Source organism: Simochromis diagramma, unplaced genomic scaffold, assembly GCF_900408965.1.
Source record: "Simochromis diagramma unplaced genomic scaffold, fSimDia1.1 OVJJ01000753.1, whole genome shotgun sequence".
Taxonomy (NCBI): domain Eukaryota; kingdom Metazoa; phylum Chordata; class Actinopteri; order Cichliformes; family Cichlidae; genus Simochromis; species Simochromis diagramma.
In genome coordinates this window covers 12,800,599-12,936,502 of record NW_024387523.1, presented here as the reverse complement: position 1 = coordinate 12,936,502, position 135,904 = coordinate 12,800,599, and the positions used below count along the sequence as shown (strand labels likewise).

At 40.8% G+C, this 135,904-nt stretch overlaps 4 protein-coding genes across 6 annotated transcripts; 3 read left to right on the top strand and 1 right to left on the bottom strand.

The window, feature by feature from the left end:
* The first annotated feature begins 16,100 nt into the window (after positions 1–16,100).
* On the top strand, positions 16,101–22,588 carry sla1a (Src like adaptor 1a). Its single transcript, XM_040021156.1, has 8 exons — positions 16,101–16,294; positions 16,700–16,796; positions 17,140–17,239; positions 17,443–17,529; positions 17,786–17,889; positions 18,446–18,577; positions 19,059–19,188; positions 21,245–22,588. Exons 2-8 carry the CDS (start codon positions 16,724–16,726, stop codon positions 21,444–21,446), a joined length of 828 nt encoding a protein of 275 aa, XP_039877090.1. The 5' UTR covers positions 16,101–16,294; positions 16,700–16,723; the 3' UTR covers positions 21,447–22,588.
* Positions 22,589–32,183: 9,595 nt separating this feature from the next.
* abitram (actin binding transcription modulator) lies at positions 32,184–36,319 on the top strand. 2 transcript variants are annotated; one of them, XM_040020426.1, is made up of 6 exons: positions 32,184–32,365; positions 32,554–32,605; positions 34,121–34,250; positions 34,330–34,406; positions 34,485–34,554; positions 34,807–36,319. In XM_040020426.1, exons 1-6 carry the CDS (start codon positions 32,284–32,286, stop codon positions 34,942–34,944), a joined length of 549 nt encoding a protein of 182 aa, XP_039876360.1. In that variant the 5' UTR covers positions 32,184–32,283; the 3' UTR covers positions 34,945–36,319. The 2 variants fall into 2 exon arrangements, with proteins under 2 accessions (XP_039876360.1, XP_039876361.1); XM_040020427.1 differs by having other exon boundaries at positions 32,266–32,382.
* On the bottom strand, positions 35,308–96,670 carry ctnnal1 (catenin (cadherin-associated protein), alpha-like 1). Of its 2 annotated transcripts, none has more exons than XM_040020424.1 (19): positions 95,003–95,098; positions 65,285–65,474; positions 52,520–52,707; positions 51,134–51,253; positions 49,673–49,762; positions 49,244–49,414; positions 48,477–48,677; positions 46,095–46,181; positions 45,660–45,818; positions 44,736–44,828; positions 43,633–43,783; positions 42,970–43,007; positions 42,829–42,879; positions 42,304–42,458; positions 40,460–40,508; positions 39,855–39,911; positions 38,448–38,567; positions 37,661–37,744; positions 35,308–36,853 (listed from the first exon to the last, which is right to left on the bottom strand). In XM_040020424.1, the coding sequence occupies exons 1-19, from the start codon at positions 95,096–95,098 to the stop codon at positions 36,683–36,685; spliced, it is 2,271 nt and encodes a 756-aa protein (XP_039876358.1). In that variant the 3' UTR covers positions 35,308–36,682. The 2 variants fall into 2 exon arrangements, with proteins under 2 accessions (XP_039876358.1, XP_039876359.1); XM_040020425.1 differs by lacking the exon at positions 95,003–95,098 and adding an exon at positions 96,320–96,670 and having other exon boundaries at positions 35,850–36,853.
* Positions 96,671–101,317: 4,647 nt separating this feature from the next.
* Positions 101,318–135,005, top strand: elp2 (elongator acetyltransferase complex subunit 2). Its single transcript, XM_040021021.1, has 22 exons — positions 101,318–101,476; positions 101,604–101,682; positions 102,037–102,110; positions 102,325–102,469; positions 104,282–104,359; positions 104,733–104,797; positions 104,919–104,985; positions 108,197–108,343; positions 108,595–108,690; positions 109,648–109,748; positions 116,107–116,238; positions 116,724–116,873; positions 118,920–119,111; positions 119,318–119,387; positions 119,535–119,630; positions 122,057–122,114; positions 123,027–123,099; positions 126,835–127,027; positions 132,379–132,500; positions 132,598–132,737; positions 133,191–133,301; positions 134,206–135,005. Exons 1-22 carry the CDS (start codon positions 101,345–101,347, stop codon positions 134,399–134,401), a joined length of 2,517 nt encoding a protein of 838 aa, XP_039876955.1. The 5' UTR covers positions 101,318–101,344; the 3' UTR covers positions 134,402–135,005.
* Positions 135,006–135,904: the final 899 nt, after the last annotated feature.

Sequence of the window (135,904 nt, the reverse complement as noted above, 5' to 3'; positions counted from 1 at the left end):
TGAGGCTACAGTCATGTGAGGAAAGAACGTGCACCCTCTTTCAATTCCATGGTTAATAATACAAAATAATCATCTGGTCCCTCTCAGGTTTTGGAATTATTTAAATACAAACTTTATTATATATTATGTTATTTATTGAACAAAAAAGACGATGAAGAAGCAGTGTGTGACAAAGTGTGTGGCATGATTCAGGACCTTGTAGAACCACTTTTCTCAGCAATAAGTTAAAGTAATCATTTCCAGTGTGACTTCGACAGTCTCTCACATCATTGAGAAATAATTTTGGTCAGTTGTTCTTTACAACGTTGCTTCAGTTTTTGAGGTTTGTGGGCATTTGTTTATGCGCAGCTCTGTCAAGGTCCCGCATCAGCATTTGAGCAATTGGGTTGAGGTCTGCACTATGACAGGGTCATTGCAACACTTTGATTCTTTTCTTTTTCAGTTCATGGTTGATTCAGTGACGGCAAGGTGCCCGAATTATCACCCGTCCACCACCGTGCTTCACCGTTTATGTCTTGATCTTTGTACTGATGTTCTGTGTTTGTCTTTTGCTTAATGCAGCACTGTGCATTATGACCAAACACTTGGTCTCCACTTTGGTCTGGTCTGTCCAAAGGACGTTGCTCCAGAAGTGTTGTGGTTTGCTCAGATGTAGTTTTGCAAACGTAAGCACTGCTGCCAGGTTCTTTTAAGAGAGAAGATGCTTTCTTCTGCAAACACTTGCAAGCAAGCAAAACTTGTTCAGGCGTTTTCTAATCGTACTGTGATGAAGTTTAACATTAAACGTGTAGATTTTAGGTGCGTTGGAGCTTCTCTTAGCGTGACACGCTCTGACCTTGAGATGAATTTGCTGGGACGACTGACAGCTGTCTTCAGCATTTTCTAGTTATGAATAGTCTTTCTCACTGTATAATGACAGTGTAAAATTTCATGTGTTATTCTAGGACATAAGTTCTTAATGTCCTAATAAGGAAACCTTAGATCTGAAAAGGCGTCTTTCACTTTCACATGACTTTATCTCAACAGACGCTGTGCTAGTGGCAGAGTGTATCCTGCATAGGGTTAGAAGTCTATCACTAACGCAGTGATAACACAGGAAGACATTTACAGCCATTCACACTCACATCTACACCTACAGCCAGTTTAAAACTACCAGTTAACCTAACCTCCCTACAAACCAAGAACCTTCTTGCTGTGATACAACCACAATGCCACCTTTAGGGTCTAAACGATTTGTTCATATTTCCATTTTACTCAGTGTTCCAGCTTTCTCTGAAACACAGGAATCTAAAACAACTTGTTTAGCATCATTTAGACAATTCTGAAGTTGTACTTTCCCAAGAAATTCTTTTGATTCCTTTTTTCCCTTTCATGGCTTCCTTGTGTATAACAGTGATCTGTAAGGAACTACTGTACCATTACCCTGACGAGATCAGGACTCAGGCTTAGATGTGTACTTATGCAGTTGCATAAGAGACAAGTAGTAGAAATCATAGAACTTACAAAATCCATTATACATGGTTGTCTTAATTTCACAAGTTAATAAGGCCAAAAGCAAAACTATAGACCCCAAAAAATGCTGTTTGCTCGTTGTCTTCATTAGTGTTCCTGATGCTTCTCTCTTTAATTCTCTAAAACTAACACAGGCTGCCTCTTTGAACAATGCAAAACATCTTCTGAAACAATTCAGAGAAAGAAAACGAGCCGTAGCTTGTTCGTGCTCTCATGTTTCATGTTTGCATTTGTCTTCTATTTTCGGTTCTGATATGGTAACTAACCTATAAACGGACCAACAGCAAGAATAATTAGATGTTTGAGTAGTATGAGCTCAGTAGTGTGCTACTTATTTTTGCATGTTGAGGTCAATTGAACAGAAATAGCTAAAAATGAAAACCAGGTCTGAGGTGACGGCTGCTCTGTTTTCAATATAGCTCCGTGTTCTCGGCTCACTTGAATTATGGGTGTTCAATGACTCAGATGGTGCTAAGAGGCGGGGGATCTCAAACATTTTACAAGTAACAGCCTTTATTTGTGAGCCACACCCAGATCAAACCTGCATTTATAAAACTGTACAATTCTAAAAACGTGATATGTGTATTTTTGCCAAGAGCTTTGCCTTAATAAGGATAAACAACTGAAGAAAGAGCTGCTTTAAAAGCTTTATAAGTGGACGTCACCGCCTTAAAGGCTTCAGAGCAAGTCAAGCTGTTTCCTAGTGTGTCAAGTCTTTAATGTAATCCAAATGTGGCATTATTGCTTTAATCCCAACATGCATTAAGCAGGAAACAGACACATTTCTGTCACCCATTCATGCAAATTCAGTCTCAGTTTGTGTCATTGTGTATTGAAATCCTTGACAGAAACATCTCCGAACACAACTATTGCTGACCCACATTATGCCCTCTATTACTACCCCAAGTGTCATGTGGGTGAGGTAGTTCAGGTAAAAAAAAAGTGGGACAGATGACCTGATTATAGAAACTGACCATCTACCACTCAAGTCCTGCATAGCTGGTCAAACTGAAAATCCCCTCATTAAAATCCCCTCAACTCCCAGAGAAGCCTTGAGGTCAAACCATGTTTTGGAAATCTTACAGCTTCAAAGTCAAGTGGAGTCGGTAATCCTCCTTAGAACGGGAGAATGAGTTTACAACACCTCGAGGCGAACAGACACCGCTAAGGTGATGCATAAAAAAGTTCTTTCGTGGTACAGTACATGTGTGGGAACATTTTCCTTTGTAGCTACTGGCCTCAAAATCAAAGACATACAGACTGCACTTTCAAAAAAAATGGTTAAGAGGTCATTAAAGTTAGAGTAACTTTAGCAGCAATAAATAAAATCAAATAAAAATAAAGAGATGATCATTATGAACAAATGTGCTTTTTAAACAACAGGCTGAGATTTTGTTTTTCTTTCCGCTGGCACTTCAAAGGTGCAATATGTACGATTATCACCTGAAGCTGTCACGATAACCACCTAGCACTATAAGTAAAAGTAACTAAGCACCAAGTTATTTATATAAAGCTTTTAAAGAAAAGAACCAGTCACAAGGTGCTTTGAAATGAGAACACCTGGACTGAAGCCCGACTGAATTTGTCAGCGTGGTTTCCAGTCAGTTTGGTTTTTGGCCCATAGCACCGCTTGCTGCACTTATGTTTCCTCTCTCGTTGCTCTCAACATCCCCTGCCCTGGAAAACAGTGAGCGATAAGGGCCCCAGCATACCCACCGCAATCGTCGCTTTGCATGCTGCACACACTCGCTGCAGTATTCTCCTGAGCGACAGGTATCAGGCAGCACTGACACATCAGCGCTGGTATATGAGCAGAAGGAATTTTCCACAAAGTCTCATCTTTTCAAACTGTTGCAACATCTCCCCTGTAAAGTGTGAGTCTCTGAGCTTCTGCATCGATATATCGCAAACCAACACGATCGTACAAGGTGCCAGGTTACAAACATCGAGAGAACCAGCAGAAACAGCAGCGGCTAGCAGCAGTGGATGTCACTTCAATTTGTTATCAAGGCCCTAAAACTGATCCCTACAGCAAGCCAATATCACGTAGCTTGAATTTTGCGAACCATATATAGGTCTTGCTTAAAGTGTACAGGGGATTTGTGTATATGTGTGTGTGTTTGCCAGAAAAAGGGCATGGCACGCCGTGCTCAGACTGGTCCAGTAATTATACTGTCTTTATATAGCTGTGGTCTGAGACTGCTGGACTGAGGAAAACATCTGCTGAGCTCCAAGAGTCTCACATAAGGTTGGGGCAGTTTAATAGGCAACGATTGCTCACGATGGAGGCATTTGTGAACACTGTTTACCGGCTAATGCGGGATAATTGACGGCTGTTGACCTTCCAAGAAAAACCAGCAGCACATGTGTACTGGTCAAATCGAAACTAAGCTCAAATTATTCCACATCCAATTCAGCTAATTAACTCTTAATTTAATGGGTGAATTGCGCACACTGGTCTTATTCTCGTCAGATTGCACAACTTTATAAATGATACTCTCTTTAGTGAATTAAAATGATGAATACAGACATTTATATGAAAGCTGACTTTCCATTCATGCCTGTTTTTGTTGTTAAGTAGATAGGCTATTAAGTCACAGCTGTGCCAAAAGCATCTTTGATTTTAGATTTCGATCCAGTGCTGCTGACTCCGTATAATTGACCTCAGATGAATAGTGAAATGCTAGCCTGTATGTGCAAACACACGCTGCATTTCCACTCGTGTAACTGGGCTTTTATACAAATTTCCTTAAGGTTAAAATTATTTATACTAAATGCTTTTAATTTTGAGCGCTGATTTCTAGCAGTTTACTTCCACAGTTTCACCCAGCGAGAGCAGACTTATCACTCTACTGAAGCACTATCAAAAATCTTAATGTTGTAACTACCCGGTTAGATTACAACAGATTATTCAACATATTATAATAATCGACATGCTGCATGGAAACAAAAAGAGAAAAAATTTGTAGCTCTCAGGTTTGAGACCCATTTTAAGATTTTATTTTATTGATTGTTGATTGTTTTTCATCTTCTCACTTAAGTATATGTTCATCACATTTAGCCCTTTTCCATTGGGGTTGTCTCGGCACGGCACGGCTCACCTCTGTTTTTAGGGTTTTCCATTAGGTCAGGGGTGTCAAACTCAAATACACAGTGGGCCAAAATTCAAAACTAGAACAAAGTCGCGGGCTAACGTTAATATTTATTGAAATATATTTATTCCTCCAGATATAAGAATGAATCTTTTCTTATGGACTCAAACACGTTTTGCTGAAAAACTGAATATGGAACAAGCAAAGCTTAATACTAAACAATATATGTATTAGCTGTATAATACCAGTAGGCCAGCTCTAATAGTAATTTGGTATGGCTTCGCGGGCCAAATGTAATTAGGCTGCGGGCCAAATTTGGCCCGCGGGCCAGAGTTTGACACCTATGCATTAGGTGAACCATCAGGTACTTTATCAATCAGTTATTATAGCCAAAACAACAGTCGCCTCAAGGTGCTTTATATTAGAAGGTAGACCCTACAATAATACATACAGAGAAAAACCATCAATCATATGACCCCATATGAGCAAGCACTTTGGCGACAGTGGGAAGGAAAAACTCCCTTTTAACAGGAAGAAACCTCCGGCAGAACCAGGCTGAGGGAGGGGCGGCCGTCTGATGTGACCAGCTGGGGTGAGAGAAGGAAGACAGGATAAAAGACATGCTGTGGAAGAGAGACAGAGATTAATAACAATGCAGAGAGGTCTATGAACACATAGTGAGTGAAAAAGGTGACTGAAGAAGAAATAGTCAATGCATCATGGAAATCCCCCAGCAGCCTTCATCTATTGCAGCATAACTAAGGGAGGATTCAGGGTCACCTGATCCAACCTTAACTATATGCTTAAGCAAAAAGGAATGATTTAAGCCTAATCTTAAAAGTAGAGATAGTGTCTGTCTCCCGAATCCAAACTGGAAGCTGCTCCCACAGAAGAGGGACCTAAAAACTGAAGTCTCTCCCTCCCATTCTACTTTTAAATACTCTAGGAACAACAGGTAAGCCTGCAGTGTGAGAGCGAAGTGCTCTGATGGGGTGATATGGTACTACAAGGTCATTAAGATAAGATGGGGACTGATTATCTTCAATGTGAGAAGGAGGATTTTGAATTCAATTCTGGATTTAACAGGGGGCCAATCAAGGGAAGCCAATGTAGGAGAAATATGCTCTCTCTTTCTAGTCCCTGTCACTACTCTTGCTGTAGCATTTTGGATGAACTGAATGCTTTTCAAGGAGATTTTTTTAGTACCTACTCGGCTGGGGTTCCAAGTGATCCCAGGCGATCCGAAAACATGATGTCAGTAGACTGCATGCCACTGATTGGCTAGTCAGTGGCATCACTCAATGAGTCATGAGAAAGACTCCTTCCCAAAATCAAAACCCACCATTTTTAAAATGATGTCATGGGACTTTCGACCGCATTGTTATAACGACCCTGTGCACATCAGGTGGTTCTTGATTGTAAAGAAAAACCAGCAAGACTGATCATGTCTAGCTGAGTAGGTACTAGTGGAAAATGGCTATGAGACTGTAAGCACAAGGTGGACGTGGTATAAAAAGTGAAGCTAATTAATGTAGACCTTGAAACATGCGTTCTTCATCATATCCAGTAGGAGGCAGGTCATCTGGTTGCATAACAGTCTGCGGTAAAAGAATCCTACTTCTCTTCTTGATTTAAATGTTTTCTTCACGAGTTTACGATCTCAAATGTTCATTTCGAGTCTTCTCATTCAATACAGCACGACACTCATTTTGTAAATTATGGTCTCATTTAGTGTGAAAAAAAAGATAAAGAAGGGCATACTCTGGGGTGCAGCTTCCTTGTGATTCACACGTTGCTTTGGCGAGAGATGCTTTAATTTAAGTCAGCTCACCCTTAAAAACAAGATGGCGACAGATGAAATGGGATGTTAGACTAATGTTTTCAACAATGTTTTAAGAACGTATTTGTCTTCTTAACACTAACTTGTTAAAGCCTAAAAATACAGAGGGGGTGAATACTTTCTCGTTGCACTGTAGGTTTGCGAGACAATGTGCCTGCACCCAGCTGCTGCAGTGCTTTGTTCATTTGTTTGGTTTTTGGCCGGCGAGAGGTGGATTTAGGATGCTTTATGATGCCGACTGCTCTCAAGATCACCACATTAAACAAAAGTCCTCTTTTATAGTATCTGTGTGTAGATCAGCAATAAGCAGCCCAGTGAGGCATACACATTTCAGCTCACTATGACTTTGGCTGCAATTCAAACCAAACACTGGCTTATGTTTCCTTTCGCTCTGTGCAGACTTTGACTTCTATGCTTGAAAAACACAAACATGATGCTGTTTTGGGATATGCCTTGGTCGTAAATGAACATTTTGTTGAAGTCTTGGCATTTCTTAACGTATGGGCCAAGCCCGCCCTTGGAATGCTTTGTCTTGGAGTGTTAATCCTGACTGATCCCTTATCTCAAAAGGGCTGGCTGGCCTCGGGATATGTGATTTTGAAGACCTCATTTTTTCTGTGCTGGTTATAGAGATCAGGCCTTTGCTTAGATTTTTCACCAGATGTCGATCTATTGATACCTCCTATGTGTGTACACACACGCGCGCGCACACAGAGTTCAGCTAACACCAAATGGGCTATAAAATGCTGTGGATTCAGTAATTCACATTTATTTGGCTATTTACCACTCACTCTGACCCTATCAAACTAATGGTTTCTGAATAATGAATGGCTTAAAATGGAAATGCATTGTGTTACTGTTGAAATGACACCATGCACTGGGTCTAACATTTGAAAGGGTTTTAAAACCTGCAAAACCTCATTGCAAGGGCTCAGAGAAATTCAAAAGGTTAGAGGAATGGATTTTCTCAAAAGCAAAGCGAAGTCGTAAACACGATTTAAAGCTGAGCACATCCCCAGAAAACCCACCACAACTCAAACCACGCTTTCAACATCTGTCTGCAGTCACAACCGAAAACCTGCAGGGACCAGTTAAAGCCGCGATGGTACAACAGCGATTCTTTTTTTGGATCCTTTTAAGACAGAGCATTACACAGCACCAGTCTATTTTTTCCTCTACCCTATTCTGGTCTGTAAAGCTGGTAATGGGAAGGAATGAGGTCCAATTACACACAGGGTGGAAAACAACACAAAGTGGACGTCTCTTCAGGAGTGTCAACACAGAGCCATGTAATATGTTCCTGCACAGCGGTTAATAGCTGCACACAATGTCTGCATACAGTTGTGACCTGAGGGCAGACCCTCTCCGAAGTACCATCTCAAGTGTTTTTGTTTATTACTGAAAATACCACGGCCATCTTTCTCATCTGTTTAATGTTGCAAAACCTAACTCTAAAGATACCTCATTTTGGAGGCTGAATAAAAAACTCGAGGAACATAATTATAACAGATACAATACAACCCTGTGCTCTGATTAAATAATGCAAGTGTGCGTTGGTCAGTCGCGGCTTCATATTCAGATGGCATCTAATCGTCTTTTATATTGGGCTCAAAGGCAACTTTTTAACTGTTCACAATTAGCTAATCAGCATGTGGCAATAACAGGATACTGTTAGAAACTCTAAAAAGCAGAACTAATTCAGTAATGTCAGCTACATAGCAATTTTCTCGATTTCTCGGTATCTAATATTAGCGAGGTCAATATGAAATACGGATGTAGCCTTCTGAAAACATGCGTGTCCTTTTATTTCTAAGATAGGATTATGTTTTGTCCAGAGTTGTATAGATTCACTTTAAAGAATGCAGACTGTTAGGTTGTGTCTACAAAGGCTTGAGTGTTACAAAGACTTTTATTTCATGCATATATTAGTCTGCTTTGTGCCAAGCATCACAGTCTGTCTAACATCAAGCACACCAGTGTTGTGCGTTCATATGTGGTCTATATTCTAATAGGCTGATAAGCTTTAACAGTCATGGCTGCACAGTAAGTAGAGTGTAAATTAAAGAACTGTTGGTAGTAAATTTTCACTGCTCCACTGAGGACTGTTTCTCAGAAATGTAATAAAGCCAATAATCAGCCTGGAGTACCAGCAGGTCCTCAATGATCTGTAAAGCAGCCAGTGGAAAAAACATTTTGAGGGCTTCCTGTATTATGTAACTCTCACTTGGCTTAACTTTTCCTTCAAAAGTACAATCATCAGCTACTTATTTGCTACTCAACATAACCCCAAAAGACTCAGTGTCTGTTTGTGTTCATTCATATTCCTTCTCTTTACTTGAACTAGTAAGATCACTTTCCACCAGTGATTTCACTGAACTTAAAATATGTTATTATTTGTCTTTACAAACATCACTCTCGAAAAATATACCCTTCTACCAAGATAGCAAAGATCACAGCGCTTAGATGACAAAATCTGCTCAATTATTACATTCCACACATTTGTACATCACTCAGTATATGTTTCAAGTTACTAAACACATGCTGCACATCAGATCTGGCTCTGGGGCTTTTAGGGATTTAGATGTCTTGGAAACAGCAGTGTGCCTTCAGTGGGTGGACATACTTTTGCAGGTGCACAGCGAAGACATGCGGCACGAAAACAGCCCACAGCCCTGTAATAAGTGGGTAACGGATGATGATGCAGCGATAAACTGTAAACTCCCATCTGCGTTGCTGAAGGGAGTGAGTGAGTCCACTGATGCAGACTCTCATTATGGGCTTGACAGGGCTGGCTGGCAAAGTAACCAATAGTTACCCAACCCTGCACGTGAAGACTGGCATTATCCTCACTGTGTGCATGTGTGAGTGTGCACATGAAACTGGAGGGTGTGGCTGACATAAAAATACACAGGTGACCCTAATGGAAGCACTGGTTACAGAGCTTAAAGAGCTTAAATGATGGAACACTTTTACTATTTGCAGAGCACAACTTTAGGGATTAGAGTGCAGGTGGAACTGTTAATTTAATGGCACGATTACAGCAAGACCGCACCTCATACTTGCTTGCACAATGTCACATCTGTCCCGGAAAACCTTGGATACCCTTACTGTCTTGAAGAGATTTTATGCTGATCACTTTACTTGTTATACTCAGACAGAAACTCACCAGACACTTTATTACCGACACTTTCCTAGTGCTGAGTTGGACCACGTTTTGCCCTCAGAACTGTATTAATTCTTTATGGCACAGATTCAAAAAGCTGCTGGAAACTTACCTCAGAGATGTTGGTCCATATTTACATGATAGCATCACACAGGTCCTGCAAATGTTTTGGCTGCACATCCAGTTCCACCTCCTGTTCCACCAGTCCAAAGGTGCTCTGTTGGATTTAGATTTCGTGACTGTGGAGGGTATTTAAGTAGCTTCGTGCTCACTACTATATTGGAAGCAGCCACCACGGTCAGCAAAAATGCACAGGTAGGCCATGGTGTTTAAAAGATGCTCAGTTGGTTCCAAGCGACTGAAAGTGCGCCAAGAAAAACATCCTCTATATAATTATACCACAAACAGCAGCCTGATGATGACACTAGACAGAATGGATCCATGCTTTCATGTTGTATATGTCAAACTATGACCCTGCCACCTAAACATTATTGCAGGAGTTAAGACTCCTCAGACAAGCAACTTATAGCCTCAGTTTCCTGTTCTTCACTGGGAGGAGTGGCACCTGGTGTGGTCTTCTACCGCTGTGACCCATCTGCTTCAAGGGTCGACATGCTGTGCCTTCAGAGATGGCCTTCTGTTTCAGCCCTGTTTACCTTTCTCATAATGAGTGGTTATTTAAGTTACTGTTGCCTTTCTTTCAGTTGGAAACAGTCTCCTCTGACCTCTGGCATCAACAAGAAATGTTCTTCCAGAGAACTGCTGCTCACTGGGTATTTTCTCTTTTTCAGAAAATTCTGAGGAAAAATTGTGTTGGAAAATCCCAGCAGATCATCAGTTTCTGAAATACTCAGACGAGCCTGTCTGACACCAACAAACACGCCACATTTAAATTCATTCTTTCCCATTCTAAAGCTAGGTTTGAACTTCAGCAGGTCACCTTGACTGACTCTGGGTGCCTAAATGTACCCAGGTGCTGCCAAGTGATTGGCTCATGAGATATTAACAAGCAGGTAACCTGGTAGCTTGTGAGTGTTAACAGAAGCATGTTTCACTCAGCCTGTAAAATCGTTGTGAAACTTCAAGAAAATAACCTGAATGAAATATTCAGGTAACAAAGAATGAGACGAGATTTTCATAAGAAGCAGCCTGGAGTTACGATCTGTGAAAGACCGTGGCATCATGTATTTAGACCTACGTACGAAAAACGAATAGAATACTTACAAATTACGTATTCAATTTATAAGTTTAATGTTTTTCATGACATTTACAGCAGCAGCTGTGTTTTCTGGCTATTTCCTAGATATCAATATAAGTCAAATGATGAAAGCTGAACCTTTAGAGGATCTGAACTAGAAGCTTTTGGATGATTTTAAATACACTGACTTCATTATTTGACACATTGACCACATTTACTATACAAACATTTAACTATGCACAAAGTATTTACTGTATATATACGGCACATATAACAAAAAGAAAGGAAAATTGTAACTGGCACCCTATAAGAAATAAGTGAAAATGCAGTTTCACAAATCAACAAACACTTGCTGATAATGTAAAATTAAACAGGATATCAGCTGTGCTATCACACGCCATCACAAGCTGCATGCTTTTATCACTAGATATAGGCAGTGCTGACATGGAAACTGGATGGCAAGCAGGTTTGCATGCACATGCATACATTGTACAGACAGACATAGTACGCATACACAGGCATGTGAAACCAACCCCAATAAAACTGCCTTTGCTGACCCTGCAGTAAAACTGGTTTTAGTATTTGAGTTCAGATAATACAGTTATTTTGACAAAAGGTAAAAAGGTAGCCACAGTTCTCCTTAACACAATGCCATCCACATTTCCCAGTAGCGTTTTGTCTTTATAGTGGTCACAGTTCATAGTAATGTTAGTGATGTAATTGTCATGAGTAATACTTTCCTATGGCGTCATGTCAGGCTTCATTTATTGTAGCTGACTGGACTTAATGTTTAAGGACCGGCAAGGCATTCATATCTAAAACGTTGTTGTTGTTAATTCTCTGTGGAAGTCTGTTTCTGCTTCACTGGCAGCCAGGAGAGATTATACAGTGGGCGACTTTTCAGTTCTGTGCCCTCTTTCGTCACAAAGTCCATGATAATGATACAGTGGTTTGCAAAAACACATTTCTGCATGCAATTTTGTCCAATTATGTTGCCATTAAAATCCCCAAAATGGGTCTGCTGAAACAGACTTTGGGGAAAACTCTTGGTCAATACGATTATTTTGATTTGTTAAATTAGCAAATAGAAATAACACTGCTGCCAAAATTCAAAGGAATATCATTGGAAGTTCAGAGGAATGCATTAATAGATGGGAGAAGCAGGGAGGGACGATTACTCCCACAGACGGTTTAGTGGATAAGATGCTCCAGATGCCTGAATGTACAGTGACTACATTATATTAATAATAACAGGTTAACTGCTGAAGGATTTTAGCTTTTTTTGCACGCATATTTTGGATTTTGTTTTTTAAAACGTAAAAGTGCTACAAACATATAAAGCCTGTGGATAAAAACTGTTCTCAAAAAAATGTAAAAATGTTCAGATATATTCAGAAGCAAATGTAAGCAGTTCACGCCCGTTCCTGTCAGTTCTGTGGTTTAGAGTCCAGTGGGGTCAGTTTTGCTTCTGTATTTAGATACTGCTTATTACTGTGGGAGAGCACAGCGACCACATAAAGACCAAGTCTCGGTGTCCAAACAAGAGGAATGTGTATTGTTTTTTAGGAAAAAGAGGAACTGTGGAGCGATTCATTACAACAGCGCTCACATCTTGCTTTAAGAGGTTCAAGGCATCCGAGTGTGTCTTGATTTAGAGGAAAAAAAATATGATGGGAATTCCTCACAGCTAGTAATTTAGTAATTTTAGAAAGAGGGCGTGGCGGTCAATTCTCCTTGAAATGTTCAAACACATCCAGACTGCAGCACAGTAGCCTCTGGCAGCAGAGGCCAGCGTCAGCCACAGACAGACAGCTTTTGTCTTTATGAGAGTCAGAGTAAAAAAAAAAAAAAAACGGTGTTACTCTCTCCCCCAAACCCCCATAAAAACAGTGCTTGCAAATCATCTACCATCTTCAAAGCAAAACCTCACAACTTCCCCAACACGCGTTATACACCAGCACTGGTGCATCAATCACTTGAAAACTATTTTACTTTTATCAAAGATGGGAAACTGACTGGCAGCAAAAGATAATAACACAGCCAGTGTGACACCTCTACATACAGCAGCTGTATGCAGCTTTTGAATAAAGACATGTTTTTTTATACGACCCAGATCTAAGGGTACTGATGGGCTGATATGCATATTTTAGGAAATATGCCTTTACAGCTGTGTAGAATGGTTGCACAGTAGTTAGTACTATTTCCTCACAGCAGGCAGGGTGAGGGGAGGGTTCGACTCCAACATCTGGCCAGGGTCTTTCTGTGTGAAGTTTATATGTTCTCCTTGTGTCTGTGTGGGCTCTCTGGGTTCCTCCTAAAGTCATGCAGTTAGTGGGTTTAGACTAATTAGTGATTTTAAACTGACACTAAGTGTGAGTGCTATCAGACCAGTGACCTGTCCTGGATGTACCCTGCTTCTTGCCCCTTGACAGCTGGGATAGGTTCCATCCCCCTCCACCATGACTCTGAATCAGATAAATGTAAAACGTCTGGACTTCTTTAAGTTGCTTTAAGACATTTCACCTCTCATCCGAGAAGCTTCTTCAGTTCTAGGCTACAATGACCTGGATGACTGAGAACCTTCGCAGACACATTTTGGGAGGAACACCCTTCACCTGGTGTGGGAGTATGAAAAGGAATCCCTAGAACTGAAGAAGCTTCTCGGATGAGAGGTGAAATGTCTTCAAGCAACTTAAAGAAGTCCAGATGCTTTTCTTTCCAAGCTCCTTAGACTACGATGACCTGGATGACTGAGAACCTTCACAGACATAAATGTAAAACAATGGATTATCCGATGAATGATCTACAGGATATATTTATGACTTCACAGACAACATCTTGAAATAGGTCTTTTTATTTAAGAAATGTATAATAAAGGAAATATTTTCCCGAGCCAACTGAACCAAGGCAGTTGTCTTGGAATTTTAACTGACCTTTATGTGCTCCTGAGTGGGATGGAAGAAGTCGCCATGGAGGGGAAAACCTGGACTTCTCTGCTTAAACTGCAGCACCTGCAATACATATGAAGTGTTTCACCATCTATGTATATTTCCTCCACTGGTAACTGGGTAAGCAGGAGAAGATAAATGGTTGGATGTATGGATAAATAATAAAGAACAATGTATAAGAGATCATAGAACGCAGATCTCAGTAAAAACAGGACTGGGTTTCAAGTCATTGTTTTACAAGTAATGGAAACAATAACAGCGTTTGGTGGTGTAATGCCCACTTATAATTTCATTTCCTATGTTTTTAAATAACTGCACTAGCCCACACACTGTTGTTAGTCTAAATGACCAAGTAAACAAATACTTAGTCTAGAAAGATCTCAAAAGGATGACATGTGATGGAGAATGAATTGCCTTAAAGAAGAGGGGAAATAAATATCTGATCTTTAAGTAACAAAGAGGCTCATTGAAGTGAGGCTAATGTGGACAGCCCCACTGGTTCATGTGTGTAATGTCTGATGAATGTATGATTCACTCAAAAACACACATAGCCCTGGCACTGCAAGAGACAGCAACCAGGACCTGAAGAAGTAGAAAGTCTGTGTAATGAAAGAAAAAAGAAAATGTTCCAGGCTTTACAGAATTATCGATTACCTTTGTGTGCTCTAATACTACATACATCTTTTGCTACTTACATCTTTTACTACTTACATCTTTTACTACTTACATCTTTTTCAGCTTCATTCATACAAATTGTTTTTTAAACTAACATTTTATATCAGTATCACTTTTCCAACTTTTTCAACATTTCTTTACACTACTTTACGCTCTGCCACGTTTACAGCGGGTAACACTCTAATAGTACACCTATAGTTAGCTTAGTGTGAAATGTGATGCATGTCACACTGCTAAACCTTCTTCTCTATTTAGTCATCCACATATGACTGTTAATGCCTGAATAGGACAGAGATGGCATAACAGATAACTGTCCTGTGAAAGCTAAAAAAAAAAAAAAAACCTACATAGAAGTGCTAAAAATTCTAAAGATAAAAGTAAATTTGGTCAGCACACAAACTACCTGGTATTTATTTTCATTCTAAGCTGGTGGAGACTTCCTTCCTGGCAACCACAGCTGTTAGAGTCCTGGAGTCTCACGGTAGCCACCAAGCCACAGTATCTGCTGCTACGCAGAACAGAACTGCGTAAAACGTGGTTTAGTCGAAGTTCAGTTGGTACATGATGTGATGCATGACTCTGTGTACCTCCTCTTAGGAATTTTATCACTCAGAGCTAACCTTATCCCCCTTTCCACCAAAAACCAAAAGGAAGGATTAACTCAGTCTTTTAAAGATTTCACTAAAGCGTAGTTTTGAAGAAGAAGAATCCAGGTTTTAATATGAAAAATACAGTTACATAACCATATTTTGTACTACATTTTTAAACATTAGCTGAGATTATAAATAGCTGTCCAGAGTTAGTTGGTTGAATTAAGGCACATAGGAGACACATACTGGGCTCTGCCAGTGCCGGGGGCCTGCCAAGCACTTTTTGGCATTTTTGTGGTACCCCACATGTTCCATTTGTGGGATCAGAAATAAAAGGATACATTACCGCAGCCTCACGTTCCCAGTTTGTCACATTGGGATGTTTGGTACCATTGTAACACATCTTCAGTGCTGCTTTTCAACATGCAGGGTAATATGAGTTCCTGCCTGAGACAAACACCTCGAGACTGCAAGAAAAAGCACTTGTGATGTCACAAGTGTTGCATGACTGCCAGAGAAGCTTGTGTGTATTTTTTTATATATTTTTTTCATGTAACATGGAATATAAGCTATAGGCTATTATAAACTTTGTATATGATTTGAAAAAATGGACAGTTGTTGTAAAAGCAGTGTTGCCTAACAGTCAGATGTTGCTCTCTGGGTACTTAATTCCCACAGTCTACAAACAATAAGGGTAGTTTTGCTGATTCTGTCAAAGTATTCTTATTCTTCCCTTGAGGGGTTTTCAAGAAGAGAACTACACTGATATGATTTTAGCATTTTGAATACTACTGGTTTCACCTAACCAAGTTTGAAACTTCCCCATGGGGCTTGAATGATTTGAACAGATTATTACTGTCATCGTTATTTTGGGGAAAAAGCACACTCACTATTGGCGATCAGCACTGACTTTGTGAAACCAAAACATTATGAAAGAAAGCCCACCTATAAATTCAAAATGTCAACAACAAAAAACCCCAGCGGCGCTTTTGGTTTCCCTAACGGCGAGGCTGTTGTGAAGTCTCTTCTTGCATGTTTCACCGTGTTTCTCAACAACATTCTTGCCTGCTCTCTTCCTCATTTCATTACAGGAAGTGAGTTTGCAGTCAGATGCAGAGCTGTCACCCCACTGGGTGACATGTCATTCCTGTAAACTCTTGTGAAGATGGTGCCGTTCTAGTTCCAGATTCTGCTGCTGCCGCGATGCCCTGTTTGGGTCATCATCTCTCTCGCTGGCCTTGATGCCATCGGAAACAACGAGCCACAAATTTTGCAAGTAAGTGTTCACACTTTGCTGAGCTGCATCTGCTCAAGCGGACCTGTCGCTTCTTCATACTAGCCAGCTGTCTTGCTACATACTGTGACTTATAAATACAGGCAGGATCTGTCGAAATGCTTTCATGGATTAATCATAATATGCGTTATGTAAGATCATTTGAAGTTTAGGTATATCATGTGGCAATATCTAAATTCACAGTCTGTTAGTTAGTACACAAAGCTCGGTGCTGCAATGGAAAAATAGGTTCGATAACATCTAGCCTCAGCTTCCCCATTTTGCAACAAATGTGTCAGTTGAGATATAGCTCAATGGTCAGTATGTAGACTACAAGATCAATGGGACAGCAGAGAGACGTGTACTAGTGATTCCTGTCTGTCTTTCTTCTTTTTGTCCTGACTTCAGGCTGGAGTCTAGTCCATCTGGAGGATGGGGAATGTGATGCGAGGTGTGAGTGCTGAGAACAAGGTCAACACCGGAAACCCTGAAACCTCTCTGAAGGGTAAGATGTCCTTTTAGTGTATAAATAGCGCAGGCTGATAAAAACTACAGATTGGGAGCTTTCTGCACTCTTGGCAGCAACAACAGTCACTGTGATAATCCCTGACCGAAGAGACACTGATATCTTGAATACCAGAATTTACTGTTTCGGCATGTTTCATTATGCATGCCTATGATGATGTGGCAATTGAACCTAGGCAATTAAACACAAATCACGAGTACACATACATAAGAAATCACAAATCTAGTCTTAAAAACTGATTTCGGACAGTTTTAGTTATTTCTAAATCACAACGGCAACATTTGACTGCCAGTAAAGGCTGCAAATATTACTGTTTTTGCAGGCACAGAAGACGAGGTGGTGGTGGTGCTCCAGGACTATCCTGCTCCTGAAATCAGCGAGCCGATCTACAGACTGGGAGAAAAGCTCAAAGTGGTTGCGCAGTAAGTTCATGTGCTTGCTTTTCTAATTGAAAAAAAGAAAAGAGAAGAAAAGAGAAAAGTTTTGGAGATTATGTGCAGCAAAAGGAAACCAAAGTCAAAAAGAAAGGTTTGTTTGTAATGGAGTGTTCTAAGTGTGTAATTTAGAGAAGTGGCTCGGCAAAAGGTCAGTTTTTAATTCCTCTTTGCTTCTGTGTCGTCGTCAGGGAGGCTTATTGGTGGAGAGTGCGCTCTATCCAAACGGGGAAGGAGAACTACATACCCGGCAGCCATGTAGCACGAGTGTACCATGGGTAAGTAACACCTCACTGACACTATCTTCCGTTCCACTGGTCTGGTTGGTTTGCTTGAACTTGATAAAAATAGGTCCTTCTGCTTTACGATCTGTCGTTTTAATAGAATGGGCATGACATATTGGTGATGCGCCCTATATTACAGCTGCGTTTGTGCTGATTTAATAAATATGGTGATTTATATTTTTATCCCCACTAGTATTTAATCTGGAATTAAATACTCATTTGGGTTTTATTTTTCTTTTGGTTCAATCAGCTGGCTGTTTGAAGGTGTGGAGAGGCAGAAGGCGGAAGAACTGCTTCTTCTACCCGGGAACAGAGTGGGTTCTTTTCTGGTCCGAGAAAGCACCAGGGAGAGAGGTAAGAACAAGTAAACGACTACTTTCATTTGATTCCAATTCTTGGTTTCTGTGAATAAGTTAAAAGCAATCGTGAACTACCTCTGAGACTTAACTACCGACACAGGACATCAGCATAGTCACACCATTAACCGCTCAGTTAACCATAGCTGGAAAGGGGAGGAAGCAGCAAGCTGCCACTGAGGTCTAGATAAAGCAGGCCAATGACTGCTAAGCTAAGCTGAGCCAAATGCCTGCTGGTTGCATCTTTAGGCTGAATGGAAAGCAAACAGCCTATCTCCCAAAATGTCAAACTATATCTGTAAAGACACGTAAAAAGGGAAATGACTTCTAACTGGGCCAAAGTCCCATTGACCTGTGATAAATAAATAAATCCAATGACTAAACTTGACAGGAGATGGAAACTACACCACATGACTGAACCTCACGTTGCTTCTGCTTTGTCTCAAAGCCGTAGTTATTGATATTATTGTTATTAATCATATGGTCTTGTTTCAAGATTGATGTCATTATTGAAAGCCTGTCTTCAAAGCATGCGATGCGTGTCACATCCTCAGGTCTGTATTCACTCTCGGTGAGGCACAGGAGTGTAAAGCACTATCGTATCTTCAGACTTGACAACAGCTGGTACTACATCTCCCCACGTCTCACTTTCCAATGCCTTGAAGATATGATCAATCATTATTCTGGTGAGTAGATACATAAATATGTTGCTTTCTCGTAGACCCTTAGTTAACATGTGAGACAGTGAGCAAACTCATCATGTGTAGGGGCACACACACACACATATAAGTACTAACGAACTTCAGAAACCACACACGCTTAGATGAACAAAAATACAGTTTCATGTTCTTAATATAGAAGTATTTGTTATCAGTGTTTCAGCCTCTCTATATATTTCCTCCACTGAAAGAATATTTTTGGAACACAACGGGAAATGAGATACAACTTGCATGTTTGATAAGCACTGTTGTGTACACAGCGAGGAAAAGAGGTTGTGATAATTGCTGAAGTAGTGCAATACTCTTGAAACATATATAAGTTTGCTTTGTATGTTTGCTAGAGCGGTCAAGTGTTGAGTGGTTCATGCAAATTTTGCAACTTTATGTTTGTTCTTTGCTCGTCTTGCCTGGGAGCTGTATTTTACTTCCCCTATTGTTGCATTTTCAGATTCTGCAGATGGGTTATGCTGTGTGCTGACCTCGCCCTGCCTGTCTGGCACGATTCAGCCGCCAGATGCAAGTCTTGGAGCTCCACCTGTAGTGATGCGACGCAACTTTGACTGGAACAAAGTAGACAGGTACAGATGAGATTCAAATAAATATTTTGCTATGAAGGCGACAGCCATGAAGTGTGTTTATTTGAATATTTGTGAGCCAGAATTGCACAAAAGCTGCCCAGTGGAGGAGCATGTGCAGGGAAGAACTGGAGGGGAAAAGTCTGTCCACTTTATTTTAAAACTGCAACATTGGGAGCTGGCCTTTGTCAGAAGATCAAGTTAGAAGCATGTTAGTGTGACAGTGCATGTTGTGGGCAGTTGGCAGTTGGCTGCCCCTCCCTGAAGCTGGTTCTTCGGTCTTCCTGTTAAAAGGGAGGTTTTCCTTCCCACTGATGCCAAGTGTTGCCTCATAGAGGGTGGTCTGATTAATAAGGTTCTCTTGTATTACTGTAGGGTTTTTACCTTACTATACAAAGTGCATTGAGGTGACTATTATGGTGATTTGGCACGATATAAATAACACTGAGCTGAACTGAACTGAATAAAATTCAAAATTGCCATCTTTGTCCCACCTTAACGTTAAGCCTTCGAGATACAATTTTAATGCATTTTAAAGAAAAACACATTTAAGCACTGTTAAAAAAAAAAATCTACATCCAGCATCTAACCAACTTTGTGCATCAGTATCATGGGGATATATTTGAGCTTCAACAACAAAAAGCTCACAGTGGAGTAACAGAACAAAGCACTGTTGCCCTGGATGTTCTGTTTCTGTTAATTCACCGTAACTGTTTACACTGTTTATTCTTTATTTATTATTGTATGGAGGGCATTTGTCAGAGGCAAGATTTAGGAAAAGCAGGAAAAAAACAGCTGACACTCAGGAGCCACAATCAACATGTCCACCAGTGTCTCATCTGACAAGCTGTAATTAAATCTTTACCAAACGAACAAATACTAAAACCCATGATACAGTATTTCCTCATTATTTTCAATTTATGTTACATATTTTTCTAAGATCACAAAATTGTTTCCATTCATGTTTTTTTTTTTCAAAAGTCTATTTTTCACTTTAATTTTGGTTTTCAGAAATTATTATTTTTTAATATTTAGTTTCCATTTAAGTTTTAAGTTACATTTTAAGTTTAGTTATAATAACCATGGTATGACTGTCACAAACTGAAAGCAGGGACTCAAGCGCAGAGCAGGTTGACGTATCAGAATGCGATTTATTTACACACCAGTGCACTTACTATATACAGTGACTGGTGAAGTCCAGGATTTCCAAGGGCTTCGGGGGAAGGCTCTCTCTCTCTCTCTCACGCTTCGTCATTGGTCCTTACATCGACTCACACACGGTCCGTACCGCGGGAAGGTCCCCTGTCCGGAAGAATAAAATGGACTAGGGGAAGGAGAAACCCTCCCCAAAGTCACGGAAGGTAGGGCGTAAAGGTATTAAGACCAAAAGAAGACAACGTAGTAGCTCATCATCCAGCGATGAGAGGCATCTGTTGACCCCCGCCTCACATAGTAGATCGGAATCGCTGATTCGCCATTCAGCTGATCGCCAACAGCTGTGTGAGCCAAGGGTGGGAGCCAGCTGTGAGCTCCGCCACAGCCATAGAGGTAGGTGAGAGAGAGAAAAGCAAAAAACAAAGTGTAGCCCTGTGAGGCCGGCTGGGCAGGCACAGGGACCATGACAATGACGGTTATAAGTTTCCTTTTTTTAATCTTTATTAAATATGCAAAAGATATTTTATAAAGAAATCAGCGAATCATGACATTAAACAAGAGGCAGCAATGAATATCTGAGGCAGCTGTGGGGGTGGAGCCTGGTTAACGGTTAAATGTGAAGGTCAGTGGTTCAGCCCCTGGCTCCATTTTGAAATTTCTTTGGGCGACAGACTGAACTTTGAATTGTCCCTAATGCACCTGTTTAAATGTTAGGTTAAAAGTGCTTACGTATGTGAAGAAAAAAAAATGTATGAATGAGGCTACAGGTTAGAAAACACATTAAATGCTGAAACTGAGTAAAAAAAACAAAGAACCTGACCACTGCACTCAAATCCAGCATTTCACTGAAGGTTTGTCCTTATTCTAAGGTGGGATTAATTGTATTCATCTCTACACTTTACAGGAACCAGCTGGTCAGCACAGACGCCTGCAACGAAAACATGGTGAGCTATGGAGTCAGGAACAGCATCGCTGCCTACCTGTCCTTTGCTGGCGATCAAGACCCTTCACGGGTGAAATCAGATAGCAGGAAGAAGAAAAGCAAATCGCTGTATGTGCTTCCTGAAAATGGCCTTCCGAACACTGACTATGACGAGGACTTCTAGATGCAACAGTGAAGCTAAAAAGACCGGACTATTTTTAAGTGGAGGCCAGTAGACAACTTCCTCTGAAATCTACTACCGATTCCTTCAGAGCCAGCAGAGAACAGTACTGAGCCGAAACTATTACCCCAAAACATCGAGGCGTTTCATTGTTTCTACTTTGAGCACTTTGAAGTACTTTTAACAATAACGCAAATCGCATGACCAATTACACTTGTGAAGTAGTTGAACTGGATGACGGTGCAATTTAGATGTGAATACCCGAACGCAGGGCAGAAAAACAAAGCTTGGCATTATGGTGTGATGAGTGATGTGGGATAGATTCTAATTATATGCATATGGCTTTTTGTGGCTTTCAAACTATTTTAAGTTTTATTACTATGGTAAAATGGTCATATTGAGACACAGGCAAACTCAGATCATTTGAATTTGGGGGCTAAATTGATGCATTGAAGACGAAGATCATATATTCACACACAAATATAGGGGGAATTGAGCAAAATGTGGATTCCTCTTATAGTTGCCATCCTACGATTTGTCATTCAATATTAATTCTCACTATGAGATTCACTACACAAGCCAGTGTCGCAGTTATCAACAACCAACCTCTAATTAATGGCTTTCATTGTGGTGTGACCCACCGATCAAGAGAGTGAGACCATGTGTATAGACAGAGGTTGTAAAAAATATAATCCGCTTTAGTAATTTGAGTGAACTGGCCCTTTAAATATCCCCAGAGGGTGGAAAATAATCACTTCTGTGAAGCACGATAAGGCTCCAAATGGTTTATCAATAATATATGCTGTGTGGGTTGTTCACAAAATAGTTTTTTTTCTTCTTCTTGTAATTTTTTTTTAGTTTATTAATGTTTCCTAAACACTGAAATGTATGTTCCTGTGTAATAATTTATCTAACTTGAGCAACTCAGGTTACAAATATCGTTACCGGGCTTGGTAACAATATTTTAGTGTTACTAGTGCAACAGGATCGTGTAAATACTGTATATAATTAATATGTACCAGTTATCATGTTTCATGTATCAATCAATTACAGGAATGGCTGTTATGGTAATAGTCTGATGCTTTTTTGCCTTATGCTTTATTTAATGTTTCATGGGAATAAAGACCAGTCAACTGCAATACTAACCATTAGAGAGGTCACAGTATTTCTGGTAAACATCGGTGTACTGCATGTTTAAATTTAAGCAGAAAAACACGCACATGACCTAAAAGTAAGATAAAAATATCCCACCAGCTGTGAAGGTGTGTGAAGCTCAGGACTCAACCCGAGGACGACTGCTGTGTATAAAAACCCCAAAAACAACAACATCAAAAAAGCATATTGTGATTCAAGGTTAGGTTTACTGTTAACGTAACAGTTCACTGAACCAAATTAGCGAATAGTCATCAATTAGTTTCATTACCAATCTCTTATCGTCATGCTTGTCTGTGCACCATTTGCAACTCATGCATATATTTTGCACTTTCTGCACCAGTGTTGGTGCTGAAAAATGGAGAGAAAAAAGATATTTAAAAAAAAAAAGACTGCCCCTTTTGAGAAAATGAGCTGTTAACCAAATAGAAAGGGATTTGGGCTTTCCCCTATTTAGCATGAGATTTCTTTAGGCAAATGTGAGCCCATGAGAACAAAAGTCAAAGCATCCTGTTTTTCATTCACCCTCTCAGATTTAATACTGTACCCACTGTTCATCTGATGTGGCGGCATGATGGGAAATTTCTGAGAACTTCTGAATTCTGATTTCTTCACAAACACACAGTCGGCCTATTGATATTTGCTCAACTTCCGCTATTCTGCAAGGTCTTATGGAACAACTTCTTTTTAATAAGATCATATCTTACTGCAAATCTGCAATGAACCCGAGCAAAACTGCCGATGTTTTCGAGTCTGAAACTAAGAATGACGAACGCGTCCGAGGAAGCAAGCAGAAGAGCTGTCGAATCGGTCAGATGTGTGGGGAAATTTCAACTACGTGTAGTGCATTATGGCTGAAACAGGAACAGTGTCCTAGAGTTTAAAGCACAGGTCTGCGTTTGGCCTGTGTTTGCATACAGAAAATAACAAAAATATATGAAATACTGGACTGTTTGACCTCTTTTACATTCTGAAATATTAAAAAAAAAAATGATGAAATGATTTTGATGAAGAGAAAAGGGTTTAGAGAAAATGAAATGAGCCTCGGAGCATTTGCAGAGAATGTATGTTGTAGAAGAATAGTTCAGGAAATTGCTTTACGTTCCAGAACATATGCGCTACAACTTTGGCGACCTTGCCAAATTGTATTTATTTGTTTTTTTGTGAAATTTATGAGCCAACTGTGTGCAATCAGTACAGGCAAACTCAGCACTTTCTTCTCCGTTAAAGAGCAAGATCAAATAGTTGTGTTGGCTTGTTTTAAAGTCTCGTAAAATATCTGCAAGTGGGGTTACACGGTGTATGCGCGTGAGTGTGTGTGTGTTGAATGGAACAATCAGTGATGCAGACACACACGTCTGGTAGCCTACTGCTGCACCATGCAGAGACTGCTTTCCAGTCAGCGTAAGTGACTTCTCACATAAGGCCCCCTCTGCAGACCATGTGCAACCAGTTGAGAAAAGACTGGAGGCTAAACCATAGGAAGATTGCGCGCTGAGCGACTTTGCTGTTTTGCTGTCAGTGCGGTTTGTCCACATGACACATTTTCTGCTTAAAGTTGAACAACTGAGGTGAAGAAAGCGGGTTGAAGAGTTCAACTTGGAATCAGAATGAAGGCAGAGCCATGGGAAGCATGGTCCATCAAAGGTCACTTATACATTCAAAACAAACTCTGCCTCTGATCACTCTGTTCATCCATATTCAAATCAGTGAAGATCCAACACAGAAAAAACAGCTGTTCCCTGAAACCATGCAAGCACTTACTGTAACACTAATGCAGATAAGAAAGGTAATACCCCGTCACCCTGCCAATCATCACACTTTTGTTGTACATGGTGAAAACAATTGCCCTCAGTGAGGTGCAGAGAGGAAAAAATACAGCTCAAACTTAACGTAACCAGATCCCCGTGCAGCTCATGCCGACTTACGAGAAACCCCCGGGTTCTGTGACTTTATGATGAGCAAAAGGGATTCAAGCTTGAGTCTCCTGTTCTCAACTTGATTTTTGTTTGATGTTGCAGTGGATGTTAGAACCAAGACAAACACTCCAACAACGCACTCTGGCCTCTTTTCTTCTTCCTGAATGAAAACAAAAAGAGGAAGAAGAGTTGAAGCCTGCTCATAACTCGGCCTCTAAAAATGGGATCAAGGCACAGAACAAAAAGGGGGATAAGTGAAGGAAATGAAGAGATGGATGAGGATCCCTTATCCTACAGCCTGCTTTCTGTTAATCACGTTCTTCTGATCGCATCACATCCGTTCCACTACCCCTAAGGCCCAGCTGTAAAAACCTCTGACTTTGCCACTGCGGGACCCAGTGCTTGCTTGTGAGCTCCTAAAAATCCACATAAATGTTTCCTTTGCTTAATTAGAAATGTTCTGTTTTAATTTACATTGCTGCTTTCCTTCTCTAAACTATCACTTTCATTATGGCTTATTTTTTAACTTCTATATGGTCTTAATAATCAACTTTAGGAATTTTGCTCATTTATGTGTTGATCGTGTCATCAGAGCAGCTCTGGCTTTGACTCTCTGGCTCTGGCTTTTTCCACCACATTCCTTTTAATGCTATATCAAAGTAGGACGTGGGGAATTTGAATGCTGGGTTGTTGTCTTGAATCCTTTGTCTGCTTCGTTGCATCAGTCATCATCGGTTTTTAAGTATTTTTTTTCTTTGTTTGTTTTTTTTCACCCAGGACTTGTTGCATTGCAAAGATAAGATGATCATTGTTACGCACTTCAGCTTCCTCAGTGTCGTAGCAGATCAGTGTATGGTGCAGATAGACATTAGTATGTTCATTTCCTGTCTGAAAACCTCACACTGCGAGCTGACGTTACCCTGCGCTTATTTTGGTGTGAAAAGTGGCTTCCCGCTCTAACTTTAACTCTTACCACTTCCTGCAGACATAGAATAAAAATCAGCCTAACCTTGAGTTTGAAATTGAACATTTTCTGTTTAGTTTGAGTACATACTCCAAGTATATGTTATTGCAAATGATTGGGACATATATTGTACTGCTTTGCCACTGCTGTGCCATGACACTGACCCTATGAACTGTAACTCTTTTGCTCACATTTTACAGATAATGAGGGCACTTAGTAACTTTTGCAGTATTAGTTTAAACACTTGTCTGTGGACTGATGTGGCAAATGTCACAAATGGCTGGCTTGCCTACTAGATTGCCTACAAGATTTGGCAGGATGTGGTAGTAGAATACTGGCATTTTGGCATATTTCATTTCATGTTATTTTCACATGGTTATTAGGACAAACCCCAAATGTTTATCCCATTTTAGGCTCAAAACAGACACAAACAAGGTAGCTGCACATTGAAAGCTAATAATAAGGTTTTACTAAGAAGCCAGTGGTTCAATAATTACACTAATCAAGTGTAAATGCTTTTGACAGTTTCCCCTAATCCGGTGAAAAACCTCCTCCAAAGAGTAATGTCAACAGCACTGAGTGTTCTTCTCAGAAACAGCACATGAGAACATGGCCTTTAATGTTGAACCAGGGGCCTCAGCCAATACACACAACCAAATCCAAGGCTGTCCAGAGACCAAGAAGAAAACAAACAAGAACCGAACAGTCACTAGAGAAAAACTCCAAAGGTCCACATCTTCGCCAGGGAATGGGAAGGTCTTATGTGCGCTGCTAGAAATCTCTATCTACTTCCATTTCTGAAGCTTTTTCACATAAATACCAAAGAATGAGGAAGTGATGTGCATGATCATTACAGAATTGCTTTTTCACATGTTTAATATAGAAAGGTTACCAAAAAAAAGCCAAAGTAAACACACTGACAGCTGCTATTACCCACAAGCGCCATGCTGTGCACTTTCTGTGGTAATCCTGGAGGGGACGGCTTTGTAATATCATTTTCCACATAACAAAAAGACAGAACAAAAAAAAAAAAACGTAGCTTCTAACACCTTATTATCCAGACTTGAGTGACTTAGTTCACAGTTATTAGGTGTGATTGGTGTCTTTCATTCACAGCCAGTTACCACCATAACATAGCTAAACAATACAGGCACGTTTTATTTGCCAAATAAAATGTTGTGAAATCTGCAAAGCCTGCTTTAATGGGCAAAAAAACCTAAGAGGGTAAATATGATGAAAACAGCCACTTGAATCTGGAAAAAGTCAGCCTGAGGCATAAATTATTTTCTGGAAGTAGTTGAAGGATAGGTATTCGGAGAGGGGGGGAAAAAGGATAACTTGGCTCTGCTGTCACTCAGTCGCCAGCTGAGTAAAAGCTCAGAGCATCCTTGCCTGCTGCGCTATACAGCCATTACAAGAGGTGGATGAGTCCTCTTGGAAAAAAAGCTCATTTTCAGTGAGGAGATTTTCGAGCAGCTGTTTGCCACGTGGCTTCTTCTAAATAATTAACACAAGCTTTCCACAGGCACTTTCTAAATGGGAATTCAGTTGTTGGTAAACCTAAATAAGCCCAGTTGGTGACTTAATATGCAAGCATACACTGCCTTCAGCATGCTATAAAAAGTCTTGTTAAATTTTCACTGCTCTGGCAGGTGAAACCATGTGTCAAGAATTTAAACATTTAATATCTCAATACCTGTGAAAAATTGCTTAAACGTGCAAGAGGACTTTGTGTCACTCTTTCCGTTGCCTTCAGCTCCCATTGAAGCCCATCGCTCTCTGGGAGTCAAAAGCAGGATGGCAGTTGTGAACATATTAGCGTCAGGAACAAGTCTGACGCACTTCCTAGTCAGTGAAATGAAGAAAAATAAAAGGGAGTTAAGATGGATGGGTTTCAGGTCAGACTCTGGGCTGGAGATGAATGCTCGATTAATAAAAAATACAGAGCTGATGAGAGGGAGAAATGTCAAGACAACTACTGGGACATTAATCTATCACATAGCTTACGTGACCACTCATACTTGACATTACAATGGCACAAAAGACTGAATCATAGTTCACCTTCAGTGCAAGAGGACAGAATGCAAACAAAATAAGCAGCAGCTTTTCTTGTCTTCACACTTCAGTGGTCACATTGAAATGACGTCACCACTGGACCAACTTCAGAAACAACTGGCCTTTGTGCTCCAATTTTTTATCGATCCAACTAGAGAGCCCTGAACAGCTCTGGAGAGATCCTGAAAGTACAGCCACTACCAGGAACACCTAATCTGCTTCTCTTAAACGCTCGCATTTAAATATTTAAATACTGCTCTCTGCGTTTAGCGTTCTAATTCAATGCAGGTGTGAAAGTTCCTGGCAGCGGTCATGCTTTCTGAATATTACCATGTTCCTCATGCAAACTACTGCACCATCAGAGACATTTTGGGCAGCGCACATGGTGATGGAAAGTTATACAAATATCTCATATGAACCCACTTAAATATGCGGGGACAGGCGGCTGCTGAGATTCAAACTCTGAGATGTGCCTTCACACTTTCCTTTTGCTTCAGCATTAGGTGCACTTCGGCACATTATTTTTTTGCTGCTCAGAAATCCCCATTAACAGAACAAAAAGGTAAAAATTTCAAGAGCTCAAAGACATTACTGCCACTGCGAGAATGTGATTACTTTCTAAACAGCCAACCACATATTCATCCCCTCTAAAACATTTGCTCGTAAACTATCTTCCTGCTAAAGACACTGACCTGTTGACTGACACGTAAGCGCACACATACACACGCACACTTTTCAGTGCCTGTGGCTGTGCTGTTTTTGGAGAAAGACCAGAAACAACAGAAAAGCTCTGACATGGTTGTTTGCACCTTTGGCTGCTGATTACCGCACAGATAGTTCCAGGAAGAATAACATGGCTTATCACAAGTTTCTCAAAGTGATCACACCCCTCCACTCTGCAAATATAATCTCTTTATTAAAAAAATAAGAGATCTCCAGATTAAGGCGCTCTGGAGTTTCTATGGTGTTGCGTTTTAGCAGATTAACCATTTAAATCTATCAGTTGTGGAAAAGTATTCTTTTAGTTGTGACACTGACGATTCCTTGCTTTAGAGCATTTCATGTATGCAGAAAGTTACATGTGACAACATTAAAACAAAAAACAGTATAACATTTACATTTCTTATTTGTTTTCACCTTTTTATTCACACGTAATCGTGAATCAAGGGCTTAAATGTGCATTTTGGCAGCATGTGACCCAGTCTGTTTAATGTCAGATACAGATGTGCTGTGGCGCTTTCCAGGGAAAGAAAAAAGACAGGCAGTATGTCTAAGAGCAGCATACCTCCTGTTTTCCTGGACTTTTATTGAATGATGAAAAGTGAAGAACAAACCTGGATTTCATAAAATGTCTCTCCCTGATAATGAACTGCTGGATGTCTTTCTGACGCCCCGTCTGCATGAACCACTTCCATCCCCTCCCCCATAATAATTCTTTTTAGGTAAGTGCAGAAGAAGCCAGAGTTTTGATAAGCCACGCAGGCATCACCTCCTTCTTGGTTGGAGCCCTAGTCTTCCCTTATCAGGCAGTCGTCTGGCAAAGGGAACTATCTGGGGAAGGACTGCTGGAGCCAAATAGACAAATAGCCGCCCAGAGAAGAATGGCTGCTTGCTATTGCAGTAGCTGACGTGGACCTACGTGTGCATCCCACACAGAAGCCCGTGCAGCTGGAGGCCCTAGAGATGCTTGTCTAACAGCCTGCAAGTGAACCTCGACATCGACTCTCTGAGAGTGGAGAAGTGAGCAGTATTTTGTTCCAGTAATCAGTGTTAAATGGGATGGAAATGTACACAAACTGACAAGTACATATGGGGATAGGCAGACTGATAAACAGATGCAGACACACACCACAAGGAAACATTTAAAGTGAGGTCATACTGTGCAAACCTCTTTCATTATGATATAACAATCGGAGATGAGAAGAAATTGGGCATTTTTGTGGGTTTCACAGATTGTCCTCTGATGTGACAAAAGACCGCATAACATGACAAATGCAGGGTTCATAAGGAGCAATGTTAGTTTATATTAGGTATAGATATGTTTATTGGGCATGACTCCATTTTTACTGGCTCTGCAGCCACTCTTTCTATGATAGTTTTGTCTTTTCATTGCAAATTAATTGCAGACTAGAGCATACCACAGGCGAAAGAGTAATGGAAACACTCATTAGGATGGATCTTGACAGCAAAACTTTCCAAGTCTGGGTAGTGGTGGTGAGCAGATAAATGGAAAACTCACGTTGTGAATCCAAACGTCAGCCGAGTCTCACTCTCTCTCTCCCAAGTACGTGCCCTAGATGAAGTCATCATTACTGCCCCGTGCCGATACCAGTGCCCCAAAACTGTTCTCTCAGCAGTGTCCACAGTGTACGAGTGGCATTTCATGCCAGATATGTCCAGCATGTGGATGAGAGAAGCTATTTATCAGGTCTAGAGAGGGAAACATTCCTTCATTCCTCCATCCATTTTCTCCCAGATCTCTTGATTACATAATAAGGATGCAGACTCAACATACTTATACGCCATCTGCAAGAATCATTAGAGCTACGTGAAAAGAAAAATTACATGCAGTTCAAAGTATGGAAATTAAACAAAATGGGCCAAACTGGGAATCTGTGATGTGGCAATAGAGCAATATTATGCCTCCTGGTTTACATAGAAACTAATTGGCGCTGATTAAATGTGAAAATATTTATCTGGAAATAAAATAATACATTTCTTTCATATAGATGGTTATGCTTCTGGCGTGAAGTTAAGTTGCATTAACAGTACTGTACTCTGGTTGTTTGCCGTTGCCTGACATCTAGTGGGCATTGTGAAAAATCATGATGACAATAGTGTTTTCCACATGTGCAGCTCAACCTCACTTTACCACAGAATGAGCATGGTGAATGAATCTGCGATGGGATCAGCGTTTAAAAATAACGTTGGGTTTCTCCTGGTTTTGCAGTAGAAAAAATAACAAAGTGGCAGTGATTCTGACATTGGGCCCCACCTCGAGACACTTTAAGCCTTGCCTGTTCAGGCTTTATGGAGACTTGAGCTCTCGCTTTTTCAAAAATGACTACAGTACTCTGTACTGGTTTTAAATATTGAAAGGATTATGGATACAGATTTGAAGATGATTACTGCTGCTGTTCTAAGAAAATTCAGTACAAAGGATTTCATGTTCAGGTGAGGGCCACAGTCCTTCTACAACAGTGGCTCTCAAGCTGATACGGCATAAAGGCATGAGGCATGGATGACCATAAAATATATATATATATATAATTTTTAAGTGAAATAACATTAACCCTTACATACTGTTCTTATTGTATGCCTTCACAATATGTTTTTTTTTTTTTACCCAGGTCTAAGAATTCCCTCATAATAATTGTCTATAACTAATTTCACACTGCAGGTCTGTTTAGAATGCATTACTAGCCTGTCTGACATCAATAAATGGAGTATTAATCCTTAATTAATGTTTCCAAGAGCAGGGAGAGTTTATTTACTTTTAGGTTTTACAAGAATTGTTTTTTGTCAGAAAACATCATCATGTCCTGTTTTATCTAAGACCTAAAAATACAACAGCTATAAAGATTACATGATGAGATGCAAAATCTATCTGTGTGCCAGTTTAGAACCTCAAATAACATGCATGTTTTGGACTGTGGGACGAAGCCAGAATATCTACCCAGATATGCAAAATACACACAGGCAGGATGTGAAACTGTAATGCTTTTCCTGGGAAGCAACAGTGCTGACCATCCCACTTTTGTTCTGCCCTATTTCAAGTCCTGTGTCTGTGTGGAAGCACCATCTTTCAAGGCACACTCTGACCTCTGTTTCATGGGTGGATCATATATGATCACTCTTGGCTTTTTACTAATTCACTATTCAAAGATTCCACCGTGATTCTTCAGAGACCAGCAGGTTCTTGTCTCTGAAGGAACCAATATGGCAAATGCTGTGGGAATGCAAACAATTCTAATGATCAACCACTGTTCCATTAAAAATATGCAAAGCCATAATATGTATAGTTTCACAATTTCACAAACATTCTTCTAAAATCACAATTTTCCTTGATTTGACCCACATTTGACATTTGTGTATCTAAAATTTAAGCAGGTACTGGTCAAGTTTGACTCAGAGCAGTCTTAAGGTGCAGAAATGTGCAGCTCCTGTACAACCTTATGAAATGTTTATGTATACACACACACACACACACACACACACACACACACACACACACACACACACACACACACACACACACACACACATGTAAATAAATGTACTTGTGTGTTTATTCCACTAAAATTTAATGTGGATTTCCCTTTTTTCTGTTGTGTAAGATTTGAACGCTTAAAGCACGTTTCCATGCATAGAAATAATAAAGACTGTTTTTTAAAGTTTTGAAAGACCTTTTTTCTGGAGGGTTGAAGTTTTTTTGTTTTGTCTCAATCTTATATTGTGATTAGTGAAAAGTGAGAGACTGTTCAAAAGATACTAGCTGTAGTTAGTTACCAGCTCTTCTGGTGAACATATTAAACTTAATAATTTATTGTTTATTGCTGTCAATGAAGATTCACTACAAAGAAATGCGAATCGCTGTACAAAACAAAAGAACAGCCAGAATTATTTGCCTTTGGGGTTTTCGGATATATTTCAAGGACGGACTGCCCGGTGCTGCATTATTTACTGTCCGACAAGACAAGTTGACGCCAAGCTAATACCTTAAATTAATTTTCCAGTGTTATTATTTTACATGGAGAGCGTGGAACATGAAGATACCAAAGCAAATGCTCCTTCAGTTATCGACCGATATTACACACGCTGGTACAGAGCCGGTAAATAACGTCCATTTGTACGTGTCTCATCTATACTTGCTAAGTAGCTAAGCTAAGTGAGCTAACGTTAGGTGAACTTAAGTGTTCAGGGGGAGATGGCGTTAACTTTTAGTTTTAGTCTGAATAGATGGGTTTTTTTTATTTTGCTTTTAATGTCATGAACACCTTTTTTCATTTTTTGTTTTTAGACATGAAGGGAAAGCCATGCGAGGACCATTGCATCTTACAGCATTCAAACAGGTAACAGGAGGTTGACCAAGTGACCATGAGTCACACCAATTGCTATGATTCACTGTATGTTAATGGACCTTTTGTATGTTTGATTTGGCTAAGATTTTACGCTGGATGCTCTTGCATGAGAGAAGACAGGTGGTGAATTAGGGAGTGAGAATAGCCATGAAAAAGATGAAGAGTGGAAAGGAAGTTGGTCCAGAAGACATACCTGTGGAGGTATGGAATTGTCTTGGACTAAGATTTGTTTGGCACGATCTTGGAAAGTCAGAGAATACCTGAGGAATACAGAAGACGTGTATTGGTACAGATTTTCAAGAACAAGTGTGAGCTTTAGTTACTGCAGAGGGGTAAAGTTGATGAGCCATACCATGAAGATATGGGAAAGATTTATTGAAGCTATGTTAAGAAGAGAGGAAGTACGCTAAGAAAGAGCACTACAGTTACAAATATGCTTTGAGAGTGATGAAGGAGTACAGGGAAGGTCAGAAGGAGTTGGATCAAGAAAAAGAATGTGATACAGTGCCAAGAGATGAAGTGCGGTACTACATGAGGAAATCAGGGGTAGGAGAGAAGTATGTGAGAGTGGTGCAGAACATGTATGAGGACCGGGAGACAACAGTGAGGTGTTTGGTAGGACTCGCAGATGAGTTCAAGGTAGCAGTGGCATGACATCACCACTCTGAGCCCCTTCCTTGTTTGCAGTGGTAATGGACAGGTTCACAGATGAGGTCAGCCAGGGGTCTCTGTGGACTATGATGTTTGCAGACAACATTGTGCTCTATAGGGCGCAGGTGAAAGAGAACCTGATAAGGTAGACATACGCATTGGTGAGAAGAGGGATGAAAGTCAGTTGAAGCGAGACTTGATATATGTGTGTGAATGAAAGTGAAGACAGATGGAAAGATGAACATGCAAGGAGTAGAGGTAGTGACAGTAGAAGAGTATAAATACCTGGTGTTAAAAGCAACAGACAGCGCAAAAAAGAGGTGAAGAAGAGAGTGCAAGCGGGGTGGAGATGAATGTCAGAGGTGATTTGTGGCAGAGTGATAGCAGCAAGAGTGAAAGGGAATATTTTTCTGATCGTAGTGAGACCTACTATGATGTATGGTTGGAGACGGTGGCTTTGACAAAAAGACAGGAAGCTCTGAGCTGGAGGTGTTAAGATTTTCATTGGGAGTGACCTGAATAGACAAGATTAGAAATGAGTTCATTGGAGGGACAGTTCAAGTTGAGTGGTTTGAAGAAACCCCTAAAGGGAACAGCTAAAAGAAGAACAGCAGCTTAATGTATTTTGTAGGCCTGGTCATGACTAAGTGGAAGTTTTCTCAGGAAAGAAATTGAGAAAATGGGGAATAATAATAATAATAATAATTTGATTCTACATTACACTGTATTTGTTACACGACGTAGTCCCTGCTCAGTATGAGTGATTTATATCACTTCTACATCAGTATGTCGCTAGAGAAATATAGATTTTAAAAGGAGCTTGATAGATTCTTAAAAGAATGTTTTTCTTGGCAGAATATGTGTCATCACTTTAGCAGAGAGTCACCCAATTCTACAAAACGGACGCACAATCAAAAGCATCAATTACCAGATCAGTAATGGCTGCAGTCGGCTGGAAAATAAAGTCTCTGGGAAGTCCAAGCGGGTAAGTTAATAAAGCTCTGGATTTTGGTCTGTGTGCTCGTACATTTATCCTAACATTCCTTTTTTGGCCTGTACGACAGGGGGGACAGTTCCTTACTGATTTTGCACCGTTATGCAGGATAACATGCACGGATGAAACAGAGTACACAATCTACAGGTAAGAGTCTGTCTTTGACTGTTAAAGTATATATTTATCTTCCACGTGCTCATACATCTTCATCACTGGCTGTTTTAGCTGCATTCGGGGCCGTCTTCTGGAAGTCAATGAGAACATTTTAGAAACTCCGAATCTCTTGCTGGAAAAGGTAAAACCTACATTTTTACCTTACACATGTAAATGTAAAGTACATTACATGTCATCTTTAATATGTCCCCATCTGCATACTATTACTGCGTACTGTACCTTTTTTTTTCTGTTAAACACTCTTACATGAGTAGTTGACATTAATTTAGCATACCTGATGGTGACACGGCTTCATATGCCTATGAGGAGATTAGATAACACTAGTAAAGGTTCATAAACACATAACAATGCTTGATTTGTCAAATCTCTACAGCCGTCCACCGAAGGATACATCGCCGTCATCCTGCCAAAGTTTGAAGAGAGCAAGAGCATCACAGAAAATCTTCTAAACAGAGACGAGTTTGAGAACATCGTCTCCAAACGCAGCTCTGCCCAGTCCCAACCATCTTGACAGTTCCCCACATTCCTGCCTTATTCAAGCCCGTTCTATTGTGGGAGAGTTTCTTTCCTTCATGCACTTAAAGTTAGCAGAAGACTGAAAGGCTTTTGTTTATAATGAAGCACTGTGTGTCTAGGTTATTCTATATTTTTCCTTTTTTTTTAAGTGTTTAACATTTTAAGGATCCAAGAAGCAGTCAGATTTCAAGTAATTTGTCTATGCTTGGATTTGCCAATTTGATAAATATAATAAGGAACTAGTAGAACGCATGAACAGTGTCTTTTATTTTCTTGTTACATACTGCAAGTAATCATGAGTTTGAAGTATTTTTGTCGAATATAAAGAAAGACAAACAATAATTTAAGAAAAATATTGTTTATTTTTTTGTGTCACTTTTATTAACCTTTGAATCGTCAAAAGAAATGGTGGTCCAAAACTAGATACGATTTCGTCACATCTCTAGCGACACTACGTTACCCAGCAGTCTTAGCTGCTCTCACACTGTACAGTGATTCTCTAAAGCTTCCTGTGTGGTTATACATTTCATTCATTCTAACTCCCTCTCCTAGTACCAAAGTGATTACCTCGGGATACATATGCTTCAAGTACCAAGTAATATATACCACTTAATACATAATGGTCTGTTAGGCAGCTTCACAATGATAGTCTTCATAACAAGTACACTTCAAGGTTCCACTTTACACGTGTGCCAGTTCAAACTTGTTTCATTTCTTTGAGAGAAAGTATGCCATGTAGACTGGTTTGTATAATTCTCAGGACAATATAAACAGAGGTTCGATCAAGTCGAGAAACCCGGCTTAAATAAAAGTGTCTCCATTAACACTGGAGGACTAGGTTTTATATTTTATAACAGTAAGAAGACACAAGAACAATCGTATTTGGCATTTGTTTTGTTTTTTTGTTTTTTTGCATTTTCCTACTAGCATGGCACATGGGGAATGTCGTACAATAATGGCTATTAGACATCCATTGCATGTTATGTAGTGTGGTCAGCTTGTAAAACCTAATGTAAATGAGGTGCTCAATATAATGCAAGTGATCGTGGTGTACTGCTGTGGCGCGCATTACAAAGAAAGTGTCACATTACAGGGCTGTGACCACAGGAGACTCAAACACGGGGGTTTGGTGATGATGGCGTCATGCATTGTGGATCTTAATTTTACTTTTTTTTTTTTTTTTTTACATAACTTGTGCAACACAATTACAGAACACCACAAAACACATAGGCTTGTCACACAGAGGCACATAGTGAAGATAGATGTATGGCTGAGCTGAGCATCAAGTGGAGTTCTCTCCTGACTTTTAATTAGTTTATTAATTCAGAAGCAAGAAAAAATATTTAAAAAAAAAATTAAAAAAAAAAAAATCAGGTTTGTGCCAGGCCTCACTTTTTTTGAAGACTTTTTTTGTGTGTGTAGTCATAACTCCATCTTGTGGACTGGGGTGGAACTGGTGCTTCAGGTGAAACGCTACCCTGGATTAAATCAACCTCAGTGGGAAAGAGAGCATAGACTTGCTTTTCCTTTTTTTTTTCTTGTGCAAACATCATCCAGGCAGGAAATGCAAATTCCGGTTGAGCCAAGTCAACCATCTTTACCAGACTAGTACTGAATGATGGATGGGGGTGGGGACTGGGGCTATTTCTAAGATCATATTTTCTCCAGAGAGGTGAGGTCGGCTATGTGCTGCTTTATCGGGAAGAGTGGACAAAGGAAGAGATTGCCTGGGATTATTTGCTCTCAAGGAGGTTGAGACCAGCCATGTGCTGCTCCAAAGATTTAACACCAAATCCGTTGCTGTTCTTGGTGTTGAGAGCTCCTTCCTCTTTGACAGGTGTGGATGCGTCCTGCCTTTCTCTCCAATCCTGTGGGGAACTGAGGCTGTTCCTCTCTGACTTGTACTGAAAGTAAATGACATAGGAGAGAGTAAAAGTGAAAAAACAAACAAACACCAAAATATAATGGCTCATTTCTAACAGTTTATACACACAAAGCTGGCATAATCAATATTTTTATATGAAATATTGATTGCTTTTACTGGAGTCAGTTCTTTTTATGTTGCTGTGTTTATGTTATTAAAAAAACAAAACAAAAAAAAAATACATCACCAAGCTTTTTTTTTTTTTTCAGATATTAGTTATGGAAATCTATACCATCTCTGGATGCAACTTTAAAGCGTCTTGAGGCAACTTTTTTTATAAATAAAACTGAATTTAATTGAACTCACTACCTAGCCGGTAACATAGCACTCCTTCACATGCTGGTGTAGATGCGGTCACTTACGGCTCTCGAAAATCATGATGTGTTGAACTTAAAGCCCAAAGAGAGGCTTCGAGTAAAAAGTTTAGGTGCCAATGCCAGCTGCAGCTTTCTGCTTACAGTCTACGGTTTGATCTTGTGAATGTGCTTCAGTGGCAATTCAGCTCAAAATCGCAGACACTTAGCAACTCACCGGAGAGTTATTTGATAGACAGCAAAAAAAGGAGGCAAAGATATTGACCATCCCCTGCAAAACATAGCTATAAATGAACACAAGCGCTGCTGTATATCTGCTGCATGCTAAAAATAAAAGGTACATGTTTGCAAGTGTCAGCGTGCTGTGATGTTTGCATATGTATCTGGATAATAAGATCTCCAAGCTTTTTCTATACTTTCGTATATATGTTCAAGCTGCCTGTCAATAAAGTGTCCAGGTCAGTGGATGTCACCTTTCTATTGAGCTTGTTACAGCATGGCAGGAGGGAGAGGACCACACTCAGGATGCTCCTGGTTGCCTGAATGGATGAGTCCACCTGAAAGCACAGACGTAAAATAATACATCACTAAGAGTGCACGCACAGAGATTCACTGCAGCAGCAGCACTAAACTACACTGACCCTGTAATTTAACGTTTCCTCGTCCATGTCCTACCAACCCCCGTAAGACAGGCTCTCTCTACCGTTCGAGATAAATGATACGGTCGATGTGAAGGTAAAGAGATATAGAGGCGGGAGCCAATACATATAAAAGAGGCACTAATTAATCAGCCTTGAGCATGCTATTCTTCATCGTGTCCTTTTGATTCCAAACCAGCGCCTTTATTACAAGGTGAGCAAAGGCAGCTCATCCCCGTCCAAGGTGCTCATTAATTCCTCATAGACATTCATTAATCCAGCATCCTGCGTTAGATGTTCGTATTACTCAAAGATAACTGAAAGATTATTCTGAAGCCAGTAATGAACACAATTAGTCATGCCCTATTGTGTGTTCAGCGCTTTAATGATACCCATTGGTTGTTGGGGTGATAGTTTTGATAGTGTCAGAGCTTCTTCGGTCCTTCAGTGGAAACACTCTTTATCTGCTTTGTTCGATCGCTGTGATATTACTTATTTAACGTCCACCAAACCGAACAGACTTCAGGCAAAAATAAGTAACTGGATTTCTTTTTTTCCTAATAAAGAGTGCAGACACTAACGAGAAGAGAGATAAAAACACAGACAGGTGTAGTATGGTTACCTTCTGGAAGGTGGCAGCCTTGCCCTGTACAGGAGTCTTAGCCCCCATCTGCAGCTGTTGGCACAAAGCCAGCAGCTTCTCCATTTCTGTCATCACCACAGTCTTTTCCTCATCAACCAACTGGAACAGAGAGAGGTACACACAGAGGGAGGGTGGGATGTCTTTCAGAACAGAAGACACGGTTTTATAATGGCACTTCGCTGGGAGAGTTAATGTGTGACGTTGATAGATTTACTGAACGAGATTCACAGGGCTCGTGGTCAAATACAAATCAAGCATCGGGAAAAGGAGAAGTGGATTAAAGAAAAAGAAGTTTTTAAAAAAAGGGCTGCTTGATGTAATCCATCAGCAATAGCCATGATCTGCTGCTTAAGTCTGTTATCCATCCGAGTTAATCCCCAGATCGTAGTCTACACAGATACATGCCACCAATGACCCAAGACCTCAATCCCTTGTCATTCATGCCCAGCAACAACATATAAAACCTCTTAAACCTTAGTAAGAAAAAAAAAGCTTAATCTCATCTGCATAATTAGAGCTACACAGATGTGCTTTGTGTGTTTGGTGCCAAAGAACTACAGGAGTGGAGGGTGAGACAGAGGGACTCCATTAGCACCAGTTTGTTTGATGTAATTAATCAGAAAGCATGAAGGAAGCTGAAGAGCCGGGCCTCCTGATTATGAATTGCTCCTGGGCGGTCGCAGTCAACCCACCTCCCCCTCCGCTCTCACCCCCCTCTGCCCATTCACATGTGCGCAAACACACGCAGCCTCGGACACACGGCGGTGACAAATGGCAGTCGTTAAAGGCTGTCAAAAGGAGCCATTTAATTAAACTTGTAGGACCTGAGGAAGAAGTTTGTTGAGAGCTAAAAGGAAGGAAAGCACCAAGGCTACTTTTGTTGAAACTGGAGTCTGAGAGGAGGACAAGAGGATGGTGAAAGTGTGTGACAGCCTTAATTTCCTGCTCCCGCTGTGTGATTTATAAGCCAGACCTGGCACCGTGGCATGCCACAACGTGTGATACGGGTGTGTATTAGTATCGGAGGGTGTGTGTGTGTGTGTGTGCACACAGAGTTGGTTAGTATCTCCCCATTTTCAGGAGAAAATAAACAATTCTTTCATTATTGCTTTGCTATAACGATCTCCTTAGCTCTGTCTTACTACGCTGCAGCCAATCACATGCTACAAGACAAGCAAGAAAATACTGTGCATAAAGTGAACTTCTCTCCTGGTTCATACTCAACTGTATTCATTTTATTTCTACTTAGAAAAAAAACCCTTTTGTTCTTTATATTAGATTTCTTTATAAATGCCTACTGTAGGAAAAAAACATTATTTGGAATTGCATTATATGAATCGTTGTGCTTTGGTGTGTTCAAGATAGATTAATTGAATGGGAATATACCTGAGAGGAAAAAGTGCGGAGAGATGAGCACAGCTGGAGCCCCTCTTCAGAAAGAACCTTAAGAGTAGGTCAGAAAAGAGACAAAAATCAAACAACTTGCACACACACACACAGAAGAAAAACTAAAGCTCTCTTAACTAAAAAGAAGCCTAGTCAGTAAATACTATGATTTTTCTTGGCTCTTCTTATCAGTATGCCTTCCCGTCTCTTTCCCCTCTCGCTCCTCTTCCTCGCTTATCTCCCCTGCTCAACACAAATTGAATAAATCCTGTCTGACATTTCGGTCCCTGATTCTACAAATGACTGTACATTACTGGCAAAGATCCCAGTTCAATAGGAAACACTCGTACGCACAAACCTTGTTACACCATGTGCCAGAGATGGCCGGGAATCTGCCACGCTATATTCCCACTGCACTCATAAATCCCCGTAATGCCCGGTGAAATCTGCATTTCAGGGTCGTGAATGAAGGGATCCTTGCATTTACTAACCTATCGATCTGCGAGCTTCAGCGTGTATCAGGTGGAACGGGACGACAGATGCGTTCATTTACAACTTCAATAAAATAGAAGGAAAACAAACAGAGCAAGCTTAATGAAAAATACCTCAGCTTGATGAAAAAGATCTAGCGTTGTTTTCAACAGTCCCTCCCCTCTGTGGATCAATCATGCAGGAAATAATAAAGAGAAGCTCGGATTAGAAATATGCACAAGGGCAAACATCTTCCAAAGCAATCAACTCCGTTTAGAAAATATCTGTGAAAATACAGTACCGTGCAGAAGTCTTGAGACAAGCCACATTTCTTTATAATTTGCTTCAAATGACTGAAATGTTCTTCTAAGTTTTTAAAGGTGGTCTTGAGCAATAGTTCTCCAGGCTTTCTGAAGGTCTCTAAAAGTTGGTTTTTTGGACATTGGCTGCTTTTTCACTCATTTCCAGTCCAGTCCTTGTATCGGACCATTTTCAGTACAATGTTTTTGTTGTTTATTTGTTAATGGACGTTACACTTTATGAATCATTTAAGCATAAAAAGTCACCTAAAATCAAGCGATGAACGAGTGTTGCATCTGCACATAACTGACAACTTAGCAAATTGTGTTTTTAGACACTTTGTTACTAGCAGCCTGTTGGAAAATTTAAAAAAAAAAAAAAAAAAGTTCCCATTTATAAGTCGAATCCAGAAAAAAAAACGTCAAAGATAACACAGTCTGACAGGCATGAAATAGCATTTTTGCACCAAGAGTAGAAATAGCACGGCTAAAAAAAAATACTATCTACAGCAGATGAAAAGTAGCTCAAAGTCGTGTCTTTAAGAAATGGGAACAAAACACAACCCAAGACCTGAGATGCATCTGGACCTTGTTCTTGGTGGAAGTGTGTCTGTCAAGGCAATCCTTCAAGAAGGGAAAGTGGGATAAAAGACTGAGGTGTGCTAAATTACACAAGACCTCAATTGAAAAATGAGTGACAACGGGTCTTATAGTGTGGTAAATGGCAAATGGATTGGTTCTTATATAGTGCTTTTCTACTTTACTAGAGCACTCAAAGTACTTTATATAACATTCACCCATTCACCTCCATTCATATGGCACTTTTTTCTATGCCTAAGTACTTTCTAACTTTCACACTGCAATGAATGCATTTGGAGAACAACCTGGGATTCAGCATCGTGCTCAAACTCCTGAGCTACAGCCACCCCAAGAGAGTGATGAATCAAAATTTGAATCTAATGGCTCGAATCACTGTCGATATGTACAGAGGAAGTCAGAAGAGAGCTACAACACTGAATGTCTACATTCATCTGTAAAAACACTGCTGTTGTTGGGTTTGGGGATCTTCTTAATCAGTCACTTGGATAAATGACGAAACATTTCTCCCACTGAAAACGCTACGTCCAGATGAACAGAATCAACCTTTTGGGAGTTATGAACACAGTTCACGTTTTTGCAGTACCATTTGGGAAGTGTCTGAGTGGCTTCAGTTTCATTTTTCAGCACGATAATGATCACAGACACACTGCAAATACAGTAAAAGCATACCTGGATAGAAAAACACACAATATAACACTATCAGTCACGGATTGACCTCCCCAGAGTCCGGAGCTCAACATTACTGAATCAGTGTGGGATCATGTTGACAGACAACAGAACAAAAGGAAGCCAACATCCAGAGAAGAGCTTTGAATGTCCTTTAAGAAGCCTGGAAAACTATTCCTGAAGACTACTTAAGGAAATGACAAGAAAGCTTACCTAAAAGAGTTCAGGTTGTCTTGAAGAATAAATGTGGTGGAATTTTCCTAGCAAAATATAAAGAGTGGTGGCTCAAGACTTTTGCTCTGTATGTCTCTTAAGAGATTAACGGGGATGATTAAGGGGATTGACAACACTGAGCTTTAAAATAATATCAAAAAAATTAGTGTGCGTGTGTCAGTGTGATACTAGAAGGCTACCTGGTGAACAGGTACATGTTGTAGGCCATACTGGCGAGGCTCTGGCTCTGCCGGACAATTTCATGCTCCTGGTCCTCCCACTTTTCCACCTCTGTGTCTACATCTGACGACAGAAGACGAAGTTCCAGACCCAGCTTGGCCATACTTGTCTGTTCCTGGGCACGCAGAAGCGCAAAAGGAAAAAATAAATAAATAAAAAATTAAAAAAAAAAACCACACAAATCTTTTTGATGAAGTGTAATTGATGTCTTTTTAAAAGTGTATATTAGCCAGCAGGGTACTTTTCACTTGTTTACACACTCGGAAAGCCTGTAATCAGCATAATCCTGCTTTCTGTGGCGGTACAGCGTGTGAAAAAGTGCTGCCCAACAAAATTGCAGCACATTACCATACAAACCCGATCAATTATTCAAGAGAGTGACACAATGTTTCCTAGAGATGAATATACTGCTGCCAAAAGACGGTACAAGATGAGACGTGATGTATTGTGCTGAAAGCCCGAGGATTTGGTGGTGTGTGCGCTACCTCTGCATCCAACTTGACAGCCTTGGCAGTCTTCATGTTCGCCAAGTGCTTCTGTGGAGAAAAAAAGAGCGGTATTAATCAGAGGATTACAAACGTTTGTATCATTGAGACATTTATGAGGATGAATGGTGTGACACTCACCCCAGGTCTAGGAAGTGACAAATAAGGCCTTTTGTCTCCTAGGAAGAAAGAGTTATTGTTGTTATAAGGACCAAAAAAAAAAAAAAAAAAAAAAAAAAAAAAGACTTGCAGCGTGTAAAAGTACTTGGATCTAACTTTCAAACAAATACGTGCACACAGACTTCTGCGCAGCACACGCGAATACACTCGAGTATCTACTTTCTGTCTCTGCGTGTGTGACCGAGTGTGCAAACAGCAGAGCTCGTCAGAGCGGTTGTCCATGACTCGGACACTTCTGGTTATTGGCACAATAATGAATAGAGAGAGTGTAAAGAGGTGGAATGAATACAGGGATGTTCAATGGCATTGATGTTACTCCTTTGATAGAAAGCTTCCCACGGTCTGTGATGACTAATTTTGAAAAGATACATTCATACTGCCTGCCTTAAGTTTTATTAATACTGCTGAAAATTTCAAGAAGAAAATGATTCATCAAGGTTTCTCATAGAATTGGATCTTCTTTTCTTTCCTTTCTTTTTTTTGTCCCCCCCAAAGTTAAGACACCACAGATGGCACATTGACCTCTACTCCCTTGCCCTTTATAACTCACCCATACTTGTACTCTCCTTTTACCACAACTCACCTGAATGGACACAGACAACCAATGAAGTGATTTCAACTGACCTCGCCTGCCTTCAAAGACGTCGTTGATCTCTCTCAGCAGCAGAGCCATGTCACAGAGCTGCGACTCCCAGGCCTCGCAGAACACTTCCAGGTTCTCCTTTGCAATTTTACTAGATGGGTGGAGAGCCAGCGTCTGGGCTGCCGAGATGATCTGAGCAGAAGAGTGAACAATTCTGATACATTCTACATTCATACATATGCTGCTGTTGATCTAAAATGTAAACCAAGTGCCTGTGAATGAAGCTCATAAATTGAGCTTGTATAACTGTTAAGTATTTAAGGACTTATCATCATAAAATGGGTTCAGGCAGCTAAGTACAGTTCAGCATGACTCACGCTGAAGCGGTTTCACACATATGTAGCAATTTATATCTACACTTCTGGTCCTGACATCAAACTGACGTACGATGTTCGAAAAATTTGACAAATATGAAACATGACCACCAGCGCACTTATTCACCACCTCCCTTCCCCCAATGTCCATCCTCTACAGTGTAGTATTTAATAGCCAATTACCCTCTGGGCCACCCCTGCATTACTCTGGGTGCAGAGAGAGAGAGAGAGAGATATCACCACTACCACCCTCATGCCGCACGGTTATTGATTGGCTGACCTTTGAACTTAGGAGCGGAGTCATTACTGCGGAGTCATGTGGGGCCTGACATTAGCGCTGCAAGGCGGGAACATTCTACATTGCCGGATAATTACGGGCATGGATGGTTTCTAAGAGCAAACATAATTAGATCTGGGATGAGGGACTAAGTGGACAGCATGTTCTCAGCCAAGGACTGAAGATGTGGGAGGAAGACGGAGGAGATGGGAAGTTAAGCGTCTACTTTTCCTCCGTATTAAGAAGACTATTACCCATGTTTGATTTTTACACCTGAACCACAGAATGACCAGTTTGACTTAATAGACACACAATTAAAGTGCTGAATGGAACGACCCGTATCTGGAGTTTAATTAAGTCAACTTTTATTACTTACCAGACTCTTTACTCCCATCTACTGCTATTTACACATTCGGTCAAGGGCGTATATTAATAGTGCTGAATTTAATAAAGTAATTATTTATACGGATAATGTTTAGACAGATTGTGTTACCTGTGGACCAATGACATGGAAGGTCTCCTCAGCGTGTATGCAGGTGATCTCTAATGGCTCTGTGCCCGACACATGGCACAACAGCCGACACGTCTGGAGTGAAACAGAGATGGAAAATAAAGCTTCTGACATAAAGCATACATGAGGCAATCCCTAAAAAGAGCAGTATGTATACCCCCAGCACAAAAAGTCCACAGCTCTAAATTAAGAATGTGCAATTCTTTTTTAAAATACTTGACATGTTTGTGTGAAGATTGTGACGATCCAGTTTTGCCCTCTCCCACAATGGTAAACAATCCTTCCAAAAAATTCCTGGCTGCAAATCTGAATCAGCTCCACTTCCATTTAATCACTTCTATTTGGACCAATCTCTTAAAATGAGGCCAACCTGGTGAAATTTTCATGCAAATCTGTCCTTAATGTTTTTTGAGTAATTGGTAACAAACCTGACAGATCACATGACCTTGTTGGCAGAGGAACATACTAACGGCATGACACTCAGCGGCAAAAACGCAATCATTTGGCCAAATGATTAAAAATATAGACAAATGTCTTGCGTAAACTACCCTTTGTGCTCAAGCATTGTGGAATCTCACCTATTAGAAACAAAATCCCTTCCATTTTCACCAATCATCCACTCAAAGTCATCTTCTGAGCACCTCAATGATCAGTATTGTTTTTGATTTTTAACATTTTAAAACTTTTTTTTTTTTTCTTTTAAGCACCTGGTTTTTTTTAAATGTGCTATTTTAATTTTTTTATTTTATGAGTATGTTTTCCTAAAAAGGCGCAGTGATTACTGTGACATCAGAAGGTAATGAACCAGATAAATGCAAACATTACTACTGATTTCCATCCACAGATTCAAGTAGCCGTCACCCTCCTACTAGTTCCTCTGCTCCCTGTGCCCCTGATCCCACCTACCTCCACCAGCTGCTCCTTCTGCTCAGTGAGCGTGCGCGAATACTCTGCCACTTCCTCCAGGTTTCCCTCGGCGCCTGCTGCTTTGAGAGCCCGCAGAGGCAGCTGCTCCCCATGAACTTTCAGCAAATCTGAGGCTCGACCCACCGCAACCTTGTGGAGCTGACGGAGTCAACAAAGGTTAAATAAAAGAGCTTTTTAAAAAAAGGCACAAATGAGAATGATCATTTGAAGAGAAACGGGGACAAAAAAACCAAACAAAAAAAGGTAAGAAGAGCAGAGGTGACACAGGCAGCTGCAAGTGGGCTGAGGTGCTGGGGAAATAAAAGCGAGGAAAGCAGCTACAGAGGCACCACCAGCAAGTCAGAGGGATTTCAGTCATGTCCGATTCTGTAACCAGGAACATCTTTTCACAGTCAGCGACAGACTGCTGCTCACCTCACGTCTGAGGTCGCTGACACTCTGGGACGTCTTCAGGATGGCCACCTCCATGTCCTTCGTGGCCTCTTTGGCGTGGACAGACTGCTGCTCCGATGACAGAAGAAGAGGAGAATAAAACATGAGACACCGTGTGCTTTTACATGCTCCATCCATTAGATAAACATGCAGCAGAAGACTAACACAAACACAAATTTACATGAGTAGAGTATGAGATATGACTGGAAAAAGAGAGGAATTGAGTGCATTAGCAGCACAGGTTTTGATAGTTTAATTACATTTGTGGCTCATTATATCCTGGATATGAGGAGAGAAGAAGGCATTAGAGCGCATGATTCAGTGCAATATGAATAAAAAGATTCAAAGCAATTACATAATTGAAGTAATTCACTGCAATTTCTCCAAATTTCAGACAGAAATGCTGCTAAATGTGCTACAACAACACTGAAAAGCACAAATTAAAGATCCTAGAGTATTTGCACATCTTTCTCAGCAGTTTGAAAACATTGCAGTGTTCCAGTCCCCACACGACCTTCAGCTGCAAAGGCTTGATGAGGCAGTACTGTACAGTTTTGCAGCAGTAGCATCTCTGTGTACTCCGAGTACACTGGAAAAAAAAAAGTTTACAACTAGAAACTGCAACATAATGACTCGCGTTTCGCAAGTCCATCAATTCTGAAGTCCAAGGAGACACCGCTGAATGAGGAGGAACACAACATTTTCTTTCACAGCTCAATGAGCCTCGGTAAAAACAGTGATTCAGGTGGGTTATTATGCTATGTTGTTCCAGGAGAGATGTGTGAAAAGAAACTGAGGAGGCAAGGTGAATGAGTAAGTGAGTTTGTAGGAGGAGGGGGGCCTAATGTTAATGTGTGTGGGTCTGCCTGTATGAGTTTCTGTCTGCGGAGCTGTGTTTAAACAGCCACACTGCATGGTGCGCAGAGATAAACACAAGATTGTTCCCACTTGAGAATACATTTATCAAAGCCTGACTATTATGTTCTTTAACAATTTCTTAATATTTTAATTTTTCAAATCTATTACATTTTGACTTCAGAATTTATCTGAGGTCACTGTGGTGGTTTAAATGTGCTTGTTTTGTCTGACTAATAGACTAAAAACAAATGCAGTGAATGTTCATACAGTACTGGCTCCAAGGAGCCAGACTGCTTTTGTAAAATGGTATTAAGCAATAGTTCTTGTTTAAAACTCATTTTCCGTCCAGTCCTTGTGCCTGACCATTTTTTTGTTTGTTAAGTCAAGAGGCCTATCAATCATTCAAACATAAAAAGGGATCAAACTACGCTTAGCAGACAACTTAGCAAAGAATCAAAGTTAAAATGCATCATCAGACACTGTTAGTAAAAGCCAGTCACCAAAACACATCATTTGTTCCCCAAAAAACATATTTCTGGACCAACCTAAAGAGCTATTAACGGAAAACTCTGCATCTCTCATAATTGTGTGCAGTGTCTCTTTAAAAAAAAAAATGAGGAAATTGTGTGGAGGATTGGAGAAGTGTCGGGTTTTAAAAATAAAAATTAGATGAACAGTGTCTGCAGGTCAAGCAATAGGAAAAAAAACCCAACCGACACAGAACCTGTTAGTGGTAAGGTGATCTTTTCATCAACACTGTTGGTCAAAGCCTTATCAGAATTGGTCTGAGGTTTGCCAGATTACACAAGAACTTAACTGAAAATCAGTAGCAACTGGTCTGAAGTTAGGAGAAAGGTGCAACAGTAATAGTCTACAACCATCTGCAAAACATGGTGGAGGCTCCGTCTGTCTACAATCTGATTTGATCCACCATGTAATAGCATCTGGAAAACATCATCGGTGCAGTAAAAGCATACTTAGATAGGAAAACACAGAAAGCAGCACTATCAGTCATGGATTCACCTCTCCAGAGTCTGTACCGCAACATTTTTTAAGCATCTTGGGATGTGTCTTAAAAGGATCAGAATAAATACATATTGTATTTTCTTTGCAATAACTCAACATCAGCATCTATAGCTCCTACTCTTTGCATCTTTTTAACCTACCAATACTTGAAGCCTCTTACAGAATACTTGAAATGTGCAATTCCCTTGGATTCTTATTCTGTTTATCCCTTTGTATACTCTGTATTTATATATGTCTCTGTATTTATATATGTGTATATATGGTATATTTCTGCTCACATTCTGTAACTTCTGTCGGTGCTGTGCTATTGGAAACCGAATTTCCCGGAGGAACCCACCCGAGGGATTAATAAAGTTTTATCTAATCGAATCTGATAAGAACTTGTGGATAAGTCTTTATACAGAAATGTATGTTTTTTTTATGAATATTCCTGTGTCTCTGTGTACATCTGTGAAAGCCTGTCTGCATGTGCCAACATACCGCCTCAACCCAGGCGTGTACCAGCTGCTGGGTGTCCTGGCGCGCCAGCTGGCACAGTCCAAGGATGGCCTGACGCTGCTCATGACTGGTGTAGGCCGAGTCAGTGAAGTCCTCTGTCCGCTCGACCAGAGCCTCCAGCTGGCTGGACATGCTCTGCGGTGACAAGGAGTAAAGGTTCTCCCGCAGGCACTCCACGCCGGACTGCAGAAGGCAGGGTGGGGGGAAAGTTGGGAATTGCGGTGAATTGAAGGAGCATTTGGAGAGTAGATGAGAAGAGATTAAAAGCAGCCGGGACGATCATTAAAAGCAATAAGCATCTCAGGCCTTTTCATTAAAATACTTTCCTCTTTCTTTTATCTCAGTGGAAAAAACCCCTCCTTAAAAATGTTTTTACAAGTGTTCGTTTGTTTCATCTGCACATCAGCGCACACGGAGGAGAGAGAAGATTAGTAAGTATGAGGTAGGTTTACTGGTGATTCACTCAACCGTATGAGCCAAATTACTAAATGAGTAGGTCTGCTCCTCTGTGTTGATTGTTTGAGTCACATCTGAAGCTACAGCAAACACCGTGAATGCAACAAATGCCAATTGTGCGACCACAAATCAACACTCCAAAAATCTGATGATGAGTAACTGCTGTGACGCTTAAATAGCGCTTTGCATTAACAAAAGAGGATCACTACTTAACTTCACGGGCTAACACACGTCAGCGTCATTAATCTGAAGCCTTCACCATGACTCGTGCGAAGTGTAATCTCTAAACCTACCTTAAATTCCTTGATGCCATTGTAGATGCTGGCAGGAAGGATCCTGTTCTCCCCACAGCTCCGTGCTTCAGTGACAATCTCGATGACCTGCTCCAGGGCACAGCGCATTCGGTGGAACACGGCGTCTTTGTTGATCCGCGCCGACTCACAGTCTGGGTGCCTCAGGCAAGTCTTTGGTAGGGATAAGATGTGAAATGTCAAACCTACACCCTGTCGTGCTCTTCTGAACTTCTGTCATTTTTCATATTTTTCAACCACAGATAGTATTTTTCTTTTATGATGATGTGACTTTGGTTAGTGTTAATAATAAAGCCAAAGTGGGCCAAAAATCTTGAGTCTTGAGAAACCCGAGAAGGCTTTAAATCTTTAAGGCGAACAGAATTTATAAACCTTGCCTCGAGGCCCAGTGTTGGTGGGCCGGCGGTTTACCTTGGAGGCTGTGAGGAGCATCATGGTGCACTTCTCCAGCACTGCTCTAGCTGCTGCCATCCGGGCTTTCTTCTTCTCATCCTTCAAGTCCTGCAGCGCAAACGCACACACACACACCAGATGGCTTTGGGTGGCTTTACTTAAGTTACGGTGTCTTAGAACTCTCAGGGTGAGCAAGGGACGTGAAGCATCAAAGCTATTCAACAAATCTTTCATGCTGTGTGAAGGGACGCCCAAACGAAACACAGATCCATTTCCAAGTTACACACATGAAACTTAATAGGTGAGCTGTCATCTATCAAAAAGAGATGCTACCGGAATAGAAAAGAACATACACTGTGGATGACCTGCCGCATCTTCTTTGTGTACTCCGCTCAGAAATAGGCAGCTTGAATTATGTAGATACTGGATTTGGAAAAGGCAGCTGAATCAACTCCTTTCTGGGCACTTCGCCATAGATTACAAAGACGGTGTGATTATCTGTCATTATTTTTGCCTCTGTGCTCGCCTGGCCTCAATAGATGAAGATGGTAGATTTTCTAAAGCAATGTGTGCGCGTGTGAGTGTTTGAGCTGGAGTTGACACTCACACACACACACACACAAAACAGGGTGGCAAATGAGGGGAGAGAGCATTAGCAGCAACGAGGAGCGTTGGAGAGAGACGTGACGTGTGTGTCAAAACACGAGACCTGATGAAATTCAGAAAGAGGGATGGTCGATCCTCCCCTCCCTGTAGAGATATCGCAGCCGTTGCACTTTGCATCAACTTCTGCAGGCAAAGCGCTTTAGCTGCAGAGGCTGGATGTATGGATCAAAATAGGATTAGCACTCTCTGACAGTACAAAGTTAGCTGCCTGAAGTTGGACTGTTTTTGAAGCTTTGAGCAAAAGTTTTGTCTTGCAAATTTGGATGGCTGATAAACTGCAAAGAGAAAGGACTGCTAAAAGCACAGCTCAGACTTGTGTTGCAAACTGTATTTGAGAGATGTGAGTCATAACTGACCTGTGCATTTCTTTTATGGATTGAGACATTGGTTGGGAGAATAAATAGACACTGAAAGAGATGAAGAAACTTGATGGAAACAAAAGAAACCAGAGGAAGCCTTGTTACTCTGTAATTGTTTGATTTGCTGGGGAGTGTAAATATTTGACACGTGTGTTATTGATTTGTTCTGAGTTTGCCGGCACATTCACAGTGTAGGTACATGAGGTTTTAAAGTGCAATTTCATCGCCTGCTTTCACATTCAGAAAATCACGTTTACGAAATCAATGTTTGCAAGATTAGGCCGATATGAATAAACAAACATGTTTTTCAGTGTTGCAGAATTGAAAAGACTTCGGATACAAATTTGCAAGCGTTTTCATTTAATGAGGGATTTTTTTTTTTTAAAGTAAACTGAGGATTTTTATCCTCTTCAAGCAAAAATAACCAGATTGTGTTTCTTAAGATGCCACTCACATTCTGTCTGTCTCCCGTCAGGTGAGCAAACTCCACCATCTCGTTGCCAAACTGGCTGAAAATCTGAACAAATTCCTGGAAGGTGCTGACTCTTTCCAGATGATCGAGCGTTACCAGAACCTGAAAGCAGGAAGAACATCAGAGTAGCACTGGAAATGGCCACATAGTTTGGTATCATAGGCAGTATAAAACCTGGTCGTTGCTTTTGGGTTCGAAAGATGAAGCCACTGTGGAAGTGCTTTAAACCTGGATTCTACCTGAAGGCCACCGAATGGTGACCGGTTTTACAAACACATGTCACACTCTGAACGTGTGACAATCATGGGTGACAGTTTAGGATCAAGTAAATAAGGACTCGGTCAAAAGGCCGAGAGGCAGGTCTGCAATCATTTGGCAACCACCAGTTGTGAACATGACCTCTGTTAGCAAGTTCCTCGTGACTTTGTGGACCCAGTCACTCATTTTGGGTCATATTGAACAAAAAATTAAGTCTATTTTCAAATCTTAGTCAGTGGATACCGGAAGATTATCCATGGTAAGCTCATTGGCTATTGACAAGTGATTCCCAGTTAGCCAATGAGCAAGCTATTTCACACTCCTCGCCGCAGTCGGGTTTTTGAAACCAAATTGGCAACATTTAAAATGATCTCTGTGCTTCAGAAAACAGTAAAAAAAAAAATTCATGGCAGCGACATTCATCTTTTATATTGTCTATGTTGATGAGAATATTAGTAGGGAGACTAAAAACATGATTTGCCATACTAGAGTAAATATACACTTTTATTTCTGTCAACCTCATCCTGCCGTTTGTTGCATTGACAGTTCAATGTGATAGAAGTGTATTAGCAGTATCTTTTTTACATTGATTTGCATTACATTTATGCTAGCCAATGAGGCCATGCTAGCATACCGAGCATAAGCAGCTTTTATCCATGCCATGTAAAGAGGAGGAAGAGGTATAATTGCGTTTGCCAATAATGGAGAGCAGGGGGCTGTCGACTGTCTGTCGAAACGAGGCTAACCAGTCATGATTAGGGCCCATTTCCATTCTTGACTCATTCTACAGAGCTACATCTGTATCACATTGTCTGGCTAAGAGCATAGCCAGGTACGACAGAGAGAGACAGTCTCTGGTTCTGCGTTTTTATGTGGTTGCTAAATGTGCTGTTTCCCTTCAATTACCTCCAGAGCACTTCTTCAGAGAGCCAGTGCTTATCTGTTAGGACATAAAGGACTCAGGATGGAGTTTGCTAGTGTGTGCGCGTGCGTATGCGCACGTGCATGTGTGTGTATTTCTGTGTGGACCAAAACGTGTAGAAGATAAACAAAGCAAGCGAACCCATTCATGTGGTTATATGGCTATGGCTCACGTCCGTTATGACTCACCTTGTTGCGTGATGTGATTATCTGTTTGATGACGATGCGGTCGGCCAGCACCAGGACTTTGGTGACAGAAGAGAGGAGCAATCGAGCAGCCTTCACCATCGCTGTCCTATCACTGAACACTGTGACACGTCCATCCAACTGGGACGGCAAGGCCGAGCCAACATCTGTCAGCTGGGCTATGGCATCACCTGTGAGGGACAGCGTGGGCCATCAATCCACAATGGTAGAACTTTAAACCATCTGAGATGATACACTGTTTGACATTACTTCACCTGCAGATAAAGATGAATGCTATATTAACGGTTATGAGTGTTCTTTTTTATTCTCATCCAAAAAAAGCCTAATTGTATGTTAAAATAAAAGTAGTTTTACTAAACTTAATCTCTGAGATCAAACACAGCTTCACACATGAAAATTAAATATAGTTTGTTTTTTTGACATCAGTTCTTTATAAGCTTGTGTATATTTTAATTATACCAACAGAGGTTTTTTTTGCTATCCACCATCTGTTTTAGAGGGGGGTTGTTTCTACACCTCGCCAAATACGTGAGCTGGAAACAAAAAGAAAACAGGTTATTTTGAAATGATCTATTGGCCGAGAAGCAGGGGGGGAAAAAAAAGAAAAACAAAAAAGTTGTGCTCGGTACAAGTCTGCTTTTTAAATGCTTTTAATGTGTTTATGTTATGTAAGAAGTCCAGTTCTAGTTGGGCTATATCCAGCAGGGACATTTTTTGAACTTTTTAACTCAGATTAGGCAGTGAAAGGTCAAGTCACACGGCCCAAAAGCTCACTTTGAAGAGGCCATGGAAACTTGGTTGGCCCTGAACACTTTCTGACTTGGTGTCAGGCTATCCAAAAAGGATCTTATCCTATTTGTGGAGTCAGGCGCAGAACATGCTGCAGGGTTTACATATCCCATCTGGCCTGGAAGTACTCAGAAGGATTTGCAGGATGTGGCAGGAAGAAACACCTCTAGGGCTATTTTTCTGTTGCCTTCTGTCACTGAGATCTGGACCCAGATAGGAGGAAGAAATTGGACGGATGGACAGTCAATTGATCATGGCCTGTTAGTTATGACACTGTTATGTTGCTCCAGTGTGTCACTCTTCACCTCTGGCAGTAAAGTCTTGGACAGACTGGAACTTAGCACATTAGCATGTCTGCTATTACAACACAGCCCCCAACTTACTGGTATGCTTCCAATGTGACTTGTTTTAAGAGTTTAAAAAAAAAAAAAAAGTAGTTAGTTCAGATAATACTAATACATAATGCTCCAAACCCCCCACCCCACCCCCCAACCAAAAAAATAATAATTGCTCGTGTCACTAATAAATGAAGGAAACAACTGAGAAACTGACTTTATTCCAGCCTATGGTTCAATAAGTGTTATTATCTTTATAGACCACATACAACGGACCTGATGTTGTACCCAACTTTATTACAGTTGCACAATGGTTAAAAGATTGCCGGCATCACACACCACATTGCCAGCTCCTTTAGATGATCAGACAACTATTTAGACAGATATGGCTAACAACACAAAAAGGACTCACAGCAGTGTTTCTCTTCGGCTGGGCGGTTGGTCTGTGCTTATGAGAAAGCTGCGAGCAGCTATACCAGAGGTCAAGCAATCAGCCAGTTCCGAATGGGCACACTTTGGAACAGACTGTGCACTAGAACTACCCCCAAAAGGGAAGAATGTAGAGTTATACAGAGCAGGCTGAAAACCCATTACCAAAATATCCTCTATCAAGAGGAAAATGTACAGAGTTAAGAAATCCCAGCAAGAGTTCAGAGTTCAGAAAGGAAAGGGAAGGGGATAGGTCGCTAGCAAGTGCTGCAGCTTAGCTGTCCATTATGTTTGGCTGGTCCTTTAAAAGAAGCTGCAGTGAGGAACTGATTGCATCCGACAGGCTGCTTTTCAGTGCCAGCTCTGCTAACCAGTTAAAACATTTGAGGCCCGCCTCACAAAGAATGCTGCACAACCCCCCCGTGACCACGACCAGGGTAGATAACAGAGGCCTGATCCAACTCTCGCCTCTCCATTAGCAGAATATAAATTGTGCCCGGCACAGATTTTCATAATCTTGAGTTGAAATCAAACCTATCCTACTGAGCCTTTACGTGTCAAATCTATCTGTTCATGTACAAAGCAGTTTTACCCAACACAAAAAGTTGTGTGCCGTGTGAATGAATTCTGCTTTTGTTTCCTGAATCATCGACTCTTTATTGATAAGTGAAAACCAGACGGTGTAGTCTGTTGTATGCTGGTATATTGCCTGGATCAGGCAATGGATCAGGCACATTACACTTAGAATCTTATATAATCCCACTTTCAACTACATAACAACTTACAAAATTAATATGTACCCCACCACCTCAGTTGTACTGTGTGTAGTGCAGGCTAGTGCAAGTGATAACAACTATCTAAACTAAGGGTTGTGAGAACATTTGGAATCTGACATCTGACAGGAAGCCAGAGAGTGTATAGGTGCCAACATTGCTGTAGCCGTGTTTCTGTGTCATTCATATGTCATATGCTACTTAGATAAAACATTTTGATAGTTTACTTTACGCAAATTCATTCTCATCCTGATCCCAGCTACCCTTCTTTGACATCTTGGGAAGAAAGGGAAAGGCAGAAATCAGGGAAATGTGAGAATGACACTAAGAAACTGAGTGAAACTGACAGAGACAGAGATCCAGCACAGATTGCCTTCACTGACCTGCCTCATTGGATCCCTGCGACGCGCCGATGATGGGTAGCATCTAATTAAACTAGTGCTTTCAGCCTGCTTTTATTTCATTCATTACAGCGCACACAAGGCTGAAGCCTGCCTGATTAAACTCTCCCTGCGGCTAGGTATTAGAGAAATGTCAATCCTTCACTAACTAGCCCTTCTTTCTCCCAGAGACTTTAACAAAATCTAAGAGAAAAGACCTTTTTTATCATCCCTCAAGATGCCTCCATTATTTTTTTTAAATAGTCAGAGACTAGGAAAAAAAAGGGGGGGGAAAGTTTTTTTTAATCAGGGAACAATTGTACCGACTGTCAGTATAAGTATGAGGGAAAACTGTGAAAACACCTCCCTGAGAGGAAAGCAAGAACTGGAATAAATTAGTCACAGTGGGCAAGCAACACACACGCACACACAGGTGCACACATACACTTTACTTGGTTTTACCTCAGCGTACGCAGCTTCACAAACACACACACACACACACACACACACACACACACACACTTTCTCATCAGTCTATTCTCCTCCTCCCACCAGCGCTCTCTTTGTTTGAGTTTTAGCCGTCTTTACAAATCAGCACTGTGAGAGGATTAAAGCTACACAAGCTGGTTCCCACAACATAAACCTATTATCACGGTGTTGAGGCTAAATTCTTATCCGCTGCGATATTGTTTCCGGTTTGCTCTGTAGAAGGCTAAATGAGGTCCTTGTTTTGTCTGATAAGATTGCAAGAGTTGGCAGAGATGAAGAAAAGTTACACTTGCAAGTGATAACAACTATCTAAACTAAGGGTTGTGAGAACATTTGGACTGACAGGAAGCCAGAGAGTCTATATTTTTAGACAGGATCTTAAAAAGGCAATACAAAGGGAAGTGCTAAAAACAGTGGGAAAAGCAAATCTCTCACAAAAACATCACCTTGTCTTTTCCATCTTCAGTTAGAGCTAACAGTTCGCTCTTTCTTGTCTTTTAACACTGGTGGCTACTTTTTTGACCTCTCCAAGGACTCCTAGCATCTCTTTGTAGTTTTCAGGGAGCAATAAGAAGACCCCAGGTACAGGTTTCAGTATCAACAGATATGTTATGCATTTCTAGCTTAGTCATAAAGAAATAAATAAAAAGACCGTAGCCTTGCAATGAGCAGGAAGAAAAAAATAAATAAATGAAAATGAGACTGGCAGCCTGTCCAGGGTATACCTTGCCTTTTGCCCTATGATAGCTGGGATAGCCCCCGACCCTGATAAGCATAAGCAGAAGAGGACGGATGAATGCAAAAAAAAAAATGAGGGGTTTCCTGGTGGGTGGTAACCTGTCTTCAAACAACTGTCTGTCAGACAGACTGGTGAAGGTTTACAAACAAATGCCATTTAATTACCAACACGTTGCAATCAGTCTGAGCTGAGGAACACGACTCGTCTGCAACCCGTCTCCTTACAACGGGAGACTGTGACAAAGTGGAGGAGCAGTTGCAATTTTCTCCATTTGTCCCATATGTGTTTACCTTTTTTTTGCACATTGTACACATTATTCTGTTTCTATGTATTTGCTATGATTTGCGTTTGTCAAGTAACATTGCTTCACTCACTATCCCGGGTTTGTTTGTGTAAGCGTTTTGTTGCCGGCAAATCAAACATTCTGCAAATTAAGACAAATACTAAGTTATGTTTCTTTATACTTTATTATGTTACAGATTAAGTCATTTGTTCATACTTACTCTGTTTGTCTTTTCAGTCATCATGAGTGTCAGGTGTGGGGAAACGCCCGCCTGGCATTTCCTCATTTTAAAGTCCTGATCATGTCACACATGACATCATCAGGTCAAACCAAGTGGAGGGGTTTCTTTGTCCAGAGAGATGCTTCCTTTGGTTTGTGTTAATGTTTAAAGGGATTTGTTGAATGTTTTTCCTTTTGTTAATACTGCCATTTAGTTGTGTAAATGTGCATATTAGAAGTGTGTAGAGGTTTTGTGTTTTTAGATAATCTGTGTAGAGTTTTAGATCCCTCAGTTGAGTGAGTGGTACTGGCTGGGCAATTGGAGGGAAATTGATGGCCCTATTTAAAGCCAGTCTCTACCAGATGCAGGAGGGGAGAGGTGAGCTGTGTCACCAGAGCCATGTTATGTTGAGTTTTGTTAAATGAATTGATTTGGGGGAAGTTTTGTTAAGTTATACATTAAATTGCTCACCTTGGAAACCCAAAATGTCTGCATAGTCTGCTTCCCTACCACCTTCCTTGACGTTCGAGTCTGACTACTTCACAAATGGTGGCAGCAGTGGCTCCAGGCCAGTAGGTAGCAGCAATGCAGAAAGGGGCCAGACCAAAAAAGCACCAAGTGCCAATGGACTCTGCAAGTGAGGAGCCTCCAGTGCTCAATCAGCTAGAGGAAGCAGAGCAAGAGCAAGGTACTGAACTGCATAACCTTGCTGAACTTTCAAACCTCCTGCGTGGTTTTATGAGGCAACAAAGTGACAGAGAGGCCCAATGGGAACTGGAGAAGCAGCGTCAGGAAGGTCGCTGGTGGAAAATCCAGCACCAGTTCACTCAGCTCCAGCAGGAAGTGCAATCAGAATGTCGAGAGCATCAGCTGTTGGTGGAAGGTGCAACAGCAGATTCAGAGACACGTTTGAGGCCTACTGCGGAGCATCCAGCAATGCCTCAGTTACAATCTAACGTCACGGAGGCCGCAACAGCATCTCAGTCTGCCTCCTTAACAAGACCACCAGCTTGGAAAGGGCCTAAAATGCAGTCTTATAATGAGGACGAAGACATTGAGCATTACCTAACAACTTTTGAGAGGATCGCAAGCGGGTGCCAGTGGCCACACGAGGATTGGGCATTACATCTTGCTCCACTTCTCACTGGTAAGGCATGAGCTGCTTTTGTAGCCATGGACATTGATGAGATTATGGACTATGTAAAGGTGAAGAAAGCTGTTCTTGAAAAGTTTGAAATATGTGCAGAGACTTACAGACTCTGATTTCGCTCCACTACGTTGGGCGATTGCGAGACACCTAAAGCGTTAAGGACACGCTTGAAAGAACTGTATGATAAGTGGATAGTTCCAAGAGAAAAGTCCAAAGATGAAATAGGTGACGTCATTGTTTTAGAGCAGTTCCTGAGAGTTCTCAATCCTGAACTGCGCACGTGGATAAAGGAGCATAACCCAACCACGTCTAAGCAAGCAGCAGAGCTGGCTGACGCTTTTCTTGCAGCCCGTCGGCCACTAAAGAACTATGCAAGTCCCAAACAATTAGCCCCTGTAATAGCAGGTAGGACAGAGAGTGGTAACAGTCAAAAAACTAGGAATTTCAGGCAGGGCCCCCATAATTCCACTAGTAGTCGAGCTAGGGAAATCAAGCAACGTGGGCCTTTAGTGTGTCACTCTTGTGGTCAAACAGGTCACTTTAGGACAGATTGTCCAAGTCAGACTGTCAGTAACACATATATGTGCTTTTCTTCAAGGGGTGTCGAAGATGAAGTTGAGTCTTCAGCGCCCTCTTCTCAGCATGAGCGCACCACATGCGTTTTTATTGAGGAAAAGCCATGTGTGGCTCTTCTGGATTCAGGAAGTAGCCGTACCTTGGTTAGGCAGGAATGTCTTCCTAGGGATGCTACATTTTGTGGCAAGGTAAAAGTTTGGTGTGTTCACGGTAATGATGTGGATTACCCAATTGCCAACATTAATATTCAGATTGACGGCAAGCTGTATTTACTTTCCGTGGGAGTTATGAGTAAACTGCCATATCAGGTTGTGTTGGGCCGTGATCTTCCCATTTTGCGAGATCTGATAGCCAGGGGAGAGGAAATCAACCCAAGTGTTACAGCTGAGTCTATGGTAGCAGTCACCAGGTCAAAACATAAGCATCACGCGGAAGAAGGTTTAGGTTGGGGTGGTATCACCGCTTCATTCCCAACTTCTCTGCTAGAGCAGCGGTCCTTAGTGACCTTACTCGTAAATCCAGCCCCACAAAGGTTAAATGGACTAGCCGAGTGTGATGCAGCTTTTGTTGATCTTAAAAACTGTTTGTGTAGTGACCCTGTTTTGCAGTGCCCGGATTTTACCCGGCCATTCACTTTGCAGACGGACGCTTCCGGAGAAGGACTTGGAGCAGTGTTGCTGCAGGGTGAGGGTGAGGATAAACGACCAGTGGTGTATATAAGCCGTAAGCTCTTTCCTAGGGAAATGAAATATTCCACTATTGAGAAAGAGGCACTGGCAATAAAATGGGCTCTGGATACATTGAAGTACTATCTAATGGGTGATGAGTTTGTTTTGGAAACTGACCATTGTGCATTACAATGGATGAACAGAATGAAAGACTCTAATGCCAGAATCACTAGATGGTATCTGTCCCTACAGCCATTTCGCTTCAGGATCCAGTATAGACCAGGGCACAAGAACGTGGTGGCCGATTTTCTGTCCCGTTCCATGGAGGAGTGAGTGCCTTAAGGGGGGGGGGGGAGTGTGACAAAGTGGAGGAGCAGTTGCAATTCTCTCCATTTGTCCCATATGTGTTTACCTTTTTTTTGCACATTGTACACATTATTCTGTTTCTATGTATTTGCTATGATTTGCGTTTGTCAAGTAACATTGCTTCACTCACTATCCCGGGTTTGTTTGTGTAAGCATTTTGTTGCCGGCAAATCAAACATTCTGCAAATTAAGACAAATACTAAGTTATGTTTCTTTATACTTTATTATGTTACAGATTAAGTCATTTGTTCATACTTACTCTGTTTGTCTTTTCAGTCATCATGAGTGTCAGGTGTGGGGAAACGCCCGCCTGGCATTTCCTCATTTTAAAGTCCTGATCATGTCACACATGACATCATCAGGTCAAACCAAGTGGAGGGGTTTCTTTGTCCAGAGAGATGCTTCCTTTGGTTTGTGTTAATGTTTAAAGGGATTTGTTGAATGTTTTTCCTTTTGTTAATACTGCCATTTAGTTGTGTAAATGTGCATAATAGAAGTGTGTAGAGGTTTTGTGTTTTTAGATAATCTGTGTAGAGTTTTAGATCCCTCAGTTGAGTGAGTGGTACTGGCTGGGCAATTGGAGGGAAATTGATGGCCCTATTTAAAGCCAGTCTCTACTAGATGCAGGAGGGGAGAGGTGAGCTGTGTCACCAGAGCCATGTTATGTTGAGTTTTGTTAAATGAATTGATTTGGGGGAAGTTTTGTTAAGTTATACATTAAATTAAGTTCACTGCAAATAAATTGCTCACCTTGGAAACCCAAAATGTCTGCATAGTCTGCTTCCCTACCACCTTCCTTGACGTTCAAGTCTGACTACTTCACAAATGGTGGCAGCAGTGGCTCCAGGCCAGTAGGTAGCAGCAATGCAGAAAGGGGCCAGACCAAAAAAGCACCAAGTGCCAATGGACTCTGCAAGTGAGGAGCCTCCAGTGCTCAATCAGCTAGAGGAAGCAGAGCAAGAGCAAGGTACTGAACTGCATAACCTTGCTGAACTTTCAAACCTCCTGCGTGGTTTTATGAGGCAACAAAGTGACAGAGAGGCCCAATGGGAACTGGAGAAGCAGCGTCAGGAAGGTCGCTGGTGGAAAATCCAGCACCAGTTCACTCAGCTCCAGCAGGAAGTGCAATCAGAATGTCGAGAGCATCAGCTGTTGGTGGAAGATGCAACAGCAGATTCAGAGACACGTTTGAGGCCTACTGCGGAGCATCCAGCAATGCCTCAGTTACAATCTAACGTCACGGAGGCCGCAACAGCATCTCAGTCTGCCTCCTTAACAAGACCACCAGCTTGGAAAGGGCCTAAAATGCAGTCTTATAATGAGGACGAAGACATTGAGCATTACCTAACAACTTTTGAGAGGATCGCAAGCGGGTGCCAGTGGCCACACGAGGATTGGGCATTACATCTTGCTCCACTTCTCACTGGTAAGGCATGAGCTGCTTTTGTAGCCATGGACATTGATGAGATTATGGACTATGTAAAGGTGAAGAAAGCTGTTCTTGAAAAGTTTGAAATATGTGCAGAGACTTACAGACTCTGATTTCGCTCCACTACGTTGGGCGATTGCGAGACACCTAAAGCGTTAAGGACACGCTTGAAAGAACTGTATGATAAGTGGATAGTTCCAAGAGAAAAGTCCAAAGATGAAATAGGTGACGTCATTGTTTTAGAGCAGTTCCTGAGAGTTCTCAATCCTGAACTGCGCACGTGGATAAAGGAGCATAACCCAACCACGTCTAAGCAAGCAGCAGAGCTGGCTGACGCTTTTCTTGCAGCCCGTCGGCCACTAAAGAACTATGCAAGTCCCAAACAATTAGCCCCTGTAATAGCAGGTAGGACAGAGAGTGGTAACAGTCAAAAAACTAGGAATTTCAGGCAGGGCCCCCATAATTCCACTAGTAGTCGAGCTAGGGAAATCAAGCAACGTGGGCCTTTAGTGTGTCACTCTTGTGGTCAAACAGGTCACTTTAGGACAGATTGTCCAAGTCAGACTGTCAGTAACACATATATGTGCTTTTCTTCAAGGGGTGTCGAAGATGAAGTTGAGTCTTCAGCGCCCTCTTCTCAGCATGAGCGCACCACATGCGTTTTTATTGAGGAAAAGCCATGTGTGGCTCTTCTGGATTCAGGAAGTAGCCGTACCTTGGTTAGGCAGGAATGTCTTCCTAGGGATGCTACATTTTGTGGCAAGGTAAAAGTTTGGTGTGTTCACGGTAATGATGTGGATTACCCAATTGCCAACATTAATATTCAGATTGACGGCAAGCTGTATTTACTTTCCGTGGGAGTTATGAGTAAACTGCCATATCAGGTTGTGTTGGGCCGTGATCTTCCCATTTTGCGAGATCTGATAGCCAGGGGAGAGGAAATCAACCCAAGTGTTACAGCTGAGTCTATGGTAGCAGTCACCAGGTCAAAACATAAGCATCACGCGGAAGAAGGTTTAGGTTGGGGTGGTATCACCGCTTCATTCCCAACTTCTCTGCTAGAGCAGCGGTCCTTAGTGACCTTACTCGTAAATCCAGCCCCACAAAGGTTAAATGGACTGCCGAGTGTGATGCAGCTTTTGTTGATCTTAAAAACTGTTTGTGTAGTGACCCTGTTTTGCAGTGCCCGGATTTTACCCGGCCATTCACTTTGCAGACGGACGCTTCCGGAGAAGGACTTGGAGCAGTGTTGCTGCAGGGTGAGGGTGAGGATAAACGACCAGTGGTGTATATAAGCCGTAAGCTCTTTCCTAGGGAAATGAAATATTCCACTATTGAGAAAGAGGCACTGGCAATAAAATGGGCTCTGGATACATTGAAGTACTATCTAATGGGTGATGAGTTTGTTTTGGAAACTGACCATTGTGCATTACAATGGATGAACAGAATGAAAGACTCTAATGCCAGAATCACTAGATGGTATCTGTCCCTACAGCCATTTCGCTTCAGGATCCAGTATAGACCAGGGCACAAGAACGTGGTGGCCGATTTTCTGTCCCGTTCCATGGAGGAGTGAGTGCCTTAAGGGGGGGGGGGAGTGTGACAAAGTGGAGGAGCAGTTGCAATTCTCTCCATTTGTCCCATATGTGTTTACCTTTTTTTTGCACATTGTACACATTATTCTGTTTCTATGTATTTGCTATGATTTGCGTTTGTCAAGTAACATTGCTTCACTCACTATCCCGGGTTTGTTTGTGTAAGCATTTTGTTGCCGGCAAATCAAACATTCTGCAAATTAAGACAAATACTAAGTTATGTTTCTTTATACTTTATTATGTTACAGATTAAGTCATTTGTTCATACTTACTCTGTTTGTCTTTTCAGTCATGAGTGTCAGGTGTGGAGAAACGCCCACCTGGCATTTCCTCATTTTAAAGTCCTGATCATGTCACACATGACATCATCAGGTCAAACCAAGTGGAGGGGTTTCTTTGTCCAGAGAGATGCTTCCTTTGGTTTGTGTTAATGTTTAAAGGGATTTGTTGAATGTTTTTCCTTTTGTTAATACTGCCATTTAGTTGTGTAAATGTGCATATTAGAAGTGTGTAGAGGTTTTGTGTTTTTAGATAATCTGTGTAGAGTTTTAGATCCCTCAGTTGAGTGAGTGGTACTGGCTGGGCAATTGGAGGGAAATTGATGGCCCTATTTAAAGCCAGTCTCTACCAGATGCAGGAGGGGAGAGGTGAGCTGTGTCACCAGAGCCATGTTATGTTGAGTTTTGTTAAATGAATTGATTTGGGGGAAGTTTTGTTAAGTTATACATTAAATTAAGTTCACTGCAAATAAATTGCTCACCTTGGAAACCCAAAATGTCTGTATAGTCTGCTTCCCTACCACCTTCCTTGACGTTCGAGTCTGACTACTTCACAGAGACTCAAATCAACTTTTTCTTGGTATATTCCTACATAAAACAATAGTTGCAGATTGCGTAAGTCAGCAACTATGTCACTATTTCTGGAGGAATTTCTGTTTCAGATGTATGAGAATCAAACTGGATTCTGAATGTAAGTAATTAATGTGAATTTCTGTGTATGTAGACAGCAACAGATTTTCAAAAGATGGTACCAGACTTACAGTTTGTGCTGATTTATCACCGTAAACTGTATTATCAAAAACAGACTGCATGTAACACAACCCAAACTGATACCAGACTGATAACAGACTAGCTGCGCCTGGCTGCGAGTGGTCGCAAACTTCGATCCTCTTTTCAAAGCCAATACTTTAAATGGCAAAGAGATTACAAGCTGGGGCGCGTACAAAATATTGACCATGTGCTATAGTCTCCAACCAGCATTTCAATAATGAGATTGAGGTTAAAGCAGGTTTAAATAGCATGCATATGAAATTTGCCGAAAACATCCAAACAAATCTGCTCCGATCTGCTCAGGGTTATGAAGAAATGGTTTGCACTGCATCCCGGGAGAGAGGGCAACTATTAAATGCTCAACTCAACTCCAGGACCTCATGAGCATGTTTTAGAACTTGGGCTGAAACCCTGAAATGTTCAGCATGATGCCTTTATCAGAAAAATCCCATTAGGGTATCCAATATTATATAATCTGTAGTATTGCTACTACTACTAATACCACTAATCTTAATATAATGATTGTAGTGTATGTTTGTATGTCTGTGCCTTAACATAAGACACATTACATAGAATGTTTCATCCATAATAATTAAACTTCCAAGGACACCAGGATTATCCACATCGATATAGCTTTTGGGAAGAATATTTACAGAACACTTAGATCTTTACAAATGTAGAGATGTTAGTAGAGAGAATCTCTCTTTAGAGATGCAGCCGTGGAGAGAAATCAACACAGAAAAGGTCAATTAATATAAATCGATGGGGAAATATGATTTGTTCTTCAAACAGGTTACAAATATGTATCTGCATAACAAAGAAACTATCAATTTCTGTTTGAGGTGCTGAATATTAGGGGAACTACAACCCTTTTAATCTCACCAACAGCCTGCTGCATAAAGTCTCCTATTTCCTTCTATCAGAATCCATTATGCAGTGCTTCCCAAGCCCACATACACACATTAATTCCCTCACTCTACACAGCACCCTTGGGTGCAGCAGCACTTTTTCATATTTTACTTCCAACCTAATAACAGCAATGTGTTTAGAGCACTCTGGAGGTCCTCTGGTGTAATACTGTTTGACAGCCAGGCTGTTCAGACTAATCGAAATTTGATAAAATTTGATAAGACTGAAGCCTGAAGGTGATGCTCGATGCTTTATGAAACTGTCGTTGGTTGTCTTAACAAAACACTGATGAGAAGCCTGCAGCTTATTGGATAACCAGGTCAATACACCCTCAGTGGAAAAAACAGAGCATCATAAAGAAATGACCAAGTTTACTACAGGAAAATAAAGGATCCATCACGAAGAAGACTTTAGGATAAAAAACAAAAACAACAACACTTACTTTATACATCAAACACATAAGAAGGAGTGAAAGCTAGAAAACAAACACTCCACTATGTGCTACGTTTATGTGCAGCAGTTCAGTAAAAATGTCAAGTAAGAACGAGGCCCAACCAAAGATGCTCACCTGCTCTGCGAGCTTCGAAGCAGGCTTGACCCATCTCATCCTTCAGCTCCTGGTTCTCTGCGGCGATGGCCTCCCCGACTGCTACAAAACGCCCCACTGCTACACTCACCGCCTGGCCCACCCTGTGTATAGCTGCCAGGGTGCGCTCTGACTTCTTTGGCTTGTCTTTGTGGTTGATCAGAGTGGTGATCTGCAGGAACGAGTGGAGAAAGGAAAAACAGGAAAGCAGGACAGCCTTGTTAGAAAACAGATTCGGCTGTAATTCTCGTGCTTTTGTTTAAAAACAGTGAGGAGGGGGTGAATCTTTGAGCAACGGGCCACCTGGCAACTAAATATCAGGATGGATCTCACAGTTTTTGAGGCTGTAATATAGTTTATCCTATAGCATACACCGTCTTCTATAAACAATATATAGCATCTGCCATATGTGTCTGTGGGACATGCACCCAGTACAATAGAAGACCAGTTACAAACACCAGTTTGCTCATGTTTACGCACATCTTCTGTGACCTATACACAGAAACGTGTGCACAGAGACAAGTCAGGTCGGCCCTTTAGTGGTAATTGAGAATATTAATAATAAATGAGCTGGGCCAATTAGCATCCATTATTTATTGATCGCTTCTATTCTCTCCAGTTGTTACCATCATCATCACTTTGAGTATGTGGCTACGAATGAGGGGCACGTGTGTGTGCCAAACCATTTGGGTCAGGAAATGGCGGGTGGTGATTTTAATTGGTCTATGGCTGTAGGTGGTCCAAGTAGGGGTGGGGGGGCTTTTGTGGTAAAGTCTTTGAGGGGCTGCAGAACCTATGCTGCCTCTGCTGAGTTCAGATGGCTGAACAAACAGCATCCTGACACAGGAATGTTACGCAGCAGGTTGTGGATTTTCCTCTGCCAAAAGATTCTGAATGAGACCCTTTGAAATGTGACCTGATAGATTTGAACGACTGTAACACATTTAAATATCAGATGTCTTGAAAAGCTGTTTCTTTTAATAAAAAAAAAAGAAAAAGAAAAACCCCACAAGTGGTCATCAGGCAAACTGTTACTTTCTTACTCGTACATTTGTAATGTAAGGTGTGAAATGCATTCAGCGTGACTGTCAGCGACCAGCGCCTTCTCATTCTGTGCAAGATTCTTTAATGTTTGCTCAGATTTTCCAACATTCAGTTCATCTTTTTTTTTTGTGTACATTGCAAATTATTTTAAAATATGTTTCATGCAGCTTTTTCTACACAAAACACATATCTAGAACGTTCATAACCTAAACCATTGAAAAAAATACTTATGTACTTCACAAATTTACAAATATTTATCTGCATGACAAAGAAACTATACATTTCTGTGTAAGACTTATACAGAAAAACTCAGCCTTACTGTAAAATCTAAGTATCTGTGTAGATTAAACTGTGCTTTGGCAGCCCATTTCAATGGAGTGGGACAATGGAGCCCTTTCTCTTGAAGAGACACTCTTTGAAACATTGCGTGGAACATTTTGCCATGTAACTTGTAATTTATTTTGCCGTCTTATTTTAAGATTTTATTGGTGTTCACTTCGGTGCTGATTCACCCAATGTCAATTTAGATTTGATTTACTTCAGCACCAGGAAGATAAAACAAAGAATTCTACAACAAAATTGCCTGTAAAGACAATTTTAATGTTTTATTTTCGTTTGTGCACACTGTACACAACCTCTCATCATTTCCTTACAACAAAAAAATAGGACAAGGATGCATGTGTGTGTCCTTTTTTTTTTCCCCTTTGAGTGCTGTTTACTGTTCAGTGATTTGTGTTACTTTCACCTTTTTGCACTCCAACACATTTGGGGGTTATCCTTTCATTTTAACCCTCTGTGGGTTACACAAAGGTAGAATGCCGAGGTAGAACATGTCCGGTATTTCATTCAGACTTAGTGTTTCTCAGACCCTCATGATGACTTGGAAATCTTTTGTTTGCTCGTAGAAAATACTAAAAATATATTTTACTTGAAGACGAAGTACCTTGATAATAATTATCACGATTACATTTCCACCACATAATCTTAAGCAAGGATTTTCTTCTACCTGCCCCACCGCAGGGTGGGCAGTCAGCAGCTTGAAGCGCTCCTTTGTAAACCTACAACCAGCTTTATGAGCCAAACAGCACATCCAACAAGGCCACAAAGTTGAGTAGTTAGTTTAAGCACCACAATATACAAGCAAAACACACACCACCTGGATTTGTTCAACAGAGTTATACTGGAAGGTATAAAAGGTGGTTTCTTGTCCCTCCATTGTAATGATAATAACTTATATCAACAGAAAGAGCAGATGACATAAATTTGCAGTTCTGACAATGTCAAAAATTTAGACGTAAACATTCACCAGCCACTTAATTAGCTACACTGGCTCAATAATGCAAATCTAATCAGCCAATCTCAAGGCAGCAACTTGTATTTAGGCAGGTAGACATAGTAAGAAAGCAATACTGACTCAAATAACTACTCATTACAACCAAGGCAGAGGACCTCTGAATGTACAGCATGTCAAACTTTGAAGCGGATGGGCTACAGCAGCTGGAGATTGAGACTACAATTCACACAGCCCAAAACTGGATATTAGAGGATTGAAAAAATGTTGTCTGGTCTGATGAATCTCAACATTCAAATGGAAAAGTGAGAATTTTGGCATAAACAACATGAAAGCATGAATCCATCCTGTCTTGTATCAACGGTTCAGGCTGATACAAGCGTAATGGTGCGGATCACATTTTCTTGGCACACTTTGGCACCCTTGGAACCAGCTGAACATTGTTTGGGCATCAGACCCTACCTGAGTATTGTGCTGAACATGTCCATCTCTTTATAATCACAGTGTGCCCACCTTCTGATGGTTGCTTCCAGCAGGATAATACTGCATCTCAATCCAAAAGATCATCTTTGAGATTTTGTTGGAACAGGAGATTCATATCATGGATGTGCAACCGATGAATCTGCAGCAACTGTGTGATGCTATCACCTATATATACACACGGGCCAAAATCTCTGAGGACTGCTTCCACTACCTTGTTGAAGCTATACAATAAGGAGTTAAAGCAGTTCTGAAGGGTCCAACCCAGTACTAATAAAGTGGTCTCTGAATATATATATACACTATTGGTTTCACATGATAAACTGTACTGGCAGCTACAAGGCTGCAATAAATCATCTGTGCCTTGATTCTCTGTTGTTTTTCTCTACACGTACCCCTCTTTCACTTGTCACAATTTTTCCCCTCGTTCTCCATCCGATGGCACACTATTGTTTTCAAGCAAGATCATGACCCTGAAGCGCTCTTAAAGCCCTTCTTTTAGTCTGTCACTCGTCACTTTATATATTGCCTTAGTACAAGAGGCTCTCTTCCTGCAAGCCTAGTGTTTTTCACTGAGTCATCCACACAGAGTGGGATACTCCTAAGGAAAAAAAACAGTGCCGTCTGGCTGGACATTATGCAGCCTATCAGAAGATATTAGATCACTGTGACACATGATTCACATCTACGTCATAAAGAGACTGTTGTTCAATATTAAGTGGAGTTCATGTTATACAACAGACCTAATTGTTGCTTTTGTGATGTAAAATGCATTTCTGATGACTGAAGCGTTTCACTCAGCAGGGTGCATGCATGTCTGCACAACACGGTGCGCATGCTTTTCCTAAAAGACTTGTACAAGGAAAGGGACGTGAACACACACGGCACGAATCCAAAAACAAGCTTCCGATCACAGCGAGAGCACAATGGAGGGAGCTAGACTTTCAAGTGAGAGGAGAGGAAGAGAAAGTGACAGAGGGAAACTGTGTGAAACAGACAGAGTGAAACAAAAAGAAGGTTAAAAGTGACACAGAAAGACACCTCCAGTACAGCTTCCTGTGTTAACAAAAAAGCTGCAGCTGAGGTTGAAAGAGTCGAACAAATTTAACACGGCGGGTCTCTGAGAAACAAATAGAGACAAAAAGATCTCAGCGAATCACAAAGGGAGAGTTGGATTTCCTCCATTAGGGATTATTAGGTGGGTACGTTTACTGGGCTGTGCAAACAGGAACAGAGCAGGGTGGAGAAAGCATAATATTGATACAGTGCCATCGCAGAAGAGAGGCCTCTGTGTTTGTGTGTCAGAGGAACTTGACACAAACACAGAGGGAGGAGAGTTCATGTTCATTTTACATTTATTTAAAAAAAAAAAAAAAAAAGATTCAATTTTCAGGTTTTTGAAAAAACTAAATGGCAATTTTTAGGTGTTTTAACTTATAGCTACTTGGAAATCCAGTGGATAGTTTTGCATCCCAAATCTCACCTTCATATGACTTTATATTTAGTCCCATTTATAGAAATTACCTCTAGACCTGAGCAATACTTTCTGATGTCTTGATTTGAAGAATTAAAACTATTTTGAGGTCAAAGGTTATGATTTGGCTGTATTTTACACACCTGAATACTCACTTACAATTTCAGCCTTCTTCACTTCACTCCTCTGACACACACGCACGCACGCACGCTGTGTCTGAATGCCAATGAGCACTGAACCAAGCAGCGTCGGGCCCAAAGCCTCCAAACCCCACCGAAGATTTACATAGTATGAAATCCAATGAATGAGCACAAACGTTGCTCTAGATGAAAAAGTCAAAAACCCTGACAGATCTGTTTATGGACGGGGATAACTGAATACCTCTGCAACCTAAAAAAACAAAATTAAAAAACCCCCACATCCTCCCTCCTGTAATAGTTGAGTCCTTGCGCTTTACTGACGTGAATACTGAAGGCTTTGCTGTGGAGGAAAAACAGCTTAATCTTCCATGTGACTTGATGAATGCGTGGAGCCAGGCTGCAATGCACATGTTGCTATTTGAAGTGGTCCATTTACTCTTGGTACTCTCTTACATACAGTGTGTACAGAACACACAGAGTTCTGTATACACGTTTTCCCCTCTCACAGTAACACTGGTTCGCAACCAGTTAATTCCAAACCATTTACCTCTCTTCTCTTGTGAATAATTACAATAGCAATTACAAGGTCATAAAAGAAATGATAACAGCATACTCTTAGCAACACAATACACAGAGTCCACCCACTGGTAAGCAGGAAATCTAGACTAACACCTCAAGGACACAGTGACTGACTATAAATCAGAGGGTAACAAAAGCTGGGAACATTTGCGGCTGCTTCCCGTGGCTACTGACTGAATGGCAGTACTAGGTGAAAGTTTGGCATTATCTGAGTCATTCTTTTCTTTTTCTCCGCCTGTTTTTTTTTCTGTTCTCATTTAGATGTATGAACGTCTAGATAAATGGGTGTTGCTGTGGAGGAGAAATCGAATTTACTCAAAACAGATCAATTCAGAGCCTCTTCTCCGATGGCAAATTTGCATCAATCTTGTCATTTAATAAAAGCAAAGGCAGCAAGATAAACGTGAGTATGAACAAGCTGATCCTACAGCCCTGATGGGGCCCTATTAAACACACGTTGTTGACATTTATTACAATAATTGCTTGCTCGGCAAGTGTTGTGTTGGTCTCCTTATTCATCTAATTTATATCTGTGCTTCTAAGCTTCACTTTCCCTCCCGATAAAGGGAATTTATCTGAAGCAAAGAGACTTTTTTCTAGAGTTTAGACAGAAATAGCTACAAATCCAGCTAATGGAACTATGTGGGGGGAAAAAATACCCATCCATGTGTGGTGACAGCAGAGCTCTTTTCCCCTTTTTTGCCCCCGTAAGCATTTGCATGCATATTTGCAGATACAGGTATTTGATTTGCTGGAGAACTGCTGCATGTTTTTTTCCCCCCTTTATGGGTACAAAAGAAGGAGGTGACAGCTCGTGAAAAGAGAAGCGGATGAGGTGGAAAGAACTAAAAAGAGAGTTTTGACATCTTGGTCATATTTACCTGCTGAATGGATGAAAATGAGTTTTGTTGTGCTTTTTCCTTTAATCTGACTGTCTTTTTGTGTTTGTCCTTGTTGATATGTAAAGAAAAAAATACGTTCCATCTGTTAAAACTTTGGCAGCCGTCTGTTTGTGTGCGCCTAAGATTGTATCTCTCATTAAATAGACTCTACAGCCTATGGATCACTGTGAAATGGGAAAAAAGAACACTTCCAGGTCTCATTTCAGCCTATTACAGCACAAAGGAATCATTGTTGCGAGGAGTACTGCACCCAAAAGGACGCCATAAGTGTTTGTGTTTTCCACTATTTTTGTTTCCCCCCCTGCTTCCCCCGTCTTTGAATATGAGCAGTGGTACCCTTGAAAAATCCAAGTTTCAGTTTGGTCTTTATTGATGCAAGGAGAGACGGGCTGGTTGTTCACCCAGGACAGCGAGAGAGAGGAAGAGAAGGAAGAAAAACACATAAGAGGAAAGGGATGAAAGTCGCAGTGAACATGCGCTTTAATGGGTGAGCAATTCCTTCCAAATTGGCCGCAAGCAGACAGGAGTTCGATGCTGCGCTGGTCGACTGCCAGACTCTAATATATGAAGAGATGAAAAGAGAGACAAGGGAGTTGGAAGTAGCGCGAACGCAGATAGATGAGGAGAGGTGAAGGGAAGAAAAGAATAAAGTCGAGGACATGTCACATCTACATCGCTCTTTACCTCGTCTTTATTTCTTCCTCAATGAATACCTACAGTCATCCTCTCTTTCACACTTCCTTCCTTTGTGACTTTAGAAGTCTTCCATCTCCCCTTCTACCTCCATCCCTCTCTTCTTTACACTCCTTCTGTGTGCAGCAAGTGATTTTAGTCTGTCCCTAGAGCTGCACTGCTGCAGTACATACAGTACAGTAACAGCTTGCAGTGCTTAAGCTGCATCCTTAAGGGTACACCGTACATGTGCATAACTGCACCATCCTACTCTTACTCTGCATTAACACATTACTTAGACAGCATATGCACATTCATCCCTTGTGATTTCAATGTACAAGTGATTAAACTAAGCACACAAACACACTGACTGGGAAAGTGGCCCATATGGATATGGACAGTGTTCAGGACAGCACCGGTCATTACTAAACACAAACACTGCAAAACAATGGCCAGTGGCCAGTTAACAGGAATATTCTGCATTAACGCGTCATGCCCACGTCTAACAAAGATATAAAAACACTAAATTTTAATCCCTTACAGCTGCCTACAAATACAACAGTAAGCGCTACAGAGTCAGCTAATGGCAGCAAAATTCACCTTTCGCACCAGAAGTTTTTTGTGGTGGACCTTGTTAAATTACAACCACAAGGCTGCAGTTCAATTTAGCATTAAAGCCGAGCTAAACCACATCCATATGTAGTCTCGACTAGTCATGCATTCTTTGGGAATTAGACCGCATATGCAGAGCTATTTTCATTTAGCGCACACACACACACACCTGCAGGAACCATCACACCTACTGTACCACAAGTCTGTCTGTGCTATATAACACCCTGAGGAGTGTAAATTTTAATCTTTATGCTGTTTTTAAAGCCTTATTTTGGCACCATGCCCAAACCACTTGTACTGTAAGGAAAAGTAACAGAAGCGAGGAAGAACACTGCAGTTCAAAGAAGTTAATAAGCCCTCGAATCGAGGCTGGAATATCCATCTGTCTCTCCGTCCATGGTTATTTTGTAGAGATGCATACTATATACCTGTCACTTAAAGATATGTATTATTACTCTTTATAACATGTAAGTGCGTAGGGGAAGATCAGCCACAGAAACAGAGGAGAACAAAGTGACAGAAAAAGTAGGTCTTATCAGCACACACAGCTGTGCTTGCTGTAATGAACTTGCAGAGGCCACGCAGAAAGCTACAGGTTTATGACCTTGGAAATCTTTTTCGGAGACCAACTTCAGATCACTTCGATTTGGTGGCCCCATTAAAAGCTCCCGAAGCCCGAGACGGCAGCCTTCAGACCAGAACCTCAGTTTATGCCCGCTGATGCCTCCCTTGTCACAAAATGTACTTCACGGGCCGAAAGCACAAGACTGTGAGCGTGACTGTGTCTCTAGAGGGATCCCTACACTCCATCGATGTGGGAGCACAGGGATTCCCAGATGGCACTGAGCTCACAGAGGAACACGATTACAACAACAGGAAAAGATGAGATTTTCTGAAACAGACTGTGTTAAAACCGGCCTCTGAAGTGAGCCAAACAGAATCCTATTACTTTTACTAATACCGAAACATCTGGTAAAATTTCAATTCCCTCACAAATGACAAATGTAAGCCATAAAATTTCATTTTTATAGAGTCAGTAAATGTTGGTAAATGTTGGTATTGGATTGCTGCCCATAGTATTTATCAAGATTTTTTACACCTGGCGCCTCGGGTCATTTTGACGGAACAGTTCAAAATTTTGTAAAATAACTGCATCTTCCTGAACTTTTGTACTTGTACTGTTATGTTGGCAAGAAACCAGAAAAGGCCGAAGGGAAGTTGCTGGTTCTAGCAAAAGAACAGATTCTCACCTCCACAAATTGTCCTCAAAAGGTTCCAGTATCTAGATTTTTGTTATTTTCGGACAAAGCCAATGTAGCTGGTTCCCTTGCTTCCAGTGTTTATACTGAACTAAGCTGACAACCTGTCAAACTGGCTTTGAATTGAGCATTCCCTGTTGTGGTGAATACCAGGGCTCCCTCAGTGTATTTTTATATAATTCTGTTATTATTGCTCAAGTGAGCTATAATAAGCTGGGGTTTTTTTGTTTTACACAGTCGTGTTTTCTTGTTTGTCAGTCGAAATTGTTAAATCTGTAACTCACTGTGTTACTCTCCTTTGTTTGATTAAAGTCTAGACGCGAGTGACGAAGGTCACGAGTCAGAAGACGAGAACATGGCATGAACCGTAGCCCACTCGCTCATGTATGCCAACAGAGATGAAGCTGATGAGACAGACAAGCGTGCGGGGACACTGATGGAGGTAGACAGGGAGAAGTGGGGGCGTAATGAGGCTTGCAGATGCAGAGGCAGGCAAACAGAAAGAAGGGCTCTTTGACAGTAAAGACAACCTGAACAGAATACAGTGTAGCAGTTGAATGAGGTTGGATTTTCATCAGACTGTACCCCATCTGAGTTGTATGAGAAAAGGGCACTCTTTGGCCTTCAAGCTCTCGCTTAGCAATGAGAGGTGACATTTGAATATGTGGACAGACAGATTGAATCCACAGTAAACATCAGTGAGAAAGGTTATCGCTGATGAATAAAAACTAGCTGCATCCCACTGCGTTTAAGCAGCTGCTCAAGAAGGACAATAGAGTATCGTGTCTGCAAAGTGTGTTTGTCACAGGCTCTCTTATTTTATGGTTTTTTTGTCAGGAAAAAAAAAAAAAGTGCTAACATATGATATATTCTTGCTACAAATCTTAAAAAAAAAAAAAATAATATTCGTGAAAATGGTCTGGAGTTGAATGCAGTTTTCATGTCATCTATAAATTTCCATCACTGCAAAATGAATATAAACAGTTTATTGAATCCTTTTCTCATCGCACGTTGTTCAGATTTCCAGAAAAAAAAAAAATTGTCTGCACATTAAAAGAGAAAGCAGCTGTGAAAAATAAATCTAACCTTCTCAAATCTCTTGTTTTTTGAGGTAATTCTTACCCTTTTTTTGATAATTAAAGACTGGTGTGTCTTCATCGTCACTGTAAAGTAGTCAGATTGCTCCATTTCAAGAGTGCACAGAAGAAGAAGAAAAGCGACATTGCTGTCTAAATGGTAGTTTTAGTGGACGCAGTCTGCCAACTTGGACTCGGATGCAAAACCTATACAGTAACCAGAGTGTACGTTGCAATTTCACTGGGCTAACTTCCACTCTCCACATGATTCAGTGAATAAAATAACTTGTGTACAAGTGTGACTGTTGAAATGGAGCCTCTGTGTGCGCTGCAAGCAACACTGGACTTATGACATGAGGAAAAGGGCGGTAAATGGTGCTTAAAACACATCCCTTTCTCCTCTGACCACTGTAGCATGCTAAGGCCGCAATGTCTGCATAGCGGTAGAGGATGGCAGCTACTCGAACACAAACACACGCAGCTCGCATTCAAAAGAACACAATACATCTTTTCATTCCTCTTGCTCACGTAATTCGGTGGATAGTCGGTGGGAGGGAGACGGAGAGAGAGAGACGGAGGGAGAAACGGAGAGAGACAAAGAGAAAGTCAGCGAGTGGGGTCAACCAAGGAGAGCAGAGAGGTGATCTGAACATAGTGTAACTGTTGGGTCAAACTCACTCCGGCTGTCTCAACTGTTCACCTCCTCCCCCAGTGTACCTGGGGGATGTAGCCTAGGAATACGTGTGCTGCGGGGGTTAGCACTCATATGTTAGGTTGCTATGTTACATTTCAAAATGTACCAAAATTGCATTTGTTTTCTAGGATAGGCATTCATGAAGATTAACATGATGGTTGTTCTGCATTATAGCACTTTTATGTTCCAATCGGTTATCAAAAGTATTTCTTCTTCTTTTCATCCCTTCTACATAATGACACAGCAACTGTTTGCAAATGCATTAAAAAGGAGAACTGAAATATCCTATTGGCATAAGTATGCATACATTTTAACGGAAGCACTTTTAGCAGTGATAAAATTTGTCAATCTCTGCAGAAATATTTTTTCATGCTGCCGTCGAGTCTCTTGTTGGGGCACTCAGAGACATTGACAGACTTGTACCTACACTTTCTCCAGCGTCGTCTTAGCTGTGTTGGTAGGCTCGATGTAAAGCAAACTAATAAAACACCAAAGTCGCACAGCTTTTATATCCATGAGGCCTGATGGCTTTAATATGCAAGAGGAAACATGGTACTTTACAGGACATTTAATAACTCAATTAAAACATTTCCCTTTACTGTATGTGCGAAACATATGTGAACAGCAAAGGGGTACGAATACATTAGAAATTGAATCAGTATCACATTGTGTTTTATAAACTAAACTAAACACAACAGCAAGCGCTTCATCAGCTTTTGTGTGTGAAAGGAACTCAGCCTTGGCTAGATTAGCTGACTCTGCAGGGAGCCCTTTGAATACAATAAAAAAAAATGCAAATATGTTTAACTGGACAAAAAACTTGAAGCAATTAAACAAGGGGGTGAATCAATCAAAAATATTTTTAATGCTGACTACACAGATTTCTTTAAAACTTTTTTTTTGGCTCGGCCTCAAAAACAACCCCCAAAAACTACACTTATGATGTTCCATAAATCATCTTTTTTCAACTGTTCCCTTTAGTGGTCTCCTGGGCAGATCACCTACCTCCATCTCGCTCTCCCTCCTCCTCTGTCACATCAACCCTGTGCAAGTCCTCCTTCATTACATCCACAAATCATCTCTGAGGTTTTCCTCCTGCCTGGCAGGTCCATCTTCACCATCCTTCCTGTCCATATGTCCAGACCATCTCAGCCTTGCCTCTCTAGCTTTAACTCCAAACCTCTCAACCTGAGCTGTCTATCTGATGTTCATTCTGGTCACTCCCGATAAAATCCTTCTAAATCCTTCCCTAAAACCACGCATCATAACAGTCTCACTACAGTCTAGTACATCATCCCTTTCACTCCTGCTGCTATCCTTCTGTCATAAATCCCCCCTGACGCTTATCTCCACCTACTGTCTGTTGCTTTGGATGGTTGACCCCAGGTATTTAAACTCAGTCACCTTCAATACCTCTGCTCTTTGCATATTCATCTTTTTTTAAATTTTACCTGTCTGCCTTTTTTCTCTCACACATACACACTCACACACGCACGCACACAGATACATTCTGTCCTGCTTTTACTGACTTTCATTTCTCTTCTCTCCAGAGCATACCTCCAGCACTCCAGGTTGTCTTTTACCAGCTCCCTGCCCTCACTACAGATCACTATGCCGTGTGCAAACAGCATAGTCCAATGAGACTCCTGCCTGACCTCATGTGTCAGCCTGTCCATCACCATTTCAAACAAGAAGCGTCTCAGAGCCGATCCCTGATGTCATACCACCCCCACCTTGAACACATCTGTCCCTTCTACCACATACCACAACACTCTTCACACCCTTTGATATTATTCTATCATGTTCCCAAAATTAAACAAAGCAAAAATGAAATGTTAGAATTAAACATCTTTGGATTCTCGTCTTATTTTGCAGCTGGTATGATTACGAAGAGCAAGTGGGTCCACATTGTATCAGTGTGACAGTTAATCAGATCTGTCTGGCCGCGAGTATGCAGAGGAAAGCAGAGTAGCCGAATAGATTGCATGGCTGGCACACAGTAGACAAACCAATAAACTGAGCTCATATTTTCCAAGGGACCATTCACTGTCAAATAAACGACAAATATAATCCCACTTATTGCCTGGAATTATTGCTTGGCATCGATCCGCCGTGTTCTGCCACGGTTCAAGTGTTCAAAGCTGCTCTGAAACCTCTCAGAGACAGATTTCCAAATAGAGGGATGGAAGCATGGCCCGGGGTTTCCAGATTACATTTTTGTGATTGTTTCACATGAAGAAGCATTTATCTCTGGGGCTTTGCAGCAGACTGGCTTAGTGTTTGTGTGCCATTGTTGGGCAGTGCTTCCACACAGGAAGCAAGAAGCTCAGAGGAAAGCAGAAATGGGTGTGTGCTACCTGGTACTCCATCACTGCCGTCTAAAAATAATGGGAAATCTATCAAGTCTTAAGTGGGGCCCATTGAGTGGGCTGAGCACAGAGCTCTCCCGAGTCACTCTGAGGTTCAGGCAGTCTGTGAGTTGACAATTTTTTTTTTTTTTCCACAAACTAAAGCAAATCAAAGGTTATTAAACCAATGACCATTTTACACCTTTATTAAGCTGCTTAGTGCTAACGTGCTTCTTTGACATTTGAGTAGATGAACTACTTAACTAAGTAGAAAACATAGCTATGAGAGAAATGAAACCCCACCCCACCGCTCTGGTTTGTTTGTGCATGCACTGACAGTAACACATAGTCTATTGAAAGCAAAGCGCTGCTACAGTGTAATCAGTACGGCTGATATGAGGTGCAGGAAGTCTAGAGGAACCAGCAGCTGATAAGAGAGAATGATAAACCTGGGAGAGAAACAGATGGACAGCTGTGATGAAGAGATAGAAAGGAGAATGAAGAGGATATACAGTAAATAAGGAAAAGGGTAGAGAACTAAGGCAGGAACACAAAAGATATGACCGAGAGGAGGCACGGAGCCAAAAACTCTACATTATCTGAAAACTTTCTGAGAGATATTGCTCTTTTTCCATTAAGAGCAAGTTTAGAGAATAGAGTGTATGAGGCAGTGTGTGGAGAGTGACCTCTGATTCAGTAGTCCTTGCTGGGGGGTAGACAAACAAACCATAGCTGCGGATCAATTTTTGCTCTGTTAACCACAATCCAAGGTTAACCAAGATGGGAAGGAGAGCAGAGAAGGGAATCGATCCCTTCGGTTTGTAGAGCACTAGACCATGACACAAAGTGCTGCTGTGGTTCACGACCTTGTTTTGCTTTGAAACCCTTTACAGTCGCAGCACAACAATAGTATTATTTTTTTTTTAAATCTGCAAATTTATTGTCAGCTATTAATAATAATAACGTATACTTTATTGATCCCAGTGGGGAAATTCCTCTCTGCATTTAACCCATTCACTCAGTGAAGCAGTGGGCAGCCACTGGGCGCCCGGGGAGCAGTGTGTAGGGTACCTCAGGGTAGCTGTTCAGGGGATTCAAAAAAGTGAAACCCTTTATAATGATTTTAAAAAGCTACACATTATGAAAAGACCCCTAGCGCTGGCTTTACTGCTGTGCACGTGGAGCCATTAGAATTTACTGCAGAGTTCGATTTGCACATTCTCCGTGTGTTTGCATGGGTTCACTCCAGGTACTCTGGCTTCCTCCCACAGTCCAAAGATTGCTCGGTGTCTTTCTGCAACAGCCTGCCAACATATGTAGGGTGTGGTCACGGGCTGACCCTAAACTGGATAAGTAGAAGAAAATCAACTGTTTGTATAGATAAAATAACTAGAAGTTTTAATATTTTCATATCAAAATTAAGAGCACTGAAGTTATAGCCACCAGTTAGTTAGCATAAAGTCTGGGAAATCGTTAGCATCACGCGCACATCTGCAGCTATTCTAGGCTTGGGATTCGTGAGACTGCTGACTTTACAAAATTGTAATTTTAGATTAAAGTTCCTTACAGCTTCATTTGGACAAATTCACACCATCATATGTGCCACAGACTTGCAATTAGGACATCATCTCTCTTTACGGGTAGCGACGCTGGTTAACATTTAGCTCATTATCTTTACTAAGAGCAGTGTTTTGTTTTGTTTTTTTTCGTGCATCTGAGTGTGTGCTATGTGTTGCAACTGCTGTATCAAAGACACATTGCATATAGACATAAATTAGGATTCAAAGAATAATAATAAAAACAGTGTCAATGTAGCCATTTTTCTTTGTTCTGAGTTTTTATGCCAAGCTGAAGTTTCGGATTTGCTTTTTTTGGAATAACAGGAGGCAGTTTTATCACCTACCCTCAGTTTCAAGATTGAATCGCATACTGAATGCTGCTTACATGTGAATATGATAAATTATTCAGTAACATCTGTACAGTATTACTGAGACCATTTTCTGTCCTACGTGATGCAGAGTAGATTCAGGTTTTTGCAAGTGAAGTGTGAAAAATGTTTTGGGGGAGTCAAAAAAAGTCACCTACTGAAAAGCAGTATTCATAAAGAGTACAAAAAGTAATTTGCTAAAACCATCTGAGAGTTTGTAGCTGAGAGAGAGACACTTTTATTATTGAGCAAAACACAATGCAGATGTAGTTCTTCTTTCAAAAGAATATTAAATAATGAAATCAAAACATATCTCCTTTCATATTTTATAAGAGTGGCTCCGGCCTGAATGGTGCTAAAGTATTTTTTTCCCAGCATCATAATGCTGGCACACCTGTAACAGACTACCACTTACAAATAGTATAACAAATATATTTTGGATGAATTTAAAAAAAAGAGAGAAAAAAAGCTTCGATTTTCCTGCTTACATCAAAAAGATGCCCAAAAGCCTCATCTACTGAAAGCTTCTAGGAGGCATATCCTAGTCTCAGAGTGTAAACCATGCCGTGTCAGCTTCTAACCAACTCAAAACAGACAGAAAGAATAGCGGACAATGACGCTAATTACTTGGATCTAACTGTTTTTAGATGGATCAAGCTGTTATCAAAGTAAAACCAAGACAGCCAGCCTGGCAGCACAGATATCTTTGATCTAAGCACGTTTTTGCAAAACATCCAAGATGCAATATCAAAGACATCTCTGGCTCAGGCAGCGAGGCAATGCAGATGAGATCCCACCCATTTGGAAACGTACACCATATGCAGCTAGAGATTTCTCCAGGCTACACTGAGCTCTTTGTTCCATTGAAGACCGAGGAGTTTCATAGTGACGTCCACCCCATGGCCCCAAACCCCCTCCCTACCCCACCCCAAGAAAGCCTCACCAGAGTACAGCAGTTATTTAATCTGGCAAGTCAATGTCACAAAGACGGCAAAACACTGAAGAAAAAAAACCCATCGAGACATCACTCACGATATCTAAATGTGAAGTCTTCAATCTCTTGTCACATCCAGAAGCAGGTTAGAAATTCCAGACGGTGTTGCTCAGAAGCCTTTGCTTAGACACTAAGTCTTGTTTTGTTTTGTAACATTCATTTTGGGCAAGTCGTTGCATATCAAGAAGGAGTAAAAAAAATAAATAAACCATTTTAGTGGATGTCTTCATTTGCAGACATGGTCTGTTGTTGGTGTGCATAAACAGACCAAAATTTCCAACTGATGAATAACTTAAACCTGCAGTCTAAAAGCTGTCTGGTATTCTGTAGCGGGTACAACAGCAGAGAAGTGGCACAAAGTCAAACATGGAAACAATTTTCTTCCTAGAAGTTAAATATTTTAGTCAATTTCACCCTACATACACCTTCAAAAGAAACATGGGGTGTAGAAATTCAAATGGACTGTGGCAAATCGTTTTCTTTGAAACCTCTGAACCCATAAAAAAAAAAAAGAAAAACCAAACACAACGTGGCCCTAAGCACTGTATCTGCTTTGTCCTTGCATCTGACTTCCCTCTAAGATTTATCTGTGTTGTTGAAACATTTGAAAGCACATGAAAAAGGCAAACTCCAGCTCCTGATGAGTCTTTTATCGTAGTCCTCATTCTGCCCTTTAATTATCTCAATCAAGACCTCCTGAGCCACCACTAAAGATTGATGAGTATCTTGTGTACAAGGAAAATAAAAGTTGGAACAATAACCGTAAGCAACCTGCTAGAAATACATCTCCAGATCCATCATCAAGCAACATCTATTTCGATGAAACCACGAGTATAACCCAAAACAATCAGGGGTATTAAAGCTTATATTCTCACATCATCACAAGCTCGCAAACCAACATCCTGCGAGTAAAACAAAGACAGGAGAGTTTGCTTAGAAGTGTTGACTTATTTTTTAGCCTGGAACATTGCAGCTAATATTTGTCTTTGGGTGATTTTCTTGAATGCGGTGTTGCATGACGACGACTGCCCCCCTACGAAACCCGAAGTTATGAACAATACAACCAAAACACATGAAAGTCACCCCCCTCAGGTTGTCCTCATGCTGAGCCATGTTTAATGACTGGGTAATTGTATAAAATCCTCAACAGGAAAATCCGAACTGCTTGCCAACTTGGCCTGGAAAACATTCCATCAGTCATCATAATTGGTAATTACAAGTAATGGACAACTAATACAAGTAGTAGTGTGCAGTGAAAAGTGTGTGAAAGCGGCCTAACCAGGCTCTGTGACGGCCTCACTCAGCAACAGCATGTTCTGCAGGAGCAGGGGAAGCTGACCAAATGCACCTGTCAGAAACACTGGTCTGTTCCGAAACTAATCACGGCTTGTTTTTTGGTGAATGAAAAAGCAAAGTGACAAAGAAAAATGTGCTTCATTTCTCAGCTGCCTATTGAAGGTCAAATCTGATGAAAACCACCAAAATGATTTCCACAAGCTACCTCTGGGAATTCTGGGCTACTGCGTTTTTTGGAGGAGGGGGAGGGTTTGGGTCAACTTCTTACAAAACGAAAGTAAGCATTTAGAAATGAGAGTTGTCAGGTATAGACAAAAGCCAACGCAGCTACAAACTAGCCCCAGAGCAAGAGACATTCTCGAACAGACGGAGATAAATTCCTAAGAATGTTGTCTTGAAGGTTTGACATGTGAGAAGAAAGGGACTTTAGAAAGTGAAGTACTGCATTAATAAAGCAATGAAGTGTGTCAGACCAAACATCAGAAGCCACAACACAGAACGTTATACGCTGAGCTGGATGATTCACCGATGAATGAAGAGGGGGGGCAGACAAACACATGCATACCAGCCAGAATCAAGGTTTTTGCCCTTTGAGACTTTGACTTTTGACCTCAGTCGTGATGCCCTTTAAAGAACATGGAGGCACAATTTCAGACACCACACACACATGCACACACGCACATTGTGGGAGCTCGAAACTTGAGCCCTTAAAGGAATGCAGCCCCCCCTAACTGCAGGCTGCATAAAGGCCTGTGTTGTGACACACACAGACTCCCTAACACATTCTCACAGGGGCTTCGGGAACGTGCTTTCACTACATGACACATACCTATGTCTTCAAGTGGTTTGAGGTCCATCGGTGCAGAATTTAAACATCAAACGACATTAACATGAACCAGTACCTGCAACCCATAGACGTCCCACTGACGATGCAGTAAACACTCTTTTCTAAAATCACTAACTCTCACACTCACGTTTTAATATTAGTTTTCATATCAAGAGCTCTTTTCAGTCGTTCAGATAGCAAATCCAGAGAAATGCCCAGAACAACTAGAACTTTATTTATAGGAGTAGAGTGACTTTAACTTATTTATAGGTGTACGTGTTCCTAAGTACACATGTACACACTGGGCTATGAATCCCGGCTGACTGGCCCCAGCTGTCACCCGCTGGCTCCAGTCATCTAGAAACGGTGACAAGATGAGAACATCTTCCTCATACCAAGAGCTAGGTGTCAGAGTGTTTGCCGCACACGAACTTTACCTGGCAGGCTGCCCAGGTATATTGATAGCCACCTGAGTGTATAGGTGACTTATTTTTCATGCAACTGAGATAATGCCATCCGCCATCGATGCCTCACTGTTATTCTGAAAGTTTTTGGCGCTGCTAATCAGACTGCTGTGGCGAGATTGCTGGGGTGGTCCTTGATTTCTTTTTGCTGCTTCTACGAAAGGATGTTGTTGTACGCCACTTTTATCCACTGCACCTGTTGACAGACGTTCTGCTCTAACCAGAACATTCAGAAGCTGGTTATCCATTTCATGGGCTCCTACACCGAGCCCACAGAACAAGAACTACCATCTCCAGCTGTAGTCTAAAGTTGTACCCACACTGGTAGTGGTTCAGTCGTCGTGCATCGCTGTGAAGCTGACAGCTGGTCGCTCACAGACATCCTAGCCTCCTGTTGCCTAGGTAACCTATTAATGTATTTACTACAAGGTCATTTGGCAATCAACAGTATGGTACATTCTCATTGGCTGACTTATAACTTGAGAAAAGTTCATCTTGGGTCCCTCCCACTTTGTGCCACCAGTGGGTATTTTTGCTCATAGTTTCATTCACTTTATACGGTCGCCACATCACTTCCGGTGTGGACGCAGCATTAGGCAATCGCACTGGAGCTCATCAAAAGGATAAAAGTCTGCTTGAGAGGCAGGGTGTAATGGAGACCAGGGGTTCCATTACCGGGTTGGTATTGTTAGTGATTAATTGTTGGATTAGGAATTTAAAATAGGGTAATAAAGAAAACACATTCGTTCTTATGGAGTCTTTTATTAAGTTATTTGACATACGATTAAATTGACAGCTTGTAATTGAAAAGAGACAGTGGGACTGGCCATCCTACCTGTGTCGGAGAAGAGCCAGAGTTAGAGCTGTTTGCAGTTAATCATTTATCAATAACCTAAACATATGTGAAATGAGAACTTGTAAAGGTACTCACCTGTCCTAGTTGCTTCTTGCAGGATGTGGAGCAAAAGAGTGAAAGCGGCTCAATCACCTGTTTAAGAGCTCTTGGAGCAGACCAGTGTGCCGGGTTAGGGAGTATGGTTAAAGAGGGTTTTAATTTAGATAGAAATGGGTGAAGCTTATGTTATTGGTTTGTTTATAGTATGTGTTGGAAATATGTATATGTTTATGATGTTCTTTAATGTTATTGTATGTTTTTTTGTGGGGAGGGTTATGTTTTCATGTTGATTAGTTAACCCCCATACTTGGGCTATTCCGGATGCTCACCTGAAAAGGTAGAGTATAAAAGGAAGCCATTTTGTTTAGTTGTAGTTAGTGTTTGTGCTGTTATCATGCTCCTTCTTTAATAAAGCGCCAATCCATGGATGTCTTTTACTCCAGTCTCACGTCATATTATTGGACAGAACCTATGACCGCCGGCCAAAACTGAAAAGGGGGAATGTATTGCTTTTCCATTTCATTATAGTTAGCCCATGGAAATCTGACAATTACAAACATAGCTCAATCCTGCAAGTTAAAATTATATAAACCCATTCTTGATACAAAGTCTTTTCAAAATGTCCAAGATCCTATCTCTTTACAGCTGTGCTTTCAACATTGCATTCCTTTCAGAAAACATTTCCCCTGAAGATATGTGACGGTCAGACAAAACGTGGTAAGAATAGCATCATCTTCATCCATTCTATGTCAGAGAAAGAGACGGCCAAATCTGGCTCAGCTGGTTACATGCTATTCCCATTAGTGTTCTTCAGAATGGATGCAGTCCCGAAGATTGCGTCTCATTTTACGGTAGAGAAGAAAGAGGGAAAGATCCAAAGAAATGATTGGGCTGAGCTATTCAGCTGAAGCTATACCTGCAGCCTCTAGCTAGGTTTTCAGCAAGCTGCATAATTAATGAGGTGATATAGAGCCCCTAACTCTCTGGAGAAGTTGAGATTAATAGTTAGAAAACTGAAAGGTAAGTGGAGAGTGGTGAGAAGAAAACAGGCACAAGGCTAAAGGCAGAACTAAAGACCAAAAGAGAAAGGGGTGTGACAGGAAAACGAAATCAGGAAATTGGGCAGAGCAACAGAGGAAGGGTGGAAGACATACAAACGAGGTGCTACAGCATCTTACATACTGATACTTCCTTACAGACACACCCTGAATCACCCCACAAAGTGAGGTGATCTGGCAGTCGCTCAACACGACTGCTTGAGGTTGAAGTAGTCACTAAAAGTGATATCGCACTGAATTAAAAGTGGCATGCTTGCCAATTTAGCATAAAGTGAAATTTATCATTTAAGTAATCAAAAGATTAACAAAGAAACTAAAATAAAATAAAAAAAATCCATTTTTAATCAAACAGTGCAGACATTAAGTGATGGCAAAGGTGACACGGCAACTTTGAAATTGTTCTGAATTACAGAAAATGTTTGGTATTCTATGTTCCCTGTGCCCTTCACACTGTCTTTGTTCTGTCATGTCAAACCTCATCTCTTTAAAAGAACTCATTATCGAGGGGGGGAGAAGTTCAAAGACGCTTGAAGAAAGCAATTAACACATACAAGCCAGGCTGAAGGATTCCTCGGAGGTAAAGTTGGCAATGTTGCTGATGGAGAAGGAGAGAAGAACAAACAGGAAGACTTGGACAGCTCTGGGATGAGTGTCAGAAAACCTTTATAGATAATACATGATCAAAAAGATAATTATACTTATATCCAACTAATGCTTAAAGCCTGCTTCGTTTCCTAGACTTGGTTTTGTTTTTCACTTTGAGATATTTCTACATTCCTTACAATGCAAGCCAGGAGGACAGAGGTAAGAAGATCGTGACAAGGACCGGCTGATCAAGTACAGAAAGGAATAGTAACACTGACTGGTGCGATATTTTCAGTGACAGCAACCTCCACTTTCATATAAAGACGTCACCCTTACCATGAAACTATAGGATGGTGCAATGGTTTACCTGGAAACGTAGAAAGGGTTCCTGTCATAACCAGGATTTGCAGAGCTTAACCTCTAAACCCCACAGTGTGTAAAACTGTCAGGTCAATGTCATGGGCTCAAGACCAGAATGATCACAATGCTCAGCCACAAACACACAAAGAGGAAAACAACAAGAAACAAACAGCTGCCTGCCAAACAGTGGTGTGTTTACCTGCGGTTGTCCAGGCAGCAGATAATATAGATATATCATGTCATATCTCTAGCAGTACATGACAAGGCAAATAGGAGAGTGCATGCCTACAAGATTACAGTAAGAGGCCTGTCCTGTCTCACTCTTCAGTCTGCATGTCCTAACAGCATGTACAGCAACACTATATCTTACTTCTTAGCGAGCACAGTTTAAAAAACAGAGAAAGCTATTCAACCTGTATCTGTGCTATTTTAGTAAAATATTCCTTATGTACAGCTACAGAATGAGAGCCTAGGAAACGGTTGTGAGGTTTCTTAGTACATATGTCCTTGTTTGTGCTTCAGCCATGTGTTTATACATCCATCTTAATCCGCAGGGTGTGAGGCTGGACAACACAAAACATCACGCCACATTAGGCATCACATCTTCACTGACAGAGAGATTTCCTCCTGTGTGCTCATACTTATGAGATGTCCCATCACTACCTCATCATCATAACTCAGAAAAATATACTGTAAGCACAGGGCGGCAATGGGCCAGACAATCACTTGATATTAAACAGGAATAATAAGCACCTAAGAGCCTCTGCAGGCCTTGGAGGATCATTTACACACAGTGCGTGAACACGGTGGCAGATCATATTAACAGTGAGCTCAGGGAAGTTGCGGTGATAACAGAATTTTAAAAAATTAATAGTAATTTGCAAAAAAGGAAAAAAAAGAAAAGAAAAAAAATGCATGGCAACATATCTTTACAAAAATAATATCCTGGTTAGTCGAGATAAGAATCCACTGACAGCAGTTTTGTTATTGTCACTTCTTCTCTCAGGAATCTGACAGCGGAGAATTGTAAAACCTTGACAGATAAAAACCAAGTTACTGCAGACAACTAGGACCCAAGTTTTCACAAACTGACAAAATGAGTCTGTTCCCATTTTCATTTGATGGTCAATGAAAGACTGAATGAAAGCAATTTGAGGCTGACTGATGATGGGAGAGGTGCTTAATCAATACTTTATCAGCCTTCAGGATATAGCCATATATCTCGGTCAGAGGCAGTGGCTTCTCCTTAGACAATTAAAAGCAGCTTCTGCTATTAGCCTCACCTTTCAAATAACTTAAATTGCAGAGCGTGAGATTGCCTTCTTGCACCATTAAATTAACTCTGCTGTACCCTCTAGGTGACTGATCCCATTGGGCCAGGTTATTTGGAGGTTTCAGGTGCACACACACACATAAATGAAGACACACACACACACACACACACACACACACACACACACACACACACACACACACAGGCAAAAAAAAGAAAAAGAAAAAAAAAAGCACTTTTCTCATCTGGAAGTATATTAACCGAGGAAAGGTCAACGGCTCGACATGTAAGACAGACCCTTTTATCTGCACTTAAAGAGAACAGCAATCTGTAATGACTCCCCTGATAGCAATAATGAAAAGACCGCTCGAGGGGACAAGGGGGAAACACCGATCATTTAAGCTCTGCACATGTGTGTTTACATGACACTGAGTATGTGTTTGTGTAGGAGAAATGCAATGAAAAGTGAATATGAGCAAAAGTCAGAGTGGGAGGTTTAGAAGAGTGGATTTAATCATCAGAAGAGAGAATGTGGATTCTCCAAATTGACAAAGTTAGCTGCCTAATGCAACCACTTTACTAGAAAACAAGGGGAGCCGAGTGGAATTGCATCTCATTTCACTTTGATGAAACAGGCTTGTTGACTGTTTACTTCCTACTGCTGAACAAGGACATGCCAAAGAGCGTCATTTATTCAACAATAATGCGAGTCAGGCTCACTGCAATTCATATATTAGATGTTTAAACCAGCTGAGAGCCCATGTGTAGAACCAACCCACAAAACCGCACGATCTCCCAGTTTCTTTACAGGGGAAAAAAGGGTATATAGTGTAGGACTGTGCGATATGACCAAAATCTCATATCCCGATATAAGAATTCTATCGTCCCGATAACGATATAAAATCAAAATTTAACATTTTCTGTAAATTCTGTGACTCTCGGGCAGCTCGCCTTTCATGAAGTGTTTCCAGCTAGGCGTCGTGTACCTGGAGTCGAGTGTTTTAACCGATACATTTAGAAATAAGTTGTAACGGCCACAGTTTTCTTTGTGAGTATTTATTACACAGCGTGCTGCGGGGAAAAGCCTGTTCTAACATTTGAGTCTAAGGTTTATTTTTCAGCACCTGACGGCTCTTTTTTGCTTCTCATCTGTAAATAATCTGCCTACTCTTTCACTTGATTCAGTTTATTTTGAAAAGTCTCAACAGGATCTTGAGCTTTATTGTGAAAGGTTTATGTGGAAAATAAACGAGCGGACACGCGATGGTTTTACCATCGTTGTTGCTAACAACAACGCATAAAAACAGGCGCTTGTCCGTCCGTAGTGTGGTTATATTAAATATAAGAGAAAGAGAGAACTTCAAGAAATTAATATAGCCACTACAGTGACCATCAAAACAATGAAAAAATATTGCTGTAAACGGTTTATTTTGCGACACCACGAAACAAACGATAGCGTAAAATGAAACGATAGACGTTTTTATATCGTCATCCCATATATATCGTTATATTGAACGGCCCTAATATACTGTATGGAAATATGAGTGATTGGCAGTGTTGGGGAGTAACAGAATACATGTACCAGCATTACGTATTTAAAATACACAATAAGAGTAACTGTATTCCGTTACAGTTACCCAAAAAAAGATGATAATTGGAATACAGTTACTTTGTTGAAATAAATGGATTTCACAGCGGTCTTTTCCTGTTTCATATGTTAGGCTATCCCCTCTCTAATTTTGGTAATTCTACGCATTGTCGGAATTAGAGGCTCTAATGTAAGCGTCATGTTAATCCTGGTGGCATCAGTTACACAATGGACCCAGAGCCAGCAGTGTACAGGCAGGAATGCATTTCTTACTTGGAAATTCTGACACCACTTCACATTTAAAGAAAAAAAAAAAAAAAAGGGATGGGCCAAATCTGACCGTGCAATGCAAACTCTGTTTGCCAGCAACCAAGCTACTTTCAGCGTCAAAAGCCTCCACCTCCAACCCAAAGAAACATCTGAAAGTAAGTTCACTAGCCTACTGCAACTATTATGTTTTAGTTGTGGTAGCTACCTGGGTTATGTGCCACTTCAGTATCTTCAATGTACTATTGCTGTGCGATTTATTACTATTACTAAAGGCTACCTGCCACCAAGCTAACATTGTTAGCTGGCGTTAGTTCATAGACTGCTGACTGTTAGACTTGGATAACATTAAAAACCTGCTAGCTGCAAATAATCATGTGCAGTTCGGAAAGCAGTCTATGAACTAACCTCAGCTAACTTTAGCTAACAATGTTAGCTTGGTGGCAAGTAACCTTCAGTAATAGTAATAAAATCACACAGCAATAGTACATTCATGTAGTTGTAAAAAGCATGACATTATATTAAGTAATCTAAAGTATTCAGAATACGTTCCTTGCATTGAGTAACTTAACAAAATATGTTACAAACTACATTTTGGGGGCATGTATTCTGTAATCTGTAGTGGAATATATTTTACCTTCCCAACACTGGTGATTGGGAGTGTTTGTGTAAATAGCGGGGCCATTAATCAGCATCTTTCACTGATACTGACGTAACAGGAAAAAAGGTTGCTCTCAAATTGTGTTATCAGGCGTTCTGTTTTAGTCACCACCACAGTGGGTTGAACTTGGACGGGGTGACAACCTGTAGCAGCAGAACACAAAACAGACGATGACACATGAAAACCACAATCCCACCACCACAGATCTGTGTAGATTCTGTTATCCGTGAGCAGACAATCACACACATCAGAGTACACAGATACAAAGACGCTCAAACCACTGTGGAATTCCCCACCCATCTCCCACATATACAATAAAGGCATATGTTGTCCCAATCATGTTATATTTATATGCTCTGATTTATGAGTGTGTATTCACGTGCAAGCTTGAAGTGCGTTGCTATCCTCATGTGGTTTTACTTTCATGCCAGGGACCCATTTGTCTCCATTATCATCATACGACTCGAGGACAGAGATCTGTTAGGGCTCATGGCAACAGTAATGCCTCTGTCTGGATATAAAAAACAACTTCACTACCTGGACGTTTGTCATGTCACTCTACTATAGGACCAGGAACATTAGGAAGGAAATAGAGCCTCGTACCTCAGTAAAATTCAATTTCCAGTATTTCCAGAGGGCGGAATGGAAATTTGACTGATGGCCGTGCTTACGAAGCCGTTAAGTTTGGAGTATGTTTATGAAGCGTGTTTTGTCAGCTTTTTTGTTTAATGTTGAAATTTATGGCAAAATGGCAAAGCTTTGAGAAAATCACATCCTCCGACTTTCCCCTGAGCATTTGTTTGGGTGATAAATATGCCATTTCAATCCAGTTTGAGAGCAAAAAGAACACGGGAAAGCTTTTTTCTCCCCCCCCCCACAGTGTTCTATAACACTTCAGAAAGCAAAACTGCAACCACCACAGAACCCCTGGAAGCATGACAAAGTCGATGCTAACAAACGCGGACAGAGAACGGATTTTCCAGGCCCAATTATAGGAGAAAATCTTTTAAGAAACTCCTGGCTCGGGCCTGAAGAAAAATGATGGAGACAGCTGAGCTATGTAATCACAAGGCCAGGGTGTCACGAGTGTTTAACGTACACCAATCTGATCAAAGTCTTAGAGATTATTCCCAAGCTCCTATTCGTTCCCACAAGTCTTTGCTTCAAAACAGCACCTTTACACTTCATCAGTGTGGACCACCATGTCCGCACCCAGACTGGGCTGCTGCGTTTTTAATAGGAAAACACACCTCAATTATAAAAGCCCAGGAACATAACTGTTTTTTTTCCCCACTAATTACCACTTCAAAACAGGAATCGGATCTCAAGGAAAAAGCATCCAGAGTATTGCTAATTGCCTTCCAGCTGGCTATAGGCCACATCACAGGTAGCACGCACACACAACAGCAGACGTGTTTGCTTTAGTTTCCCCTTCTCTCTGCATGATGGCCATTACATTTTGACCACCACCAGAGCAATTCATTAGCCTCACCATGTCCCTGAATACAAAACCGATGGCAAAGGTGAAGCAAAGCATATTACAAAATTTGTATTAACATAGGAGAATGTGTCGTTTAGAAATGAAGAAAATGCATTTTGTAGTTTGAAAAAAAGAAGTCGAAGGAGAAAAGGAAGGAACTGGTCAAAATGATAAAGAATGCGGCCCGAAAGCATCCAGGTGGTCCATTAAGAAAACAGGACTCATTTAAATTGCAGAATCTCAGACCAGCTGGAAAATTGGGAATGACTCTGACCTACTGGTGCAAAAAAACACCCAAACAAACACACAAAAAAATGCATACACAAAATAATCAGTATGACAGGAGAACATACAAGCATAAAAAGGAAAGACGTAGGTGGGACTGCGTGCATCTATCCAGTTTGTGTATATGTATGAAGTGCAAGACGGGGAGGTTCCCCTGGCCTATAATTACACCCTGGTGGGAGTGAAGCTGATAACAGAGGCCTGAGGATATCAACGTCAACAAGGCGAGAGGAGAGGAAATAAATAATTAAAAAAATAAAAGGGGAGAGTAAACAACATAAAACCTTATCAAACGTAGGCTCTCAGACTGACACTGCTTTTTCATTTCCGCTTTGATAGTTATGAGATCCACACACACAACACACACACACACGCATGCATACAACGCTCCTTAAGAAGACAAGCTGCAGAGCACAGCCCTCACAGTCAGTGTTTCTAAGTACACTAATTCAATTGATGCGCATGTATGGCAATACTCATTCTCAGAAATGTCACATAACGCCGTTAACAAAGTTATCATACACACCTGAAGCCAGGTAATTTTATTATCACAGCTGGGTTAACCATCAGCCTTTCTACTGACTTTTCTCGCAAAGCGATTTCTTTTTCTCTCATTCAGTGCATACACAAAAACACACATAAACAGCAAGTGTCCAGGATTGTTTTCCTGTAGATTTCGGTGAAGTTCTTGCAAATATATTAGCCGTTATTTTCCAGCGTACCTACTGTAATCTACAACAGCAGTTTCTTACTGGAAAAACTATTTAGAATACTAACAGTTGTTTTGTTGCCAATAATTTTTGCACGTTCATTGTGGAATCTCAATAAGCAGTTTATTATCATACGTGACACCTGCAAGTCACCATCCTTACAATCAGAATAAAGTTTACGGTCCTTCTTGAATTATGACAAGACAGCAGCTTTGTTGCTGTTCTATTCACTGCATTTTAGACAGAAAATGAAGGCTAGCTGGTCACGATTACTCAAATCAGAGTCCCAATTGTTACGAACTATAAACTAGCACTGTCCTAGCGTGCACAAACACCAAAAACCACATATTTACAACCACCAGTGTCAGAATAACCATCATGACCTTTCAAAATTAATGATTTGACTTAAACAATTTTATAATTTCATTCAATTTATCTGATTATTTACAATCTGTAAAACAAAAAAAAAAAAAAACTACCACACCTAATGCTTGAGATTTACTAAGCAATCCATGTAAAATCCAACTAAGTGACTCCGTAAAGAAGTTCACTATAACATACGTTTTTTGTTGGGGGTTTTTATGGAAACTATTTCTAGGAAATCAGAATCATACAAACAATTTTCTACCTTCAGCAATTATTCTTTGAATCAATTGCATCTCCACAAACAGCAGAAAAGGCTGACTTAAGCCCCCAGAGGACGTCTAATTTCAAAATCTAAATTCAAATAACATCCATTGTCAGAATCAGATTGTCAAAATTATTGCTTCGGTAAAATAGACTAATCATTTCATACTCAGAATCATTTCTTTTAAAAAAAACAGAAAAAGTTGTGCATTTTTGCACACAAAGAGGAACCTGTGTATCAGTTAACAGTGACCTTGATCTTATGACAAAACAACAACAAAATGTTACATATGGAGTTGACGGTCCTTGAAAATGTGGTTTCTTTCAGCATTGCAGAGCTCTGTTGCTATGGGGACAAGTCTTACACTGAGAAAAAAAGAAAATTAGGAAACACTGTCCTTGAGGCCCTCTATGGACTGTAATAAGCTGAATGCATATTACAGTTTACCCCTCTACAGACGGGAGCCCAGCCAATAACTCAGCGGGCAGGAGTGCACCATAAGTTTGCTGGACAGTAAATATTACACTAACACAAGGGATGGGACATTTATTGTACACTTTTGCGCATTATTACAGCAGTACTTAGTGTGAATATTGTTCCCCAAACTCCTGCTTGCACTACCGGTATACACTCGCACAGATTTAGCCCTGATTTATCATACTACATGGAAAGCACATCCCTCTAACAGATGCCCTTTTCTGATAAGTAACCCATATCTATTCGGGACAGGATGACCTTATATCTTTCAAATGAGCCTGTGCAATGAGAGGGAGGAAGCAGGTTGCCAGTGAGCACAGGAGGGGCAGGGACAGTGTCATGGGCCTCCCAGTGTGGTATTATCCAGACTCTGTTCACCCAGCAGTGAGATGCTGATTTCTCCCACTGTCTTTCAAGTGAAAACCACAACCCTGTCCTACAAAACAGGGGGATATTAGCATTTATAAGACTAGTGGTCACTTCCCTATTCAGGAGCAGAGACTTCCCCATTTTTGTGACATGCTGGAAACAAGAGCGGAAGATAGTCATGCAAATTAAAGCCTAAAATGGCCCAAACAGCCTCGAGCTTCTAACCAACATACAATAAAACGATTCATTAACTTATTGACCTAAGCTCCTTGTTTTGTTTAATCCGGGGACTGTTAAAGTGTGTAAGAGTGGAGAGTTGCTGAGGGAGTGCAGTGGCCTTAAGTGGGTCCTTCATTTTCCTGTGTTTATTGAAAAACAAAGCACGTGCTTCAAAGTGGCTCAATTAGAGAAGAGAGAGCCACAGCTCGGGAACAGCTCTGGAGTGGCGAAGGAGGACTTCAGGGAAAACTTACGGCTCTGGGCTACTCTCTGAAGAGTGTGAAGACTTCCTGGAGAGTTTGTGATCGTCTCAAAAAGATAAAAGAACCATCATCATAATTAATTTTATTGCCTTCTGGGTGTGAACAGTTTCACTACCCTGCATTATTCTAGTCTGTTATGTAATTCTGTAAATCACAAACTTCCCAAGTTACCCGTTCAGCGTATCCAAAGCTTATTTTCTTCAGACTTGGCTGTGCCCACCTTTGTAGCTTAAGACAACTTTGAGTATTGTTACTTTTTCCGTTTTCTACAACAGTTACAGGACTACCACAGTGTCGTAACTTGATAAACTATTCGCACGTGGGACTGCTTTTAAACGCAGCACGGGAAGGAAGCACGCACTGCAGACACAGTGCACAAATAGGTAAACAACAGAATCGGTGTCATGTGCTCGACACAGCTGTAAAGTCGAAGTGTGGTTTCAGAGCTCAAGGGCTTCGAATGCGATAACTAAACGTCACGATTTAGGTTTCCGGAGTACTCACCTGCGAAACTAAAGGAATAAGCGTCTGCTCCACCGAGCGAGTTTTGATTTCCAGACCGGAATCAAAGTTACTGTTGCCGCACGGAGATGAAGCCATTCCCGCCGAGCTTTCTCTCCCTCTCTCCCTGATTGACACACACTCTCACACACACATACACGCACACACAATGCACACCACTAACTGAGTTTACCGACAGCCTCTGCTTTGCTGTTTCGCATTTGCAAACTGGTGTAACGGACTTGGGATTACACTCCGGGGGTTTCGCAGTCGGTCGTCGAGTGGCTCTCCACGCACGCACGCAGTTTTAATCCACTCCAGCTCGGTGGTTGTGCCGCTGCGCCCGCTAATGTCCATGTACTTTACTCAACTACGGCAGGGAGCGGACTGCAGCACACCACTGTGGGCAACCACGCACAGAGCACGCACACGCAGTCGGGTTTTCACTGCTGACTGCTTAAGTGGGGAGCGCTGAGCAGTTCATCATTGCGTGCACTGCACAGTGACGATCCGGGAGCTATTTATGTTTTAATATACAGTACGTGTTCACGCACGTGGCAATTACACTTACGTCATTTAAGTATTAATTACATTTCAAAATGATCTATGGTGCGCCTCGTGTGCAACAGAAGGGACATTATAAAGGGAAATGTATCATTAATTGATGTAAATGTACTTTTTTTTTATTGCTTTTGAAAATGAATGGGGATTTCATGGTTCTGGGCATCAGAGAGGAAGGGGCATTGCCTCCCTCACACCACAGCTCTGGTTTGATCTCTGAGACACAGAATCCCATATTATCCCCTGGAGTGTGAGAATGCCTTATTCTCCCTCTGGAAAGCCTCACCAGATATACCAATTAAAACCAGGCAGCACTAAAGCACATGGACTGGGATCTTATGAAGTTACAAATGTTACCCTTTGTCTGTCTTGAGGGAAAACATTCATTTTCATGATGTACCATTTGATGTCCTCTAGGCTGTGAAACTAAAAAGGGATCTCGAGTGACTGCATTGGTAAGCCTGCAGTAAAGTTCTTGTGTTTTAATTCTGCCTCCTTATTTTGGTGGAAATCAGCTAAACGGCACTGAACGCTGATATTTTGTTGTCTGAATCTGCCTGAATTCCTACAATGAAAACAATTATTTCCTACTCAGACTTTAATAAATGACTGAAAATTTAGTTATGAAAGCTTTGCATCACTAATGACAGTCATTTCAGTTAGAGGTGTTGCTGACTTCTTTTTACAACCCTTTCCCCCCCTGGTTTTCATTATTTGGCCAAAAAAGAGAGTCAAAATATGTATCTCTACTGAACTTACCCAGATGTATCTCCCAAATGTCCAGTCCTTTTACAGATCACAGCCTATGTTTGAATTCTACAAACCTGAGGCTCTTTAAACCTTTTCTTTCACACTCCGAAATGAGGAGGAAACGTCTCATCCTTGTAATGCCTCTTCTTATTTCGTAACCTGGTGACTTGTATCCGCAGAACAGAACCGAGTGTACTTTATGGTTGCCTGTATCCGAGGCCGACCAAACGACTGCCAAAATTCTCAGTTTCCTCAAGCAGGTCCGGAAGCTATTTCTAACTTTACAAGTGCAGTCAGTGGATGACAAGTGGTGAGAAACGATTCACATTACAAACACAGCAGATGGCAGAGACCAGATACGGCTTATAAGCACCGTGGCACTGTTAGTGACGCCTTTTGCTGCCTGCTTTATCATCACCTATGGTGGCTGGCTGGCACTCTTGTGTCAGCAGTGGAGACAACTATTGTGTTTGTGTGAGTGTATGTGTCTGCCACTGTCAGGCCTAGCCAGTATTTATTTAAAGCCCCAGAGCTATGCTTTAGTCTAACCCTCCCTGTTTACATTGGTTTCACTCCACACACATACACACATATATACACAAGCAGACATGTACACACCCACACAAATACACACGTTTGCAATGCATCATTATGAAGGCATGCAAGTAGGTTGGCTGTTGTGTGGACAAGGTTCTGTTCCACCTTGATGAATGGCTCTACTACCAGCTAGATAGTATCTGTATGTTTCTTGGTAATCTGCACTGAGGCTCTTTTCCAGCTGATAGGACGATAAACTCCACTTGGGCTCCTTTTTGCATTGTGGTGTATTAGCTCGTTTTGGCTGAAATTATGCTGGTCACAGCATTTAAGTTCGAGTGGAAGACTGAGATAAGAAATATGATACATCCTGTAACATTTTGACTGAAATAGATTAGTTATCACCAAGACGGATAGCTTCGAGTACACAATCTCAACCAAACGCAGTTGCGTGTCTGTTCTTGTTTCTTTCCTTTTTTTTGTCATCACCACATCTGAGCTGTGACACTGACTTGTTTTTCTAAACAGCATCTCATTTGTTCTGGAATATTCAATATTTGCTCTTTTGCCTCTAATCTCTTTGAGGCATGCTCCATTTTTGACAATTTGCCTGAAACAGCACATAAGCAGGGAGTCCCTGATGTGTATGTTCGTCTCGCACAGTCCAAGGGTATTGCTCATTAAATAAAAGATGCTTGTGCGTGGTGTGATTGTGTTGCTAACAGCTGCTACTGTCTCTTCCCGTGCTTTAGAAGTGCTGACTTCCCTCTCTCGCTGGATCATTCCTTCTGGTTGTACAGCTCCTGGGACGGGAACTGCTGAGGCTAAAGAGATAGTGATTTCGCAGTCTACAAGATGTAAAATGAGTGCACTCAGTCATAGTCCCCTGCTGGATAAGTAGATTGAAATTTGGGGATTTCAAAGGGAGGATTGTGGTGGAATGTTGATGGATTTTTTTCCCCTTGCATTTTTTTTAAAACAGTAGAACATTTTCAGCTGGAGGAAACAACCCATGCCTGCACGAAAGCATGCTTTTAACGCGCACGTTTGTGATCACAATCTTCCTCACACATTCGTACAACATTATTTTTCATTGTTTTTCTTAGCAGCTTAATGCAGTTTTTATGCACAGCTTAGAAATTCATGTAACCTACAGCGCGCTGATCAGATGAACTTAAGTCTTGCACGTAAAGCTGCCGTGGCCTTGACAGAGACCTGCAGCTGAACTCATCCCCTTAGCACGATACAGTGACCGCAGAGACCTCTGTGAAAGAGAGGAGTTGAGGCTGAGGTCAGGCGTCCTGTTTGGCTGTTCAGCTGGATTTGCATTGACTTTATTTAACTTACCTATGGTTATGTTACGGCTTAAAGGTTTCAGTTGTTTGTAATGTTAGATGAGTTTAATCCCAGGTGTTTATGTTAATACAAGCTGTGGTGGTCAGAGGATATTGCACTGCCTGAGTGAAAACAATATGCAGAGAATAACAGACACTGGCTGGAAAGACATTTTAATATGTTCAAAATAAAAAGGAGAGTTAAGTACAAGTGCTAATAAGAAGCGGGTCATGCTATCCTTCTGCCAAGGAGGCGCCCTCGGGGACAAGACAAATTTAATTGTACATAAACAAAACCAGGCAGCAGCAAAGTGGCATGCAGACACCCCGGCCCTGCAATCTCGGCTTTTCCACGTCTCTATTTCTGCTGTTACATAATCGCGGATACCTCACATAGCCTCATTATCATTCTGTTTTCATCCAGACCATCTTTTTTCCTTTTTTTCCCCCTTTTTCTGAAGGCTGCCTCGCTTGTCGGAGATGCTTTCTGCTGTTTGAAATAACAAACACATGGGGCCGTGTGGAGATGACACACATAAATGGTTATTAGTTTAATTTGCATTCTCGCACGCAAGTGCGCACCAAGATAATCCCACTTCTTTCACCTTGAAGAAAGAGCTCGGAGAAAGTATTCACAGTAAGCTGTTGCAAAATGCTGTTATCACTTGGGAGTTTGGAATTGTAAAAGCATGACTATAGAGTCATTAGGTGTGCTTTTGTAGACTCTTGCAACCACAGAGGTAAAGTATGCCTTTTTGTGGGTTTGAAAAACCAGAACGCTATTTTATTAGATATTTAAAAAATATATTAGAAGGTCTCTTCATCGTCCATCAGCCCATAAGTACTCTTGTAGAATATAAAATTCAATCCAGTGATTCCATAATTTGCTATATTCTAACAAAACTATCTTCAGAGATCCTTGGTTGCACCTGTAGGTAACAAATGGTACAATAAAATGAATGAGTGGAACATTTAAAGACATTTTGTGCATTCATTCATCCTCGTGAGATTTTCACAGTTTTGTAGACATTATTTAGAAGTGTGTTTATACATTTCTGTCACAATTCAGACTTTCTGAAGTAACAACAGAAAGAATAGTATTAGGTTTATCATTAATGTAACATGAAAAGTTCTATATTTAATGAAAACACAGAAAAAGTAAAGAAACCTGCATTTATATCCACAACATTTGTCATGATACAGACTCCAGACTCTGTTAAATAATCATAAATCCATTACTGTGGATTTCTTATCAAACTGACCTTGCTGACATACACAGAATAGCAGGAAACAAAGTTTTTATCTTCCAATCATAACCACATGATGAGGCCATCAGAACTGATGCAGAGTGCTTCAGTTGGATAAATTAAAGTACTTTCTTTGTAAATTGAATTCCAAGAGTTTGTACTGTGTAAAGATGTGTTCACATAACCATATACACCCTGTTTTCCACTTTATGAGAGATGAATGGGATCTTTCCTAAATAAATCTCCCCTCTCCTCCAATGACCTGTTACATTTGATCAAATTAATCATGCATTATGTAAGCAACCACAGAGACACAAGCGGATGAGAGATGATACAGATACTTCGTCACAGATGAAGCTCTTTGGCTGCATCTGAAAATGGCTTTTCTGCCACTCATGAGCTGACACTCCAAAGATGAGAGCCATAGGGTATCCTCCACATGGCGTGCGCCCCATAGAGAGGTTGTCTCACCCTGCCAAGTCTGTCTAAATCCTGCTTCACTGTGACTGAGGAGGGACAACAATAGCAAGTCGGGCATAATCTATTTTCTGCTGAAGTGTTGGTGACAGGGTGTCTGTTTTGTCTTTGTCACACCCGTATACCGTAAGTCAGCTTGGTCAGAGGTGAGCCAACACAGGCCCAACACTCTCCCTTCCTTCATCCTTTCTCTCTTTCCTTATTATTTGGGTCTGTTCCTGTTTGTCTTTGCTACACTGTCATTTGTGATATGACTTAAGGCCTCACAGTCACCATCATTTTCCCCTCTGATCCTGTCAAATAGGTGCCCCGAAAACTCCTTGTTACAAAAGTGTCAGCTGTGCAAGCCCAAAAGGCCCAGGGGGCTTTTTTCTTTTTCTTTTTTTCATTACAAGTAAGGTTGTCTGGCTAGCAGCTAGCTCAGCTGCGATCACTCACCCTCAATATAGAGTGACAAGTAGATGATGCAGTCTGACACAGCTCTGTGCTTATGCTATGGCGTGTTGATTGTTGAGAGAGAGTTTTAATTGAGATTTTGATTGAAATGGCACTCACTTGCCCTATAAGAGCTAGCGTCTCTATAGTATATACAAATATTTTATACAAATCCACAGTTGTATATATTTGTACATTGTCTGATGCAGTGTGACTGTCCTTCAGGCACAAGACAAGAGAAAATCTCCAATCATCCATCCTGCTAAAATATCTCCAAATAAGGCTCTAAATCTCCAACAGTTTTGTTTTTGTCTGGCCTTCAAAATTCCCTGTAGGGGAGATGAAACGAAATCTCCACAGAATAACAAATAATCACCTCACTGTTATCCTATTTTACTTTAATTCAGCCATGCTAGAGATCGAAAATCACACAAATAGCTTATTATGTATACTATTTTATTAATGTTATAATATCAGTACAATACAAATTAGAGCATATTATGCATAAGGTGTTACAATGAGTTATAAAATGTCCTTTGTGACTTAATAAAGGGGAAAAACCCTTCCCTTCCTGTCTTAGTGATGTTTTGAGGCAGCTTCAGTGCATCTTGGCATTAATTCTTCACTTTTCGCTCCTACTACTCTAGTCAACAGTGTCGCTCGATATTCTCACTTCAGGAGTCAAAAGTTCAGGTTTTGCCTTCAAATTGTTGCGCGTCTGTAGCGTGTCTATGGATTTGTGATAGCATTACGCCATCTACTGGACTCCAATCGGTAGCGCAACTACAACTAATCCTCCCCGAGATATCTGTCACTAGTCCATAGTAAGCACCCATATTGTAATTAAAATATTAATATTATTTAAATAAGTCACGTTATAGACGTGTGTAAATTGTTTTAAAAAAAAATAACATTCACTGTGCTCAAAATGTGGAACCGTTGTCACAACGGTACCGTTTAGCCCCGGCCACATTTACAGTAACTCCACAACTTCAGCTTTCAAGATGGCGGCGGCCGTAATTGAAACATGCCATGTAGCTTGTTGTGCAAACAGGACGCCAAATGTTGTTTCTTGGGGTCGCGGAGGAACTATCGCTTATGGGACATGTAACTCGGTGGCTCTATACGACCCAGAGGTAGGACAGGCCGTCACTTTCTACTGAGAATCCGCTGTTAGCTGTCACAGCCAGCGACGAGCATGCTGAAGTTTTAAATGGGCCGATATTTTTTTTTATTAGTCCAGTAAACTTGTTCTTTCTTTAGGAGAGGAGAGTTGTAGCTCTTCTAAACGGACACACCGGCAGAGTTAATGCGGTCCAGTGGGTTCACAGAGAGGACAGCGGTGAGTGTGGAGAGAATGGAGCTGATGGCTGTCAAACTGCTTGTGTGTGTGTGTGTGTGTGTGTGTGTGTTTCCGTTGTTGATCCAATGCTGCTCGTGCTGCCACAAAGGCAGCTGTTCTTTAAGAGCCTCGCAGAGGTTGCACTCGTGTTGAGCTGTATTCCTGTCAGGACACTGTGCAGATTAGTCACCTTATTCTGCAGCAAGCCTACAGCGAGCTCTCCAGAGACTCCTGGCACATTGAGAAACTATATTCCAAAAACGTTACCATATGCTACAAGATTTATGTTTACAGTAGTTGTTACTGTGTTATGTACGCCAAACCATCAAAACCCTGTTACTGTTATTGTCACAGTTCCAGAGGGGCATCTAGTCTCAGGAGGATCAGACAATCGGCTCATCCTCTGGGAGGCTCAACAGGATGGAAAGGTGAAGCACCCGCAGCACATATTGCTCATACTGTTTCTTACACCTTGCCACCTCTTTAAACAGCTAGTAAAGCAAGTGCATGCTCCATGGAGAAATGTTTGATTCCTCTCCATAATAATGGCCATACTTTCTGAAGTGATCTCCATCATGATTTGGCAGCATATAGGGTAGCACAGGTGGATTTAAAAAAATAAATAAAATGTGATGTTTCCAGTTTATCCAGTCTGTTGAGTGTAAGGGCCACACTGGTCCAGTATGTGCTGCTGATGCCATCTACATGGAGGACTCAAAGATACTGGTGGCCTCCTCAGCATCAGACTCCACAGTTAAACTTTGGCTCTGCTGTGACGCCAAAGAAGGTAAGAGACAAAAAAAAAAAGAGTGACTGATTTATTCATCAATTACAGTTGCTGTGATTCCTGAAATTGATAGTTACAGTACAATTCTACTTATATTAAACTTGAATGATGTTCCCATAGAGAGGAACAGCCCCTCAGCTTGGATTTCCTGCTTAGGATGTTGAAGCAGCCCCAAGAACCCAGAGTTAATAGTCCGAGATGGCTGCGATGACCATAAACAGTAGTAAACACATAATAATATCCTGTCCTGCCACTGTTGTGTATTTGTGGCTCACTAAATAAGCCAAATAAGCTAAATACGCTTTTCCTGGAATTCATTAACTCAGGAGTCACTCCCGAGTTCCCAACAGCTAACTTCCTTTGTAACTGGAACGCAGCATAATCACAGAAGCCCGACACAAAATCAAGAGTAATTGAATTAAAAGGAGAGAAGCTAGAAGATCTTATTTCATACAGTGGATGAACTGAGGGGCTGCGTCAAGACCAAAGATAAGCTAAATAAGGATAATTTTGAACGATGAATCATTCAAAGCTACTGCAGTTCAGTCTGAAACAATATGGAGCTGGTTAGGAGTGTGATTAGTCAGAAGTTATGTCTTCTTCTTATGAGGCATGGCTACTCTAAAGATCTATATTTCTCTTCACATATTGTTTGATTTGTTTCAACAGAGATCCCTAAAGTGGTAGCACTGCAAAGCGTTTACCACAAAGAAAAAGCAATCATTTGTGAAGAGCTTTAAAAGAACAACATTTTTGTGTCCTTTAAGATTTCACAAGATATTAAGTAAATTACATGACCTGGAAACGTAGGGGGTCTACAGCCACAAGCTAGAATGCTTCAGCATCCTTTCCCCTCTATATACCAACTATTAACTGACATATAAAATGTTAATTATTTGAGTTTATCATACTGTTTCTGATTAACTGTCTAGTAATGGCTTTCAGAGAGCATGGCAATGTTTGTAACTTGATTAGCGCTGTGCTGCAAAACTATTTAGGCTTGTCATGTATGCCACAGCACTTACAGTAGACTGTCTTCATGGTTCAGTGGACTTACTTACATTTAAGAAGAATTAGATGTATTTATTTGTAAAGCTTTACCCTCAAAGCTTCCAAACTAACTCACTCTTCTCTCTGATATAAATCTTAAAACTAAGTCACCATGTGCACAATAATTGGTTACAGGTACCGATCACCTTGCAAACTGAATGAGCCTCAGACTTTCCTAACTAGAGTCATAAATTCCCCTTGAACATCTAAAGGCTTCATTATCTGATTGTTCTTCTAAAGGGTAACGTGTATGTTTATAAACGTAGGTAAAACAACTTGCTGGTGATTTAAAAAAGAAATAAAAAGGCCAAATTTTAGATGGAATTTTTTATACCCCGTATCATACAAAGCTGTAGAATTATCCCTGGTAAAAACTGTGAGCATCTTTCGTGTTCCTGTCTGTCATCCATGATCCTTCCCTTGTTTCTAGCTGTCCCCCGTAACGTCTCCTCTTTGCTGAGAGTTCTCGTCCAGGTCTCAGTGCAGAAAAACATTAATGAAGCCTGACAGTTGTCGAGCTCAAGCGTGCGTTTTTGTGCACTAGGCATCACCTTGGGTTATATTCCCAGTTAAGAATACAGTCTATTTCAGATCGGTGCTGTTTGAAGAGCAGTGGCTCGAAATGTACTTTCTTCATCAACGTGGGGAGACGGGGGGAAAACTCTGTGTCCACATGTATAATGTCATCTGTATTATCTTAAATTATTTCCTGTTATTACATCGTGTTTAAAGTTTAATTTCATGTATGTTTCCTTTCCTCAGCTGAGTGCCTCCATAACTTGTCCTTTGGCAGCGGTTTCATGATGGATGTCTCTCTGGTACTGTTGCCAGGCAGCAGAGGTAAGCCTAAGCCGTTCATCCATAGACATCTCTTAAGTTATGAGACACACACACTCACACATACATTCTTTTTTCCTCTCTTGTCATCCATCTCAATTTACACGACTGCTTTAGAGCCTGTAACTGAACGTCATATTCAAATATTCAAAACTCTGTCTCCGTTTGAAGTGTCTCGCGTCATTTTGCCTCGCAATTTTACACGCTTTTCTGTCTGATTCATGCTGTGCTGCTTCCTTTCCATTCCACTTCAGTTTATAAAACCTAGATGGGGATGTAAATGCATGAAGCCTGCTGTGAGAGCGAGAGTGTGTGTGTGTGTGTGTGTGTGTGTATGCGTGTGCTTTTGTGACTGTGTGAAAACTTCTTCTCACAGTTCCCATATTGGCCTGTGGGGGTGATGACTCTCGGGTGCATCTCTATGTGCAGGCCGATGGGCAGGTAAGCTCGGGTTGATATTTCTTTCAGGAAATGCTCTTTTATGTTCTTTGTGTGTACGCTTTCCTTTGAATTTCCACAGTTAGAGGGCAGTGTCTGACCCTTTTTAATCCCTCTACAATAGCTGCAGAGAGCCATGTGCCTGCAAGGACATGAAGACTGGGTTCGTGGAGTGGAGTGGGCATCTACAGGTGAGTGGTAATGTGTGTAGACTCTTTGTATCAGCTGTATAAGAAGGTTATTATCGTAGTAGAGTGTACGTGTGACACATTTAATTAAAAATCAAAGTACAGTAAGTCTTGAGCGATCTCTCACTTCATTTTATTATAATAGTTATAATAGATGCAACGATTGATTGAAACGTTTGCAGTTATATATGTAAACACAGTATGTAAGGCAAACAAAGTCAGCCGTTGGTATGGCCACCTTTATTCTTCAACATAGGCTGAACTCTTTCGAGCTCTCTTGTAATTTCTTTATGTGGTTTTAGGAATATTTCAAAAACCTTCTTGAAGGACATTTAAAGCTCTTCTTTGGATGTTTGCCAAGGAATAACTTTGAAAACCTGGAAAACTATTGCTAAAGACGGCTTTGAAAAACTGGAAGTCTTTCTCCTTAGAAGCAAAATGTAAAGATCTGAGGGCTGACTAAAAGGTTTTGCACAAAGACACAATCATGCTGAATCAACATTCAGTAACAATCATTATTTTATCATTTTTAGTTATTAAAAATTGAATAAAATAATGTTTGTTACTGGTCAAAGAGTTCTGTGGGTAATAAATGTACTAAGCTTACTAAAAAGGGACCTGTTACGGGCATCGAACATATTAAAGAAAAAAGGACTTGATAACTTTGTGGTCTGGAGTCCCTTTATCCCTTTATTTACCCTTTTTATCTTATTTTCTTTTTTCTGTTATGGTAGTGTTTTATCTTCCAGAGCTTGAAAAGCATGCGCTTGATTTCTCACTTATCTTTAGTCGATCTTAAGAAAGCGGGATAATGTAGTTTCTGGGCTTTGAAAGAGTTAGATAACATGTTGCTGAGTAAATGCTGAGAGGTGGGAGTAGATTTCCTGTCCTGGCCTTTAACCAATTTGACAAGAAAGGCTGACATGTGGTCTTTGACCTTTGCAAATTGAAAAACAAAGAAGTGGAAAGGCAATTTTCTCCTCGCAGACCCAGAAAATGTCTAAAGCATGCATGTGGTTTCCATCTTTCCATGCCAAAGTCCAGCCTCACCATCCACTGCATTCAGACTATTTTGATAGCACCCGGTAATGCATGGATCCAATCCAGGCTCTACTAATTGTGTAACCCTCTTCAAGGGCACTTCATTACTGCACTGTTCTGACTGTGTAAAAGCTATTTCATCTCCTTAACCAACCCTCTTCACCAGTGTCTCCTTCCTACTCACAGTCTATGACCTACTCGGTGCTGCCAAGCTACGAGCCAAAAAAGAGACAGAATGAAGTTTGTTTATATGAAGTATTCTCACAGGAATGACAAAAACCCTCTCTCTGCTGCGAGGGTAGTTAAATAAATCAGTCTGTTCTTTTATGATTCGACAGATGGCAAATTGGAGCAGTAGAGGAGCAGTTTATCATAGCTGTACAATATTGGGGTTCAGAACATGATTTCTAGTTTTGTATTTCTCTCTTTTAATCTGTTTTTTTTTCCACTAGGTTTAATTATACGTTACTTTAAAATCAGCTTGACATCTGTCATGCACTAAAAGCTTTGTAGAAAGAAGTCTCACTTGAAAGGCTTTTAATATGTTTGCTATTTTTCCTCATAATTAAATGGTCAGAAAACATGGCCGTGTTGGCCTTTTCGGAGACTGTGCAGAAACTGCAAGATTGAGATAGTGAAAGTATCATAAATTAAAAGTCAAAGTTAAAAATGACTTTGATGCCCAGTTCTCGTTTTAAAAACACTGTTGCATAAGAAGTAGTCACCACTGCGCGTCGTTTCGGCACAGTTTGAGGCGAGTAGCAAAACAAATCATGGCTGTCGTTATCATTAGTGTCATTATGCTATGATTGACAAACTATAATGGCTTCATCCTTCTTATCCCAGCATTCTGGAGGCCTTTGGTGGTAGCAACACAGGACTTTTTTTTGTTATATCTGTTTATCTTGGCAGAGATAAAAATGGAACTGTGGCTACTGCACTAAAACTAAAACACCAATGTGAGAGACGGGCACACTCAGGAATAGTGGCATGTGCTTTGTTTGCCACTTGTCGGCGCGTATTTGACCCGCATACCTGTGTTCTGACTGGCTACATCACACTCAGCAGCAATCTTCTCCTAACTAACAGATAAGTGATCAAAGTGAAATTAAACATCTAGCTGAGGCTTTAATGCTCATTACAAGGCTGAAAACTAAGGCTCAGTATTTAATTGTCCCACGTGGCTCGGCTTTGACCACTTCAAGCACGATGAGCTCTGCTTGAAACTGAGTGCTGAAGCACGCTGACTTCTGTTAGAAATCAGTGGAAGTTTTATTCAAAGGTGCTATAAATAATGATTTTAAATTTATGATGAATCAAATGACTGTCTGTGGGAAATTAGCCTACACTCTGCATAACTTTATATATTTTGTTTTAGCCACCAACAAGGCATAATTGGCATAATTCTGACTGGATATTTGCCACTCTTCTGCCAAATATCCGCATTTTAACCATCTAGTTGTTGTTTTGCAGTGAAGTTGAAGAATTTGAAGGTATTCTTCCAACTTTGTTATTCCATCTCATTCATTCCATCCAGAGCATGATGCTACCACCACCATGCTTTCCAGTTCATGAAGGGGTTGAGCCTTGATGGTTCATGGGTTGCTTCTAACCAACTTCGTCTTATTTGAAGGTTACAGTTTGGGTCTTCTTCCAGACCTTGGCAAAGTTTTGACATGCCCAGATAAGTTGTACAGTTCTATAAACTGGTGATTGTGGAATCTGCAGCTGTTTAGAAAAGCTTCTGGAAGAGACTTGTCTAAGCCCTGACCTCAACCCTATTGAAAATCTGTGGACTGCGCTTAAAAGCCGGGTCTGTGGACACCAATCTCAAATAATTTTAAATTTGTACACCCAGTTCTTGTTATTTAAAGTCACGGAAGATGTACAATTATTCCACACAGAACAGTACAAAGAAGTGATGAGGTTTTCAACACGTTCAAGTATACTAATGTGTCTGATCTCTCTATGGTTTTTTGGACTGTCATTGCTTCTGTTCGCACCAAAACAATACCACTATATTTCATAATACCACACATTTCATTGAAGGACATGATCTGATTAAATAAAACGATGCAAAGTGAGGATAGATTCTGCAATAGAATATTTTAAGAGCCGACACAAAATAACTTTGTAGTGAAGGTTTTTGGGTTTTTAACTCTCACTCATTCAGGTGGGGAGCTGTTATTAGCCAGCTGTTCGCAGGACTCTCTCATCAGAGTGTGGAGGCTGTGTGCCAAGTCTGGCACAGACACCCATGCAGAGGACAATCACAGCATCATCAAAATGAAAGAGGACATTTTTGAAGTGAAGGAGAGAGGTGAGTGGGCCACCCAGGCTTGATTATAAAAGGGGCGCTAATTAGCCAAATGAAGAGAGAAGGTTTTTGAAGGTTTAATGGCACATGATGGTTACAGACCTGTATGTATGTTTATACATAATTGTTTTTTTGTGTGTGGAATTTTTCAAATTTCATGCAGTTCTCGTAATCAGACACTATTTCCTGTGGAGGTTTTTTTTGTTGTTGTTTTTAAGCTGTTTTTTTAGGCTTCATTTGTGTTCTTTCTACAGATAAGTCCTCAGTGTATGCTGTGTCCCTTGAAACGGTGCTGGCAGGCCATGAGAACTGGGTGTATGGGGTTCACTGGCAGCCTCCTCTCTATCAAGGTACCTTGATTAAAACCTGGGAGGAAATGCCTGCTACTTGCATAAATTTGCCAGTAGATCATTGCTACAATCTATTAGTTAGTCAAAAACACAATCAGACCATTTATTATAGATTCAGAGAAAAAAACATTTCAATCACTTACTCAATTTCCACAGCTGGTGGAAGTAAATGAATTGGCTTGGACACAAGAGGCATGTTTTTTCCCCTTTTGTCTTTCAGTCTTGGCTTACAAAAGCCAGCGAGAGACTGTGACATTTTAAAAGGAAAAAGAAAAATAGAAGTGTTAAAAGTTATTGACTTAATTAGTCCTCAAAGGAATGACAGATGGATGCGATAAATTCTTGCTTTAAACTCAGGTTCTCCTACATCACATTCACTTTACATATATCTTTGCTTCAGATACATCAATACAAACAATCTTTTATTTTTAATTTATAATTCAACATAAGTTACAATAATTACGATGCAGACACATGTGTCCAAACTGAAAAACACTTCACAAAATGACAGTTGCACTCTCCCTGCAGTTTGGTGGTCTTTGCATGGAAAGCAGTTATGCCTGCAGCTATCTGTGTGTTTGGGGAGCAGAGAGCTTTTAACCACAGCACCATCGTTTGTGATCTTTTCTTGTTCTTGGTGTTTGTTGTAAATAGAGAGCAGTCAGTTTGAAAAGAGCAAAACATGTTCATCAGTACTCCTTGAGTTTTTGTGCTGCACTAAAAGTAAAGAGGTCGCTGAGATTATTAAAATAAGTAGTTAAAAAAAAACATGCTATGAAAATTTGACTGTTCAAATAATTTGCACATGCGGCCGAGAACAAAGGATGTTGGGAGTAGGATGTACTTCAGCTGAAACGTGATAAAGATGGAGAAGCACTGGCCTAATGATCAACTGTTAAGCAATTTTTTGATCTCCATGCCTTTCCTGAAAATAGATCTCTCTATCTCCTCCTGCAGGTGGCGAGCTGCAACAGCGTCTCTGTTTGCTCTCCGCCTCTATGGACAAAACCATGATCCTCTGGGCTCCTGAGGAGGGTTCTGGAGTGTGGATAGAGAAGGTCAGTGTTGTGCATGCAGGTCCACAGAGTCTACACACATATACAATAAGTGAATTCAGTCATTCTTGATAGTCAGCACAGGGTTTGTTCACACATCCACAGAGACTCGCACACCCACCTCCTCAGTCTATTTTGGCCAGTTTTCCTTTCAGTTGCTTGTGACATGATCTGGAGCCTGAACCCCCCCCCCCCCCCCCCCCCCCTCCACCCTGCACCCTCCGCCCACAGTATCCCTTCTCCTGCTGTCAGTGCCCTTGCGTCAGTTTCCACTCTCCCTGACATTGAAGTGTCAGGAATAGAAGTGATAGACAGTGATGAAGAGGCGCTGAGCCCAGCACTGTGAGTTTAGCAAAGCCGGTGTTGTCCTCCCCCCATCCTCCCTTCTATTACTTACTCACACTGAGCCCCCCTTTTTTAACAGCCCATTCCCTAACACATCCAACAAGAGATGGAGAGGCTGCTGGTGGAAGATGTGCCATAGCCTCTGACTGCAGCACCTTTCCTATTTTTTTTTTTAATCATCAGTCTTTCTTTTTGACTCTTTACACCCACCTTTCATAATGTTCTCCTCCCTTTCTTTTTCTATCCCCTTCTGACATCATCTCTGGCCTCCTTTTCTTCCTCCCCCCTCCACCTCGTGTCTTTGGTGCCCAAACAGCTGCTGTTGTGCTAGAATGAGACTAAATTTAACTCAAGTGTGGATGGCAAAGAAAAAACAGTTCTCTGCCCATCTGCCCCACAGCTTTTTCTTTTTTTGTGCAAAGCCTATTCTCATGTGGTTCAGGGCTACCTTGGAGTACCTTCCTTCATACCTGACACTTACTGCATAGGCGTCTGATACAAACTACTGCCAAAGATATGCTCGGACGCAGAGGCATCCCAGAATGGTGGACCAAAAATGCTCTCACACACACATCGCACTCATCCAGTTGAACAGAAGTGGCTGACCTCGTCATGGCAGGCACCTCGGCTGTGATCACATTCTGCAGTAATGAATAAGATTCCACACTTGATCAGTTGCATTTTTGCACCTTTGATGTCATCGTCCACATTCAGAGCGACGAGCAACAAAGACCACAGAAAGGAGAAAATTATAAAAGTCTTGAATCCGACAAAGGGACGATGATTAGGACCTGAAGCGAGCATTGATGTCACGAATTCTTCCCAGTATGATTAGACAAAGCAGTCAGAGGGGAAAGAATAAGCAGCGATGGGCGTCAAGTCTAGTGCAGCCAATCTCCCTCCATAGCCAGATCTTTTTCTCTTGATACCAAAAATAAAGAAATAACCCCCATACCTGAAATAAGCTTTTTGCTGAATGTAAGAGTGCATAGCATACGAGTCTCTTCCTCTCTTTGCTCTCCCCTCCATTTCTTTTTGAGATTCAAACCCTTTGAACTGACACTTTCCCCTGCCTGCAGACGCTTTGTCACTTACACCAGAAACACACAGGTACAACAATGACACCTTGAATTGAATTAAACTCAATTTATATAATGATATGTTTTTGGGAATTAAAGGCATTTGAGTGTTTTCTCTACCCTCACAAAGGTTTTCTTTTTTGAGACTAGCATTTTTTTGGGGGGGGGGGGGGTCCCACAGAGCTAAATGACCAGCCATGTGTGCCTTAATTAGCTGTTTTTTACAAAGAAGCGCTCCACTTCTTTACGCTGATTAGAGTAATTGGTGAGATTTAATGGAGAGCAGGGCTAGCAGTGGGATGGTTGGGGCCCACCGCTGCGTAAAGCACATCTCACTAACGAGGCACACTGGTAATTAACATCTTCAACTGACCACAGTGGGCCACCACAACGCCTAGAGGGATTATCAGTTTGTGTGTGTGTGTGTCTGAAGATAACCTTTTATTTAGACCTTGGCGTATGTATCCTCCTCAGGTTACACTTAGTCGCATGGCAGATCACAGAAAGCAACAAAGTCCAAAGAGAGTTCTGTTTTATAGATGACGCTACAAGTAGTTCATTTCATGCAAAGTGAGTCTGTAGTTAATAAAAATCAGCAAGTCAACCGTGTCAGTAATGCAAAACATGTGATTTTTATTATTTTCATTTTGCAAAAATCTTGAGCTACATGCCATTTCTTTATATTTTTTTCCAAGGACCCAGACTTTCTTGTAAGTTTTTAAAGAGGTCTTGAGCAATAGTTCTTCGAGGTTTGTACATGACCATTTTCATAGGAATGTGTTTGTTTTAAGTTTCTTTAGACCCTTTATTACTAGCAGTCTGTCACAAAAGCACATATTCTGCCGTTACGTTAGTTGGAAAATACCAAAGGAAGAAATAAAGCAAAGACCTGATAGATGCATTTGGAATTTCTGCATCGTCTTTGTGTCTGCTCTTCACTGAAGACTCATCAGAAATGGTCTCAGTGGAAAGGTGGCTGTCAAGGTTTAGGTATGTCATTAGAAAGGAGGTACAATAGTGAGTATCTACAGCCATGCTTTTCATGGTTTGGAGCTGCATTTCACCAGCATGATCCATAATGCAACACGATCAGGCTGCGCTGAAGAACAAACCAAATATTAATTTTAAAGTTCGTTAAAATGGTCGTTTTTTCTTTACATACTGTATTTCCATGTAGTTTTGTATGTTTCATGAAATCACTGCAGCCATTTCCCATCATTCTTGAGCAAAATTAAGAAACGATAGGCGGCCCAAGACTTTTGCACACTACTGCATTACTGAAAATTGAAAACCTGAAGAAGTTGCACTGGGTTCTGAGATGTATATCAGTTTTCTCTAAAAATTAAAGACATTAGTTTCTGTTGCTGTTGACATTATGTGTACACAAGTGTTAAAGTACTAAAAAAGTGTTTTTAAAAAGAATTAACAAAGACAAAACCAAATCATAAACACAAAAAGCTAAAAAAAAATATTCTTTTACACGAAAACATTTTTTATCTGTACTTCCTAATGAACCACTTTCAAGTTGAAAATGAATTGCCAAATAATATTTCAAGTAATAACCCACCCGTGACAGTCTGAACTCAGTTAAACACCCTGCAAACTTTATACTGAGAGCACTATAATAAATAGGCGGCCCTTTTCTGTTACAAATAGTGTACACGTCATTGATTCATTCTTATTCTGTCAGATCTTTTCTGAGGCAAGCACAAATATTCCCACACTGTAGATTATGCTAAATGTCTGCCAAGATAATTAAGAGAAGTCCATTATTGCATATATCATGGAAATAATCCTTCACTATATCTTTTATTATATTTTACACGCATTGTATTTTTTTACAGGACTGAGAAAAACCGAAAAGCCGCTCTCACCATCTTTCAGTGTTGCTCCAAAAAAAGGAAAAAAATGTGGGTTTTAATACCTGTGCTTCATGCTGAATGGGTTTTCTCAGTATGGCTAAGCTCTCTCTCTCTGAGAATGATATATACCTCCCCATTTTTACCGTCCTTGTTCTATTACTCCCAAATACTCCGACTACCCACTGTCCAGCGATAAGGCACACCACACATCCATATTGTTCCTGCTCTCGTAAACAAGACAGATGACGGCTTTTTGCCTCTGCGAGTTTTTACATGATTTACGGCTGCCCCTTGTGTGCAGAATTTTAAAATCAATCTGCTTAATGTTGCATCCCGTTCTCTCTCAATCTCGGCATCTATGTTTCTTCCAGGCGGTCTCTATTTCCTCTCTCTTACTCTGTCTCTTTCTAGATGGCTGGAAGATTGTGCCATTCAAAGTAAAGGCATGCCTTTATCGCTGCCATTAGTTCCGCTGTGTTTCAGCCTGCATACGGGCATTATTTTGAAGGTCACTGTTGACCAGTATATGCAGGTGAGAACGTAGGATGATTGAGATCCTCAGTTTACTTCCACATACAGTACACTGCCGTAGCTAAATTATGTATGTTCTGCTGATACTGTGGTTTTGCGTAGCCTCTTAAGGTCTTTGTTTGGTACACATTGTTCACTGTGTGTTCTGCAGTTTGCCTCAGGTCACTGGTGACAATAAACTACCCTTTTAAAAAAAAAAAAACAAAAAACAAAGGTTACTGACCAAGCTGTACAATAGGGGGGAAAAAGTGTGAATTTAGCAATTCTCAAATTTCCTCATAGCCAGTACATATATCATTTTAAGGCATGGGCTAATTAAAGATTGAAGAGATACCTGGATACAGAACACAGTGCTGCTGAGGGAGCAGCGTAACACTCGAGGTTTGGTTTGACTGCTATCGATTTGAATAGATCTCCCCTTTGGGCCCAGTTTGCCTCCAAGGCCTCAAGGCCCAATAAAGCTTTTAATTGTTTGAATTCTTCATGGCAGTGAGAAGTTAACCTGGTCTGCAATATGCCCGCTGTCCTTGAAGTGTACAGACTCGGTGTGTCTATCACTGTTGAAGGATGAAGGTAGTTCTGGTTGCATCACTTGACAGCTCATGGTTAAAACGGCTCCCTGTGGCCTGAATACTCTGATTAATTTCTGCATTGTTTTTAAGTTATTTCTGTCGCGTAATCCCACATTGAATTGTACTGGTTATATAAGCAACAGCACAATACTAATATTGTCGTCTATTTCAGGATGTAATTTAAATTTACTTTGGGTATTAATTTCAATGAATGGTTGAATTAATCCAGAATCCAGTGCAGTTTATCTTTGGAACTAAAGCAAAGCTTTATAGTCTGTATTCTTGTTGCCATCTAGTTCTTGTGGAATATAAATTTTTTGTTGTTGCAGTTCTCCTTTAACTTCTTATATCAAACTTGATTTACGTATTTCGCTTCTTTTCTCTTCTTGCCTTAGAATAAACTTTAAAGAAACTTAAAGTGAGTTCGGATGACCTCATAGGGGGTTTAAACAGTGAATTTTCATTTGTTTGGGTAATTGGTAACTGCACTTAAATCAAAATGGGTTTTCTGTTACAGGCAGCGATTTGAATCCACAAAATTCAATACAGAACTGTCTGTATGCACAAAGGCAAGGTGCACATGATTGGACAGGTGATGAAAATCCTAAAGGAGTCAGTCGTTTTTCTGGCCATGATTACTGGTAATTTTAAAATTGGATGTCTTTTGTACTGCGAGCTCACACCACATGGAGGGTTTAGTCTCTATATAGCATGATGTACGGGTCACGAGCTCTCAACCAAATCCAATTTATGCAAATCTCTCAGTGTTTTTAAGCTCAAACATTTTTCATCATTATTTGTTTAATGTGATACGCTGGGCTGCAATTGCATTCATTATGTATTAGACAAATGTATTTGTTTGGAGGGGGGGGCAGAGAGTTTATTCAACTCAATTTTTATTATTTAAATTTTTAATTTCTTATTATTATTCAATGAGACTAATAAGTCCCATTTTACATAATTTCTCATCTGACTCGCTGGCTTAATTTGTTAGGTTTTTATTTTTTTCCTGCTTCTGTCTGCTATTACGGAGTCTGTTAGTTAATAAGTCTTAGAGGGAGACTGAGAAGAGCTTTGACAATCCTAACTTCTCCCTCCCTCAACCTGTTTTGCATAAACCTCAGCGTGTAGGCTTACATAGAACCAAGAGGAGACACATGAGCTTTATGCACTACTGCATGTGAGATTGTTATATGCAGCAGGATCCTTTCTTTACGCCGCTGCTATTTCTCTGTATGTGACACTTAATGCACGTTAATGTCAGCAATGATTGTTGAGTCAAGTTTACTTATATAGAAATCTACTATACATCTAAAATAATCAAATAACATAAAAGCATGGGACAAATTGACGTAGTTTAAGAAAGGAAACGTAAGATGAGCAACCCTCACACACAAAAGGCTCGCAGCTCATTCTGATTTAAAAGCCAAAGAATAAAAAAGGGTCCAGATGTGAAGAGGCAGTTTGGCAGCCACATTTTGTGAGTAGAGCAACTGCAAAGGCCTGATCTCCTCCGTGCTTTAATTTGGACCTCTGTACAGCTAGGAGCATTTGCAGACCTCTGTGATATGTTGAAAGATCAGAGAGCCAAGAAGGCCCCAACCCATATAATGCCTTAAAAGCGAATAATAAAATCTTGACTTTTATTTTGAACTCACAGGCAACCAGTATAGGGACACTGAGATAATGTGGGAGATATGTGGGGTCTCAATTGCACGTGCCAGTTGATAACCACGCAGCAGTGCTTTGGAGCAGCTGCAGTCGGCTAAGCAGTGACACACTGACACATGAATAAAGCCTATTACAGTAGTCGAGTCGAAACAGAGGAGTGGCTTCACTTTTGTGAGTAGACTGAGATAAAAAGAAGCTAGTTTTAGCATTACTTCTAGGTTCCTCGCAAAGTTTTTTTTTTTATTTAAATAATGCATCCCAATAAGTTTGCCCTCGGTTATTTTTTTTCCTTTCCCACCAGGTGCGTGTTGGGGAGGTTGGTGGTAACACTTTAGGCTTCTACGGCTGCCAGATGAGCGCAGACGGCTCCATGATTCTAGCTCATGCTTTTCACGGTGCACTACATCTCTGGTGCAAGGACCTAGACAAAGAGGTGAGAGCCATAGATGTGGTGATTATACCCAAACTTTCAAATCAATGTCCTTTACTTAGTTGCATGTTAACGTTTTTTTTCCCCATTATTTCCAGAAGAAGTATACATCGTTTTTATGTTGAAGCAGAGTGGCAGTTCAATTTGAAATAAGATTCACTGTTTGTGCATTTCCCCTCGGCTTCACTGTGAGAGTGTATTTGAGTGTAATTAGTCACACCAGGTTTCCTGCCTGCCACTCAGTATGACTGGCTTAGCATTTGTCTTTGTTGCTTGTCCCTGAAATTGAATAAATGTCTCAAGGCCCAATGATTTAATTCTGAGACAACTGGGTTTACATTTATACCCAGTTGGAACTTACATTTACAGTTCAACACAAACCTGAGGTTGTGTTTTAAAATAAATTTGCCTCTGAGACAGGAACATGTACCACTGATATAGCTGTTAATGTCTAAAACCAGCTGAGCAGTTACGATCCTTTCTTCCAGGGAGAGTGGAGACCTGGAGTTGTGATATCAGGTCACTTTAATGCAGTTCAGGACCTGAGCTGGGATCCTGAGGGTGAGTTCATCCTCAGTGTGGGCTCTGACCAGACCACCAGGCTATTTACTCCATGGAGGACACAAGAGAGCAAAAAGGTAAAAACAGATGCAAAATTAGCAGCATTGAATCATAACAACAGCAGTTACAGTGACCTTTCCGTCTCACTATATGGCTTTAGAGATATGATACCATGAAAATGTGTTTGAGGTATATTAGTTATTTCTTTTTTTTCTCGCTGCTCAACAAAAATTCAAGCTTCGTTTAGCATAAACCCTACAATCCTTGCCGTGTCAAACATGCACACATTCAGTGTTTCCCTGAAATAATCCAACAGCAGCCAATCCTTCAATCTCAGTTCCAGAAATCATTCGTTTCTGAAAGCTTGACCGAAAAGTTATGTCTTCTACTTAGATTTAAAAATGGTCAGCTGATACTTGTCTGAGGTGTTTTGGTCTTGTACCGGCATATCTACCACATTTGCCGGTACAAGACCATATAAGGCTTTAAACAGAAACAGCACCACTTTTTAACTCTGTAATGCACAAGGAGGCAGTGCAAGGCTCTCTTGGTTCTTGGTTTTTTATTTTTGGACTCATTGAAAAGGCGTAAAAGATGATTGACTAACTCCAGTGTATCACAGCAGTCCAGTTTAGATGTAACAAAACATGCACAACATCCACAGTATTTTTTTTGTCTCTCAGATGTCAAATTTGTGTTAAAGATTATCCCAAGGTTCTTAACTTGTGTTGAACCACATGATTAATGACTTACTACTTCTCAGGCCCCAGTCACACAAGCCTAGAGACCAGTGGGAGGTCTTACTTTTCAGGGAATGGTACTTTATACAGGAATGCTATGGGGAATGTGTGTACTCTGCACACTTTTTCAAGTTTCACTCCAGCTCAGAGAAAAAATGGCAAGTGTGCGCAAGCCAGAGTCTTCCATGCAAACAAGGGGCAACTGCAGCAGTCTGCTTGCCATCAAAGTAATCACAGGAATGATTTCATCCAGTATCTGGCAGCGATTAGATGTTAACAGGAGTTGCTGACCATGACTGTGTGACTTTAGAATTAAATAAAATTGCCAAATGGTAATCTTTGTCTAGTGATTTGGATACATGTTAAATCTCACATTGTCATGAAATAAAACCGTTCTGATTTCTACCTGTATCCTCATTCAGTGGCAAGATTAAAGAAATAGGTGCCCAGTTATTAACAGTACAGGAATATTTCACAGTTTAATTATACTTTGCTCGCTCTATATGATGAATGCTTGGGATACACTGATAATAGAAAACATACCCATCAAAAGTTCATATTCCTTACAGTAAATTCAGATTTAATTAAGATTTAGAATTTTAGTTAAAAAACGACTACTTGTGGCCGCACTGCATTTATTTTTTTTCATCATTTAATATATCAACCATATTTCATGCACTTGTATTTAATGAATATCGTTGCCATTCAAATGATTTGCTTCGTCTTGGCTCGTCCTAACAGTTGCTACTTAGCGTGTTGTTCTTTTTTGGCGTAGGCCGTTTGCCTTGTCCCTTATGGGATATATATGCAGGTTCTAATGTATTATTCTTTCCCTTTTTTTAAAATGTCTTTAGGCTATATCTAATTTAGTTTCAACACTATATATATTCTAAGATGACTCAGCTGGGACTGAAACCAATATTGCAGTGGGGTAATATATTAAAGTAAAAGATTACACTTCTAAATTGCCAATATAGTCATCCACCTAGCATTTTAGAAGCAGGGTAAGACATACCAGTTTAGCATTCAGTTGGGGTAGAAACATTTGTAGTCACGCTTCCTGCTTCCACTACATTATTCAAGATGCCAGTTTGGATTATTGCCACAATACCACCTGATTCTAGTGCCAAATGAAATCTAGTTATCACAATGGAGGCTTCCATCGTCCCCTGTGAGAACACTTTGGATCTTAAGCTGGAAATGTTTCACTTGCACGAGAGAATCAATGATGTATTTGGCGTCGTTTCAAAGGCCTGGGTTTTGGGCCAAGAAAATAAATCCCCAAACATCAGAGATCTATCGAAAAGGGAGGCACTGCCCAACGCGACCAAATGAACAGAGCCACGTGTTCAGCATATGTTTTTGTGGCTGTCATCACTGCAGGTCACGTGGCATGAAATCTCTCGGCCGCAGATCCATGGATACGACATGCAGTGTCTGGCCATGATCGGGAGGTTTCAGTTTGTGTCTGGAGCTGATGAGAAGGTCCTGAGAGTATTTCAAGCACCTCGTAACTTTGTGGAGAACTTTGCTAATATATCTGGGACTTCAAAAGAAACTCTGTTAACATCCAGTGTAAGTGTTCAGCTAAATGTGTATCTAAAGAATATTTGATTTTATTCTGAAGGTATATTATTCCCATTGGTGGAAATGTTTGGAATTAAATCTTACGAAAGCTTTATTCTCTGAAAAGTACTTAATGGACTGTTCAGTCCCCTTAAAAAGCCTTTGCAGTCTCTAACACATGAATATACCTTCTGTGTTTGTTTCAACTATGTCAGGACTCTGCCGACCTCCCAGAAGGAGCCAGCACACCTGCCCTCGGGCTGTCCAACAAGGCTGTATTTCAGGGTAAAATAAAAAAATTACACCGCAGTTTTGTTTGATGATTTCCATCAAAAATCAATTTCGCTTCACTCTGTAGTTTGAGAAAGCTTATTCATATGCGGGTTTGTTCATTGCTTTCGCATAATGTAACAGTATAATTTCAATTTCCAGGTGACCTTGTGCCGAAAAACAAAGAAGAGGGGGAGCAGTTCAACAGGGTATCTGACCAATACCAGGAGTCTTACTTCCACCCACTCAACCTGACAGGTACTGCTGCATGATCTACACTTTCAAGTATTTTTACAGATGACCTAGTCTCACTTAAAATGTGGTAAACCTCTCTGATAAATAATTTTGAAGCCAAAAGGGCATCCCTGTTTCCCTCTAGAGTCTAAAAGCCTGAGTCATACTCGTCATTTAAGAGTTTGAGAAATATGTCTATTGCTGGTTGCTCTTATAAGAGCCGATGATATGCAGTTAGTTAGAGCTTTATTTATAGAGTCCACTGTGTTTTCTCTTGGGGAGGTGGTCTGCTGAAGGCTGATGGTATCACAGCAGGAGAAAGTTTGGAAAAAGAAGAGCGGTCTGGAGCCAGTAATGTGAGCAGAAGCAACAAGAAAATAAATTAATAAAGACAGGAGCCAGAAAAAAGTTTGAAAACTGATCATTTAAAAACAGAGAAGGTTTAAAACGGTCACGGAGGAAAAGGAAAACTAGGGGAACAAAAGAGAAGGTAATTGTAGGAAACAGGCAAATGGGAATTGAACGAGAGTCAAATGAAAAGAAAGTAGTGCAGCCTTTTAAAACCCCTGGGCTAGAGGGTGTCAAGGGCTGTCATCAGCATGATTGAAGCCACTCCTTAATCTGCAATGCTAATTAGAAAGCGGGTTTATGTGATTGCAAAGTTTAAGTATTGATGACCCCGGGCTATGTCGGGAGCAACCAAGTGTGGAGACCGCTGTTAACAATGCATTTTTACTTGTTTGATTGGGTTCTGCGGGCAAGGAGAGAAATGAATAATCAGGCTAAAAGGGGAGCCCATGTCCGATAGCAAAAACGCAAAAAGTGCAGCTATCAACTACATGCCTCAGAAAGGGAAACTGAACTTGTGCAAATCCGGTGATGTGAGGGAAAGAGTTGGGCATCATTTAATCCCCCATGAACACCAGCAAATGTTAAGAAACACACAGTAGAAAGAAACAGGTTGTTATTGCAAAATAATGTGTTGCTTTTAGGGTGATGGGTTTTATTTCTCAGGATTTCATGCAATTAAATGTAAACATGCGAATGTGAGACATTGTCTTGAGCTGATTATCATGTTTTTAGCGTTTCTCCTTTTCAGTCTGTATCATAAACCTTTTTGAAAGGGGATAGTCACACACTTCTGTCATAGTTACAGCCTAACCACAAACCCTTCTGAAACACTACACCCTAACCTAATGTGCACCAGAGCTCCTTCAGTGCGAGACTGCTGCATCCTCGATGCATGAAGGAGCGTTTCCGCAGGTCCTTCCTCCCTGCAGCTGTCAGACTGTACAATCAGAACTGCTCCCAACAAACATAGATGTTTACATCAGCGCTGTAGCAACTTCTACTGTTATAACTGCGCATTACTTTTCTCAGCTTGTATATACACTAACTTATTGGACGTTACATGTCTACTTTTTAATGCACAGGTACAATACACAATCTGCACTTTTCTAATTATTCTAAATATTCTTAAGTATTTAAACATCTTTCAGTATCCTGCCCTGTTTGCACACTATCTGTACGCTAATAAACAGCTTGAGTCTAGGTTGAATTTAGACTAAAGCTTAGTTTTAGTCTAAATTCCAATTTTCTGAGAGCATTTGAGTGTGCCTACCTAATGTCTGAAAGTGCAGCCTGTTCACAAGTTAAGAAAACAAAATTTGGCAAGAGCAGGAGACACCTGTTTCCAGTCTCCCTCTCCCCCAAAGAACTCCTTTGATTTCTAAAAAATATATTCTAATTTTATTTTCTGCAAATAGTATAAAATCTTAGGATCAGATTTTTTTCTTATGCTCAACAAACTTTCTGGTGAAGTGTTAACAAACTGAATAACCAACTTGTTATTCTGATTTCTGCAGTTTAAAAGTCTTTGAGTTTCTTACATATCTGCAGCATCGGACATCAACAGAATCAAAAAACATTGCCACTCATTTATTCACACCACATCTGGAAGCTGTTTAATTACCTTCAGAAATTATCCCTGACTTGGAGACGGGATCGATCAGGATCTGAAAGCAAATGATGCTGTGTGCTTAGTCACAGTTTGTAATCTACAGTCTCGTAATCGTCTTATTCAGTCTACTAAACTCTGAAGCGTGTGTGTTTACATGCCTGTAACTATCAAAGCAGCTATTAACACGTAGCTGTGTCCCAGTGTAGCTACTGAGTGTGGTACATTATGTTCCGCAAATACTAGTGATGTTGTTTCTGAAAGGGCTTTACTAAACCCCCTTATAATCCTTTAAGGTCTTTCTTTGCTCTTTAATTTGTGTGGATTCCAGATACACATTTAAATTCAGATTATAACAGTCATTCCTTGTTTATTCAGCTGATTGTTGATTATTTTTGAACAACTAAGATTTCAGGGCATTACAAATAACAGCGAACTATTTGTATTGTGTGTGTGTGTGTGTGTGTGTGTGTGTGTGTGTGTGTGTGTGCAGAGCCACCACCAGAGGATCATCTTCTCCAGAACACACTTTGGCCTGAGGTCCAGAAACTGTGAGTATCTAAATCTTGCTGTAAGTGAAATGCTGACATACGTATTGATATATTTGTGTCTATAAAGACATCAGTGTTTCCTTGTGTCTTCTATTGAAAAGTTTCTACTCTATCTGAAAATAATAGATTTCCCTACATAGACTTCTTTGTTACCACCTCACCTCTGCACCCACAACTCCAGCGGCATATTCATCAGTCAGAATCCAGCTACTCGGCTTCCCATGAGCCACTTCTCCAGATTGAATATATTGCCACACTTTGGCCAATGTTAAATCCATTTACCGGTCATTCCACCATAAACATGACATACGACACAGCCATTTATTTGAGGTGCGAACACTGTGTGCATTTTTCTACCTTCATTTGGCTTCATCCCTTGAATCGTTTAGTGCAGAATAGAAACATTAAAATGAGTAAGTGACTAAATTATTTTTTGTGGCATAAATAATCCTCTCCCTGTTGTGGCCAAATTGCTGCAGTGTTTGAAAGCTGGCTGGTAGAGGCTGGAAATTCTTTCCACTGAGTTGCAGACTGCAGTTTGAGCTTGTTGGCATTTTAAAACAACCAGGTGATGGCAAGCTAAAAGCAATTAGGCCGTGAGTGATTAGCTAGAGCATCATCATTGTTCATCTGTGTCAGCAGGAGAAGGACTAGTCATCACAGATCAGTATTTTAATTTCACACTCTAATTATTTACCTGTCAGCAAGTGGCGACGGCTCGAGCCTGGAAGCTTGTTGGAGTGACACTCTGGAATAAAAGAATATTTAATTTACTGTCACGCTGGGAGCTCTTCCTCTGTTCTGCCTCACCATGCATCCCTTCCCTGTCTGTCTGTAACATATATCTGTCCTTCTGCACAGTCAGAGTGGCTGTTCATGGTTAACCTCTGTATGATTGTCCCCTGTCCACAGGTACGGGCACGGCTTTGAGATGTTCTGTCTTGCGTCTGACAGCAGCAGAACAGTGGTGGCATCTGCATGCAAGGTCAGTTTGATAAGCTCCAGGCTGGACTGCATGTCACAGTCAGCCCTGCAATTGCAGTCGAAAGTTTAATTACAGTCATCATACAAATGATTGCCAAGGCAATATCAGGCTTTCAATGCTTTCTTTGACCTTTTTCGGGGCTCAATGATTGGGCAAAACCCACAGTTAGGAATAACAAGATTGCCCCCCCAATACATACAGAATCACAATTATACATGGAAGACACTTAATATATTTCCAGTTTGATATTTGAATACTCTTATAAGCACAGTTTCACAGAGTCCTGTGAAAAACCAAGTACAGCCATCATTCAGTAGCTTGTAGAACCACCTTAACAGCAATAACTCGAAATAATCGTTTTCTGTGTGACGCCGCCTTGTTCTTTTTAGAGAGAAGAGGCAGCCTCAGTCTTCTTCTAATTGTGCTGTCATAACATGGCAACTGAGGTCTGTAGAGTCTGAGATATAGCTCTAAAGTGTTTTTGTTTGTTTGTTTTAAATGTAATTTCTCTGAGCATTGTGTGGTTTGACCTTGGGACATCCACTGGTGGAATTGTGTTCACACATACCCAAATGCTCCAGACCAGCAAACTGCCAAGACTCACACCTGCTGATGATCAATTAATCGAATGCATTTGATCAGCAACATCTGGCTGCTGCTTACCCTCTTAATTCCTTTGGAAGCATCGAGGTATACTTTGACTTTCACATGGCTGTAAGCACAGTCCACACACTTTTAATAAGTTTGAGGACAGGACTTGAGGACAGGACTTTGGCTGTTTTACTTATTCCACAACCACATTTAATGTGTGTTTGGGCTCAGTGACCTTTTGAAGCACCCACTGTGTTCAAGCTTCAGCTGTCAGGCTGATGGTTTGAAGTTATGTTGAAGATTTCTGAGGTAGTTTGCCTTAATTACTACAACCACGTATGCCAGTCCCACAGATTCTATTGCCCAGCACTATGATACCTTTACTTCACTAGATTTATTTGTCAAGTTTTGTAAATTTGTGCAGTTTCCTTGCTTAAGAGATTGTTTTCATTTACCCAAATGGGTTTTATTAGATTCCCCTCAATAACCATGTAAATTTTAATTGATTTTCTTTTTTAATAGATTTAATTAGTTCAACACTAGTCATCGGGTCATTAGATCTTTAGATGAAAAACCTTCAAAGCAAAAACCAGATGTAAAAATAAAAACCTATATGCTAATAAATGTACACATCTGACAGAACCATCTAACTAACCTTTACCACTTCATTTGACTATTTTCTTACAATAAATGTAAATAAAGCCAATCCCCAATTATGCGCACACCAAGCAGTAGTGTGTCATTTTTACTTTATTTTAACAAAATATTTACTCAAATGTATCTGAATTATTCAGAGAAAAGGCTGAATTATGTCGTTCTTTTTAACCGCTCTTCACCATAAGCCCATAATTTCCTGTACACAAAGTTTGTGACAAAGTGACCCAAATGTGCTTTAAATACAGTTAATAACTATTTTCATTTTCAGCATTCTGTGCACGTATATCTCAAAACTTCTGGACTGCTGCTGCTCTTGTTGCTTTGTGGGTCTTTTTAACGCTCTGCTTGGCAAATCAGACTGCAGATTGGTTCTACTTGGTTTGCTTTCCAGTCCGTATGTTGATTTATTTTCCTCTAGGTCCCAATATTTTCTAAAATCCCAGGCTGACCTGACAATACTTGTAGCCAAACAACTTAATTTTGGTCTCATCTGATCACAAAACGTTCCTTCAGAGGTTTTATTTCTTCGTCCATGTGGTCAGCTACAAGCATTAGTCGAGCTTGGGGTTGTTCATTTTGGAGCCAGGTCCTTCTTTATTGGACAGCAGCCTCTCCTTACATAGCCGTGTAAGACTCACTTGAGAGTAGACAGCAATGTCCAGCAGCTTCCAGTTTATGCAGGCCTGTACCTTTGTGGTGTCTGGATTGTTTCTGACCACCCAAACCAACTTCCTTATAACTGAGGGTGTTTTCAGATCTTGTGCAGCTGTTTGAACAGATCATCTTGAATTATGCAGAAAGAGACATTACTAACTTGTCTAAATCTGTGATCCTCTTTCTCGGATCTTCACTGAGATCCTTGAACGTTAACATTTTACTGTGTGAGCTGTGAAACCCTTTATGTTTGCACAAATAAATTACCAGCTGTAGTTAATCACGGATACTTCATAGACCATTAAGAGGCACTACGTTAAGATATTTTCTTAATTTCAGCAACACCAGATTTATTTCTATGTGGGTGAATGTATATTTTTGATCCAGTATTTATTAAATCTAATCCCTTTACTCTTCAAGATATATTTTGTGCAAAACGTCAGACTCAGACAGAATTATTAAGCCCCTGTGAAATTGAAGGTTTTTGTCAAAAATGTTCAGTGTTTTTTTTTTTCTTTTCAACAGACCGTGGGATTTTCAACATAGTATTTCTAGACTTTTTAAAAAAGTTTTCTTTAGAAAGCATAAATCATTTTTGTTTGCACACAATAACAGAATTATTTCAGGGGAAAAAACGAGATTATCAGGGTCAATATTATTAGACCCCCTAGAAAAACTGACCTCTTTATTGAGTCAAAGCAGAAACCACTGCTGTGCAATGGTGTACTTTAACTTTGTAATGCTCAAAGCTTCTAAAAATCAAGTTCAAACTGAGAGTTATCTTCCAATTTACACACTATAAAAACTTCAGTGAGAGTTTGATCAGTTACTTGAGAAAGCATCATGCCCAAAACAAAATCAATCAGTTTAGATTTGATAAAAAAGATTTGTTGATGCTCACAAAGCAGGAGATGGTTATGCAAAGTTATCACAGCATTTCCAAGTGTAAAGATCTGTAGTGAGAAGTATCATCACAGAGTACCACACAGTACAGAACAAATTTGGCAGAGGGTAGGAAGCAAAAGGTTTGAAAGACTCTGGAAAGAAAACAAGTGTGAGTCTAAAGACACCAGAACAACTGCTAAGATATCATTGAATGACTTAGCCAGGTCAGGAACTGTGGTCTCAAAGAAGACAACCACTAGATCCCTGCACTGGAATGAAGTGTGAGGTTGCATACCAAGGAAACTTCTGCAGATGAGACAGCTTGAATCTAGACTAAAGTAAGAAAGAACGACCTGCAGAAAGTTTATGCGTACTGGAAACGAGAGCTCTTTGGCCACAGAGGCACTGTTTATGTTTGAAAGAAGAAGAGAAAGGTGTACAACCCAAACCCCCGTCCTCACAGTGAAACACGGAGGTGGATGTATTATGGGGATGCTATAATATGTAAAGATTTTGAAAGACAACCTCAAGTAGTTGGCAGCTGGGTCTGGGTTGTCTCTTTGTCTTTTAACACAACAACCACCTAAAACATACGTCGCTCCTGGTGAAGAACTACCTCCATAAGACCAAAGTAAATGTTACTGAGTGGCCTGCAAGAAGCCCCAACTTGAATTCCACTGAAAACCTGTAAGGTGCACCGAAGACCAAAGTCCATGCCAGAAGACCATCAAATCTGGAGGAGCATTAGAAAATGATACAGAACTGACTGTTAGCATCAGGGGTGCTAATTGTTTTGATCGTGGCAGTTTTTGTTTTTTGTGAAATAATCTTGTTTCATTGTGGAACACTTCAACTGTGGAAGTAGCTTATAAAGTAGACACAGGTGCTTTTATAAAGCATTGTGTGTTTTATGTCTGACAATGAACTGACCCCTTACTATCTTTCCAGGCATCCAAAGCTGAGCATGCAGCAGTGCTGCTGTGGAGTACAACCACATGGCGTCAGCTGCAGGTTCTTCCATGTCACACCCTCACGGTTACCCAAATGGCCTTTTCACCTGATGCACAGCTCCTGTTGGCTGTTTCCCGAGATCGCACTTGGTCTTTATGGAGAAGGAATCTCCCCACACCTGAAAGTCCAGGTGAGAAATGAGGACAACACAGACTAATAAGGAAGTCTGTTTTACAGGGTTATTAGTGTTTGGTCTTCAGGATTTGATTTTCAAATGCAGCGTGACTCAGGATGAGACGTTAGTTCCTCATAATGCTTTGTAAATAAATTCAGTTTAATTAAAAATGTGCTTGAGTGAATATTAAGAAAAAACGACAATGCCGGAGCCCTTCTGGCACATGGAATTGCTCCCCTAATTCCAAATAATTAAAATAAGGTAAACCCACAGAGCAGATTTCCTCCAAATTGAATTTCGAGTCAAGCTGGCCTTATTGGAAGGACTCTCCTCATTAATACTATGAAGAGCCAAACAAGTGATGCACTGAATGAATCGAGTCCAAAATGGATTTAATATAGGAAAGATTTGAAACTGACCAAACTGACCAAAATGAACGATTAGTGCTTACTTCCCTCCTTCAAGGCTTATAATTCCACATTTGTAGGTAGAGCAGTGATTTGAAACAGGCTTTCAAATGGGTAATTACCATGCAGAATACATGAAATCCTCTGCGGTGGATTGCAGAGATCTCATCAAATCTATGCTCTCTGAGATGAAGCTTGAAAAGAAAATTCTGAAGTAACACTTTGAATAAATACAGACATAAAGCACGATGCAGTAGCCTTTGCATGCGCTGATAAAGACAAACCACAATGATATTTATAGTTTCGTGTTAAACTGGGATTTGTGATATTGGGGGTAGCGCTCTGTGGGGCTCTGATCTGTGAAATTGTAGAGAAGTAAATGAGAAAACACTGAAGGTACATGAACGGTTTGTGAATATAAAGAGGCCTCTGTGTGTTTGCCAACTTCAGCTAAAGCCACAAAAACTGTCTTTCCCACTTCCAGTGGTGTTTGTGGGTCAGTGTAGGTGCTAAAATGTTTAAAAAGTGTGATCTTCAGATTGTGTGCTGTGTGCAAAAAGCCAGTTTAACCCATAAAGAGGATACTTTGATGCTTCCTTGCTGTAGGTGTGAGATTTGTTTACGCACTTTGAGAGCTGGTGTCTTGCACTAAAAATGTGATGGTTGGCAAATCCTGTCTAATGTGACTCACTGAAAACTATTAAATATTAAACTATTAAGAGCAAATTTAAGAGTGTATACACTGCTGAAAGTGGAGATAATGAGGTTAAATATCCCCCAATTACCTTGAAGGGTAGTCATGCTGCGGTCAGCTACAGATGAAATTGGCCCAATTTAACCCAGCAAATATCAGCTGAAAAGTCTCAGTTTTAGCGCTCTCTCAGTCATTTTGTCAATTTCTTTTGACCTTTACCCTCCTTTGTGACTTAACTCAGTGGTTTTGACATGGTCAGAGAAATAGATTTGTCTCTCTAAGGTCAACACTGTCAGGATTCACATTGGGTGAGAGCTTTCTGAGTGAGAAATCGTCTCTGGACTCAAATCTTAAACGATGCCATGGAACAACCAACCAATAAAACAGTCTCACTTTGCTTGTCTTTTTAATGTTTTTTTTTTTTTGCCTTTTTATGATCTATTAAATAAATAAATTTGTTGATTTCATCTTATTACATAATCAGTACAACTTAGATTCTAACCAGTCACATCTGGCATAAGGTATCTGTTTGGTCCCAGATTTATTCAGTCAGAGTCTCCAGACACACGAGCAGAGTGATAAAGGGTGATAAATATTCACTGATGATAAAAAGGAGCTCTGCCAGAAGTGGTATGAAGCTGTAATCCCGACATTACAGAGTTTTTAGCTCATCCAGCTGAAGGATCATCATCTGTCTGCTCACCCGGCAGTCACAGAGTACAAATCTCGGCTAAGGCAGCTCGCTTTCTGGGCAGCATTTACTTTTAAGGCAACATTGTTGTGTTTTCTGTATATTCATTTTGTTTTCTTTGCTCTTTTTAGACATACTTTAAAAACTTTGAAGTGGAATTAAAATCAGATAAAGGTAGCATGACAGATGCTCACTCTAATTGTACGAACATCATGAAGGAGTAGGTAATAGGCAATGATTTGTAAATAACTGGACATAAATAAATTGAGCTTACTATATTCGTCTACTACATCTAGTATCTAGAAATGTACCACAATATATTTCTAACTAACTAGGCAGCTTATTTACTTTCTCTTAACAATACTTTCTTGAAACATATAATACATTGTGGAGTCAACTTGAAAGAAAGACAGATGTAAAATGTAAAAGTGAGACATTTTATGGCCTTATTTGACCTTGAAGAAGAGGCCAGGGATTAAGCCTATATGCTTTAAATATAAATAAATATAAACTGATAGAAAGAAAGGTTGTTTTAAATAACTATATAGTGTTATCACTTTGACCTTTAGATGACTCTATTGGCCTTGAAGAAGAGGTCAGAGTTCAAATGTAGCATATTTAAAATCTTTATAGGGTTCTTTCTATATTATGACATTACACATCTCACTTGTCAAAAACATAGGTTTAACATGAGTTATAAAACTTTTTCTGAATTTTCAACCATAAATCATAGTTGAATTTGAAGACATTGGTGGATAAAAGCCAAATTGTAATAGATTGCACTGGAGGATTGGTCAGAATTTAATCGAAATTGCACACAGTGATCACCTAATGGATCTTCACCCAAGCTGTGCTTGGTTGTTTTGCAAACATTTCTCCATTTTCACAGCATATGCTTCATGCACACTACTTACAATTACAAGTTCTCGCTCCTAGTGTACTGAGCAATATTAATGTGGCAAAGTCATTAGCATTAGAGTTTTGGTGTTGATACATGTTTCATGTATGAAGTGATATTGCTTTGCTACAGATTTTCCATACGACTTGTATCCTCTTAGATGATGATAATCAACTGATAGGTTATGATCATGGGGGCGTGGTCTTACTGGGTGACCACATCCTCCAAATGTTAGAGCCTTCCTGTCACCATCAGTAACATCAGTAATACAGTCAGTGCTCTGACATACCGAGGTATTGACATGTTTTTATACTTTTTATGACCATTGTTACTACCGACCATGTCCTCATAATACTTCTGAATTCAGAGTAAGTAGAGATCTGATCTAGGTTATTGTATTAAGATTTGGGACACATCGTCAGTAGTGGACCTTGGATTCATCGGGTGTTTCGGCCATTATCATTAGACACCCTCATCCAAGGAGGCCCTGCCGGGGTTGATCAGGGTTGAGTGTGTCACTGGTTTATGTTAAATTGTTATTTCTCTTGTTCTTTCTTCTGTTTAGTTTTCTACAGTTTATTTGCTCCCATCTATTCACTGCAACTGAGAAATAATACTTAACTCTTTAGCATTTATGGAGCCTCACTTGTTCAAAGGGATAGAAAAGGTGCTGGAGAGAAGTGAGACAAAAGGGACGAGATGGGAGAGAGCAAAGAGGAGAGCCGGAAGGGGGGGCGCCCGATCTGGCTTCCCACACCTCCCCTACATATATGTGTTTACTAATGGTGTGATACTGTGAGAGGTGCTCTTAATTTTATACTTTCACTCTAAGTAGGTAGAAAACATCTCCCAAATCTAATTCTCAAACATCTGAAACATTGTGAATATGGATCCAGATAATCAACAAACCTTGAGAAACAATACATTTGAAAACAATCAAACATTTTATTTAAAAGAGAAAGAAAAAAACTAGCTCAGATATTGGATTTCTGTTGGCCTAAGTTCTGTGTAGAGCTGTTGCTGTTGTCAACAGGAGTGTGTTCTTGGAGAGGATGTTTATATGAGAGAACCTCAGCACACAGACTCTACAAATAACTCAATCCTGCATTTAAGGTGAACAGAAAACGACATTTAAGCCCTAAGGATTACCTCCTCCTGCACCTGGTAAAGCATCTTATGTTTCTCTTGGCTTCTCCGGATGGTGTTAATGGGCACTGACAGAGGCGTCCCACACTCCTCTGTTCGCCTGAATGGTGGGCTACGCAGAGGCAGGGTGGTGTGTGTGTGTGTGTGTGTGTGTTCCTGTCTAGCTATCTTTGTGAGGACCGAAATCTGCATTCTACTATACTTGTGAGAACCAACAGTCACTTGTGAGGACACACTAACCGGTCTTCACAGGTTTGAAGGCCTTTTTGAGGCTCAAAATGTGGTTTTAGTGTCAGGGTTACAATTAGGTTATGGTTAGGTATAGGGTTAGGGTAAGGGGCTAGGGAAACCATTATGTTATTGAAGGTCCTCACTAAGATAGCTGAATGGGTGTGTGTGTGTGTGTGTGTGTGTGTGTGTGTGTGTGTGTGTGTGTGTGTGTGTGTGTGTGTGTGTGTGTGTGTGTGTGTTGGTCTTTGGTTTCTCTTAAGAGAAATGGCAAGGGATTACAGGGTTTTTTGTTTTTTTGCTTTTTCCAGCGGCGGGGGGCTCCCCGTCTGTTCTGGTTGACTGCTGAATCACTCAAGGTGATTGTGAGGAGCACGCACGAGGACACGCACAGTCTCCTACCTTCAGACTAGGGAAGGTTAAATGAAGTCAGAGCTGATCAAACAAATGACTACCTCTATTCTATTCACACATCTTCTGGCCCCTACCTGTTTTGCCTGAGCGTTTCCCTCCACCGCCCTATTTTGTCTTGGCCTTGGAGACATTGTCACCTTCTCTCTCCTCCTCCTTTTTGTTTTTTTTAAACCTGAGTGGGCTTTTATATGTTCTACCTTTTAGTCTTCTTGATACGTTTTGTGTGTTTTATCAAAATGGACACTTTCTCTATAGTCTGTGTCTCCAGTCCCCATCTGTGTGTGATGTGATATAGCTCAACAGCCAGTCGTGTTAATGAAAGATTGTGAAGGAGGGAGAAGGAGAATCCTTTGAACACAAACCTCAACACTTTGGTTAACTCGGACTTTTGTGGCAGTGCTGATGTTTTACAATAATCATGCTGTGTGTGTGTGTGTGTGTGTGTGTGTGTGTGAGAGAGCCAGTGGAGAGCAGGACTACTGCAGACATGCAGGCCGGCAGCTGCCAGCAGCATACAAACAAGCTCTCTAGGGAAACCAGTCTGGAGGCTGAAATGACTTAGGCTAGGGAAATAAACAGCAGCAGGTCATAAACCAAAACTGACTGAAATGGAGGGCTGGAATGAGGTTCTCTGTCTTGTTCGGTTGTTTATTTGTCGCTCGGGAGAGTCTTTGTTGCTACTGAGCTGTGAGGCAGGGATCTAAACGTGCTGATGTCATGCTGCAGTAATCATAACACAAAGTTTTGCTACCAGCTCATCCTCTGTTGGAAAAGTGTTGTTGTGGAGATGAAATGTGACACAATACATGTAGTGCCGGCACTCATACCATCGTTTGAATGCAGTTGTTTGTATGATCTCTCTTGCTCTTTGTTCCCGTTTCCATATAGAGCCCCTGTTCTCGCTGTATGCGCACACAGAGAAGGACACAGCCATACACAGCCGAATCATCTGGTCATGTGACTGGAGCCCTGACGGCAAATTCTTTGTAACATCAAGTCGAGACAAGAAGGTAATTTTTAAATGTTGCGTCACATTACGCGTTGACAATAATACCACCTGGTTGCACTCTTGAGTTTTTTCTAAACAAAATGTGTGTGTGTGTCCAGGTGATAGTATGGGGCCCATGTAGTCTGGACTCTGGAGACCCTGTGCTGCCTCCTGAGATTAAACCGTGCTCTTCCATCTTAGATGTGGGCGATTCTGCTACTGCTATAGCGTTCTGCCCTGTACTCTGCTCTAGTGACAGGTTTGTGTTACATGACATCCAACTACCGTCATATCGACTGGCCAGGTCTTATATCTGTCTTCGGTACTTTGGAAGTTTGCTTCAATAATTTGAAGCTGCAGTTTTGAACTATTTTCTTCTCCCTTAAACTGCTCATCAGTTAACTGATTGTTTAATTGGTTTAGAAGCTGTTAACCTCACATAAAGAATATCCAATTAATTATATATATATTATATCCAATTAATTTAAACACATGACATGACTGTGGCTGACACTAAACTGCTTCATGTTCTCATCTAAAGACCCCGGAGGTTCACTCATACTGTGCTGAAATGGAATTAAATGTGGTAAAAATGTCTAACTCTTGTAGCGAAGAGTGACAGTACTGGTTCAAGACATCTAGGTCAGAGCAAAGGAAAACGAGGTCTGCTCTGAAGTTCGATTTTGTTGTGTTTCCTTCCTACTTTCCGCAGCTACCTGCTTGCAGTTGGCCTGGAGTGTGGCAGGATCCGGCTGTACAGGTGGAGCCCTGGCAGCGAGCCTGCAGGAGACGACTGGAGCTGCTGCGGAGAAACAGACACCTCGTATCCTTACTGCACACATGCAGTCGATCTGAGGTTCATCACAGTGTCAGTTGTGGGTCTTCACTCTGATTGCTGTTGAGAACCAGAAGCTTTCTGTCATTTACCATTTAAATAATAATAATAATAAAAAATTAGATAAGCGTGATGGAGATTATGTCTGCTTCCTTTGAAGAGGAGATGCAGATGGCATCAACCGGTACCTTAATTTTGGTTCTGTCAATGTTTTATCTCACACTGGTCTGTGCCACTATAGTCTGTAAAGATCAAGATAGGTTGCACAGTCTTTGTATCAGGAAGTCACACCTCAGATACGCCTTTTTTTTCATATTTTAAGATGATATATAAGTTGGAAAATTCATTGGTTACTACAGGTAAAAATGAACAACATATAACAAAAGAACTTTAATATGTATTATAATAATATAAATACAAATCAAAGGTACTTTATTGCCACATTTACGGCCCCTGGAACCACTGAGCATTGTTTCTCCTTAACTGCCTATTGTTGCAGACCAAGTCCATCCCTTTATGACCACAGTGTACCCATTTTCTGATGGCTGCTTCCAGCAGGATAACACACCATGTCACAAAGCTCAAATCATCTTAAACTGGTTTCTTAAACATGAGAATGAGACCACATTACTCATATGACCTCTGAGGATTGTTTAAACACCTTGCTGAATCTTTGCCAAGAACAATTAAGGTAGTTGTGAAGGGAAAAGATGGTCAAACCCAGTTGTAGCAAAATATACCAAACAAAGTTTTTGTGTTGTGTGTTTAACAGAAAAATTATGGTTTGGTGTAAAATAGATATGATGTCAGTTGTGTAGATTTTGTCTGAAAGCTTGTTTTGTCATCCAGACAAGTATTCTGTTGTCTCCTTTCATCACACATCCTCTCACAGACAAAGCCACACTCTGGCAGTAAAACGGCTCCGCTGGAGGCCCAAGACTGGCCGAGCAGGTCGGGGGAATGGCAAGAAGGATGGACAGGGTGATGGAGAGAGTGAAATCGAGGAGGAGAGCTCCTGGGTCCAGCTCGCCAGCGCCAGTGCCGACCACTCTGTCAAAATCTTCAACATCAACAAACGGGCTCTTTAGCACCACCAACACTGACACTATTATGTCTCTCACACCCAGAGAGACACTTTGACTGAGGGCCACAGGCCTAACTGAGGCACCGAGGCCACAGCTGCTTGCTGGCATGCCATGCAGTCCCTGTGACAGCCAGTTAAGTCATGGGTCAGTCACAGGACAAACCCACAGCACACATGCCCTGCAGTCTGTCTGCACACAGCTGAACGGATTTGATGGGTGGAAGCAAGATGGTAAAAACACCATGACCTTTGGGCGGTATTTTGCTTAGACACTTCAAAGTGTTTTAGATTCAAAGAAGAAGACTCAGCAGGATTTCTATACAGACTGCGTATTAATACAGGTCATCTAAGTAAGCCGTTGGCATGGCGAACTGTATTCTTGAAGGAACAATTCAATTCTGAGTGCAATCAGAGGCAGGGCTTGTGTTGCATGTTTGTGCCTTGGGATCAGTTGATTAAATGTCTTTCATGTATGTCACGTATGTGTATAGGTAGTGTGCAAGCAGTCCAGTACGCAGCAATGATATATGACTGCTAGACACTAGGGATCACATTTTTATCCTCTGTGGAAACGTGAGTGTATTAAAGATGACCATTTTGCAAATATTGTTGCTGTGTCTTGACTTTTTAATAGATTTCTCCTACCTTGCAGGCATTCTGTAATCCAGTGCACTCAACATATTTTTGTGAAAATTACAGTAAAGTGCTTTACAAAGGAAGTCCAAAATTTGACTTAGAAAAGATGATGGAAAGTTTTTAGCACGTTTCGAGGAGTTTTTTTTTTTTTTTTCTTTCTCGTGAAATGAAACCAGGTAAGATTGTCTGTCGCCGGGCTGTTCTCATGGTAAATGGTTGTCCTCTCTAGCTGAGCACTCAAAGCGCTTTATGCAACTTGTCTCTTTCATCCATTCACACAGGCACTTTTGTCTGTTTTTTTTTTTTGTTTTTTCCTTACGTAAGTGCTTTCTAACATTTGATGGATGGATGCATTAGAGAGCAACTTAGGGTTAGTATGTTGCTCAAGGATATTCGGCATGCATACTAGAGCAGCCAGGGATCGAACCAACAACCTTCCGATTAGTATGTGACCTCGTACCTCCTGAGCTACAGCCACGTCATCATCAAGCACAGTGGGTGAAATAATTATTTGATCCCCTGCTGTATTTGTAAGTTTGCTAATTTGCAACAAAATGAACAACAACAAAAAACACATTACAAGCACTATGTGCCGTCTTCTGCAGGGGAACCTTGCGGGCACTGCAAGATTTCAGTACATTATGGTGTAGTGTATTACCAGTGGTGTTCTTGCTCTCTGTGGTCCCAAGTGCCTTCAAATCATTATCAAGCTCTTCCCCAGGGGCGTAATTTCCATGGGGGTTAGGGGGGGTTATGACTCCGCCAATAATCAGACCCAACCAATATAAGCCCCCCCCCAATAAAATTATAATTTATCTTGCGTAAATAGGCTGTTGATTTTCTTTACTCGTTTCAGGCATTACCAGCAAAA

Excerpts from the sequence above, each read along its gene's own strand:
- ctnnal1 (XM_040020424.1), bottom strand. The coding sequence starts at position 95,098 with ATGGCTTCATCTCCGTGCGGCAACAGTAACTTTGATTCCGGTCTGGAA. Across the intron at positions 65,475-95,002 it reads TTATTCCTTTAGTTTCGCAG|ATCACCACTCTGATCAACCA; the intron begins GTGAGTACTCCG and ends TCGTTCCTGCAG. Across the intron at positions 36,854-37,660 it reads GTAACAAGCTCAATAGAAAG|TACAAGTCAGAGAGGAACAG; the intron begins GTGACATCCACT and ends ATTTACTTTCAG.
- elp2 (XM_040021021.1), top strand. The coding sequence starts at position 101,345 with ATGGCGGCGGCCGTAATTGAAACATGCCATGTAGCTTGTTGTGCAAAC. Across the intron at positions 104,798-104,918 it reads ATGTGCAGGCCGATGGGCAG|CTGCAGAGAGCCATGTGCCT; the intron begins GTAAGCTCGGGT and ends CCTCTACAATAG. Across the intron at positions 133,302-134,205 it reads TGCGGAGAAACAGACACCTC|ACAAAGCCACACTCTGGCAG; the intron begins GTATCCTTACTG and ends ATCCTCTCACAG.
- sla1a (XM_040021156.1), top strand. The coding sequence starts at position 16,724 with ATGGGGAATGTGATGCGAGGTGTGAGTGCTGAGAACAAGGTCAACACC. Across the intron at positions 17,530-17,785 it reads GTAGCACGAGTGTACCATGG|CTGGCTGTTTGAAGGTGTGG; the intron begins GTAAGTAACACC and ends TGGTTCAATCAG. Across the intron at positions 18,578-19,058 it reads TATGATCAATCATTATTCTG|ATTCTGCAGATGGGTTATGC; the intron begins GTGAGTAGATAC and ends TTGCATTTTCAG.
- abitram (XM_040020426.1), top strand. The coding sequence starts at position 32,284 with ATGGAGAGCGTGGAACATGAAGATACCAAAGCAAATGCTCCTTCAGTT. Across the intron at positions 32,366-32,553 it reads CACACGCTGGTACAGAGCCG|ACATGAAGGGAAAGCCATGC; the intron begins GTAAATAACGTC and ends TTTTGTTTTTAG. Across the intron at positions 32,606-34,120 it reads ATCTTACAGCATTCAAACAG|AATATGTGTCATCACTTTAG; the intron begins GTAACAGGAGGT and ends TTTTCTTGGCAG.